This window comes from Equus asinus, chromosome 4 (genome assembly GCF_041296235.1).
Source record: "Equus asinus isolate D_3611 breed Donkey chromosome 4, EquAss-T2T_v2, whole genome shotgun sequence".
Taxonomy (NCBI): domain Eukaryota; kingdom Metazoa; phylum Chordata; class Mammalia; order Perissodactyla; family Equidae; genus Equus; species Equus asinus.
This window is the reverse complement of record NC_091793.1, coordinates 39,994,985-40,119,638: the sequence shown is the minus strand read 5'-3', so window position 1 is coordinate 40,119,638 and position 124,654 is coordinate 39,994,985. Positions and strand designations below refer to the sequence as shown.

The window sequence follows — 124,654 nt, the reverse complement described above, 5'->3', positions numbered from 1 at the left end:
GAATAACAATATACATGCATAGGTTTGTATTTATAAAACTGGACCAGAAATATCAAAGGTACAAGGAAGAGTGTGTGGTATGGTAGGTAACAAGAGTCTGCGCTCTGCGTCAGAGCCCTGGATTTACTACTCGACCCATTTGGGTTCAGAAGAGAAAATGTTAGCAAGTGAACGCCCTAGATCAAGGTAAAACCTGATTTAGAAACAGTCGAATTATTAGAAGTTAAGTTGTTCAGCAGTGCTGGAAATGGTTAATTATTATTTAAATTGAATTACATTTCTTGCAACATTCCCTAATGGAGCCTATTTTGATCAACATATAAACTGCCATTCAATTAAATTTGTTTACAAAGAAAATGTGACTTCTATTGAATGGTTTTTGAAGGTTCTGAGGCATTAATTCCTAAAGAGAAATGCCTAAGCCAGCAGTGCCACTCCACCTAGTGACAGCTCCATAAATTACAGTTATTAGGCTTAAAAAGAATTCCCAAGGGTATTGTCATTCAATTTTAGGCTAAACCTCTTTGAGGGACTTATGTGCAAAGTATTTTTTCTCTGTACAAATAAAATCCAGCTCTAGTCACTGAAAAGCTTACCTCCTATTAGAATATTAAGTAAATTTCCTTAAGAATTAACAGCCTGATTCATAATGCTTAAGACTGCTTAAACTTCTTAGATTATTCACACTCAGGTACTATCCAGGTAAATAAAAGATTTTCTAACTCAAAGAAATAAATGTTGAGACAAAACTTTTCTCTCATGTAATTTATATACACAGAGAATGTTCAAGACTGAAAGCCATTCTTGAGACATTTTTTCTGGAAATCTTTCCTCCCTGTACTCTACAAGTGGATCATGGAAGTGCTTTTATTATGCAATTGCTTGTGTGCTAGAAAGATTTTTGAATATAATAACCAAAAGGTTGTTGTTGCAGCTCCAGATTTGTCACTAAACAACTCTGTGACCGGTGATTGCTTAATTGATTCATTCACACATGTAATAATTCAACATTTGATCTGTGCCAACACAGATCTACTTCTGACCGCTGCCAGCCATATCATGCAGAACCACCTATAAACAAGATTTGAATTTTTTTTCTTTGGGAACCTCCACGAGGTCACAGATTGGGTTGAGGAAAAGGTAAACAGTGCAGTAAGAGTAAATGCTCTTGAGTATGAGCTCATGCAGTTAGCTTGTCCAACTTGAGTTCAGTCTTGTATATATACTTCTTCCACTTGACGATGGCATGCTGCTGTGCATGCCTAACCTGCAATGGGGAAGGGAAATGATTCCAGGGAGCAGAACTGGGAGCAGCATGTCTGGTTGTTCAATTCACGTAAAGATATGGCTAAAGGTGATGGCTATTGGTTTGCATAAAGGATCAGAGACTTGAAAACTACAAGAAGCCTGGGGACTAGGAGCTTTAGGAAAGACGTGGATGGACATGTCAGAACAGGCCCATGTGCGAGGATATCTGTCTTGTGTGAAAGCTCATCAAAAGGCCTCTTCCGTAGGGAAGGCTCTTCTTATCAGGTGGACAGCATAGCCTACACTGTGGATATTGGTCAGCCTCTTTCCCCAGCCATCCCACTTCTTGCTCAGTGGTGCTACATTCTAGGAAAATTCCCTCAGCTTCTTTCTCTTTTTCAGTCTTTAGTAGTGTCCGTTATGCTATTCAACCCATCAATTAAGCATAAGTAATTATATTTTTAATTTCTAAGATCTTTGTTATAGCAACTTGTTCTTGTTGCAATAGATGAAATTGCCTCATCAGTCTTAGAGAATATTATAAAGTTTCTTTTGTTTAATTTATTCCCTTAGGGGTTCATTCTTGTTTGTTGGCTTTGGTGCCTCTTTGATGGTATCAAGTATCCCTCAAATGTTTAATGCTTGGTTGTTTGTTGTTTTTTTCATTTATGAATTCCTGTTTACCTGTCGGTGAATCCAGGTTCTAATTTTGGTGCCTTTCCATGGCAAGAGGAAGGCGAGCTAAGTTCCCTAGAGCTACGCCCTGTCAGAAGTCTTTCTAATGAGGTCTGAGCTCTTTTCTTTAGCTAGAGATCAGTGCCACAATCAGCTGTTCCCTTAAATTTTGTTTTTACTCTGATATTCTTAGTGGATATGACATTATTTCAGGATCTGTTCTGTTTCTTTCTCCACCCTTAACACTGCAGTTCTTACACTGAGCCTCAATTCCAAGAAAGGGAGTGGGGCTCAGCTGTTTCCAATTCGTTCATTTAATGATTTCCTACTCTCTGAATGTGTCCTGAATTAAAATATCTTTGGAATTGTTCTTATGTCTTTAGTAGTTTTCTCCTGCGCTGATCTGGGACATGGGTTTTCTTGTTCTTGTTTCTCTAACAATCTAATCCCATTTGATTCCAGAAATTCCTCTACATTAGTTCATCAGTGCTACCCTTTTTGCTTCCCAGAGTCACTTAATGATTTACTCTTCTATCAAAATATAACATGAACTATTTCATGCATACAATATAGATTCTAAGATAATGAAAATCCATGTGGTCACCACCCAGCTTGAGAAATACCATATCACAAATAACACTGAAGTGTTCCCTGTGCATCCCTCCTTGATCTCATTTACCTCCCTCCCTTCTCCACTGGGAATGTTTAAAGGGATTTGGGACAGGTAGAAAAGCAGGTGAACATGATCAGTTTGCTACGTCAAGCCAACCACCACTGAATTAAGAAATTCAAAACCAAGAGAGATTGGGGCAGGACAGGTGGCCAGCAGTTAAGTTTGCACGTTCTGCTTTGGCAGCCAGGGGTTCGCTGGTTCAGATCCCAGGTGTGGACCTACACACCATTTGTCAAGCCATGCTGTAGCAGGCATCCCACATATGAAGTAGAGGAAGATGGGCATGGATGTTAGCTCAGGGCCAGTCTTCCCCAGCAAAAAGGAGGATTGGCCGCAGATGTTAGCTAAGGACTAATCTTCCTCAAAAAACAAAACAAAAACCAAGAGAGAACAGTCCTTGAGAGGACTGTTCTATCTTGATTACTCATTGATGTAAATCTTATTCCTCTTTTGTCTTAAGGTATATATTATGCATGACCAACACTGGAACATGTTGCTTCCACACATGCAATTTGCAATAAAAATTATAAACTCTAATGTGGCTAAGTTCTCTTTCTACTTCTAGTGAATCTCAAATTAGGATCATCAATGTTTTTCTAAAATAATAGATATCTTTAATGCATCACCTCAGACAATGTTATTATTTAGAGCTAATGTTAAATGTTCTCTTTTAAGTCAATTTACTGTATAATATTAAAACATCTCTAGCAATAAAGTTTAAAAATTAGGTGTTAAAGTTTCAAAATTAAGTTTCGAAATTGGAAGTCTCCATAACAGGAGACTTCAGGCTAGGGCAGGTTTTGGGAATACAGCTTTGACAAATGCCCCAGCTCCTCACAGGAAAAGCCCCCTGGTTGGTGGTGATAGTATTCTGCCTGTCCAAGATGAACTTATGACAAGTCATGGAAAGCCCTCTAAATGAGGACTTAGCTTTATACCTCCAACCACATCACCTTGAAATTCTAGCACTGTCACACTGTATGGCTGCAAAAACCTATTTTATACCACCAGCGTCTTTTTGCTACACTGCCCATGGATTATTTGCTAGTAACTGGATATCACACACACAATTTGCATCTCTGTAATGATAACCAGCTTAGGTCTAGGAAGGACTGACCAGGCCCTAACCCAATATAATCCAAATGGAACTGTAGTGGACAGCTCTTTCACCCTGCCCACCAGCTGTCTCTTCAGCTTAATTTTCCTTTGGAAAACTACCTTCTTTCACTCTAGGCTACCCTAGTAGGACTGTCAGTCCCTGAAGTCAGGGGGTAGGTGTATGATCCTAACTAAGGTAAAGAGACTGGTAGGAATTTGATTCATGAGTACAATGACATAAGATAGAAAATATGGAAACTGAGATATTTTGATGGCAGGGCTCTATAAGGATCATCCCTCGGTATCTATAACTTACGTTCCTAAGGTTATCCTGGGTTTTATCCTTCCTAAGGCTACTGGTCCAGCTTTTTCTTAGATTTTATGAGCTGTCCTCTGTCCTGATAAATTTTGGTTGGCTTAGGATAGCCAAATGAGTTTCTATTGTTTGCAATCAAAGAAACTCATCTGATCCATTCATTAATGTCAGTGTCAGCTGTTTCCTTAAACTGGACAGCTGTAGTCTTTAACCTTAATAAGCTTACCGTGGATAATAAAAGCATTTTTAAACTAAATACTAACATTTGTTTTAAGAGTTTTTGACCAACCTCAACTTCAAATCTCTTTTCATCCTAAAAAATGGTACAGTATTTTTATGAGTGAAATAAGATATTTCTGCCAAACAATAGTGACCAAAAACACTTTAGTAAATTGGCTTTAGTCTCCACTCTTTCAAACTTACTCTAAGTAAAAATTAAACATTAAAGAACACATAAGATTAGACTTCCCAACCTTAGTATATATAAATAATAATGACAATTTTAAAATAAAATACTTAGTTCTAAAAGAGAGAGAAATCATATCAGCTTGAAAACACTTTGGCCAAGTCCTAGTCATAGTCACACAAAACTAGCTTCTAAGGAAAATTGGCCAGTGAAACAGTTAAGTTTGTGCTTTCAACTATGAACAATTACACTTAACATACATTCACTCTTTCACCTTCTAATGAAAGATGACCTACTCAGAAACAGCACAAGCATTGTTATAGTAGTCTAGCTCCTAAACGAAAATATGGGCTGAGTTACAGTTTACTTAATAAGCTAGCTAGAAACCTTTGAAAATTAGCCATGGATCAAAGTATTTAGATAAGTTTAAGATTTTATCTTGGGATGAAAGGTAATATAGGTCCTTAACTCTTTTTAAAAAGAACACTGAAATTAAACCTTTCAGTCACAACCAGTCAAAACTTTCATTCAGAAATGTTTCTTAAATATCAAATTTCTCTTCACAGACGCTATGTCCATTTTCTTCATAATCTTCTCTTGTTACCACCATATCTTCAAAATCATCATTCTCTGATATCAATTTTCCACCTTCCCAGGCATAAGTAATAGGGCTAAAAATAAAGGTAAAATAAATTAACCCAAATGATTTTACAGAACTAAATGTGAGAAACATTAATTAGTAACTAAAATGTGGCAATCTATACTAAATCTGATTTAAAAGAAAATCATTTAAAGTGTGAAAATAAGCATAAGCTTCATAGGAGTAAAGCAAACACAGAAAGAAAGGAACCTTGGTCACCACTACAAGACAAGTGTTCTTTTGTTTTTTTCCCTGTGCTCTCAATTTATGGACCCTCTACTTTTAATAAAAAACATGAATACAAGCAACAGATCGAAAATGCATAAAAGGAAAAACACTTTCTAAGTGTCTAAACAATTTAACTAAGTCTAAATTCTGTACATGACAAAGATATGGCATCTTATGTGCACGGCAACCCATGAAATGGCTATTATAACTCTCATTTTACAGATTTGGAAAATGAGTTTCAGAGAGGTTAAGTCTGGAACTAGGAATTAACCTGGAACTGTTTTCACAGTCTGTGCTTTTGCTACTATACTTTATTGCCTCCAATAAGTGAAACATTTAGAAAACATAGTGCATGACAAACAGTTACAAAGTAGAACACAGACAATAAGTAAAATTACAGCAGGTAAAACATTTAGTTTAGTTTTATCTACAACCAAGGTTATACTTTGTGTTATGACTCAATTCTATTTCTACCGTTCCTCTCCCTCAACTCAGTTTCCAATCTGAAAAATGATAAAGTAAAAAGTTAATGTTTTCCTTATTGTATTAATTGCATTTCCTAACCTTTAAAAAAATCATATATATACACACACACACATATATATGCAGTAGATGTGCAATAAAGATTTGATGAATAAAAGAAGAAAAACTATTTTCTGTGGATCCCTTGGCCTGTAATGTGTGCATAACTTGCTTATATTTAAAATGCACGATAAAAAGGGGCCAGCTGAGTGGCATAGAGGTTAAGTTCGCACATTCAGCTTTGAAGGCCTTGGGTTTGCTGGTTCAGAGCCCAGGTGCAGACCTACGCACCATTTATCAAGCCACGCCATGGCAGGCGTCCCACATATAAAGTAGAGGAAGATGAGCACGGATGTTAGCTCAGGGTCAATCTTCCTCACACACACAAAAAAAGAGCACAATAAAAATCCAGTATGCTTCATAATCTAAAGAGTATATAAACATTAATGCTGATAAAAATCATTTCAGTAGCTAATGATTGTTGATTCTTTTATCTGATAGCTATAAAAATTAAGTGATCAGATGAGGGCCTTCTATTAACTGCTTCTGATTTTGAAAAACTTCTACTTTAGCTTTAAAACAAAACTGTAAAATTAAGAGTCAGGTATGTGGGGTCTTGTTTGCAACTCTGCCACTTAAGACTGGGGCGGGAGGGTGTTAATTAGACATATATTTGGTAAGAGCTCCTGACTCAAGGTAAAGAGAACTGGGTATTGGTCTGGTAACTGCTATTAACTCACCGTAAGGTCTTTGCCAAATCATGAGCCCTTGTTTCTTTATTTACAAAGTAAGAACATTGAACAGAATGATCTGTAAGCCTTTCTTACAGCTCTAAAATTCTACCTTAATTTTTTTTTTACCACTAAAGTAGAAATGAGGATACCTTTTTCTCATAAACCAGGATAGGGGGTAGATATAAAAGAGTTTAGAATTAAAAGACCAGTTCAATGTAAAAGTTCATTGAAAATATTTTAAATTATTCCAAAACGACTTATAAACTGACATATCTTAATGATTTAATTTTTAAATCTCTATTCTTAATAGGAACTGTCAAGAAATGACACATCTCAGATAAATCAAATAGATTATAACCTGACTGCTTTGACTATAAAAATCTCTTAGGAATGAGGACTGATTTACTATATGGATGTGATCTTATATTAACTGAGCACCTATTATGTACCACTATGGTTGGCACTTTACATATTTCATCCCATGTAATCCAATGAAACGTAAGGTTTGTCATTTCAATTTTTGAGGAAAGGATAATGAGGATTCCAAAGGTGAAGTAAATCTGCCAAAACTAGGCCTTAAACTCAAATCTGCCTATATATGGACCACTTTATCAACAACATGACTTCCATGTTTTCCAAGGTTCCAAGTGTTCCAGCCAACACTTACTTTTCAGGCAGCACAACAGAAACATCATAATCTGTTGGAGTGAGACATCGCACTTCCGAGTAAACTCGATCTCTAAATCCTGGGAAAAGGGAATTTCCTCCTGTCAAAACAATGTTCTTAAAAAAATGCGGCTGCATTTCTTTAAGAAAAAAAAAAGGAGGAAGAAAAAAGGCATTAGAAAATCTGTTTGTTTATCTTTCTGGAAAGATGGGGATGAGGGCTTAGGTAAGAGCAATTAGATTACAGTTACTGGTTGGGAAACCATGTAATTTTTTATAACCATTAAATTATAATTTATAAGGTTTTGTAACGAGGTCATGGTTTACACAAGTAGACACATTGTTCAATGTGAGTGAAGGATAACCTCATAGATCTTTAAAAGAAAGGCTAAGGTGAAGGGGTTGAACTACTGGCTACTTATTATATGCCCGTGTAAACTATATATAAATGAGTTAACATTCCACTAGCAGAAATTTGATAAATTATAATTGTTCTTCCTAAAATGAAGGAGGTTGTTCTGTAGGCTGAGATTACGACCTAGTGTTAAGGCTGAAAAAGAGGTCGTTAATGACATTTTAACTTGGGAGCCCAAATTTCCATGTTATCTGAGACAGATATATTTATGTGCAATACTTACATTTGATTGTGAAAAATACTCACAATCTATAATAATGTTTAAAGCAAGGATCTTATGTTCTATACTCATTAAAGTTACATGATGGAAAACATTAAGTGCCATATAGTGAGCCAGTATTAAAAGCCTACCAAGCATCACTGGGAAATCTATGAAGAATTAACAGATACTGGCCATCCTACCTAATGCATCTGTTCACAAAATGAGGACAGTGTTCCCTTATATTGACATTGAGTCTCATGACATGACATTAGAGCAGTGCAGTACAAAATGCTGTATACATCATGACATCAACTTTATATAAAATGTGAAATTTATATGAAACATTAACATGAAAATAGTTGTGAAATAATTATATTAAGGTGATGGCATGATGCAACTTTCTTTGTTCATTCATTCTTTTTTTTTAAATGAGAGGAAAGGACATTGCATGTGCTAGATTTTCTCCAATGCCTAGTCTGTTCCTTATGAACTAGGAAGACACTTTAAGATATGAAAGTACTTAAAACTCAAGAATATTATTTAGTTAAGTCATGCTTCAGGAGAACTCAGACATCACTGTGAAGCACCATACTTCAACCTCATTAAAACTGACTTCCAAATATAACAGAAAAAACAAACCAGTCCCATCAACAGCAAAAATCATCTAATTGTTAAATTAGAAATTTCTATTCTGTGCAAATTTGGGTTAAATTAAAACTTTTCTAAAATGGATATGGCTTTTAATACTCATGGAGATGAATTTCTTCAAGTTTAAATAGACCATAATGACTTTCCCTATATCAAATTTACAATCTAGGACCAATAAAGTAAGAATTACTCAAGCGCATTATGAGATCTGGAAATCTCTGCAAATAAAACAGACTCACTATTTGCCTGAAATTATTTAGAAAGAACACATGACTTCTCTAGGGTTCACAGAGCTTATAATTTCTTAAAACATATCATTATTCCTTAATACTTTACTGTAACTATGTACCTTCAGGTAAGTTCTGAATTGAATAGACAATAGCTTCTGGAATTCCCATTTCTTGAATGCCAATATCAGAAGGATTAAAGAGTATTTCTGGAACAGCAAATCTCTCATTGGCCAGACGAAGAATCTGTTCCCCAGATTTATATTTTCCACTTAATACCATCTCTTCCCTTGGCTTAAAGAAAAACAAGATAAAAAGTTTAAGCTACATTATCCAGCTAACATAACTAATAACATTTAGTAATATGTAATACTAATATATTAACTGTGTTCTTGGAGGTTTCAAGATTCTCAGAAGTTAGAAAAATGTGGTCTTCTTTCCTGTTGCCTAAACCACAGAAATAAATAATTACTGACTCTAATATAGCTATTCCCCTAAAGATGATCTGTCTTTATTCCACACATTTTAAAACAGAAAGGAAGGATAACAGAGGAGAGGGAACTTCATGATCTAGTTATAATAATAGAATGATCTGAGTTTCTAGAGAACAAATATATTAGAAATAAAACCTTTACCATGTCTTATGTTTCTACCCTATCTACTTTCACTCCCCTATTTTAGATGTTTATTGGACACTGTGGCTTTATTCTATTAGGATTTCCCCGTTCCCTTGTGCAAAAAAACCTCTCTCTCTAAATTTCTTTATTACTTATTCAATCTCTATTCAAAAATCAGTTTCCAAATGACTTAAGCCAATACATGGACTTTATCACTGAAATTCCCTTGCTATTTATTTTCTGTTAACCCGCCCATTCTGTGAGATGTGTTTCTGAGGGGCCAGAGAAAAAAATTTTCTTCTACAACATTCTACACATCATTAAAATAATGGTCCCTCTCAATTTTACTAACAATCATCAGCTCTTCTATATTTGGTTATAGACATTCATTTCATTTGACTTACATTTGCAGTTTTCCTCCCATAACAGAGTATATCCCAATCCTTTAAGTATTAAAAAAACTTAAAATATATAAAAGAAATATTAACTTATTAAAGAGTAATATATATAAAGAATATTATAGATGCCTTAATATAATCAGTCATCTATTCTCTGTTCAGACTTCAGCTTCCTCAGAGAGGTTTTTTCTGACTCCCAAATAAAAGGTCCCTCTAAAGATTGGCACAGATGTTAGCTCAGGGCTAATCTTCCTCAAGCAACAAAAAAAACAAAAAAGAGAGGAAGATCTCCATTATTCGCTATCACCCTCTATTATCCTTCACAGTCTTTACTGTTTGCCATCACATATCCACTACCTAGCATAGCACAGTACCAGGTACACAATAAGTATTCAATAAATTTTTGAGTAACAGCATGCAAGCCAACAATGTGCCACTTATTGTATTAGGTATTTTACATACATTATTCCACTGAACTCTTACATAACCCTGTAAAGTAAGACATATTTTCCTTTTATTAATGATGCACTTGGGCTCGGCAAGGTGACATGACTTACTCAAGATCATTCATCTAATAACCAAAAGCACATACAATATATTCCTTCCACTACATTGCCTCTCTCAACCTGGATATGAATGATTACGATTTGTATCACTTAAAAATTCCATGCTCGAAACATTTTTACATAAAAAGTCCAGAAATTATACAATACTCACAATACTCTAGCAAGAACAAGGAAAACTACAAATCACTTTTACCCAATTAGACTATTGTTACAGTAGCAAAGAGAAGAACATTACTACTTCACAAAGTACTCTTCCTTCTCAGGCAGAGTGGAAAATATTTCCTATAAATATATAAATTCATTTAAAAGTGATATTGGCTGGAGTTTAAAGGCTATAACTCATTTTGCCAACACTCAAAATAACCTGAGACAGATGCATACTTGGAGAATTTCAGTCAACAAAACATTAGAAATTATCTCGTCCACAGGCCTGATTTTACAGAGGAGGGTCATGTGGATTTCCCAGGATAAAATATCTAACTGGGGCAAAGAGAAGAACTAGATATCCTTGTTGAATGTTAGCTCTAAAGCCATTAATCGTTAATATGTAATCTGGAACTGCAAGTAGGTTCTGTTTTTAAGAGTACAATTCCAAAAAGATTTTTGTTTTAGACATAGACAAATGAAGGAATTTAGAAGGGCTGCTAGGAGTTGCTGTTGAGTCAATGTAGGCCATGATTACTGCACAGCCCTCATAAATTTTGTTCTGGTACTATGAAAGAAATGATCAGTTTAAATTAAAATAGCTCTGCAGAAAGTGGTAATCATTAATTATGATGGCAATTTTCTCAATTTAGGTCAGCCAAGCACATTACACTTTAGTAGGCATCCTCTTGCTGATAAAAGATAAAACTGGAATTTCTACCAGTGTAATCAGTTATGATATTATAGACCTTATTATTATTACTATCATCACTACTAGAAAATCAAGGTTGTAACTTTTTCCAGAGTATTTAACAATATTCTTGAATAAACTAAGTCCAAGTTTTAACAATATCCTAAGTATAAGGGCTCTTAAATAAATATAATTTTTTCATTTTACGTAGTATTGTTTTTCTAATTTCATAAATATTTATCAGCTCTCATCAAAGTTGTTACATATCACACAACAATAAAAACAAGTTAATCAACTATTAAATTCAAAATAATACATTTTAGGACTAATCCTAACATATAGTAAACATAACTGTTTCTAAATCTTAAAAATAAAAATATATGCATGATTTAACATGTATTATTAATAAAATATAAATTTTAACATTAATTGAAAAAGTACAGATTAAACCATTATTTTGGAAATAAACTTTCAATGTAACATTCCAGCATCTGGCAAAAGTCCAATCCAACTGACTCTGTCCACCCAACTGATATTAAAGTGCACAAATAACAAGGAGTCTATACTGAGTTAATGAAGCGAGGTCCAGAACCAGATACTGACCATAAGGCCAAAGGCCAATAATAGAGCTGCAAACAACATTACGTGGCTTCTGCCTTTTTTCTCCAAAGATGATGAGTGAAACAATGGTCAACTAGGGGAATAACCGCATCTCTACTGGCTCACTACGCAAGCTGCAGATTTGAGAAACAAGGATTATGATTTGGTAAGGAGGAAACTGGCAGCGTTTGATAATATCCAATAAACTGATAGGTTGTCATTTGCAGGGGAGGAGAGAACAACATTTTATAAAAGAGAAAGATTTCTAAACCTAGTTGACAGTTCAGTCATCTGGAAGAGATTTTAAGATTAAATTTAAATTTTCAAAGTGAAGCCCTTAGCATTTCCAGAGACGGGAACTGAGAACATGGATAGAGACTGTTTTTCAAGTACCCCAGGTGATTCCAATGACCAGTCAGGTTTGGAGAAACTGGGGATCAATGAGACTTTACTCAGGGTCCATCCCTGTAGATACACAGATTACCACCATTAACTCTACAGAGTGCTGTAAATCTTCCATAAGGTGTTTTATATCACAGGAGTGTTTTAATCAGCTATAATACATAAGGATGATCAAATGTGCCTAATGAAAAAGAGGCTTGGGGGAGGGCCCCGTGGCCGAATGGTTAACTTCAAGCACTCCGCTGCAGCAGCCCAGGGTTTCGCCGGTTGGATCCCGGGTGCAGACATGGCACCGCTTGGCAAGCCATGCTGTAGTAGGCATCCCACATATAAAGTAGAGGAAGATGGGCATGGATGTTAGCTCAGGGCCAGTCTTCCTTAGCAAAAAGAGGAGGACTGGCAGCAGATGTTAGCTCAGGGCTAATCTTCCTCAAAAAAAAAAAAGATAAACTGCTTCTCCACACTTTGAAAGTGCATTGGATTTTGCCCTTTTCAACTACAATCTAATCATATCAGACCAAACGAGTAAAATTTGGCCCTGCATCAGCGATGTCAATAATTTTCACAACAGGCAAATAACCACATTCAAAGTAGATTTAAACTAATTCTTAAGTAAACAGAATAGGGTTAACCATAATCTAGGTAATGATACTGTTTATCTCCAGATTTGTCCTATGTGCTATCATTCGGGTGATATTTCTTTATCTAAATAATTTCAGTGAGATATTTATTACTCAATTATACACTTGTGCCTGGAGAAATGGCCACCAGGAAGGCAGTTGTCAACAACTCTGTAAGACTCCACCAATCCCAGTGGGATGCTTTTCAAATCTGAATTGAGGTCACTTGAAGAAATGTCAATGAGGATTTTTTAAATTACCTTACAAAAGCCCTTTTTAATTGTACTGAAGTCAGGCAAAACATAGTCTATCATTACTGTATTTTCTTCTCCTTTCAACCTGGAAAACGAAATAGAGATTTATGAAATATTTTAACTATGTGTAACATTACCCACAAATCAACTTTCTAATTCTTAGATTACCATTATACATACTTTGCGATATCCATGTCTTTATAAAAATCCTGAGACACATAGCATACATCTTCTTTTACTTGATTAATCACATGTGTTTCATCCATAACATGCAGCTGTCTAAACAGAAATAAAAATTGTAAAATTTGAAATAGAAAAAAATTTAATATAACTTACAATTATCATTTAAAATATTTTTTCTGGAATTAAATTTTCAGGTAACTGATTTTTTTAAACATTAAATTCTTGAATGTTTAAAATATTTTTAACCTTATGAAATACTCTCATTTCCATTATCTTATTTAAGTTCCACGTTAACCCTCTGAGGGCAAATATTAGTCCAGTATACAAAAGGAAATTGAAAACAAGAGGTTTTAAGTGGTAAGGTTTATCCAATTAAAGAGCAAACTTTTTTCTCCAATCATTCTGAATAGAATCTTGCTAAAATGCCTTAACTGTTTGCATTTTCTTTTCTGATTATAGAAGTATTATGAGTCAGCACACAGTACCTGGCACACATAGTAGAAGCTTAATAAATATGTGATGAGCCAATCAAAGAAAATATAGGCCTGATATAGAAAACAAAGATGTTTTAAAAAATAAGCAAAAATGTGAGGTTATTTCCTTTGAATATTTTCTCTGCACAGAGATTATATACTACATGTTTACTTCTTGTTTTAGACTAAACATTATCTCGTGAACATTTTCTTAGGCTATTACATATTCATTAAAAATGATTTTTCACTGCCCTATAATATTCAATCAGAGGGATCTATTAAAACGTATTTCTCGATGTTCCTAATGTTGTACGTTTAGATCAGGGAAGAAAGATATTGGTGTGTTTATAAATACGGACTTTGGAGTCAGAGACTTAGGTTTAATCACAACTTAGTAGCCAAGTTACTTCTTTAGGACTCAATCTCTTCAGCTCTAAAAAGGTAATAAGATCACAGATTTAACACAGCTGTAAGAAGTAAATGATTCTAATCATACATGTAAAGTGTTTAGCATAGTCCCTATATTCAATAAACAAAAAACATTATTGTTTCTATCTTTTTGCTTTTGTTGTAACAAGCATCTTCCTATACACCATAATTCACCTTCTCTAAGATGCACCACTGCACCAATGAGAAGAAAAAATGCTATTTAAACTATGACGGTTCTAAGGTACCAATGACTAGAGGATTCATTCCTATTTCAGAGGTTAAAATGTGAAAAAAGTACAACTCAGAATCGAGGAAATATAGGTATTTTTATCTGTATCTCTGATTAGCTCAATTATTTAATCATACTCTAGGACTCGAGGACACAGAATATGAAATACTTTTAGTCTCTTGGTATTTTGCCAAATTGTTTACTAGAAAAGTTATTTCAAGTTATGCTTTGATCAGCAGCAAATAAGAGTATCCATATCACAAATCTGCAACATCATCTTTTGAAGAAAATCCTGTAAATCTGGATTGTAAAAATGACATTTTAATTTGCATTTTCTCTACTAGGAAGTGCCATGAGGAATTCTTGTCTGTTTTGTTAAGTCATGTATCCCAAGCTCCTAAATAAATGCTCAGTAAATATGTGAAGTGAATCTGTGATTACTACAGGTGTTCAACATTTTTTTATGCCTGGGAATTATCCATTTATCCATTTATATGCTTTGACTATATGTAACTTACTAATGCTTATCTATCTGTGCCACTGACCATGTGTTTTCTGAGAATTATCTAAACATTTTATACCAAGGTGGTGTTTTTCTTATTGATTGGTAAGAGCTCTTAATATATTAAAGATAACAACCTTGTTTCATATTTGTTCCAGGTTTATTTCTCAGGTTTATGTTTAGTTTTGTTTGCAAAGGCTTTTGAGATACATAAGGTTTAAAATTTCTATGTAGTTAAACACAAAGGCTGACAAAATCTATCCTGTTTGAAGTCACTGGTTTTCCAGACTAGGAGACAAAAGGGGGGTTAGGGTGCTGATAAGAGTCTGCTTGAACTCTGCTCTGACTACCTGGATATGTTCACTTTTTGAAAATTCACTGAGGTGTACATACAAGGTTTGTAAACGTTTTTCTATGCTCTACTTCAATAAATGGGGTTTTTTTCCTTTTTTATTTATTATTTATTTTATTTATTTATTTATTTATTTAATTTATTTATTTTTATTTATTTATTTATTTTATTTTGAGGAAGATTAGCCCTAAGCTAACATCTGCTGCCAATCCTCTTCTTTTTGCTGAGGAAGACTGGCCCTGAGCTAACAACTGTGCACATCTTCCTCTACTTTATATGTGGGATGCCTGCCACAGCATGGCTTGATAAGCAGTGCATAGATCCGAACTCAGGATCCGAACTGGCAAACCCTGGGCTGCTGAAGCAGAATGTGTGAACTTACCCGCTGTGCCACCGGGCCAGCCCCAATAAATGTTTATTTTTAAAAAAAGTTGTATATATGGGGCCGGCTCCGTGGCCAAGTGGTTAAGTTCGCGTGCTCCGCTGTGGCGGCCCAGGGTTCGGATCCTGGGCGCGGACATGGCCTTGCTAGTCAGGCCATGTTGAGGTGGCGTCCCACATCCCACAACTAGAAGGACCTGCAACTAAGATATACAACTATGTACTGGGGGGGTTGGGGAGATAAAGCAGGAGAGGGGAAAAAAAAAAAAAGATTGGCAACAGTTGTTAGCTCAGGTGCCAATCTTTAAAATAAAAAAAAGTTGCATATAGAAGTTATCCTTTATTATTTTTTCTACTGTATTATTTTTCATCTACTGTTTTATGCTTAGTAACTCAGTTAAATATTTTCTTGTTGTTGTTTTAGTTTTATATTTAAGTCTTAAATCTATTTGAACTTTAGTGTATGAGGCAAAGTAAAATTTTAACTTTTCTCCAAACAGCCAACTTTCCCTGTATCCTTTTCTGAATAATTAGTCCCCTCCTCATTGCTTTCTGATGCTTCCTTTAGTATATATTAGTATTTTTCTTTTACATATAATGGTTGATTCAGGATTAACTATTCAGTCTCACTGATCCATTACTTAATCTTCATAAAAAGATTACCTTATTACAATTTAAAAATGTTTTACCATCTACTGGAGAAAGTCTGCTTTCACTATTATTCTTTTTCATAAATATTTCTAGGTATTCTTGCCAGTTTGTTCTCTTCAAGTTAAACTTCAACAGCCTTGCTTTTTAAAATATACCAATTTTTTTCATTCAGCGTGGAGGAATGATTAAGTGCACAGGCTCTATACATGGGATAAAATAGCAAAGAACTACACACACATAAATGCATGTAAAAAAATGGTAAAAACTGCATATGATCTGTAGCCTAGTTAACAATACTGTACCAGTATCAATTTTATCATTTTGATATTGTACTAGTTATATAAGATGTCACTAAGGGTACATAGGGCTCTATGCACTATTCTTGCAACTTCCTGACTCTATAATTATTTCAAAATAAAACAAATTTTTTAAATGTACTAGAGCTGGGTGGCATAAGGACTGGGGAGTGATGGCTAAGGTAAGTGGGTTTGTTTTTGGGATAATGAAATGTTCTAAAATTGATTGTGATGATGAATGCATATACTAAAAACCATCGAAACTGTATACTGTAAATAAGTGAATTGTACAATATGAGAATTATATCTCAATAAAGCTGTTAACTAAAAGTAATGATATGTAAGGCAGAAGGAGAAAAAGGAGGAAGGAAAGGTAGAAGGAAATGAGGACTCACTTATTTTCAAATATAACACAGAGGGGAGCTGAGAGATATTGAGACTATCATACTGACCAAAGTTAATGTAGCAAGATATTGAGATTTAAGAATTTAATTTGTGTTTTAAACACAATAAAATTAAAAATGATAGCATAAATAAAATTTAGGAGAAGAAAGAAGAGTTGGGAGGTGGGTAAGTACAGTAATTCCTGATCCTTTAATAGTGGACAGTCAATAATATTGGTTAATCCAGAAAAAGAAATATCAATAAATTATTAAGGCTTATAGAGATTAAAAAATAAAAGATATAGTTCAAATCTTATACTTTGTATGGAGTGGAACTGACATGAGAGACTGAAAGGGGAGGCAGAGATTTATTTTCCTTTTAGATCTTTATTCCTTTATATGCATTTTTAATTTGCTTTTCAATGTGCATGTACAACAACATTTATAATTTTTAAAATGTTATTAGTAAATTAAACTCCCTAGAATTTAGAAATGTCTTTTGGAGGACACTAACATATTATATGTTAGGAAGCTTTTCAATTTGAACATCATTAGTATTTATATATGTGATACAGTTTTTTAAGCAATAATATAGAATTGCCCCCCGAAAGTACAGCTAAAGGTAAGAAATAATTTTACATTACTTTAAAAAGTTCATCACCAGTACCCTATCCTCCCAAAGAATCAAGGCTAAGTATTACCTGTAAGATATGATCTCCTTTAGATGATTGGTTAGAAGTTTTCCTCCCACATTTATCCTAAAAAGGGAGAATTCAAATTTGGTTCAGTTTATCACACATTTCCTTCAGTTTTATCCTAAGAAACAACATGAAAATTAAATGCAACTCACCGAATAATTGCTTCCTTTTTCTTTTTACTTCTACAATAAGGAACTATATGTGTAAAGGAATATCCACTATCTACAATGATACAGCACAATTCGGATGGATTATCTCGGAAATATCTATGTGCGCTGAGAGCCCCAGCTGTTAAAAAAAAAAGATAAGGGATTAAACACATTAAATGAAAGTATAATTAATTTAAAGCAATAAAGAAAGGTAGCAGACTAAGGCAAGCACAAAAGCACAAAACTTTATTTATAAGCACAAAAGCTTTATTTACAAGAAAAATGTTAATTTAAAGCACTATCCATAATTCCGTCACAAGCTCCTTGCAGTGTTTAAACTTTAAACCATCACATTTTTGTGGTAAATACAGTAAAAAAAAATCTGTGATCAATTTTTAAAGGTAAATATTCATTTCATAGTTCATTATATTTATTTTAAAAACATAATTTTATTGAGCATTTATTACACGCTAGGCACTATTCTGAACTCCATGAGTGTGTGTTTTCTCATCATCCCATTTTACAGATGAAGAAACTGAAACACAGATAAGTTAAATTACGTGCCCAATGTCACACAATTAGAAAGTAACAGAGCCAGGATTCAAACCTAGCCTGTGTGACGCTAGAGCAGGGTTTATCAACCTTGAACTACTGACATTTTGAGCTAGATAATTCCTTATTTTGGTGGCTTTCCTGTGCACTCTAAGATGTCTAGCAGCATCTGTGTCCTCTACTCACTAGATGCCAGCAGCACCCTCCCAGTTGTGACAACCAAAAGTGCCTCCAGACTTTGCTAAATGTCCCCTGAGGAGCAAAATCGCCCTTGGTTGAGATTATTCTGGAGACTGTGCTCTTAACCATTATATTATATTGTGACTTATATAGACTTAAATTCCTCAAACTAAATATTTGAATACTTTCATTATAAAGTCATGTAATGTAATTCTAGCCTTGAATAAACTTATTTGTAAATGATATTTACAGATTGCCTTTCCTCATATTGGCAGCCTGAGCTATTAACATTATTTCAATCAATAATAACAATAGCAAACACATCAGTGACAGAAAAGATAACTACTTCAGAAACAATCTTTCAGAGATTAGAAATATGTGGCTAGTAACTTCATTAGAGAAATACATTAGGAAAAAAACAAGGTGAGAGAAGTCTGACTAGATAATCTCTAAAGGTCCATCTAGTTTTTAAATTCTATGTTTTATTTCCTTCAAATCTAAAAGAATGTCACCCAATATTCTTGGATTGTAAGTGTTTCTTTAGGCTATTCATATCCATATTCACATAATTCAATTTCAATCAAAACTTTAACTCACCATTTACTCTTAATACTGCTTGAAACTGGTATTCTTCAAATAGGATTTCATTCATTGATTCTTGAATTGAAGTGAAGTTAAAGTATGGTTCTGTGATAATAATATTAGTATCTAAAAAATCCACCTATGAAAAAAAAATCCCAGTTTTATAACTTTGTATTTATAATTCTAAATACTTGTTTTACATATATTAAACAAACATTTAATCCTCACAATAATCCTAAGAGATAGGTCTTATTATTATCCCCATTTAACAGGTAAGCAAACTGAGGCACAGAAGAGTTGAATTAGTTACTAAGGTTCATATAATTAGTTAGTGACATAGCTAGGATTTGAACTCAGGAAGTCTGGTTACAGAATTCATGCACTTTAACTATTATTTGACTTTAACTCTTTTTTTGTTGTTGTTAAAGACTGGCCCTGAGCTAACATCTGTTGCCAATCTTTTTTTATTCTTCTTCTCCCCAAAGCCACCCAGTATACTGTTGTATATTCCACCAGGTCCTTTTAGTTCTGCTATGTGGGACGCCGTCTCAGCATGGATTGACGAGTTGTGCTAGGTTCACTCCCAGGATCTGAACCAGCGAAACCCTGGGCAACCAAAGCGGAGCATGGAAATTTAACTAATTGGCCACTAAACCAGCCCCAGATTTTAACTCTTTTTTTTTTTTTTGAGGAAGACTGGCCCTGAGCTAACATCCATGGCCGTCTTTCTCTATTTTATATGTGGGACACCTACCACAGCATGGCTTGCCAAGTGGTGCCATGTCCACACCCAGGATCCAAAGCGACGAACCCCAGGCCGCCACGAACCCCAGGCCGCCGAAGAAGAACATGCGCACTTAACCACTGCCCCACCAGGCCAGCCCCTGGATTTTAACTCTCTTAATGGTATCATTAACAAAATGGTTCTGTCAAATTGTTTAAACTAATTAGGCAAAAGTAATGAATGGGGCTGTTATTTTGTTTTTAAAAGTTAACAGGCAAGAAGCTGTAGGATATTTAATATTTACATAATTCTCTCCCACAGACTTTTAAGAAGCATTAAAATTTGAACATTCTCTCAGTATACCTAAAGTCACACTACAGACATTAAAAGCACAAAATTCTCATATTGTAATATTCACATATTCAGATATGTAGACAAAGATGTTTTGTGAAAATTAAAATAATATAGTGAACTGGTCAAACAATAGCAGAAATCTGAAAATTTTAATCTTGAGTTTCATATAGACTCATATAGACCAAACCTCAAATTCCACTTCAACATGGAAATTCTATTCACTTGCACTTTATTTAGAAAATCAAAGCTTAGCACAGTATATTAACTGATTTAAATATATACTAGAAACATATTCAAAGTTTATAAATCTTAAAATATAAGTTCTCTAATTTTTCATTTGAATAAGGTGTGGAAATAGAAATTTGAATACATACTCCAATTTGTTACCTGATACATTTCTTTTCCAAAAAGGTAATCCCATACTTGTCTTTGAACATCCCAATTCACCAAGTAGCCCTAAAAAATTTTTTCATAAATTATCAAAAGTATTTGAACACTTTTACAAAGTCAGATTAATATATTCTAAATCACTTATTTCTACCTCCTTATGGTTACCTTCACCAGTCTAATGCTATTTGAATTTCAAACCAATTGTGTCGGTATGTTTTTCTCTTTTTAAAAGTTCAAAAAATTACAAATAAACAATATCAAAATGTCAAGGGTTCAAAAAACATACCATATGTAGATATCTCTCTATACTTATTTTCTTTAATGTGTTCATCTCATTTAGCTTTAACATCAACAAGTAAAATTTAGTACCCACAATCAATAGCTAAACCAAGGTCATTTACTTTTAAGAAGACAATTTAATTTCAATTTTTGGTTTTAATAAGATCTTATTTAAAATTTAAATAACTTTCTCAGAGATCTAAAAATATTTTCATATGTACAAAATCTTACATATACATTTAAAAATTATCTTTACATTTAGGTCTGTAATGCTAGAAATAACACACAGTTGAATTACCTTCTGAAAAGGAAGAATGTAAAAGAGTCCAGAAGGGTCCTTTATTTCATCTATCTGGTTGGCAGTAAAAGTTTTAAGACGTGCCGTTTTTGACCTGAACTGACAGTTAGGAATAACTCTACAAACAAAGAAACAAATAATATAATTATCCCCTAAATACTTAGTTCCTAAAAATACATTTACTTAATCACCACCCTCAATGTCAAAAAATATCCAAAACCAGTGTTTCTCATTCTGTCTTCAAATAATAAAAAATGTCTTTTTTCTTTTAAAGTTCTAGTATGTACCAGATTCTATACTAGACTTTTTATCTTTCTCAAATAATCCTTAAGAAATCCTTACAGGTGGGTATTGGTTCTGCCACTGCACAGATGAGAGCCGGGCCTTAGGTAAAGTTCCTGGTCTTCCTGGCATTGATGCAGAAATTCTTACTACAATTCTGGTAAAAAATTTACAAGTTCAAAATTCTGGCTATAAAATTAAGTTTCCATGAATTCAAAGATTTTCAATCAGCAAGATGCTATAGGGTACAGAAGTAGGTAATAGTTTTAAATACGGCTGCTGCCCACCATGAGCTTATACAGTCTGGTCAGGAAGGCAAACTACAGCCATCATCAATCGGACACACATGAACATATGGATAGGGGTGTGTGTGTGTGTTTGTGTGTGTGTATACACACAAAGAGAGAAGATATTAGGATAATACTGTAAAAATGTTTTATACCTGCTTACTTCGCTTATGATGCTGTAATATTCTCCATAGGTTTCAATATTCTTTGAGGACATGATTTTCAAAAGCTGCGTTGCAGTCAATCTTCTGGTTGTATTATAATTTTACTCAATTTCTATTCTTGATTATTTAGCTTGCTTCCACTTTTTTTTTTGCTACCATACACAGTATCTAATAAATAATATAGAGCATTCTGTACTTTTATCAAATACCTCTAATTTATTCCTTAGCTATCTGATAATTGCTGTGTCAAAGAATAAGAACAATGACACACATTGCCAAAACGTTTTCCAGAGGACTGTAACAATTTACATTCCTACAGTTCGCTTGTCCTCTTAAAAAAGAGAAGAAAAAGGAAAGTAGGGAAAAAGGAAAAGAAAAAACTAAATCCTCTGTGAATATGATAGAAGAAAAGCATGACTTTAAATCTGCCTATTCTTTTTTTTTTTTCCTGAGGAAGATTCGCCCCAGCTAATATCCACTGCCAACCTTCTTTCTGTATAAGAGCTGCTGCAACAGCATGATCACTTGACATACAAGTGGTGTACGTCGGCGCCCAGGAAGGAAACCGGGCCGCCTAAGCGGGGCGCGGCGAACTTGAACACTAGGCCACCCAGGCTGGTCCTAAATCAACTTATTCTTTATTCAAACATACATATATTATGAATGCCACTGTAGTATTTCTGTTTAATAGACTCCAATCAACCAGGTCACTCAATGAACACTTCAAAAGGCTTACGCATCAAGCCTTCAGTCTCCAGCCACTAGGACAGTGGTTTTTACACTTTTTTTAAAATCACAGAACCTTTTAACGATCTGACGAAAGCTATAACCGCGTCCCCAAGAAAATGCATATACACAAAGTGTTGCCCACGATTCCTGAGGGTTCATGAACTGTGCGACCCTCTATCAGGAACTGCTTCTCTAGAAAACTATTTTCCTGAGCTATTTCCTGTTACGAAACAAAACACACGTCCCACTTCCGGGACCACACAGCCCAAAATTAACACCAAAATCCCCCTTCAAAGCACGCTAACCACCCAACTCCTACAAGAGCATCCCTCTGGCTCAGGTTAGGGCCGCGCGGGGGCGTTTGCAATTTATCGATGTCCCAAGATGAAGGGTAGCATGTGAAACCACTAGGCATAGACGCCTTGTCCCCTTGAAGCAAACACTTACGAGACATTTTCATGGCTGTAACCAATTTTGGCGTTGTAGGCTCCGTTATCCAGGACTAACGTCGTCATTTTTGCCCAAAACACACCACCGCTGCTTTCTCTTCCCAACCCTTCTACTCACGCTTTTTCCGGCACTCTATGGTTCGCAAGAGGGGGGCCTAAGGGCGCTTCCGGTCTCCCATAGCAACGGAGGACGCCGGAAGCCAGACACTGCACTGCCGCCCTGGCTGTCAGGGAGAGTTGTGCCTTGCTTCCAAGTGTAACCCGTACACGTCGTGGCGAGGTCCAACAAGAGTGTAAACTGTTAAGTGCTTTTTCGCCCATTGCGGATGTGTTTTTTACTTCGCAGATTGACTCACTCCTGCAAGTTTCTTCCAACCCATGTAGCGAACCAGCTTTGTTTGTATGTGTATGTATTGGAGTAATATTGTTCAGACAGTGACATTTCTTGAAGAATAAAGTGCAAAACCATACGCAGCATGGAACTGGATATGAGGTCTCTTCAGCCTCAGTCCCCGCAACTGCCCGTGTGACTGTAGGACCCAACCACCCTGAAATACAAATATGCTGTTGCATCAGCTGCCTTGCTTTTTCACTCACTCTCACACTCTTCCCCTACTTGTTCTTTACGACGGAGCTACTTCTTATCTAAAAAGGCTTCTTGAAATCTTACTAGGGCTGACTCCTGTATCATAATGGTTAAGAGAATGAATTTTGGATTGGAATCTGGACTCTGCCATAAAATGGCTGTGTAACCTTGGGCGATGAAGATAATAATGGTTAATACTTACACAGCGCTTACTTAATGCATGTAGGTTAACCGTTCTAAGAGCTTTACATATATTAACTAATTTAATCTTTACAATTTATTAAGTAGGTACTATTATTGAAATCAAAGAGATAGTGGTTAAGAGTGATGTCTTTGCATTCAAATTTGTAGGTCAGTGGCCGGCTAGTGGCATAGTAGTTAAGTTTGTGGGCCCCACTTTGGAGGCCCTGGGCCCTGGGTTTGGATCCTGGGTGTGGACCTATGCACCACTCATCAAGCCATGCTGTAGCAGCATCCCACACACAAAATAGAGGAAGATAGGCACAGATGTTAGCTCAGGGCCAATCTTCCTCACCAAAAAGAAAATTCTAGGGCAAATCCTGGCTCTGCCACTAGTCGGGTTGGACAGGTTAGTTAACCTCTGCACGCCTTAATTTCCTCATCTGTAAAATGGGATAATATTAATAACACCCCAATGCATAATTGTTTTATGAAAAGTAAATGATAACAGTCAAGTACCTGGTTGTAGTTATCATCATCATCATCATCACCATCATCATCATCCTCTTACATGATCCTTCTCTGTTAACTTGGATACATGGCAAACTCCTTCAAGTCAGGCACTCTATTCTATTGATGTCAATATCCTTTCGTTTCAAAAAATCATTGAATGTCCAAAGTTAATTATTTCCAATTTTAGTCATTCTGTTTTCTCTAACTTAATATCAAATTGGTAAGACCCCTTACTCCAAACATGGAAAGAATATTTTATAAATCTTACATCATAGAGCAGGCATCATTTCTATTTATCTCTCATCTTTTAAAATATGCTTTTTCAGGGGGCCAGCCTGGTGGTCTAGTGGTTAAGTTCGTATTCTCCGTTTCAGCTGCTTGGGGTTTGTAGGTTCAGATCCCAGGCACGGATTTACACACTTCTCATCAAGCCATGCTGTGTTGGCGTCCCATATATGAAGTAGAGGAAGACTGGCATGGATGTTAGCTCAGGGACCATCTTTCTTACACACACAAAAATATGTATATGCTCTTTCAATCCTGTCTCTCCTTCTGGTTATCATTTATCATTACCCTTTGTCATTGAAGCTTCTCTTTTTGCTTTTCTCAACTTACATGCTCCTCATTCAAGGTCATTTTTGTTGTTGGCCTCAGCTCTCATTAAATACTGATAAATCCTAAAGCAGAATTTCCACCCCTAACTATAATCTGAATGTTTCTAACCAGACATTGTGAGATAACCTTAAAGGCAACAAATCCAGAACTGAATCTTATCTCCAAAACTGCTGGTTCCAGCTATATTACTTATCTCAATTAGTGGTGTGCCCCTCAATATCTACCCAGGGCCTCAAGCTAGAAATCTCAATTACCTTCAACCCCAGTCCCTGAAAATCTCTGGAGTCTGTCCTTGACCTTCTTTCATTTCTACTCATACTGCATTATTTCTCCCCCGAAATAATGCCACTGCCTTCTCAATGCCCCTCCTGCCTCCATTCTCTTCTCATTATGAACTGCCCTCTGTACTGCCAGCATAATTAGCAGCAAGTATTTTTCTAAATCAGAAATTTGACCATCCTCCCTAAATTCACTCACCATGGAAGTCTTCCATGGTTTAACATTGCCTGTGAAATAATGTCCATATATTTGCAATCTCATTGTCCTAAAACCCATCTTACAGTGTGTACTGGTAAATGTTTAACAAGATCTCCAGGAAAAAGCCCTGATTTGTAGTGTTTACTACCTTCTGTGGTGTAATACTGTCACCGTGGCTGATTTCAAGCTATCCTGAAGTCACCAAACACCAAACACAGAGCTGGGAAGAGATGCACACAGTTGGTTTGCATGAGCTAGTATGAGCCAGCTTCAGTACAGACTTCTCAGTAAAAGTTCAGACACTATTCACCTTCACACCATACACTCTCCTCTCCCAGGTTTAGCACAATAATCTCAGGTATATAAGTATTACCTCTAACATATGGACATGTACTTTTGGCAATGTATAATTTTAAAAGAGTTAAAAATATGACTGATATAAATACATAATGAACATGTGCAACAGATTTATTTGTCATAATAATGAGTGAACTAGCTTTACACCCTATCTTGTTGGTTCTTGCATTAATTTGTTAATAAATCTTTGATGAACATTCATTATATATTTGTATGACAGTCACGTTTTTAACTTTTTGAAAATTATACTTTGATAATTAAAAAGCAATTAACAAAAATGTAAACTAATTTAAAACACTGAATTTATGGTGGTTTTATGACATTAGGTGTTCTCTTAATCCAGCCAGAGTAAAATTGAAATCATTACCACGTATTTTCTCAATAAGATTCTATAACTACAATTATTAACCTGTGGTGTTCTTTGATACTTATTACTTTGAAAAGGAATTCATGTTTTGTTCTAGCCACATTAGGCCACTTGCCATTTAGAATCCGTGAACTTTGACACTGACACTTCTGTCCTTTTTGAAAATTGGGTTCCACCTGCCTCAAACATCCTTTTCTGCCTAGCGAATTAATAATAATAGCAACCAGTCTATTGTGTCTAGCACTGAGTACTTTACCTTCAATAGCTTGATTAATCCTCACAACAACCTCATAGGGCTCCAGAGGTTCACTACTTTTCCTATGATGACATGGCTAAAAATCCGCAGAGCTAGGTTTCAAATCCAAGCCGTTGACTTCAGGATCAGTTCTTTTAACATATTAAGCCGACTTATTCTTATCTTTGAAGTAGTATCACCGTTGTAAATCCATCTCTGACTTAACGAGACAGAATGAATCACTCCTTCCTTTGTGTTCTCATAGCACTTTGCTTCTGTTTTCAATACTACTAGTGATAATAACAGCATTTATTAAGAGTTTGCCACGTGCTAGACATCTACGAAAACTTTATATGCATAATATCATTTGGTTCTCACAAAATTCTGACCTAACTACTATTATCTCCAATAGATGAGGTAACTGCGGCAGACAGAGATTAAATAACTTGCCTAAATTTACAGAGCCACAAAGTGGCTGAGCAAGCACTTGAACCAGAGTCTAATGACAAAGCACTAACAATCTACCTTCCATGCTGGGCTGTTAACTCTTTGATGAAAGGAACAGATTTTTGTTCTCGTTTAGGCAACCCTAGATACTTGAACAGTGCCTAGTTTACAGTGCATGATAAACGTTAAGTGAGTAAATAGTCAACTCACATGTACCTTTCTCTTCCTTGAGGAGGGCTTAGGGCTTGGCTGTTGTTGGATTATGTGTAAACTATTCCCGGGCCCTCCCCGCGACGTACCCACACATCTCCTGATACATTCCTCAGAGGCAGTATAATTTCTTTTCCTCTCTTAGACATCACTAGGTGGTCATTTTCACCTGTGAAGAAAGGCGGTTTGGGGCTGGGTGGGGTGGAGGTGCACAACTGTAACAGTTTTGCTCGCCATTTCAGCAATTTCCTTCCTTTCTACAGAAAGTTTTAAGTGAACATTTACATCCTTATTTCTTTAGATACAACACCCTAGTGAGATGGGTAAGGCTGATATCATTAACCTATTTTATAGATGATTAAACTGAGGCCAAAAGTAAGGAAATTATTTCCTCCAGGTTAACACAGCTAGAAAACACTAGCGCCAGGAACTGAATTTAGACCTTCTAATTCTCAGGGACTCTATTTAAAAAATAGACACGTTGTCAACTTGTCCTTCCCTTAGGATTGGAATAGCCAGAGGAAACATTAAATTACAGCATTTAGCCGAAGGAAAGCAGAATATTTTAGCAAAGGAGAAGAAACTGAGGAAAGAATATGAAGAATAGAGCAAAGCAAGCCGAGCAGTTTGTGAAGTAAATTCCTAGGAAATGAAATAAAGAAGGGGAGGTGGAAGGATTCAGTGTTAGAGGAGGAACACGACCAGAAGGTCGCGGGGGAGGACTAAAGCCCGAGTTTCTGTGATTGGGAGTTAAAGCTACCAGGACCGCCAGGGCAGAGGACTGCGCCTCCGGAGCCCCGGGCAGAAGCGGCGGGGCGCGCCCCTCCCGCGCCTGCCCGGAGCCTGCGTCGTCCCGCCCCGCGCCCGCCCTCCCCCGGTCTCTTAGGTGATGCTGCGGCCAAGATGGCGCCGGCGGTGGCCGCGGTGTCCTGAGCGCGATGCTCGGGATCCTCGGCGGCAGCGGCGGCGGCTGTGGCCTCGGCCGGGGCCCCAGGTCTCTCCCGGACGTGAGCGCTCAGGCGCCTCTCCTCCGGCCGGGGTAACCCGGACAAAGAGGAGACGGCCACGGGAGAGGAGGCCGTGAGGAACGCGGCGAGAGCGCGGCGCCTCCCGCCCCGGCACCATGGCTGGGCTTATCAAGAAACAGATCCTGAAGCACCTCTCCAGGTCAGTGAGAGCCGCCGGCGTGGGGGCCGGCCCGCCTCCGCCCTAGCCGGCGCGAGAGGCCGCGGGGGCAGCAGACGTGCGGTGGGCGACCCTGGGGCTCCCCGCTCCAGGCGAAGCAGGGGTCGCGGCCCCACATCTCCCGTCGCCTGCGGCGCCCGGGGCTGGCCTCGCGAGTCAACCCCCGGACGGGTTCTCCCGCGGCCGGGGACCCCTCTTGGTGGGTCCTTCGCGGAGGCTGGAGGTGGCTTGGCGTCCCCCAGGTGCCTGGTGTCTGTGGTGAGATGAACTGGAGCTCGGTGCGCGCCTACCGTCGGAGCAGAGCGACCCCGTTAACCGAGGGCGTCTGGCGCAGTGTGCGCTCTCCGGGCTGGGGCTCGTCTTTTCAGCGAAATGTTAACCTTGTTATTGTTCTGGATTCACCCCACCTCGCCGTTCCCGCCCGGAGGCATGAGAGGGTGTGCCTGTTTGCACAGTTAGGATTTGTTTTAGGTAAATAACAAGAGTTCCCAGCTTTGGCAAGTTCTTTCTGCGGTCGTTGTCGTCCCACATCCGTCTCACAAAACAGTGTTTGCTATTTTTATGCTCAGATCCATAAATTTAGGGAGCCGAAGCTGTGGCCTGTGGTGATAAACCCAAGATTTGTCATTCTTTCCATTTCATAACGCGGTTTTAGTCAGAAACATGACTCAGTAAAGCTGGCAGTTTGTAACTGCTCCTGGCTTCTCCATATTTGTCTCAAGAGACAGGCTAGATGTAGGATCTTTTTTTCCAAGTTGTTAACAGCGAATTCAAAGTGCTTGGTTATGACCCTTTTCTCTGTTATTTGTAAGTTAATGATTACTTCTAACTGATTTTAGGAAGAGATTCAGATATAATGATATACTTGAATAGTAAAGACAATTCCTGTTTCTCCGGATCGTTGTATACCACAGGTTATATATTGGAGAACAAAATCAATATTTCTGTGATTCAGCAAATATTTTCCTCACTTATAACATTAAATAAGATATAAACATAGTTTTTAAAAAGTAACAGATTGTGGCAGCATTTATGAATATACACTTCTTAATATTACTACACATAAATTGTGTATGTGGTCTCATACCGAGTTATCTCGTTTTCGAAGAAGGTTTTATCTTTATTTTTTATTTATTATTTAGGTAAGGTCTGACTTGTCAGATGTCCTCCAGCCTTTCTCATACTCAGGTCTATAAGAAAATTCAGACCTACAGAAAATGATTTGATGTGTATTCTCTCACCCTCCCAAGGATGATGATGCATAGCTAGTTCTATTATAGATGCATAGGAGAAAAGTTTATTCAATCAGTGAGTGCTTTATGGCTTTAGAGTTTAATTCTCTTGTAGAACTCCGGTTGAGAAGGACTCTTAAAATTTAATGGCACAGATAATGGCTTACTTCACAAAATAGACAATACCCACATATTCAGAGTTGAGTCTTTAGGATTACTTTTTAATCTGTGTGATTTCTAAAAGCTGTGTTGTAAATAGTAATGAGGATTTTTTTCCAGAGGTGACATTTTGAAACGTTTGAGTTTTCAGTTATTTCATAGTTCAAAACTTCCTTAATTCAGATAACTGAAGAATATCAAATTCATGTTCTTTTTTTTTTTTAAAGATTTTATTTTTTTTCCTTTTTCTCTCCAAAGCCCCCCCCCGGTACAAAGTTGTATATTCGTAGTTGTGGGTCCTTCTAGTTGTGGCACGTGGGATGCCGCATCAGCATGGCCTGATGAGCAGTGCCATGTCTGCGCCCAGGATTCGAACCGGTGAAACCCTGGGCTGCTGAGGGGAGCGCGAGAACTCAGCCACGGGGCTGGCCCCTCAAATTCATATTCTTGGTTAATCTATTAATCTTACTGCTATTGCTGTCATCTCCTAAGAAAAATACAGTTATTTCTAAATCTAAAGGACAACAATAGACTAAACAGGGTGGGTATTGTGATAAATTACAGTTAATCAAGTAGGGATGAACTTTTGAAATTACCTGAGTAAAGCTTAATTTTACAAATTATCCAGTAATGGAAATGTTACTTTGTTGATCTAATCATCTGGAATACAATCTAATACAGTTTAACAGGAAATACTTAGAACAGATTACTTTCCAATAATAGACATTCATGTGGCCAGTGAATGCGACTTATGGCACCTTCTTAAAAGAGGACTTACCTGACCATACTTTTCTCTGTAGCACTCATCTTCATCTGTCAAAATACATATTTATTTATTTGCTGTTTGTCTTCTTCACTGAATGTAAACTCCATGAGGGCAGGGATTTTTGTTTTGAGTCTAGCATAATGTAGACACTCAACAACTATTTTTTTAATATTTATTTTTAAATGAGGCAAGACCGTAAGCCACCAGTATTACCACAGATACTAGGTATGACTAGTTTTCTTGTGGTTTTAGGAAGCAATGGGTAATTGAATCATTGAATAAATGCAGTGCCTTCAGTGTTCTGGAAAGGAAGGACTAGGAAAATGACCTAGGGGTTTATGTAGGGGTCTTCCATTAAGGAAAACTGTCTAGGAACCAACAGTAGAAAGAGAATGCTTACACTGAGCCTTGCCCAATGGTAAAACTGTAAGATTAAAACCAGTGTACCTGAATATAGACACTTGAGAAACTGGTATATTGGAAAAGTATGAAAAAGAAATTATTTTTAAGAGATTAACAGATACTTTAAGTAAATACTGAACTATTTGAGAAGTGTAAATCTATAAACTTGTTCCCTGCCTAATTGGTGTTTAGTTTGTATCCCAGGCATCTCTTGCACTATTTTTTTTTTCTGCCTTATCTCCTCAAACCCCGCCGTACATAGTTGTATATCTTAGTTGCAGGTCCTTCTAGTTGTGGGATGTGGGAGGCCGCCTCAACGTGGCCTGAGGAGCGGTGCCATATCCGTGCCCAGGATCCGAACCCTGGGCCACCGCAGCGGAGCGCGCAAACTTAACCACTTGGCCACGGAGCCGGCCCCTCTTACACTGTTAATAAAAAGTTTGTGTGCTTGGAACTGATCTGAAACTGAACAGAGAGAGACAGACAGACAGAGACAGAAAGAGGGAGTGTGTGTGTGTGTGTGTGTGTGTGTTTGTGTGGTGGGGTGGGGAGGGGATTGGAGTAGTTACATTTTAAGAGAAGTGAAACAAGAACTTTTGAAGGAGAAATTACCCTGATCTTTCATGCTATAATGCTCACAGAATATGTTTTGGAGGCTTCTCTAGGAGAGTATTTTTTCACAAGGGAATGGAAAATTCTAAAGAAAAGTTACAACAAATGTGAGAAAGGAAATAAGAGCAGGAGCTACCTTTCAGCTCAAGACCTGTTACTGTGTGTACGTGAGTGCTCAACCAAAGGCGAAGAGGGGGAAAATAGAAGCTGGAAGTGGAGTATATTTAAGCTAGGACCTGAAAAGGCGTAGGGAAGATTTATATACAAATGCTCCTCCCTCCTTGGCTCAGGACCTGCTATGCTGGGCACAGGGTTTACTGGGGCATAGGACAGACATAACACCACACCTGGGTGGAGTCTTTATATAGTTTAAAGCCGTGGTTCTCAACCAGGGGTGATTTTGTCCCTCAGGGGACATTTGGCAGTATCTGGAGACATTTCTAATTGTTAGACTTGGTGGGGGCGGTGGGTAGAGAGTACTGGCATCTATCTAGTAGGTAGAGACCAGGGATGCTGCTAAACATCCTACAGTGCACAGTTTCCCACAACAAAGAATTATTTGGCCCAAATGTCAATACTTTTGAGGTTAAAAAACTGGTTTAAAGTATACATATGTGTGTCAGATGATTGAACTAGTGTACTGTGCCAGTTAAGGTTATTTTGTCAGCAAACACCTGCTCTGTTTATCTTAGGTAAAAAGGGAAACGTAACAGGAAGTTATTGAAGTGGGTCATAGAATCAGGGGAAGGGTAGGAACTAGCCAGCTCCTAGATCTTCTGGAAGAGTTCTTGGACCTCAGCATGACTGATATTTTGGACAAGATAATTCTTGTTGTGAAGGTCTGCTCTATGCATTGTAGGATGTTTAGCAGTATCTCTAGTCTCCACCCAATAGCACTCCCAGAGTCTTGACAGTGAAAAATGTCCCCAAACATTGCCTGTGTCCCCTGAGGGGCTGAATTGCTCTTGGTTGAGAACCACTGCTTTAGAGTACTGTCCCGTCTCTTACAACTCCCAATCTGTGAACTTTGCCATCAAGTTTCAGATTCCTGGAATAGAGAACCTGTTCGGCCCAGTTCTATTTATCCATGGATCAGTTGTTACTGAACCCAGGTTCATTTTTGCCCATTGCCCAGAAAGCCAAACAGCAAGACGATGAGACTGCTACAGAGAGAGGGTTTAATTCACAAGGTAGCTAAGTGAGGAAGCAAGAGCGTGAGTCTCAAATCCACTTCCCCAAAAATAGGGACTCAGGGATATTTATGGGGTAGGGAGGCAGGGTCATCTGAAATGTGGAGATAGATTGGAGGTGAGGTAATTCATCTGCGCAAGAGTTGTCAGACTTCGTGGCTCTTCATAGGAGGCATGTTCACAAAATGGTGGCATTAGCGAGATCCGAGGGTGGAGTTTTTAGCCTCTTGACGTCAAAAGGTCACTTATCAGACATCTGCACAGGCCCAGTTGATGGGTTGGTGGTCTCACCCTGCCTGAAGTAGACAAGGGGTTCTAATTCCTGAAAAACAGCTCAAACACCCATTACCATGGTGATCCACGCTCCAGGGAGATGTTATCTATAGGAACCCAGTGGGAGTGAGATAGCATATTGCCTAAACAGCATGGTTACCAATGAGTGGGTAAACAGCTAAAAGCTATAATCAGTAAGTGCAAAAAGGAAAGAAAACTTTAGTTTATAGCTACTTAATCATCAATGGCTAACTGTTTGCCAGTTTCACAGTTAGCAGTGGCGGAGGGTTATACAGCAAAGATATGGTCATGGGGAGAACTCTTTTGAGGCAGGCTTGCTGCTCCATTTGGTGTCTTTATTAAGCACTGAATTAAATTCGATTTCAGAGGGCCTCATTTGCTATGTTAAGGAAATTGAACTTCATCCTGGGAGGTGACTGCTAGTAAAGAATTCCAGACAAAAGAGGCACATGATCATTAAAGATGCCTGGTTTTCAGTGTGGTTTTTGGAGTACAGGGTTCAGGAGCAATTGTCTAGGATGGAAATATAGAGTCTCAGAGGGACTCTGATTAACTTAAGTAGAAAAGTAATGTATTGGGAGGATATCAGTATCCCACAGAATTTATGGGAAGGTTAGAGAACCAGACTTGGAAAGGGACTGGATCCAGGCCAACTCCAAGGATTTAGGTAGGAGAAACTACATGACATTGATGAGGACTTTTAGGCTGCTTAATTTTAAAACGGTTTATGACGAGGACTTTTAGGTTGCTTAATTTTAAAACGGTTTATGATGAGGATTTTTAGGCTGGTTACTTTTAAAACTGCAGATGAGAAGCAGGCTCCGAGGACTGGAATTTTGCTTGCCCTTTTGAGACATTTGCGTTTGTGAAGGAAGGGGGGATGACCTTGTAGGGACCTGAAATTGGCCACCCCAGGATATGTCTCTTTGGCATCAGGATTGTTTTGGGCTGATTGCTTTCGATAAACTGGGACATGGAAGGAGGCTCTGGGGAATGGAACTTGCCCTTGTTGGGACACATTTACATTTGTAAGGTAAATCTCTACCTGTAAAACCTGCCTCCCTCTCTGTACCAGGAAGAAGAGGAGAGATGACCTTGTCCCTAGAAGCTCTTAATGGGGAAGGCAAGAACTTGGTTGCTGTCTGGCAATCTCATGTAACTGGTTTAGGGTGGTGGCATCTAACCTTTCTAACCTTTACTTAATCCGATTTGATTCTTGTCTAAAAGTCATGAGATCACCCAATGACCAGACCCCACCTGCACTGATACCATTTTAACTTTTTTTTTTCATGTTCTTTCCTTTGTCTTGTAAAGAGATGAATCATATACCTATGCCTGAAATTTAGTTCCAACTCTCAACTTGGGGCAGCAGCAGCTCTGCCTGCCCATGGGTCCTGTCCCCATGCCAGCGGCGGCAGCAGCAGCTCCCCATGCCAGCAGCATCTCTGACTGCCCGTGGGTCCTGTCCCCACGCAGCAGCCTGACTGCCTGTGGGTCCTGTCCCCATGCCGGCAGCAGCAGAAGCTCTGACTGCCCATGGGTCCTGTCCCCATGGTATTCTATTCTCTAAATAAAAGAGCACTACTGCCAGATCTTAAGAGTCTAAGAAATCTTTCTTTGGACTCCTCGGCCCACTGACCCCGCATCAACATGATGTGTTCCCTAAACTAAGGGGAAGCAACAAATAGAAAGGTAGGGTGGCCTGAAAAGATTGTTGAATATTTGGATTATTTGTTAAGGAGATTAGGAAGAGTTGAGCACTTGTAGGAGCTTGTGACTGAATGGCAGTGTGACAAGAGGGTTTAGATAGCCTCACAATGTATTTATGGGATGCCTTAGGCTGTGTAAGGAAGGAAAGGGGAGGGCAGCAGCTGATAGCCTAGGGAGAAAAGGAAAGAACCATCCTGAGATTGGAAATTTTATCTAGGTGAAAGAGCAGTTGAGAAAAACAAATGAGGGAACTGGAAGGATTGGAAGTTTTGTCTGAAAAGTTTCGTATTAAAGTTTAAGATTTTAGAGGTACAGTAGGCCTAGTTTAGGGCGAGGTCTTGTTACCAGTTGAACTCTCTCCCCAACCAGGGAGAGACCTGCGGAAGGGTCTCTTGCTCTTCTTGGGGTTCTTCCTCTGTTTGGTGTCGCAACTTTGAAAGGAGACTGAAGCTGAGCTTTCAATAGCACAAGCTTTATTGAATCGTCAAAGAATGTAAAGTGGGAACTAAGTTTACAAATGACTGTCTCAGCTCCTGGGCGATTAAGCAGCTGTTATAATGGGTCAGGGTAATGAAGGGGAGCAATATTCGTGGATATTCTGGGAGCTGGGCAGGCTTTTTTCCCGGGTAACAAGAGTGCCACTCTTTGCTTTCCTTATGTGGTTATATTGTGCGGTTGCCATGGCAGTTGTAAACTGTCATGGTGTCGGTGGTTGTGTTCCATAATATGGTAATATATTACATTAAGCGTATAATAAGCTACCTGGTCTATGTCAGGTCAAGTCAGACTGCCATGTTGCCTTCAACCGGTTTTAACTGGTTTTGACTATATGCCTCCGCAGTCTCCTCCTTCCTCTTTTTGTGGTTTCCTGTAAGCTAGAGAATGGTGTTAGTCTTGTTCCCAGCAGGGTTGCAGTTAATGTCTTATGGGGTCGGTGGGCCAAGTAACAATATCAGATAAGGCCATGGAAGTGAGTTGCTGAAGAGAAGTTAAGGTGCCTGTAATTGGAGATGAATACTGCTAGGTCTGTAATTGTTCCTGCAGTGGACATTCTTAAAAGGAAATACAACATAGATTAGACTGTCAGAAATTATTTTCTCAAGTGATAATTTTATATAATTATTGATAGGCTAATTATTTACATCTTTCACTTTTACAGTAAAGATCAATAAATAATTTTTGAGAGTTTATGTATACCAGGTTCTTGAGCACTGGGCATTAGAGATACAAAATTGGATAAGACATGGTCTCAGCTGTTGGGAAACTTCAGTGATTCTATTCTGGCATAAGAAGCATGAGTAGGATCACTAAATGTAACCTATTTCTAGAATTATACTGCCAGAGGAAATTTGTAAAATCTGGTTTACTTGGATCGGACAACTGGGAAAAGATTCATTAAATATTACCTTTTAGGCTTATAAATAAATTTACCTTTATAAGTTTGGGGACTTTTTTTAAAGTAATTTTTGGTTACATAAGTTAACGGTATTCTTAAATGTTATTATTATTCTAAAATAATCTCCAATAATGTTGATTTGGACACTAGGTATACTAGTTGTTTCTTTTCTTTTCTTTTCTTTTTTTGAGGAAGATTAGCAGTGAGCTAACATCTGCTGCCAATCTTCCTCTACTTTGTATGTGGGATGCCTGCCACAGCATGGCTTGCCAAGCAGTGCCATGTCCGCACCCGGGCTCCAAACCAGTGAACCCTGGACCGCTGAAGCGGAACGTGTGCACTTAACCGCTGTGCCACTGGCAGGCCCTACTAGTTGTTTGTTTAGCAAATATCTACTGGGTGCTACTTTGTACTAGGTGTTGGTCCATAGTGCTGGAGCAAGAATCCCTGCCCTTGATGCAGTTTACATTTTAATCAGAGGAGGCTAATAGTAAATAAATAAGTGAAGTATGTTGTATCAGTTTGTGATGAATGCTATTGAAAAAAATACAGGGAAAGGGGATAGGAAGTGCAAGGCAGTGGGGATGGAGTCTGCAGTTTTAAATCTGGTGATCGAGAAGGCTTAACTGAGAAGGTATTTGAAAAGAAATCTGAAAGAGGTGGTGGGAACAAATGCAAAGATTCAGAAATGGAACCTTGCTTGTCATTGTTGAAGTATATCGAGGTCACCAATGTAGGTGAAGTGGAATGAGGAGTCAAGTGAGTAGAGGAAGATAAGATTAAAGAGAAAACAAGGGCTAGATCTTGTGGGACCTTTAATGACTTCGGCTTTTACCCAGAGTGAGATTGGAAACCACTGGAAGGCTTTGAGCCAGGGATCTCAATGCAGCCTTGTGATCCTAAATAAATAATAGGAGGGCAAGAGCAGAACAGGAGCCCAACTGAAAGTGCTAACTATCCAGGTGAGAAAGATTAGCCTGGATCTAGGAAGATGCAGTAGAGTTATTGAGATGTAGTTAGGTTCTAGATGTATTTTGAAGGTAAAGCCACAGGATTTGCTGATGGATAGATTGAGAGAAAGAGAGAAGTCATGGATGACTCCATAGTTTTTGACATAAACCACTGACAAGATGGAGTTGCTCTTAACTAATTTGGAGAAGATTGCAGGAGGAGCAGGCTTATGGAAGATCAGAAGTTTGGTTTTGGATATGTTAATTTGGATGCCTGTTAGATATCTAAATGGAGATCCCTTTTATTTGTGAACTAATTTAGACTACACATGTTTTAGTCTGGCAATGACAATGTCAGTGTTTTTTGTGTGGTTATCTTTTGGTTTATGCAAAAGATAGTTACGACAAAGTGAATTGTAAATTGGATTTTAGGGGTTGGATTTTTTTTTCTTTTTCTGCTGTTAAGTGCACTTGTAGAAGCATCTGAGATTGAGCAGGTGCCCATTTCTTTCACATTAATTTCCACCTAAAACCAGATATTGATTTTTGCAAAAGTTACTCTCAGGAGATTGATTTGAAAACTTCCGGTGAAAAGCAGGTTGGATGTTTGATCCATTGGATATTGTAATATGACCATCCTAGAATCAGAAGGGATTTGTTCCTGTCTCAGAGAAGGAAATCATTAGGACAGTGAGATTTGTGACTTACCCAAGGTTTGACAGGTAGTGTTGTTACTGCACAAAGGGCACAGTCTGCTTGCCGCCAGACAAAAGCCAATTGTCAAGAGGCAAATGGTGGCAGAGAAAGGGCATTTTATTACAGCTTGCTAGCAAGCGGGAAGATTGCTGACTAATGTCCAAAAGAACCATCTTAAGGGGGCCACAGAATCTTGAAGCAGTTATTATAGGCCAGTAGGTCATAGGGGAGGGAATTCGGAGTGTTGACCTAGGAGACCAGATCTTTCAGTTTTCACTGATGATGGCTATCAGCATAGACTCTCTGTTTGAGGGGTCATCACATTTCTAAGGAACTCAAAAGAACGAAGTCATCGTCTTATCGCAGCAGGGAGGTACATGTGCAAGCAGGGGTCATAAAATCTACAGAGCAGGTAGATAGATCTCCTGGAGGGTGCATATCTAACTGGGTTAGTTAGTCAGAGGTCATTCAAAGTTACGTTATGGTTTCTCTTCTACAATAGGGCTTCCCTTATGTCAACCTTGTGTTGAGCTGGCAGTGTTGAGTGGTTAAGTCACTGACCCAGCACCTTTTAATTTGTTTGTTCTGTGTTACCTGCCCAGACTGTTGTTCCCACCTAACAGTTTGCTTTTCTTTCACTAAGTTTTCAGCATTTCCTTTTTTACTCTTTTATAGTGTTTCACCATGCTGCTGCAGTATCCCTTGGGAGATTTTTTTATGACTTGGGAATCCTTTGACTCTGCAGTCCTTTGAAGCTTGGGGAGCATAGTCTTTTGAATCAGCAATTCTTTGAAGTTGGGGAAACACAATTTCTCCATTCATTTCTTTTTACTTGCACAATTTTTTTTGCAATATTACTTTTTGTAGTATTATACTTTGCCTTAGTACTGCAGTTTCCAGCCTAAACATTTCCTTAGTAGGTCAATGTCTTATCAGTTATATGTGTTTTAAACTCTGCATAATGCACTGCTTAGCAAAAATAATTTAATAGTGCTATTAAATATTGGTATTTAACTAGTTGTTATTAGTGACTGGAGCTCAGACTGAATGTAAGTTACAAGTGAAAGACTTTATGGCTATTTTCATGAGTGAAATATGAGCAGTTGTATCAAGGCCAAGTTATTAAAACAAAATTGAAAGCTGAAGCAAATATGATTCAGAATAGAGAAATTTGTTTGATTTTTCAGGCATTAGATTTACTATTTGTCTGTCTGATAATTTATTGACTTATGTTGAGACTTCTCCCAGTCAAAATGAACTTTGTGTATAAATTTTTTTTTTAAAGATTTTATTTTATTTTTTTTTCCTTTTTCTCCCCAAAGCCCCTCAGTACATAGTTGTGTATTCTTCGTTGCGGGTCCTTCTAGTTGTGGCATGTGGGACGCTGCCTCAGTGTGGTTTGATGAGCAGTGCCATGTCTGCGCCCAGGATTCGAACCAACAAAACACTGGGCTGCCTGCAGCAGAGCGCACGAACTTAACCACTCGGCCACGGGGCCAGCCCCTGTGTATAAATTTTGAATCTGTATTAGTCTATCCTTTAAGACTTAATTTTAGCTATATGTATATGTATTCTTTTATCTACTCAAAAATACCATTAAGAGAGGCATCTCTGGCTTCTTTTTGCCACTGCTAGAGTAGCATCAAGTGTTCTTTTCCTCTATTGTTGTCTATTTGTAAGGCTTTTGTGTGTAATTTTATTGTTAGGAAATAATATTTAGGGATAAACTTAGTAATACTGGAAAATTCACTGATTTTAAAATTTGGTGAAACTATGTTTTTAGCATTAAATTGAGTTTCTGTTTCAGATTTTTCTTCTGCTGTGATGCAACTTTATACATAAATGAACTGTACTATAAAAAGGGGCATCCGTAAAATATAAGATTTATCTTATCTTTAAGGGATAAATACGATTATCCCTACTGAGGTCATTCATTTATTTTTTTCTACTAATACTTAAAGAAGGTTCTCAAGATATGTAAATAAGATAAAGAGCTACGAATGTCTTCTGGAAACAGTGTGGTACATGAGTGAGTAAATAGAATTCAAGATAGAATATGTCTTATGAGAAGCACAAAGTACTATATGCAACTTTAATGGAAGTGGAGACAATGAGACAGAGGTGGTCTAAGTCTCAGAGAAACTTGTAAAGAGATAATAAAATAAAAGCACAGAAACAACAGCTTGAGTGATATAAAATGGATAGTTATTAAATCTATTTTCTCTGACTACAGCATGCATACCAGGGGAATATTTAAGGCAAGTATTTAGAGAAGTTAAGGGTAACTTACCTGCAATTTTATTTTCCACTATTATCCAATACTACACTTTCTCTTTTTTTTTCACCCACCCATCTTTTGTTGTCTTCCTTCCTGCAGCCAGATTGTCTGCATCCCTTCATGATAGCCCATCCTCTCAGGCTTCATTTTACTTGTACATCTTCCATAGGCAGCTTTAACTAAGCTAGTCTTCACTAGTCATCTTCATTTTTGAACTCCTTTAGGTCTAAAAATATATTGTTTGTTTTGTTAAAACAAAAATCTGTAGATTGTCATCTTTTTAAGGGGAGAATCACCCTGATAGGCTTTGAATTATGAGGGCAGTGACTGTGCTTGTCCTATTGGCCATTGTCTTTAGCATCTGCCACATTACCGTGGTACATAGAGTTGTTCAGAAACATTTTTAGCTGACTGGAGAAATAAATTTACACTACTTTGGCCTTTGTAGAATACGTAAGGCATAAATTGGTTGCCCTGAATGTATTTTTGGCAGGTTTAAAAAGTTGACTTGTATTCAAGAATTTAGATTAAAAACTTTTTGATAAATACTATTGTTTTTGAATTTACTTTGGAGTACATTGATATAGTTTATTGCTGGATCTCTCTTTGGTTTGTGAGTTACTGTTCATAGGTTATTTACTCTTTAGTATTCTCTATAAAATGAAATGAAGAATACAGTTTTAACTGGGCCTTTTGGCAGTTAAACTAATTTGACAATTTGTATTTGTAGAGTGCTTGTCTTTTAGAGTGCTTGTCATAATTGGTTCCATTTAATATCGAATTATAGAATTCAGCCTTTGTATAACTTTTGTTATACATTTTGTTACTTAATATTTTTGATATAAAACTTTTAAAAAATATATTTAATAGAATAGTAGCAATATCAGTGGTAGAGAGAATGAAGAAAATCATAAATGGTTAATTTATCTTAGAATTTAAGCACTGTTTGCCTGTAGTTAATCCAGTGTGAAATACAACTGTATCTTTGTAAGTGCATCACAGCTAAATATTTTTATCATATCGTTCCTTTCCTCTTCCTTCCCTTCAACTTGCTCCCTCTGTGTTCCCTGTGTACCCATTCCCTGCAGCGATCCCTGCTGGCTGTGGTGGAGATTGGTGTGCTGTGAATTTCATAATCACCCAAATGAGTACCAGAGGAGTCTAAGAAACCCTGGCAACTGACTGCTTGCTTTCACCAGGAATAGGGACCTTTTGTCTGAATTTCCTGCCCTCAGGTAATACTTCTATTCCCCATCATTTTGGGGTTTCTTTTCTTTCTATAAATGCAAGCACTTATTATGCCCCACATAAAGATACTTGGAGAATATTTTCTAATTCTTATTATTTTTGTCAGATACTGATTTCTTTTTTTTTACTATGTAGCTACAGGCTCCTACAATTCCTCTCTTAGAATGTCTTTTCTAATATCTGAGGTTTGGCAATGCACTGAAAGTTACCACTAGTTGTTTCTGATGTTGCAAGAGAGAGTTTTGTACCTTACAGTCAGCTATTTGGAAATAGTAGTTAGCATTTGACCTACTCTTTCATGGGCAAGGCTTCATACTCTAATGTAAATAAGGAGGTATGAAGGCTCTTTGTGAAGAAGATGTTTTGATCAATTCTCTCATTGAAGGACTTGAGTTTATTTTGTGTACTTAATGTTAATTACAGTCTTTATCAAAGAGATTGAAATAACTCTCATGAACAGCAGTAAAAGTAGAATTCATTTTTGAAGAATGTAAAGGCTCCTCACCCCATTCTTTTCTTCTCTCCTCTGCCCTTTTTAAAAATTCGTTATCAGGAAAGCAATTATGTTATAAAACCAGATTCCTGGAAATGGCGCTGAATTTCTTTCAACTTAGGACTCAGTGAAAAACTTAGAAACTCATACCATTAAACACTTCTAATACTTGCGAAATTTATCCACATAAATGGTTTGAACCTATTCTAAAAGTCTAGTAAGAAATTGGTATTTAAAGACTAACTATGAACAGAATTGTGCAGCTCATTACAGATTTACCCTAGGAGTAATGGGACAGTTGATAAACTTGTTGGTCATATGTTATCTAGCAATTGTACAGGTATGATGACCTAAATATTGTTTCCCAGTATTCTTGTCTGGCTTGATTCCATGCTATCATTTGAGTATCTGGATCTCAACCAGAATTGCCAAGGGAAAAATGCCAAGCTTGAACCTAAGGTAGACCATTAGGGAAAGCTTTGAGATTCTCTTTAGAATATTCGTAGTTAAGGACTTTTGTTATTTATGATGGCATTCAAGGATGGTTCTGATTTTGTATATACCTCTAGCAAATCCTCTGGGACTTTTGTTCCTAAAGTGTAGTCATAACTGTAATCCTTTGCTTTTTCTAGATTACATCTCCTTAACATATCTTTTTTGGCCTGGTTTATGCTTAGCTTATTGAAGATGAAGTGTTAGGATTTTATTCTAAGTTTAAACCACAGCTATCCATGCATTTATTCAAGTCACTTACCAAGAATAATTTTTTTCTTCTTTACCTTCTCATTTTAATCAATTATGATTCCTTTTTATTTAAATAACTCTTGAATTTATCTTTTTTATCCTGAACTAGCACATAGCAGACTACCTGGCACAAAGTAGATATTAATAAGATTTGAATATCTCTGCTGTCACTACTCAGATTTAACTCATCATTTCTTGCATAAATTGTTGAAACTAAATATTCTCATTTCCTTCTGTTCTTTTTCTTTATACCATGCTTGGCACTGTTACCAGAGAAATCTTTCCAAAATGCTAATCTTCTCATTTAATTTCTTAGTAAAAATCTTTTAATGGCTCATGTTTAAGCTTTTTTTAATAAAAAAAATTTGCTTATAACAGTAGAATTTTTTTGTCCAAAGAAATATTAAAATAGTACTTCACTGCATGAAACAGACAAAAGTAGAGCTTCTCTAGTTGAATCAGTCATTAGAGGGGATCAGCTGTCATATCCTTTCGCTTATTTCTTCTCCTACGTGGGTTGAATCATGAGCAGTCTCCTTAGGGGCACTGTGGGAACAATACTGATGTGTGGGATGAAACCCACATTCCTGGGCATGGGATACAAGACTCCTTCATGATCTGGCATTAGTCCATCTTTCAAGGCATATCATTTCTTTCCAAACTACCTGGTGCCTTATACATCATCTGTGCCAACTGTGTGTGATCTTGTAACCTTGAACCTGCTGCTGCTCTGCCTGAAATGTCTTCCTCTGCCCTATTCACCTGGCAAAAACTTACTCTTAAAAACATAGCTTATGTGTTGCCTCCTCCATGAAGCCTTCCCAAAGCAGTATTCTTTTTAACAGAATTAATCACCTCTTCCCTTGTTCCGCCATCTTACCTTGTTCTCATTTTTATTGTAATAGCTGTGACATAGTGCCAGACACAAATAAGAACATAATGCACTGCAGTGATTTGTTTATGTGCTTGTCTCTAATATTAAACTGAGAGGTCTTTGGAAGCAGTAGTTGTGTCTTATTTGTCTAAGTTACTCAAGAGACTAATCAGGGCTCAGTTTTTACCATGAAGGATGATGTATGTCTAGTTGTGTCAGATCTTCTGATGTTTCAACAAAATTCAGAAACCCAGATTTTAATGTAAGGTCTACCCATTTTAAATGTTAGCCAGAAATTCAGGTCTTTTAAAACACTGTGTAGGCCAGACAAAACATATCTGTGGGCAAAATATAGCTTACAGACTGCCAATTTGCAGCCTCTTCCATTCTTTAAATGTTTATGTGGAAAAACTGGTTAGACAAGACTGGTTGAATTTCTTTACATATTACAAAAATAACAAAGCCAAACAAACTTTTAAAATTAAGAATGCTGAAGAAAAAAGGTAATTTATTATGAGCGTGCCTGATCTTTGTTCCATTAACACTGCAGGTTTTTGTTTTTGTTTTGTTTTTGGTGAGAAAGATTGGCCCTGAGCTAACCTCTGTTGCCAATCTTCCTCATTTTGCTTGAGGAATACTGTTGCTGAGCTAACATCTATGCTTGATAAGCAGTGTGCAAGTCCACACCTGGGATCCAATCCTGTGAACCCCAGGCCGCCAAAGTGAAGAGCATGAACTTAACCACTACGCCACCAGACCGGCCCCTAGGTTTCATTTTTTAAAAAAATAACATCTGTCTTAAATAATTTTTTTTAAAGATTTTATTTTTCCTTCTTCTCCCCAAAGCCCCCCAGTACATAGTTGTATACTTTTAGTTGTGGGTCCTTCTAGTTGTGGCATGTGGGATGCCACCTCAGCATGGCTTGACGAGTGGTGCCATGTCCGCACTGAGGATCTGAACCAGCAAAACGCTGGGCTGCCAAAGCAGAGCGCACGAACTTAACCACTGGGCCATGGGGCTGGTCCCTGCCTTAAATATTTAATAAGCCTCACAAATTGACATTGAAAGCTCCTTGAGGGTGAGAATTGCCATCTACTGCTATAGTGGTTACTAAATGTTCAGTAAATATTGTTGAATTGAAAATCGATCAGTACGATAATAGAATGGTAATTGATCTAAAATACCTTTTGAGTTAAAACTATACAAATTTGGAGACAGCCCTGATGGCCTAGTGGTTCAAGTTAGGCACTCACTGCTTTGGCAGCCCAGTTTGCTTCCTGGTTGCAGAACCATACCACCTGTCTGTCAGTTGCCATGCTATGGCAGTAGCTCACATAGAAGAACTAGTATGACTCACAACTAAGATATACAACCGTGTATTGGAGATTTGGGGAGGATAAAAAACACCCAGGAAGATTGGCAACAGATGTTACCTCAGGGTGAATCTTTCCCTGCAAAAAAAAAGAAAAAAGAAACGAAAAAGGAAATTATCTTAAAAAAAAATTGGACAAATTTGATTATAGTCTTATCTCTGCCTTGGTGTGACCTTTAGCAGTTGACTTAACTCCTCTGGGTCTCACATTCTCTACTATAAAGTGAGGACTTTGGATTAGAGGAACTTTCGAGGTGCTAAAATTCTTCTTCTTTTTTTGATTGGCACCTGAGCTACCATCTATTGCCTATCTTTCCTCCTCCCCCCCCCTCCTCCCCCTCCCCTAGCTTGTTGTAGGTCCTTCTGGTTGTGCTATCTGGGACACCGCCTCAGTATGGCCTGATGGATAGTGCCATGTCTGCACCCAAGATCTAAACCAGCAAAACTCTGGGCTGCTGAAGCGGAGCGTGCAAACTTAACCACTCGGCCGTGGGGCTGGCTCTCATAAAATTCTAAAGTTCTTTGATATTCTTTGTGAGTATGAGGGCTGCTTATGACTCTATGCCATTTTGGTGTTTTTTTTTTTTTGAGGAAGGTTGGCTCTGAGCTAACATCTGCTGCCAATCCTCCTCTTTTTGCTGAGGAAGACTGGCCCCGAGCTAACATCCATGCCCATCGTCCTTTATTTTATACGTGGGACGCCTGCCACAGCATGACTTGCCAAGCAGTGCCATGCCTGCACCCAGGATCCTTCACTGGCGAACCCTGGGCCGCCAAAGCAGAATGTGCAAACTTGACCACTGCGCCACTGGGCCAGCCCCGGCTCTACTCAGTTTTTTTTACTTGGCATAAAATTGCCTCTAATATCTTTAGATGACAAATGCAATGGTGTGGTTTACAAAAACCTGTGGTTCACATACCTTATGCATTTGGATTCTCCTGTATTTTATTGTTAACTAGTCCATTCTTTTTTAGTAAGAGGTATATTGTTATTTTGTTTAGTGTCTCTCAATCAGGATTTGTCTAATGCTTTTCTCATAGTTAGAATGAGGTTATGATTTTTTGGCAAGAAGGCCACAGGGGCTGGCCCAGTGATGTAATGGTTAAGTTCTTGTGCTCAGCTTTGGTGGCCCGGGATTCACCCGTTCAGATCCTCGGTGCAGACCTACACACTGCTCATCAAGCCATGAGCACCTCACCTAGAAGAGCTAGGAGGACTTACAACTGTGATATCCAACTATGTACTGGGGCTTTGGGGAGGAAGAAAAAGAAGACCACAGAGGTAAAGTGACATTTTTATTATCTCATATAAAGGGTACATGATATCAACATGTCTTATCATTGTTGACGTTGACCTTGATCACCTGGCTGACATAGTACTTTTCAGGTTCTCCACCCTAAAGTTGCTCTTTTCCCCACTTTCATACTGTGCGCTTTGGAAGGAAGTTCTATACACAGCCCATAGAAAAGGAGTGAGGTGTTTTGCTCCACTTCCCTGAGGTTGGAATATCTACATAAATTATTTGGAAATTTTCAACATGGAAGATTTATCTATTCTCTCACTGTTTTTTATTTATTCATTCATTCATTTATATCTATGTATACTCATGTATATTTATTTTATACTTTGGTTTATAATCCAATAATATTTTATTGCCCAAATTGTTCTAGCTCTGGCCATTGGGAGCTCTTTCATTCGGCTCCTGTGTCCTTTCACTGGATTTTATTTTTTAAATTGGTCTTATATTCTGTAACCTTGCTAAACTCATTTATTAGTTCTGATAGCTTTTTTTTTTTTTTTTAAAGATTCTGTAGGATTTTCTATATAGATGATCATGTTGTCTGGGAAAAAAGACAGTTTTACTTCTTTTCTGAACTGGATGCTTCGTTTTCTTACTGTGTTGGCTAGAACCTCCAATGCAGTGTTGAATAGAAGTGATGAGAGCAGGCATCCTTGCCTTGACTGAGGGGAAGAGCATTTTGTCTTTCATCATTAAGTATGATTTTAGCTATAGGTTTTTGTAGATGTCCATTATAGTTTTGGGGAAATTCTCTTCTGTTCCTAGTTTGTTGAGAGTTATTTTTCCATGCATGGTGTTGACTTTTGTCAAATGCTTTTTTATTCCTCTATTGAGATCATGATGTGATTTTACTTTAATTTTTTTAATTTTTTAATTTTTTATTTTGATTTTTTTAAAGATTTTATTTTTCCTTTTTCTCCCCAAAGCCCCTCGGTACATAGTTGTGTATTTTTAGTTGTGGGTCCTTCTAGTTGTGGCATGTGGGATGCTGCCCCAACATGGCTTGATGAGCAGTGCCACGTCTGCGCCCAGGATTTGAACCGGGGGAACCCTGGGCCGCCGAAGCGCAGCACGCAAACTCAAACACACGGCCACGGGGCCAGCCCCCTGATTTTACTTTTAATGTGGTGAATTACTTTAGTTGATTTTTGAATGTTAAATCAACTTTCATTCTTGGAATAAATACTTGGTCATGACATATATCTTTCTTACACATTGTAAAACTTTGGGTTATAGCTTGCCTTGTGAAATCAGTGTAGTAGGTTTTCATCACCATTTTAAAAGAATGAAATAGAATAGAAAATATCAGACTATATTAAACTATTGCTTCATGAAATTTTTGTTTCAATTGTATGTGTGTATGTACTAGATTTTAACATAAAGTGTAATTCTTGGTAGCTCATATTAAAAATTTTGAAAATAACTAATATATTTTTTGGTCCTGAAGACAATGAGGCATAGAGTAGGACAAGAAAGCCACTAGCTCTAACAGGAGGGTGCCAGATTAAAGGAGGTACAACTGAGGTGAAAACATGGTATTGGGTAAGACAGAAAATGAGGAAATATGGGTTTCTTTAGAAAAGCCTCATCTCTTTCTTAGTTTTGATTGGAGGGATCTTTATGGCTGCATGGTGAAGCCCATGGACTGTGAGGATGTAATTTGTTGTGGATTAGTAACAGTTGCCTAGCCAAAGGATTTGGTAGTCTGTCAGATTATGGGAAGTCTCTCCGAGAACATCCTCTCTTGTACTACTTTAGCATGTGGTCTTAAGGTACTTTTCTAGAAATATTGTTTTTAATAAAATCAACCAGAAGCTGTTAAATTTGCTTGCACAAAGATATGGGTAATATCTTTGTAAGACTCTTGTAATAATATCTCTTCATGTGTAATGAAAATTTAATCCTTGTAGGGGCACACAGTCTTGAGGTACTAGCTAGTGATTTCGATTATTAGTTCCTTTAAAGGGTTTGAGTTGGGCCCAACTGGGGAGAATGGAACAGAAATGGAGGAAGAATCTTTATGGTATCTCTAAGTTCTGAAATCTTGGATCTCTGTTTCTCTCTCAGTCACACTCCTTTTTTATTTGTCAGCTTGATCCTAAGGTAGTATTTTAGTTTCAAATTCTGAAGGAAGGAATCTAATTAAGCGGCCTTAGATGCCTTTTCAACTTCTAGATCAATCAGCTTTAACCAAGGACAAAATGTTAAAATGTCCCAATGTGCATCTTTCCCCTATGTTTATAGCCTTTCTCTAGGAAGATGGAATCACTGGTAACTGGGCAGCCACCCTAACAGGTGTTTGTTCTTTACTAACAAGCTAATTAAATTAAATAACAGCAATGTTAAAAATCAAACTACTTTATTGAAGTAATTTATTTTCTAGATGGTTAAAATTAATCCTTGGTTTTTAAGGCAATGGTTCATAGCCTTTTTGGTGTCCAAAAACCCCCTTTGAAAATATGATAAAGTATCTTGGACCCCTTGAGGCCGACTCAAACACTCAAGATTAAGATTGCCTACTTTAAGTTTTTTAATTAAACAATTTAATGTGCATTGATAAATTCCCTGTAAAATTTAGTTTTTCTTGCATTAGCATGAAATATTGTAGAATAGGAATTATTATTTCTGATTACAACTGTTATTTGAAAAACTATTATTGAGTAGCAGAGCCAATTCTTAAGTTTAGAAGAATAGTAGGCATTGATGTGAATCTCTAGCAACATGTACAATAATAGGAACTATAAATAATTTCAGGACAAGGTGAATAATTCAAGAAATGCATATTTGCTTGTGAGGTTTTAAAAGAATGTCCCAGGGGTTCATTATATGAATGCAAAGAGCTAAGTGTGGAAGAAGGTAAGTAACTAGGTCAGAAAAGGGTTTAAAAACTATGTTCTAAGATTCGTTTTAGCTCTGATTCAGTAATTCTACCCCCAAATATTACATTTAGCCTGGAGATGATTTGTTTCACAAATCTGTTCAGTTTACATTAGCAAATAAACACCTGTAGCATCTTTGTTTTTATGATGTAGCTGTAAAACGAATCTAACGGAAGTTCAAATAAATCATGACTAAAATTTATAGTAACATCAGATATAAAATTTATACCTTTCTGATTTATGATCTACTGCATACTTAGTGTTTATTAAGCCAAAATTTTTTTTAGAAAATTTTGATCACTGGTTATGTAATGTCTTTGTATTGTTCATATATTCCTATTTAACCTGTATCTTAGTAATAGCTAACACTCACTGAGTTTTCCTATGCGTTAGAGATAATTCCTAGCATTTCACATATTCTAATTCCAGTTAATCCTCAAAACAGCCCCATGAGGCAGATACTGTTATTATCCCCATTTACAGATGAGGAAACTGAGATGTAGAGAGGTTAAATACGAAGTGTAATTTTTCTTTTTGTAGAGCTGGGATTCATGTATTTATGTTGTGTTCCCTTAACCAAATTATAAATCTTTGATTATATAGTTGTGCTTTCTTTGTTTTGGCCTAAATGTTTACTTAGCACAGTGCTTTCATATAATTTACACTGTAATAATTATGTATTGATTGTAAAATCTATAAATCAAACCCATTCTTTCCATTTGCCTGAGAATCTTATTTTCCTAGTTAGTTAGCTATTTTTGTTGTTAATACTAAAAAAACTAGTATATTTATCTTCATGTATTATGTGTAATTGAAGATTTTGGATATAATGGAAGCCTGCTTTCATATTTTAAGTATATTTTGTGTTACATTGTTTAAAATATAAAGTTGACCAACAAACTATATTCATTCACATTAAAAGTTATTTCATGTGATACTTATGTTAGAATAAAGGGCACGTTTGTTTTAAAATAAACCTCTTTGCATGCCATAATGTACATAGTAATGAAACATTAATGTGTGTTCCGAATTTTAAAAATAAAGTCAGTAAGAGTTGTGCCATTTTTATCTTAATTATGTGGTATGACTTTCTTCTATTCAGTTGTTATGATTTTGACATATTTGGGTTAATCAGCTTTCTCTTTTATCCTTATTTTGAATCTTTGCTAACATATCTACTTTGGTGCTATATAGGTTTTATGCTTCCATTCTCACAGACATACACCCATCTCCATCAAATAAGTAATTATTCAGAAGTTTTATTCATTGAACTAGATTTCTACCATTTTATAAAAAGTTCAACTTTAAAATGTTTGTTTAATTTTTTAGAGCTTTAAATGATTCTTTAGTGAGCTGAAATTATTTGTTTCGGATAACAATTTATTCACTTTAGGATCAGGTCCAGTATTGTAACCCTGCTCAATTTTAATATTTAGTAGAGTGATACAATTATCTGGGGACTTCAAATGGCAGTTTAGTCTAAAGAACCTGCAGTAACACTTGGAAAAAACATAGGTAGATGCATAGCTCTTCTATGCCTTAATGCTCTTTTGTAAATATTCTTCTCTTTCTTTGCCTAGTATACACTTAAAGTCTGATTTTCTTATATCAATTAAATTATGACAAATGTGGCTGAAGAACCGTTTTCCTTTTCTGTTTTTGGAAGAAGTATAATTATATAAATAAATGATTGGGAAATATTCGTGTAAACTGAAATATATGTAAATTAAAGCCTAACATGAATAATAGAAGATAAATAATGTGATATATACACTGCCTACGCAATATAACGAACCAACTTTCTAATAGCTGTGGATGTGACAGTTACCAATATGTCTTCAGCTTTCTATTTCAAATAGTTTGGTAGATAAGCACTATTGATATGAGGTGTTTTCAAGATTAGCTCCATAGCTCAGCTGTTTTAAAGTTTTATTTGGATAAGCATGAACTTTTTTTTTTTGCTGAGTATAAAACAATTTTAGTTTGTTTCTGGCTATGTTTTTCTTGTACTTTTTTTTTTTTCAATTTTATTGAGGTTGCAATGGTTTATAACTGTAATTTCAAGTGTACATTATTATTTATCAGTTTCTGTATAGCCTGCATTATGCTCACCACCAATAGTCTAATTTTTATACATCACCAGATATATGTGCCCCTTTACCCTTTTCACCCTCCCCCCAAAACCCTCTTCTCCTCAGGTAATCACTAATCTGTTCTCTTTATCCATGTGTTTGTTTATCTTCCACATATGAGTGAAACCATGTGGTGTTTGTCTTTCTGTGTCTTATTTTGCTTAACAGCATACCATCAAGGTTCATCTATATTGTTGCAAGTGGGGCAATTTTGTCTTTTTTATGGCTGAGTAGTATTCCACTGTGTATATATACCACATCTTCTTTATCCAGTCATCAGTTGATAGGTACTTGGGTTGCTTCCATATCTTGGCTATTGTGAATAATGCTGCAGTGAACATAGGGGTGCATAAGTCTCTGAATTGTTGATTTCAGGTTCTTTGGATAAATGCCCAATAGCGGGATAGCTGGGTCATATGATATTTTTATTTTTAATTTTTTGAGAAATCTCCATACTGTTTTCCATAATGTCTGCACTAGTTTGCATTCCCACCAGCAGTATATGAGGGTTCCCTTTTCTCCACATCCTCTCCAACATTTGTTATTTTTTGTCTTGTTTATTATAACCATTCTAACAGGTGTAAGGTGATATCTCATTGTAGTTTTGATTTGCATTTCCCTAATAATTAGTGATGTTGAACATCTTTGCATGTGCCTATTAGCCATCTGTATATCTTCTTTGGGAAAATGTCTGTTCATATCTACTGCCCATTTTTTTTTGAAATTTAATTGTTATTGAGTTAATGATAGGTTACAATCTTGTGAAATTTCAGTTGTATATTATTGTTTGTCAGTCATGTTGTAGGTGCACCCCTTCACCCTTTGTGCCCACCCCTCACCCCACCTTTTCCCTGGTAGCCACTAATCTGTTCTCTTTGTCTACATTTATAAATTCCTCATGTAAGTGGAGTCATACAGAGATTGTCCTTCTCTATCTGGCTTATTTCACTTAACATAATTCCCTCAAGGTCCATCCATGTTGTTGTGAATGGGATGATTTTGTTCTTTGTTTACGGCTGAGTAGTATTCCATTGTATATATATACCACATATTTATCCAGTCATCTGTTGATGGGCACTTAGGTTGCTTCCACGTCTTGGCTATTGTAAATAATGCTGCAATGAACATAGGGGTGCATGGGACTTTTGGAATTGCTGACTTCAAGCTCTTTGGATAGATACCCAATAGTGGGATAGCTGGACTGTATGGTAGTTCTATTTTTAATTTTTCGAGGAATCTCCATACTGTTTTCCATGATGGCTGCACCAGTTTGCATTCCAACCAGCAGTGTATGAGGGTTCCTTTTTCTCCACAACCTCTCCAATATTTGTTACTTTTTGTTTTAGTTATTTTTGTCATTCTAATGGGTGTAAGGTGATATCTTAATGTAGTTTTGATTTGCATTTCCCTGATGATCAACGATGATGAACATCTTTTCATGTGCCTATTGGCCATCCGTATATCTACTTTGGAGAAATGTCTGTTCATGTCTCCTGCCCATTTTTTGATTGGGTTGTTTGATTTTTTGTTGTTGAGTTGTGTGAGTTCTTTATATATTATGGATATTAAGCCTTTGTTGGATATATGACATGCAAATATGTTATCCTAATTAGTGAGTTGTTTTTTTGTTTCAATCCTGTTTTCATTTGCCTTGAAGAAGCTCTTTAGTCTGATGAAGTCCCGTTTGTTTATTCTTTCTATTGTTTCCCTTGTCTGAGAAGACATGGTGTCCAAAAAGATCCTTTTAATACTGATGTGAAAGAGTGTACTGCCTACGTTTTCTTCTAGAAGCCTTATGGTTTCATGTCTCAGCTTTAGGTCTTTGATCCATTTTGAGTTTATTTTGGTGAATGGTGAGAAAGAATGGTCAATTTTCATTCTTTTACATGTGGCCTTTTAGTTTTCCCTGCACCATTTGTCGAAAGGACTTTCTTTTCTCCATTGTATGCCCTCAGCTCCTTTGTCGAAGATTAGCTGTCTGTAGATGTGTGGTATTATTTCTGGGCTTTCAATTGTATTCCATTGATCTGTGTACCTGTTTTTGTACCAGTACCATGCTGTTTTGCTTACTGTAGCTTTGTAGTATGTTTTGAAGTCAGGGATTGTGATGCCTCCAGCTGTATTCTTTTTTCTCAGGATTGCTTTAGCATTTCAGGGTCTTTTGTTGCCCCATATGAATTTTAGGATTCTTTGTTCTATTTCTGTAACGAATGTCATTGGGATTCTGACTGGGATGGCGTTGAATCTGTAGACTGCTTCAGGTAGAATGGACATGTTAACTATATTTATTCTTACAATCCATGTACATAGAATGTCTTTCCATCTCTTTATGTCATCATCCATTTCTTTCAGAAAAGCCTGGTAATTTTCGTTGTATAAGTCTTTCACTTCCTTAGTTAAATTCACCCCAAGGTATTTTATTCTTTTTGTTGCGATTGTGAATGGCATTATGTTCTTGAGTTCTTTTTCTGTTAGTTCGTTATTGGAGTATAGAAATGCTACTGATTTATGTAAAGTGATTTTATACCCTGCAACTTTGTTGTAGTTGTTGATTACTTCTAAAAGTTTTCCAATGGATTCTTTGGGGTTTTCTATATATAAGATCATGTCATCTGCAAACAGTGAGAGTTTCACTTCTTCCCTCCCTATTTGGATTCCTTTTATTCCTTTTTCTTGCCTGATTGCTCTGGCCAGGATCTCCAGTACTATGTTAAATAAGAGTGGTGATAGAGGGCATCCTTGTCTCATTCCTGTTTTCAGGGGGATGGTGCTCAGTTTTTGCCCAATGAGTATGATGTTGGCTGTGAGTTTGTCATATATGGCCTTTATTATGTTGAGGTAGTTCCCTTCTGTGTCCATTTTGTTCAGAGTTTTTATCATAAATGGCTGTTGGATCTTGTCAAATGCTTTCTCTTCATCTATTGAGATGATCATGTGGTTTTTATTCCTCAGTTTGTTGATGAGGTGTATCACGTTGCTTGATTTGCAGATGTTGAACCATCTACTGCCCATTTTTTGATCAGGTTTTTTGTGCTGTTGAGTTGTATGAGTTCTTTATCTATTTTGGAAATTAACCCCTTGTTGGATATATGATTTGCAAATATTTTCTCCCAGTTGGTGGATTGTCTTTTTGTTTTGTTCCTGGTTACCTTTCCCTTGCAGACGCTCTTTAATCTGATGTAGTCCCTTTGTTTATTTTTTCTTTTGTTTCCCATGCCTGAGTAAACGTGGTATTCAAAAAGATGCTGCTAAGACCAATGTCAAAGAGTGTACTGCTTATGTATTCTCCTGGGAGTTTTATGGTTTCAGGTCTTACCTTCAAGTCTTTAATCCGTTTTGAGTCAATTTTTGTGTATGGGCTACGATAATGGTCTGCTTTCATCCTTTTGCATATAGCTGTCCAGTTTTCCCAGCACCATTTATTGAAGAGACTTTCCCTTCTCCACCTTAGGTTCTTAGCTCCTTTGTCAAAGATTAGCTGTCCGTAGATGTGTGGTTTTACTTCTGGGCTTTCACTTCTGTTCCATTGATCTGTATGCCTGTTTTTGTACCAGTACCATGCTCTTTTGATTAATATAGCTTTTTTTTAAAAAAAAACTTTAAGATTTTATTTTTAGAGTTTTTTTGTTTCCTTTTTCTCCCCAAAGCCCCCTAGTACATAGTTGTACATTTGTAGTTGTGGGTCCTTCTAGTTGTGGCATATGGGATGCCGCCGAAGTGGAGCATGTGAACTTAACCACTGAGGCACGGGGCCAGCCCCTGATTAATATAGCTTTGTAGTCTATTTTGAAGTCAGGAATTCTGATGCCTCCAACTTTCTTTTTTCTCAGGCTTGCTTTAGCTTTCAGGGACTTTTGTTGCCCCATAAGAATTTTAGAATTCTTTGTTCTGTTTCTGTGAAGAATGTCATTGGGATTCTGATTGAGATTGCATTGAATCTGTAGATTACTTTAGGTAATATGGACATTTAACTATGTTTATTCTTGCCATCTATTTGCATGGAATATCTTTCCATTTCTTGATGTCATCTTCGATTTCTTTCTATAATGTCTTATAGTTTTAAAAAAAGTGTATAGATCTTTCACCTCCTTGGTTAAACTTATTCCTAGATATTTAATTCTTTTTGTTGTGATAGTAAGTGGGATTGTATTCTTGAGTTCTCTTTCTGCTGGTTCATTGTTAGCGTATAGAAATGCAACTGATTTTTGTAAGTTGATTTTGTACCCTGCAATTTTGCTGTAGTTGTTGATTATTTCCAACAGTTTTCTGGTGGGTTCTTTAGGGTTTTCTGTATATAGAATCATGTGATCTGCAAACGGAGAGAGTTTCACTTCTTCTTTTCCAATTAGGCTAACCTTTTATTTCTTCTTCTTTCCTAATTGCTTTGGCCAAAGCCTCCAGTACTATATATTGAATAGGAGTGGCGAGAGTAGCCACCCTCGTCTTGTTCCTGTTCTCAGAGGGATGGCTTTCAGTTTTTCACCTTTAAGTATGATGTTGGCTGTGGGTTTGTCATACATAGCCTTTATTATGTTGAGGTGTTTTCCTTCTATACCCATTTTATGGAGAGTTTTTGTCATAAATGGGTGTTGGATCTTGTCAAATGCTTTCTCTGCATCTATTGAGATGACCATGTGATTTTTATTCCTCATTTTGTTAATGTGGCGTATCGCATTGATTGATTTGTGGATATTGAACATCCTGCATCTCTGGCGTAAGTCCCACTTGATCGTGGTGTATGATCCTTTTAATGTATTGCTGTATTCAGTTTGCCAGTAGTTTGTTGAGGAGTTTTTGCATCTATGTTCATCAGCAATATTGGCCTGTAATTTTCCTTCTTTCTGTAGTCCCTGTCTGGTTTTGGTATAAGGGTGATGTTGGCCTCGTAGACTGAGTTAGGAAGCATTTTGTCTTCAATCTTTTGGACCAATTTGAAAAGGATAGGTATTAAATCTTCTTTGAATGTTTGGTAGAGTTCTCCAGAGAAGCCATCTGGTCCTGGACTTTTGTTTTTTGGGAGGTTTTTGATTTTTGATTACTGTTTCAACCTCTTTACTTGTGATTGGTCTATTCAGATTCTCTGTTTGTTCTTGATTCAGTTTTGGGAGGTTGTGTGAGTCTAAGAATTTATCTGCTTCTTCTGCATTGTCCAGTTTGTTGTCAAATAGTTTTTCTTAATATTCTGTTATAATCTTTTGTATTTCTATGGTAGCCGTTGTAATTTCTCCTCTTTCATTTCTCATTCTACTTATTTGAGCCTTCTCTTTTTTTTTCTTAGTGAGTTGGGTTTGTCCATTTTGTTTATCTTCTCAAAGAAACAGCTCTTAGTTTCATTGATCCTTGCTACTGTTCTTTTGGTTTCTGTTTCCTTTATTTCTACTCTAACCTCTTATTTTCCTCCTTCCACTGACTTTGTGCTGTTTTTCTTCTTTTTCTAATTCTGTTTAGTGTAGTTTAAGATTACCTATTTGAGATTTTTCTTTTTTTTTATAGTGGGCCTGTATTGCTAGGAATTTCCGTTTTAGAACCACTTTTGCTGCATCCCATAAGAGTTGATATGATGTATTTTCATTTTCATTTGTCTCCAGGTAATTTTTTTTTTATTTCTCCTTTGATATCTTCATTGACCTAGTGGTTGTTCAATAGCATGTTGTTTAGTCTCCACATATTTGTGACTTTCCCAGCTTTTATCTTGTAGTTCATTTCTAGTTTCATAGTGTTGTGGTTAGAAAAGATGCTTGATATGATTTCAGTCTTAAATTTATTGAGGCTTGCTTTGTTTCCCAATATATGGTCTGTCTTTGAGAATGTTCCATGTGCACTTGAGAAGAATGTGTATTCTGCTGGGTTTGGATGGAATGTTCTATAGACATATCTATTAAGTCCATCTGGTCTAGTTTTTCCTTTAAGTCCACTCTTTCCTTGTTGACTTTCTCTCTGGATGATCCATCCATTGATGTAAGTGGGGTGTTGAGGACCCCTACTATTATTGTGTTTCTGTTAATTTCTTCCTTTAGGTCTGTGAATAGTTGCTTTATATACTTTGGTGCTCCTGTGTTAGGTGCATATATATTCATAAGTGTTATGTCCTCTTGATGGAATGTCCCTTTTATCATTATATAGTGCCCCGTTTGTCTTTCACTGTCTTTTTTATCTTGAAGTCTGCTTTGTCTGTTACAAGTATGGCAACACCTGCTTTCTTTTGCTTGCCATTTGCTTGGAGTATCATCTTCCATCCCTTCACTCTGAGCCTGTGTTTGTCTTCAGAGCTGAGATGTGTTTCCTGGAGGCAGCATATTGTTGGATCTTGTTTTTTAATCCAGCCAGCCACTCTTTCTCTTTTGATTGAAGATTCATTTCATTTACATTTAGAGTCATTATTGATATATGAGGGCTTAATACTGCCACTTTATCTCTTGTTTTCCAGTTATTCTGTATTTCCCTATTTCTCTTCCCTTGTATTTCTGACTGCCATTTCAGTTTCATGGTTTTCTGTGATGGTTTTCTCAGTACTCTATTTATGTTTTGTTTATTGGGTGCCATGAGGTTTCTTTAGAAGATCTCTTATATGAAATAGTTCATTTTCTGCCTCTTATCTCCCTTAACCCAAGCAGGTTCCATCCTTTTACTTCCCCCATCTAATTTATTGTTCTCACAAATTATTCTGTTTTGTGTTGTGAATTTGTGATTAAAATAAAGTGTTTATAGTTATTTTTTATGCTTTCCTTCCGTTTATCTTTTATGTTATAATTAAGTGTTTGCTAACCTGTTCTAATAGAGAGTTGCAGTTTTCTGATTTTGTCTGTTTATCTCCTTGCTCAAGGCTTTGTAAACCTTTGCCTTTTTGTTTTAGGTGTCAGGGTAGCCTTGATCATTTCTTGTAAGGAAAGTCTAGTGGTGACCTCAACTCCCTCAACTTTTGTTTAGCTGGGAAAGTTTTTACTTCTCCATCGTCTCTGAAGGATTGTTTCACTGCATAGAGTATTCTTGGCTGGAAGTTTTTGTCTTTCAGTATTTTGTATATATCATTCCAGCCTCTCCTAACCTTTAAGGTTTCTGCTGAGAAATCTGCCAAAACACTAAATAGGAGTTCCATTGTAAATTATTTTCTTCTGCCTTATTGCCCTTATTATTTTTTCTTTGTCATTGACTTTTGGCAGTTTTACTATTATATGCCTTGGAGAAGGCCTTTTCGTATTGATGTAATTAGGACTTATGTTGGCTTCATATATTTCTAAGTCTGGTTCTTCCCCAGGTTTGGGAAGTTCTCAGCTATTATTTCTTTGCACAAGCTCTCTGCTCCTTTCTCCCTCGTTTCTCCCTCTGGAATACCTATAATCCTTATGTTGCATTTCCTAATTGAGTCAGATATTTCTTGAAGAATTTCTTCATTTTTATTGAGTCTTAATTCTTCCTCCTCCTCTGCCTGAAGCATTTCTATATTTCTGTCTTCTAAATTACTAGTTCTGTCCTTCATAATGTCAGCTCTGTTTTTTAAGGTTTCTAGATTGGTTTTTCTCTCATTCATTGTGTTCATCATCTACAGAATTTCTGTTTATTTTTTCCCTAGAGTTTCAATCTCTTTTGTGGAGAATTCCTTCTGCTCATTAATTTTATTCCTGAGTTCACTGAACTGTCCTTCTGAGTTTCCTTCTAACTCATTGAGTTTCTTTATGACAACTATTTTGAATTCTCTGTCATTTAGATTGTAATTTTCTGTGACTTCTGGGTTGGTTTCTGGAGGCTTGTCGTTTTCCTTCTGCTCTGGAGTGTTAATGTAGTTCTTCATAGTGTTTGATGAGGTGATCCTCTGCCAGCACATAGTGGTAGCATCAGGTCACAGATGCCACCTTCTACCTCTGTGGGGGGCAGAGTGGTGCAGGAGCTGTTTTCTGAACCCACTGTGTCTGCTGGAAGTTGTGCTGAAAGAGCTCATATGTATTTGCCTACTGGCCACAGCCTCTTGGTGGGTCACACAGGAATGCATAGGTGCTCTGGCGTGGATCTGCTTCCTTGGCCAAGGACCAGCCGAGCTGGTGTACTAGGTGGGGGGTGAGGAATGGGGGACACTTTCTTTCACACACACACCTGCTCTGCACTCTTGGGCAGTTCACCTAGGCTGCTGCACTTGGTGGGGGAACCCACACAGTGGCTGAGACACGCCATCCCATGTGGAGCGTTCCTGTGGGCCAGGTTGCCACTCAGAAAGCAGAAGCGTTCCCATGCAGGCCTTCCTGCTGCTCCACCTCCTGTTACAGTCATGCACCTGCTGCTGTGTGAGGACCCACAACCTAGATCACTGCTGCTGGGGATGAGGAGAGGATCCACTCACCTCCCACTGCTTCTTGAGGATTCGGTACCCTTTTCTTCAGATGTATGGCTGCGTGAATGTTTAAGATGTCCTCTTGTGCTTTGTAGGGAATCCTCAGTTGGTTAATGAATGTCAGTTTGGTTGTAACATAGGTGGGGAGAGACTTAAGGGGAACAGCTCACTCCATTATGATGCTGAGGTCACTCAAACATGAACTTCTGGTATTGCTCCAGTTGAAACTATAGTCAATGCATTCATAATTTAATATAAATAGAAAAAAGGAGGGAGAAAGAGAACTCTTAATTGGATAGCTACTTTGTACTAAATGCTTTACATGTTATCTTTAATCCTCACAAAATCTTTTAAGGTTGGTATTATTTTCCCCATTTTACAGATGAACAATTGAGGCAGAGATGTATCACAATAAGTGGCTAAACTAGAATTCAGACCTGTTTGTCTGACTTTTATCCACACAGTCTTTGCAGATGTTGGCCCTTTGGTATGAACTAAGTTAAAGATAGTATTTCATGGGGCTGGCCCAGTGGCGCAGCAGGTGAGTTCACACGTTCTGTTTTGGTGGCCTGGGTTTTGCTGGTTTGGATCCCAGGTGTGGATATGGCACTGCTCATCAAGCCATGCTGTGGCAGGCATCCCACATAGAAAGTAGAGGAAGATGGGCACAGATATTAGCTCAGGGCCAGTCTTCCTCAGCAGAAGGAGGAGGATTGGCGACAGATGTTAGCTCAGGGCTGATCTTCCTCAAGAAAAAAAAAAGAATTTCTTGTCAATGATGTATATTTTAATCTTTCCGTCTTTCACTTTTACTCCTTCCAGGCCTATCTTTTTGGGTTTCTGTTGAACTTTTGTCTTTATAAAAGTAATATTTGTTCCTTATAGAACACTAACACACACAGAGAAGTATAAAGATGAAATACATCTAAAACATAGCCACCGATAGGTACTCTTGATATTTGAGATTTTATAATGCATCTCTTACATAACTAAATCACAGTGTATCATTTTTGAACCTTGAATTTTCACCATACATGATAATATAAGCATTCTTTAATATGATTGGAAGCACATATTACTTGATATGAATATAACATAATGCATCATAATTAAAGGGATTATTCCCCTTTGGACATTTAAGTGCTTTCACTTTTTCCCTTTGTAAATATCATTGAGATAAACATTATTGTCCATACCCAGTCAAGATATTGTGTGATTTCTCCATTAACCGCACCTCTCACCCATGTATACACGCACATTCCATCCTGCCCAACACTAAGGATATATAGTCAAATGTTGTGTTCATGAATTAGTCAGATGAATTAGTCAGTCTGTCCTTCTGTCTGTCCTTCCTTCTGTCCTGCCTTCCCCTTGAGTATACTTAACAGTATTTTTGAAGTACAATTAGGCTCATTTATTTCTGTTTACTTTCAGTTTTAGGTGTTTTCCCTCTTCTGGTTGTTTCTTGTTTAATTTTATTTTCTACATATGTAGATTATTAACATGCTTTCCAAAGTCAAAACTATTCAAAGCCAACCCCTCCTCTTGTGTACTCTATCTGCTGTCTTATACTTAAAGATTTTGCTCCAGCAGTTGTCTGTTTTTCCTGTACCATTAATAGTTTTCTTTTTTCTGCGTCATTGTCATCAGCATATAAGCCTGCTAAATTTTCTCTCACCTTAAAAAAATCCTGATTTCTCCCCTACCTCACCAGCCCTTCCTTCTTAATCTCTTTTATTGGTTTCTTTTACATTTCCTTGGCCTTTTACCGGTCCCTGACTACAGTCCTTGAACCATTTCATTTTCTGTCTCCTTCTTGCAACTGTAAATACCATCTGTAACATTGATGATTACCAAATTTATATGTGCAGCTACTGAATGAGATTTGAATATCTGACTACTTAATTGGCATCTCCTCTTGGATATCTGATAGGCATCTCTTAATTAAACTCTTCAAAGCCTAAATTCTTATCCTTAATCCCAAACTTATTTCTCTCTCTGTCTCTTTACCACAGTAAATAACAACTGTATCCTTCTGTTTACACAAACCAAGAACCTTGGAGTCATCCTTGACTTCAGTCTCTACAATCAAATCCTGTTGGCTTTATCTTCAGAATACATCTAGGCTGTTCCCTCCCACCAGCTCCTACTCTTCCATCTTGATCCAAAGCAACATCTTCTCTTAACTGGATTTATCTCAATAGCCTCTTGTCTGGGCTTTCTGGTTCTGTCCATGTTCCCCTTTGATATAATCTCAATAGAGTGATCCTTTAAAAATGAAAGTCCCCTGTTCTTATTGAAACTATCTCTAGTCACTCTCACTTTCACTCAGAGTAAAAGCTAGAATCCTTAGAGTAGCTTAAAATGTCCCATATGATCTGGCCCCTGTTATTTCTTTAACCTCACCTTTTATTCTTGCCCTAATTCATTTCCTCCAGCCTCATTGGCCTTCTTGCTATTCCTCAGACTTAGCAAGCATGTTCTCACCTCAGGTTTTTACCATTGCTTTTCATCTGCCTAGAGCATTCTTCCTCCACATATTTGCAAAGCTAGCTCCTTCTCATCTCTGTCCAAATGTCGTCTTTTCAATAAGCCTTTTTCTGCCCATTCTTTTAAAAATGAAAAGATCCGGGGCCTGGCCCCGTGGCGAAGTGGTTAAGTTCATGCGCTCCACTTCGGTGGCCCAGGGTTTTGCTCGTTTGGATCCTGGGTGCGGACATGGCACCAATCATCAGGCCATGTTGAGGTGGTGTCCCACTTGTCACAACTAGAAGGACCCACAACTAAAATATATACAACTATGTACTGGGGGTATTTGGGGAGAAAAAGCAGAAAGAAAAAAAAAAAAGATTGGCAAACAGTTGTTAGCTCAGGTGCCAATTTTAAAAAGAAACAACAGAATACCTTGCTACATTGAAATAATAATTCAAGGCATTGCCTTTAAAAAAAAATTAAAAGATCCTCTGTTTGCACCTCAAATCTTACTATTTTGCTTTGTTTTTTTCCTCCATAGTTAGCAGAATCTGGCTTACTATATATTTAACTTATGTTTTAGTTCTCTGTGTACCCCTCCCCCATTAAGCTCTGTGAAAGCAAAGGTTTTTATCTATTTTATTCATTGTCAAATCCCCAATTCCTGTTAAATTATAGATATCAATTAAAACTTACTGAATGAATGAATGAATAAAATGGTCAAGGCCTTGTATAATCAGTCCCCTCTTTGTCCTTCCAAATTTATCTTCTCTCCTGGCCCTCTTGCTACATTTCAGATGTTTATCTTTTTTCAGATCTGTTTTATACCATGCTCTCTCCTGCCTGAGAACCTTTATATGGTTTATTCCCTCTGCTTGGAATATTCTTTCTTTCCCTATCCCTTTCTTTTCCTTGCCTAGTTAACTTCTACTACTCTTCCTTTAGATATTAGCTCAAAAGTCCCTGTTTCAAAGAAGCTCTGGATTAAGGCCCCCTACTGTATTCTTTCTTAGTCATACTATTTGATCTTCTCTCTCACTGACTAAACTGAAAACTACACAAAGGCAGGGACTTTGAGTGTAGTGCTTGCCAGTGTATGTGTCTGAATATGGAATCCCTAGTAAGTACTCAATGCGCTCTGCTTTGAAGGAAGTGGCAGGTTATGCCTATGTGATTAGGAATGGTAGTCTATCAGGAAACTTCGTAGTATTAAAGCAAACATGATTGGTGGTAAGTATAATACAACCCAGCATCATTGGTCAAACAGAGGCTAAACCTGAACTTTGTATTTCTCAGTTCACATTCTGTGAGAAGATGTGAATACGAATAAAATCTGACTCAAGAAATTTTGGTTTAGAGTCAGTGGAGAAGCATGTGTATGTTGATTGATATTCTTGTTGATATGAAATCATGTAAATAACCGAGTACAGTTTGTTATTTTAATGTTTAATTTCAGAAAAAGATTAAAAGACTGGCTAATAGCTCTTTTGTTAGCCAGTAGTTAATTTTATCAGTAGTTTCACTTTTGAAAAAGTACTTGCTGGGTAAAGTTAGTAATTTTTCGGTTTTTAGGCTTGTTTTGAGGATTAAATAAAGTAACGGATGTGAAAGTACTTTAAAGTACATGTATAATTTATTATTGTTACTATATCATCATCATTAGTTGTGACATTGGGCAAATAGGTTAGTTTCTCATTATGTTTACTCACCTAAAAAGTGGGGATAAAAATAGTATTGACCCTAATGTGAGTTATCATGAGAATTAGGTGAAGTGGTAATGCATGCATGCAAAGAGCCTGGTAAAGAGTAAATCTTTGGAAAGTATTCACTATTATTTTAACTATTATTATTATTTCTTATAAGATCCTTTTTCTTTTTTGTTATAAGAACTTTCATTTTTAAGTCATTATAGGGAATCTGAGTTCTTTAGAATTCAGGATCCAGTCTCCTGTCTGACTTTTGACACTTTCATTAAGTACTTAGTACTTCAGTTATCTAACTCCTATAGAAAGGATAAATGGTATTTGTACAGCTGATTCACGGTTGAGAATATTTGGTATTTTTAAGAGTCTTATGTAGAAAACACCAAAATTGGCTACTAAAGAGAGTTACACAATCTCCTTCCTCAGAGATCTTTTAGAACAAGATAGATGTACTGTGATTTATTCCTGGAATTATCTGGGTCACTTTCTAAAGCTGGGAATCACTGGATGATTCTAAAAGGAGTACTGAGGTCCTTTGATCATCATTCTTTGGGATGATGAATAGTGGTGGTTCCTGCTGCTGCTACTGCTCCTTCTAAAGGGTCCCCTCACTCTCCTACCTTCCTTGTAGCTTGGTTGGTAGAATAGGAATATCCCTTTCTTATGATGTAGTTTGTAGTGAAGTGAACAAAATGTAAAAGCCATTCCCACTGCCTTGCATAGTGCCTGGAAAATAGTAGTTATGCACTACATATTCATAAATTTGAAAGGCACTCAGAACTATATGCTTGATTATAAATAGGAATATGATATTCAGGTGTATGCCATAAACACTGCAGGCTTAGTGTAAGAGGGTTACGTGGACAAGAGAGATCAAAACAATAACAAAACCACATTGAAAAACATGGATTAAAGTACAGCCTATCACTGCTGTTTTGTGTTTCTTCATGCTGCTGTTACACTTTTAATGCTCTGTGTATTCGCAAGAAATGACTGTGGGGTATAGTAACTGACACTGAAATGTCGACATATGTTCTCTTTCAGATTTACCAAAAATTTATCTCCTGACAAGATAAATCTAAGTACCCTTAAAGGAGAAGGTGAACTGAAGAATTTGGAGTTGGATGAAGAGGTGCTCCAGAATATGTTGGATTTGCCAACATGGCTTGCTATCAACAAAGTTTTTTGTAATAAAGCATCTATTAGGGTGAGACTTTGATATCTGTGGAAGGCATTTTCTGTTTTCATTTTTTAATTTCGTCCCTGTATTTTCAAATAAATATTTTGTTTTACATAATTCTGTAATGCAGCATAATTAACATAATTTAAAAAGACAGATATCTTTGTTTAATTACATGAATGTGTGCCTTATGAATTTAATTGAAGTCATATATTAATATATTAATTATTAATTTATAGATTTTAACTTTTTAAAATTTAATGTTAACATTTAAATAAAATTATTGATTGTTAATAAAATAATTTTAATTTTGGCACATATTCAAAGATATTTTTTCATAGGATTTGTTGTCAAATGAGACAGTGTAAATTTGTAGTAAGTAAACACTATTTCAAATGAAGACATTTAGGAGTGGTAAGTTATCTGTTTAAATTATGAAATTAAAATGTGTTTTCAGGACTGGGAAGAAAGATATTGAAGAGAACCTGAAATTCTTACTTAAAAGGTGACTCAGAAAATAGGGACTGGTAGTCTTTTCTTATGTAAAATAGATTTGCTATCAAGAGTGTGAATAAATTACTCAGTTTATGATTTTGCAATTTAAGAAAAAAATCATCTGATATAAGTTGGTATGTCTATCACGATAATAAGAGAACATCTGTGTTGATTACTGTTTTAGTTTTTTTTTAATGATTTGTTTAAAAAGAATTTTTTTTTTTTTTGGTAGATCCCATGGACAAAACTGAAAACACATCCCATCTCTTTGGTGAGTTTTGAGTTACCTGAGAAATAAACATTTACATATGCATATGATCTAACTATTCTGTTAATATTAGTCTTTTGTTTTATAGAAACATAATTTTCTGGCTTTTCCACTAATTTGGTTTCATTTTATCTTGATGGTACTTAGTTTTCTCAGTCCTTAAGTGAGAAGTTTGAACTTTAAAATGGGAGGATATTTAAAGTTTTTCAAGTCTCGAATATTCTGTTCTCAGTTGGTATATTTTATTGCATCATTTAATTCTTTACTGGCATACTGTATTCATTTTTTGAGGAAAATTAGCCCTGAGCTAAAGATCTGCCACCAATCTTCCTCTTTTTGCTGAGGAAGGTCAGCCCTGAGCTAACATCCGTGCCCATCTTCCTCTACTTTATATGTGGGACGCTTGCCACAGCATGGCTTGCCAAGTGGTGTCATGTCCACACCTGGGATCCGAACCAGCGAACCCCAGGCCGCCAAAGTGGAACATGCACACTAAACTGCTACACCACTGGGCCGGCCTCCTGACATACCATATTCTTTTAATAATATTTGATTCAGACTTTCTGTGTTTCTGCTTTTACTGATATAGTAAATTAAATAATATGTTCTTTAATATACTTTGCTTCTTGGGAAAAATTGAAGAAAAATTGGTCACTTGGTCATTTATTAATTCATTCATTCCACAACTATTTATTGAACACCTCCCCTGTGCCCTTGAGGGAACTTAGATTTTTATAGAGGAGACTGACAGTGAACAAGTAGGCAAATAAAACAGGGCAGTTTCAGATAATAAGTGCTATATTAAAATAGAGAATGAAGAATGACTGGAGTTGTGTTAGTGATGACTACTAAGGACATTAAATTTTTCTTCAAGAAAGAAAAATTATGAGAATGTTTATTTTTTCACATTTCTTGTATATTTCTTATTTTTCATCGTTGTATGTCTTAAATCTTAGGTCTTAGATTGGAATAAGCTTTTAGAAGAGGTTCAGTCCTATATACTAATATATAATCTCCTCTATCAATTAATAATGTAATACATTCTGGGATTAAAGTTTGCATTTCTGTAAAATTTGATGATTTGCAGCAGTATATGGCTACTTCTTACAGTTTTTTCCTCCCATACTCCTGTAGTACACACAGCTTTTTTATCAGATAATAAATGTCTTAAGAAAGGACTGAGCAGATTGTTTTCTGTTTTGGTATTTGTCATTTTATACCTTTAGGGAGACATTTAAAATGACTCTATTCACTTACTGTTACTTTGCTCCTAAAGAAATGAAAGAAAAAATAGTCCCAAATAACATTTTCATAATATGCATAAAATAAAATATCTAATTGTTTGCATTTTTAATGTATTTTTATTAGTCCCTGGATAAAGTAATAATGGAAATGAGTACGTGTGAAGAACCACGAAACCCTAATGGCCCATCACCAATTGCAACTGCTTCAGGACAAAGGTAAGCTATTTCCATTAATCTGTATGTCTGGCAAAGGGAGTTCTTTTCTATAGTCAGCACTGTTTTCTGCAGTAATGGGACATAAGATAAAATCCCCTAACCTCAAACAGTCTCTATTTTAGTCACCTCTCCCAGGAACGTTTTTCAGTTTTAGTATATACATTACAAAAGTAGCACAATTGATTTTTAGCATCCTTTTTTTTTTTTTTTTTGAGGAAGATTAGCTCTGAGCTAACATCTGCCCCAATCCTCTTTTTTTAATTTTTGCAGAGGAGGATTGGCCGTAAGCCAACATCTGTGCCTGTCTTCCTCTACTTTTTATATGTGGGACACCTGCCACAGCATGGCTTGATAAGCGGTGTGCAGGTCTGTGCCTAGGATCTGAACCAGGGGACCCTGGGCCTCTGAAGTGGAGCACGTGTACTTAACCCCTATGCCACTGCATCGGCCCCTTTTAGCTTCTTTTATTTGTCTTGCTTTCCTTGATATTAAATAGTAATGATAACCAAAGGTAGAGCAGTAGCAGAAATGGATTCAGAAGAGCTTAGGCATTCTATAAATCAGATTATCTCTTACTTGGTCTCAGAATAGTTTCACTGCATATTATTTATTCTCTGCATCCATGGAACTTGTATGACTCTTAAGAGTTAAGTTAATGCCTTAAAAAATTATAGACCTTTTGGATTACTCTAAAATTCATTAAGTATAGAATGTTCACACTTTACACAGATTGGATTTTAATAGATAAAAATCAGATGATAATAAAGTAGAAGTATGGGGGCATTTTCACAAAGCCTTCTTGAGAAGTTAAAATTGTTCTTAACAAATAGATCTTTAGAAAATTGCTTATTTATTTTTGCATTCAATAAATTTGGATCTTGTACCATACATCGTTTCCTCAAGGCAATATTTCTGCACTATTTTTGGATTGTGCAACTAGTCAGGTAAAATGTTCACATAGATTTTAGTGTGATCAGTGCCTCCTCAAGTGGTACAACATGGCAGTGCTGAACATTTATAGTCTTCTAGGTGCTGTGTAAAACCAGTGATCAAACTTTTGAGGAGGAACATACACATGCAGATAACCACACACCCGTACACACACACTTACCTCCTCCTCTTTCACCAAGTTTTGAACCACTGTTACATTAGTGCATTCTATGAGAATACCCACAGTCTCATCAGTGGCTTTCCACATAGGAATCTAATGGTGATCCATCCACTGCTTTGAGTTGACTGAAGACCAGGTTTATCAGATGTACAGTTTACGTTTGAACTACAGATAATAGTAACTGGGAAAAGAGCTTTCACATTAACTTCTTTGTAGTTTATCTATCATCCAGCAATTTAAGATTTTCAAGTTTAGATTATGATTTCAAGTTTGATGGAGTAGATTAAAGCAATTGGTCTTTAAATTGGCTAGAGTCAGAAAAATTGGAGATAAAGTAAAAAAGTTTATAAGATTATTGAAAGAGGACAAGAAGATCAGGAAAATTGCTATTAATGACACTTATTTTAATTAGGTGTGGCAGAGTGAGATATTTTCTCGATGTGTGCTTGGTGTAGTTGATAGTATCCTTCCTAATTCTTGTTTTTATAGTATCAATAAAATTTATAATTTTGGCCTTGTAGTCATATGATGATAATCGTTAGATTTTGGCGTTTGGCAATATTGTTAATCTACTTCCACGTTTTTCAGACCTACCTGATTATAACAGTCACTTTAGGTTACTTATTAAATCTACAGAATCTTTTAGGCTCCTTCTTTTGAAATAATGATTCATTAGGTGTAGAAGGGTTATCAAGAATATAAATATGTAATTTTAACAATTCTTTATAGTCATGAAGTTTAGGGAAACACTTATCTAATTGATTTTGTTTTTAGCTAAGAGATTAAAATAGAGGGGAAATTAATAATTAACACATTGGTCCTTCCTTCTGTGCTGGATCTGTGGGCTGACAATGCTCCCACAGATTAATGGTCTAGTAAACTTGTAAGTTCAGAAATTTGATTTTATTACTTCATGTGGAAGAGATAAACATCTATGTTAAGGTTACTTAAACTCAGAATAGACTTATTTGTAAACTGGAATTTCATTTTTTTAATTTCTAGACTATTAAATATTAATTAGATATTTAATTTATGTAAATATACTGATAGTCTGTATTCCAGTCATGCTGTACTACTCATCATTCTCGAAATGTGATCTCTACTCCCTACTTCTCTGTGCCTTTGCTCATGCTTTTTTCTCTAAGATTTCCCTTTCTTCCCATCTCTTCCTGTGGAAAGTTCATCTTTCTTTCCTGGATAGATTTCTCCCTCGTTGAAAGCGGTTTCTTCCTCTACCAAATATACTGATGATTCCTTTATTAAAGCGCTTAATTACAAACTGCCTCATGTTTCAGTTACTAGGGTATGTGTTTTTTTCCTCCCCAAGTAACTTGTGAGCCCTATAGTGCCACTATATTTTGGTTTTCCTTATGTCCCAGCATCATTCACATAGTACGTGCTTAATAAATATTTGCTGAATTGAATTAGAGAATGTGAACTTTCTTGACCTTATTCCTAAATTATGAGATTATATTCCATTTGGACTCTGTAGCCTTCTTTATGTCAAGAATTTTGCTCTCTCATTTACTTGATAGATGCTAGTTGTCTCGTGAATGCTTTTTGAGAGTAGGCAGCTTTGGATAGTGATTACAGTAACCTAATTTAGAGAGTAACTTCCAATTTTAAAAATCTTTTTTCACTTTGAGAAGAGCATTTTTATAAGTTACGTGTAACCAGGCTAGATTATTGTGTGAACAAGAATTTTTTTTTTGAACAGAAATGAATAATAATATGACAGTTTGTGTACTTGTGTGACAATATTAACAGATAACATTTTCTCTTTTAATGATTTTTTTTTTCGGTTTTAGTGCATTGTATCTTGTTTCACTTTGTTTTTCCAGTGAATATGGCTTTGCTGAAAAAGTGGTTGAGGGAATTACTGTTTGTGTAAATTCCATTGTCATCCGCATTGGAGCAAAAGCCTTCAATGCGTCCTTCGAACTTTCTCAGCTACGGATCTATAGCGTCAATGCAAACTGGGAGCATGGAGACTTAAGATTCACTCGTATTCAAGATCCGCAGAGGGGAGAGGTCAAAAGTGTTTTCTTTGCTTTCTTTCTTTAAAAAATGTTTTAGTCACTGATAAATAAAAGAGGATGTTTAAAATAATTACTTCTTATGGTTACCTAGATTCACATACCACTAGATTTACTCTTTCCTTTTAACTATACTTCTCTTAATCATTTAATTATAAAATGTGGATATTTTAATGTTTTTACTGTAATAAATCTTTCAACTTATAATGAGTCCTATTTTAACTTCTCAGCTACTCAGAATTGAATTTTAAATGTACAAAACTAAAATATGTTATTTAAATTCTTCTTGGTCACGTGAATCAAATGCTCTTTGTACTTTATATTAAAATTAAATTACTTAGAATAAAAGTATTAACAGCTTTACAGCTGAATATAATTATGAAGATGTGTTACTGAATTTGTTGAAAGTATACAATTTTACAAAATAAAAGCATAGTGAGTATATATTGAATGTCATGGAAATTAGTGAAGAGATAGTTTTTATTTAACTTTTTTGTTTTTATTTTTACAAACCTACGTTTTTCTCATTCTATTCTGCATGAGTAAGTGAAACTAATCTCTGTATTCTCCTTAGGTTTTAACATTTAAAGAAATAAATTGGCAAATGATTCGAATAGAGGCAGATGCTACCCAAAGTTCGCATCTTGAAATTATGTGTGCTCCTGTTCGATTAATAACCAACCAATCAAAAATAAGAGTTACACTTAAAAGAAGAGTAAGTCAACAGGATTACCTTTGTGATTCATGTAATAACTATTGAAATTGACAGAAAATTTTAAATAAATTTTAGGTGAAATATTGACATATTAAAACAATGCAAAATAAAAGGAAATATAGTGCCTCAAGTAATATTTGAAGAAGTCTAGTGTAATGAGAACGTATTTCAGTCTTCTAGGTTTAGTATTTAGATTTTTTTTTTAAAGATTTTATTTTATTTTTTTTTCTTTTTTCTCCCCAAAGCCCCTCAGTACATAGTTGTATATTCTTCGTTGTGGGTCCTCCTAGTTGTGGCACGTGGGACGCCGCCTCAGCGTGGTTTGATGAGCAGTGCCATGTCCGCACCTAGGATTCGAACCAACGAAACACTGGGCCGCCTGCAGCAGAGCGCGCGAACTTAACCACTCGGCCACGGGGCCAGCCCCTAGATTTTTATTTTTGATAAATTGAATAGATTTCTCAGTTGCCAAATATTTGTTGAACATTAACTGTTTTATAATTTTATTTCTCCTATTGAATCTTGCTCAGGAGTGGGTAAGCAGCAAAGCCTTCATTATCAGTAACCAAAACTACTAGCTTTATAAGGTTATTAAGATATAACTGGTAATTTAGATAAATAGGGAAGATGATTACTTAAGGATGTCAGAAGTTGAGAGTCTACTGTGGATTGTGATGAAGTTTAATGAAGGAGTAATGAATTTTTTAACTATGGCTCAGTCAAAGCCTCAACAATATGTTTTGTGTTACTAGACACAAATCAGTATACTAAATTAAATTCAAGAGAATGTTTTTGGAGTATGACACTTAATACAAATATTCTGAAATGTGGTTAAAATAGCATTTTAATGTTTAACTAATTTTGATGCCTCTTTCTCTACTAGCATTAGTTTAATAACATAAGTAACTATATGATTTATTAGCTGTAAGTGCGAAATTAAATTATATAAGTACTTGTACCTGTTAGGGTTCAGGAATTTGTTGGTCTTTTCTACCACTGTCCCTCCAAAACTAGGAGATATTTCTTCCATATCATAGGAACTCAATAACTATTTGGTGAATGAAGGATCTATATTTGATTCCATTAAAAAATTTTAAACTTTTTTTTAACAAAGTGCATTATAAGTTTTATTTCTTGGCTTAATTTTATGAATCATTTTTTCTGACAGTTAAAGGACTGCAATGTCATTGCAACAAAGTTAGTTCTAATATTGGATGACTTATTATGGGTTTTGACGGATTCCCAGTTGAAGGCTATGGTACAGTATGCAAAATCTCTTAGTGAAGCAATAGAAAAATCGACAGAACAAAGGAAGAGTATGGCTCCTGAACCTACTCAGGTATGCTATTAAGTTAACAGGAAAAAAACTTACTTTACATTAAATGGTTTAAAAATCAGAGTGGTTAGTTGTTTTCTTTACAGGAAATAGATTGTAATACTTTGAGTCCAAGAATCTTCGTATATATTTTACTATATAATTTTACATACATGGTATGTATATGAAAAGATATTAAATGTATTTCTATCTATATAGTGCTTATTTGGTTTGGAGGTCTGTACTAGACACTAGAGGTTAATAATGACATAAAAGTATTGATGTTATAAATATGTCTTTTCCGAAAGTTAGGAAAATACAATTTAAAAATTACCAAAGCAAAAGCAAAAGGAAGAAACCCAGGTCAGGGGAGGGAATGTGAGAATTAATAGTGCAGAAAACCAAAGCCCTGGGGAATTGCCGAAGTTGAACACAAAACTGTTAGAGTTGTCTGATGACGGGGGCAACAATGGGGGAAGCATAATGAGCTATTTAATGATCACTTTCTTAAAATCTGAAGCACTACTAGTTTTGTCCAAAGAGAAAAAGATTTTCTAATCTTTCCCAGTACTAAATTCTGAGAATTTAACATGGAGATTTTTGTAGAAGAGACATTGAAAATCCCAATGGATAGTGTCTTTTGATGATTTTATGAAAAGTACAATTGAAGTTTTGTATCTACTCTTAATAAAAACTTAAGAGATGGGGCCAGCCCAGTGGCATAGTGGTTAAGTTTGCACGTTCTGCTTCAGCGGCCTGAGGTTCGCTTGCTCGGATGTCGGGTGCAGATCTGCACACCGCTTGTCAAGTCATGCTGTGGCAGGCATCCCACATATAAAGTAGAGGAAGATGGGCATGGATATTAGGTCAGGGTCAGTCTTCCTCAACAAAGGGAGGAGGATTGGCGGCAGATGTTAGCTCAGGGCTAATCTTCCTCAAAAAGTTAATTAACTAAGTAATTAAAAAAACTTAAGGGATATTGTGAAATCATACTTCTGTGAAACTATTTCTTTGGAAACGGAGTAATATATCTCAAGTGTATAGCTTGTTGGTGATCTGGCTTGGTATGTGGGAGTGGCATATGTTTTAGGCTTTGCTTTGACTATCAAATTGACATTATTTACTGCCTGCCTGCTTTGTCATAAGGCGCAGGGTTAGACACTGTAGATGTAAAAGTGAGTATTGTCTGACCCTGCCCTCAAGGATCTCAGAGTGTAATGGGGAGTCAAATATAAAACAAATCATTGCAGTTCAGCATAAATGCAAGAGCGCAGAATTTAAAATGAGGCTGAGGGGACTATAGAAGCACAAAGAAGTTTTAATTAACTGCTTGTGGAGTTTGGAAAAGTTTCACAAAGAGGATAATGAAATTAAATCTTAAAAATGAGTAAAAGTTCACAGGCCAGAGAAGGGGTATTTGAGATGAGGAAATAGAATCTGCACAAATGTGGTAGTGTTAAAGACAATGGTTTTTCTGATAAAGGAAAGGAGTTTGTTGTTATTAGAGCAGTGTTTTTGAAGGTGAGGTACACATACTTCTGGGGTATATGACAACTTTTCAAATTTTAAGGAAATTGAGTTCCACATCTTCCCTTTTGGTGTGTAATCTTTCTTAACTTCGTCTACCTTAGGATGTTCTTATGTTAAGATGTCAAACTCGTTCTCCCTTTCCATAATTATTCTTACCCTACTTTACAAATGAAAGGCATCCTTCTTACTCTTCCTCATTCTTACCATGATGGATTTGTTCAGGAAGAAAAAAACCCCAAAACCTTTGGGGAACAAGACAGGCAATTTGAAATATTGCTATCCATGTTGGAAGTGAATGACTAATAACAAAGTAACAAGTCAGGCGATTTTCACTTCTTTGCTTTCAACACATTTGAGGGAAAATCTAATAAATGTCAGCGATTAGATTATTAAAAATAATTTTTTATAATAGCTCACTTTGAGAATCCTGGCATGTAACTTGAGGGAGTTCAAAGAATCATGTCATGTTGCTAAAACAAAACTCATTTCATTCCAATCTACCTATTAATGTGAACAAAGTTTTCCAGAACTTTTAGCCATAAAAACAAATAAATAGATAGAGCATTGATGGTGAACACTGTATCATGCTACCAATAAGTAGTATATATCTATTGAGAGAACTTCATGATTCTCTGGGGGAACCTAATTTTAAAAGTTTGGTGAACAGAACACTGAACTATAGCATAGAATAGAGTTTTCCTGGGCAGGTAGCCTGAGTTTAAGCAGAAGTATGTGGTGAGTAGACATGAAGGACATTATCTGTTGAAGAATTTGGACTTTCTCCTTTAGGCATGTGGGAGCCAACGGAAATTTTTAAATAGGAAAGGACAATCAAACATGACGTGGTCGTATTATAGAGGATGGAGTGAAGAAGAGAAAGATTGCCAGTCTGGAGGAGGAGTGGACTTGAACCTCTGGTAGTGGTTTGAAAGAAGAAATAACAGCCAAGTTAGGGAGAGATATCTGAGTCTTTCATCAGTTGAAAATGAAGAGAGAAAAGTTGAGGACTTTTTGAATGATAATTGGTAGTTCCATTAGCCAATAAAGGGAATGCAGAAAAAGGAAGCAGATTTGATTAAGGGAGATAAGGCTTAGAAAAGGTAATAATGTTCTATTTTGGAATTGAAGACACAATTAAAGAAGTACAGGAGGTAATATTTTATAATCTTACCATCATAGACATAAACACTAGTCTGTTAAGGCTTGCATTGAGGACTTGTGTAGCTTAGGATGTCATTAACAGAGATGGTAGTTGAAATTAAAGACTAATAGACAAGTGTTGGTGTTACTGTAGCTCCTATTTATATGATATGTGGATATGTTTATATAAGATAGAATATAGATTAGGAAACTAGAAACAAGGACAAAATTCTATAATCCTACCACCATAACAAAACCAGTATTAGCATTTTGAGGTATTTCCTTACAGATTTTTTGCCTAGGAATCTTCATTTTTCCCTAGTTTTAGTCAGGATGCAGTTAAGTGGATATATACAATTTGCTTCAACGTTGTTAGTCCTTATAATTATTTTGTGTTGCTCCATAATATTTCATAGTAGATCTACTTAACCATTCACATTACCATAGAGTTTCTTTCTTGGGTGGCAGTTGTCACATTACTACTTTAGGTATCACATAGAATCTCCTGATTATTTGAGGTACCAAGAGTGGATCAGAGACTGAAGTAGTTGACCGTGTTCCTTTGCGCAGCTTTATAACTTGACAGCTGTCTTCTATCATAAATATTTGCTTTGCTTCATCCTCTCATTCTCTAAAAGAGAAAGAAGACTACATTGAAAATTATGAGATATTATAATTATTCCTGAGACAAAAGAGTTTTTAGTGGCCCGCTTTTTTCCCCCACAAACAGCATCTAAAAACCTGAATCTACCACAGTATTAAGAAAAGAGTGTTAGGGAGATTAATGTTTATGGTTTATTTATATCATTATTTATCTTGATGAAGAAGAGAGAAAACATAAAGAAATACAGGAGAGTGTTTTCTTTCAACATAGTATCATCATAGACATAAATACTAGTCTGTTAAGGCTTTGAAAGTAGAAGGGGAAAAACATAAGAAAAAGTGATTTTTCTGATGGAAATCAGTTTAACAGTTAATTAGTAAAAAAATTTTGCTTGAGCTCCTAGAATTTAAGGCTTTACAGCTATATTTCATCTTTCCTTTTCTTTAATTACTGTACGCCCCAATCATTTTCATTGAGAGATTCTCATTTACTGAGTACACTTTGAAATTCTTTTACAGTATGATCATAGTTCTTAATAGATATTTGTAAATATGTACACATACAAAATATATATAATTTTCCATAAATAACCAACTACACTTTTATTAATGAAGTTTTTTTTTTGAAGAAGAAGATTATCACTGAACTAACATCTGCTGCCAATCCTCCTCTTTTTGCTGAGGAAGACTGGCCCTGAGCTAATATCCATGCCCATCTTCCTCTACTTTATATGTGGGACACCTACCACAGCATGGCTTGCCAAGCGGTGCCATGTCAGCACCCAGGATCTGACTTGGCGAACCTCGGGCCACCAAAGCGGAACGTGCGCACTTAACTGATGTGCCACCGGGCTGGCCCCTGTTCTTTTTTTTTTTGTGAGAAAAATTGGCTCTGTGCTAACATCTATTGCCAATCTTCCTCTTTTTTTTTTCTCCACAAAGCCCCAGTTAGTTGTATATCCTAGTTGTAGGTCATTCTAGTTCTTCTATATGGGATGCCACCAAAGAATGGCTCGATGAGCAGTGTGTAGGTCTGCGCCCAGGATCCTAACTGGCAAACCTGGGCTGCCAAAATAGAGTGCACAAGCTTAACCAATTGGCCATGGGGCTGGCCCCTGACTTGTTCTTAATTAGGAAGTTTTTAATATTTTTTAATGAAAAGTTTGGTCTTCATTTTGTTAATCATTACCAAAGTTTCATATACAGTTCTATGCCTAATATATCAGATCATCTCACAGTATACTTATGTATGCAGAATTATTTTAGGCGATTAGAGGTTCACATATGTCTTTACACTTCAATAGTATTCTCTGCTCCTTGGGGAGAGAGGAATTTGAACTCACAATCTATTATAAATCTCTTCTGCTTTCTGGCTTCTTCAGATATCCAAGTTCAAAAGATGCACCATGCCTCTTATGAGAGGCACCAGAGCACTTACTGTGTTAGATAATATCACAAGCACTTTTGCAAGGAAATGCTTTCTTTCTGGAGGATATATAATAGTGTATGCAGCTGATGTATACAGGGCTCACATTTGTTTTTTAATATATATATAGCTAATAATATTCAAATAACCTACCTTCAATAGTTAATAAGTAGATTTTCTAAGGCAAGGACTATAAGTATGTAAATATAACTATTCAGATATTTACCCAAACATACTGGCTTTATATTCAAATTGTGTAATTCTCCAGTTTTTAGATTTTAGTTTTATTTCTATATAATTCAGAAAGCATTTTAGGAGAACTGAGTTATTAATATAAAAGAAAATATAGTAGCTTATTTTTCATTACTTTATTGCTAAAAATATTTAAATTTTCTTGCATGGGGAATTTCAAATATTTTGCTTGTAGTGATGAGGCAGTTTTCAATCTTTTAGAGCTCTACAGTAGCCCCATCTACCCAGCATGTGAAGACACCACAGACTTCAAATGCTCCTGATCTAAATGATGCAATTGTGAAACTATTCAATGATTATGATGTTAAAGAAACTTCTCATCATTTAGTGATTTCTCATCTAGATCTACACATATGTGATGATATTCATGCTAAAGAAAAAGGTAATAAAAGCTACTTACTTCAAACCATTTTGGTTTTTCTAGAATGTACTACAAAACTAGGTTATTTTATCATATGTAATATGTAGTGTGTACTATAACTGGTCATAATTTTATCACTCATATGAGATACGTAGATGAAATGTAATTTTAAGCACTATATATTGATGTGAAATTTTATTTTGCTTTAGTAGTTAGTACTTCAGCACACTTAATTGTTAGCTATCAGTACTAACAGTAAAATTAGGTTTAACAAAAAATCAAAGACTGAATAGATGACATCCTTGGTAGGTGATGAAATATTAGACCTGTCTTTGAATTAACTTTTTCATAATTTGAAATTGTCCATAAATCATATTTTAGTCCATACTTAATTCATAATTATTTGCACATGTGTTTTCAGCACAGTGGTTTATCTACATATTTTTAACCCCATGTGCATATAAATGCAATTTATGTGGCTGTTTAATATTTCTTGTGTCTTCTACCCCAAATTCTCCCAAAATTTGGTTAGGAAGCTAAACTCTATTTAGAAAGATTTTTTTTCTTTTAGCTTTTGTTTCTCTTATTTTTCCTTAGTCAGTAGACACAGGTAAGGGAGTAAGAAGCTGCTGTTGATCACTTTGAAAATCTGTGGTTCTATAACCGAGGTGCCGGGCATTTCTGTTTCTCCATCAGAGAGTGTCCCTGGCCCCTAAGTACTGGAAGGATTCAGGTAGTCTTCTAGGACAGTGGTCCTCACACTTTGGTGAGCATAAGAATCACGCTGAGGATCTTTTTAAAATGGATTAGCTGACCCATGTACCTCAGACCTGAATCAGAATCTGTGTCTATGAAAATTATTGCTCTGGATTTTTAAAACTAGGTGAATATTGAGACTGACTCTGAATCTTTAGCAATGGAAGTTATCCTGCCTTCATCAGACAAGTCGGCCAGGTGTCAGCTGCCAGATAAAAGGGTGAGGAAGATTTGGAGTTTGGAGAGGGATTTGTTGCTTTTCGTTTGTCCGCCTTTGTGTCATTTGGCTTATATTTGGAGTTTTCTGCCGTAGCGATTTGAAAGGAAAATCCAAAACAGTGAAAACAAACCAAAATAACAAAACGAGGGGTCAAGGTTAAGTAGTAAGCAAAGGAACAGAGAAAATGTTTTCTAAGCTCATTTACATTCCTTACTCTTTCATCGAGTAAGCTAAATGATGTTATTTAAGGGGAAAACACCTCCGCCAAAATAATTCCCTCATAGTACAAATACATAATCAGTTCTTTAATTAGTTCTCTGCTATTCTAACGTACAAAAGGTCTGAATTGTTTTTTCATAAGTTTGAAAAACTCATTTGCTGGCAAAACTTGACCTAAACAAACACATTGCTATTTATCTTCTTTATTTTACTCACTTGGTATAAATATTCAAGTTTTGCGGTAGAATTACTATTTTTTATTACTTAGTGCCGCCTCAGAACCTGCTGGGAGTATTGTATGATATGCCTTGTGTATATATACCACGTTACTTTCACAAAGTCTAAAAAAATTCTGAATTCTGAAACATTTGGCTCCAAGGGTTTTAAATAAGGGATTGTAAATCTGTACTAGAAATTCTGCTAGTTGAGATAAATTGGAGTTAGCAAATTAATATGGAGAGTATGTACGTAGCTCTATCTTAATTTGTATTTGATTTGTCCATGCTGTTTTAAAATTTGATTTTTATATTGGAGTTACACTGACTTGTGATCTGTTTCTGATCTTAATTTAGCTATGTGAGCTTCGACAACTTGCCTAATGTAAGACTCAGTTTCTTCTTCAGTAGGATGCAAGATGATATGGAGTAGTCGTTAAGATTTCCTAGGTTCAGAACTAGCTCTACACTTACTGGCTCTATGCCCTTGGTCTGTTTACTTAACTTCTTTGTGTCTCAATTTCCTTATCTAGACAGTGGGCATAATAATAATAGTATCTATCTCATAGGGTTGTTATGAAGAGCAAATAAGTAAGTATACCTGTAAATATTTGAAACAGTGCTTGCCATGTGGTTAGGGCTGTAAATATAAATGTTCTGCTATTTTTGTATCCGCAACTTTTAGCCTAAAACCTTGCAAATGATAGGGGCTCCATAGGTACTTATTAGATTGAATTACATTTCCTAAAATCATTAATATATTTTCCATGATAACAGAGAGAAGGTTATCACTCACTGCTTAGTCTACAAGTATGACTAAGTGTTTCTGATATTTGCTTAATGTTTCTTTCTTTTGATTCCATCTTTTTTCCTAGAGTCAAGCAGACGTATTACTGGAGGAGCTATGCAACTGTCTTTTACACAGCTAACTGTAGATTATTATCCTTATCACAAAGCAGGTGTGTGGAACAATTTCTTTAAAAGATATAAATCTTGCTTTAAAGTTATATAGCCCATTTATTTCATTTTGTTTTGTTTTATTTTATTTTGTTTCAATTTAATTTTTTAAGGAGAAAAGAGATCAAGACATTTGTTATTGTTTTTCCCCCAGCAATATCTTACCAAGAAAATATAATTGCCATGGAAAATATTCATGCACTTCATATTGAGGTTTATGTAGATAATTAGAAAGTATAATTGTTAGAAATTGACAATATTCTAAATAACTGATTTAAAACTTAGAAAAAATCAGAATACAAAGCACATATTTGTGCTTTTTTGTTAATTGTGACAAAAGCCAGTTATTGATATGTTTTGAATTTTTAAATGATACATTTATATATTAAAAAAATCAAAAAAACATAAAGCAAAAGAATAACGATTTTAGCTATGTTGTAGGGTTCCAGGTACTTTTTTAAACTTTTCTATATTTTCTAAATTTCATCAATAAATAAGGCTTTAATAGCTAATTTAGTTTAGTAGGCTCTTTAATAATCAAATATTGCTAGGTTCTTTTCCTCCAAATATTAAAAACAAAAAATATGTATGTTTATGGTCAAATTAAGTAATTTGACCTTATACCATCATCTCTGCATTTTGGTGGTATGTGGCTTTTTTTTTTTAATTTCCACAAATAAGAAAAAACAAATAACTATAGTGAGTTTTCCAGGACTTTAAAAAATTGATAAAATTTTTCCATCTTCCAGTGTTTGTCATTTCTATATCAGTACCTGACATAATTTAAAGGTTGTACTATTTATTTTGGTTTTCATTTAAGGGCTTTGTTTTATATTCTGTCCTCCTGATTCCTAAGTTACTTACATATACTTCAAATATTTTTAACTGCATATTATGCATATTATGACTTTTAGTCACAAAGTATTCTTAACCCTTTTATGTACGTAATACTTTTCTTAGTTGCTACAGAGAAACTTGATAATTCTGATTTTTTATTTTCCCTCCAAAAAATGTATATATGGATATTGATAGATATGAATATATCTATATCTTTAGATCTGATATCCGTCTTGAGAATCTTTATTGGTCTCTTAAGTTTTTAAATATTCTTTGTCTTATCGTTTGTATGGATAGGTTTTTGTTAGTCACTTTACAACAAATCTTTGATGAAAAGACTTCTTTCTGTGATGGTATTTTCTGGGATTTTGTCCACTGAAGGTATGCCAAGTGGTTGAGCATTCAATGGAGGCCGACCAGCAGAGCTGCTTCTAATTGAAAGTTTGAGTGATGTTCTACCAAGGACGGGTTCTAGATAGAAACTCTCCCAAATTATTTGCTTTTGACAGTCTTTCCCTCTATTCTAAATGTTTTATTCCTATTTTCTAGGAAAATTAAAATCTGTTGTAGCTGAAGGCTGTAAATTTATTGGAAGATTAGAGAATCCCTTGAGAAAATGAATAAATTTCATTAGAAGCATTACTATAAAAGAATAAATAAAAATTATGCATATTTTAGTGAAATACCTGTTATTCATTTTTCAGGAGATAGTTGTAATCATTGGATGTATTTTAGTGATGCAACCAAGACAAAAAATGGATGGGCCAACGAGTTGTTACATGAATTTGAGTACAACGTTGAAATGCTTAAACAGGCTGTAAAAGATCATAATGTAGGTTCACCTCCTAAATCCCCAACACATGCTTCTCCCCAGCACACACAAACAGGTATTTTACCTATAACAGCATTATGACAGTCCCCTAATATATAGTGTGTGTATGTGTATGTGTGTATGTGTGTGTTTGTGTATGTATGTGTGTGATCATAATATGATAATTTCTATAAATAAACTATCGTGTTTAATTAATGTCTAAAAATTCTGCACCTCATTCAGACCGTAGGTTTGTGGACCAAGTGCCTTTTAAATTAATAGGAGCTATAAGAGTAATACTTACATTTCAGACTCTTAAATGGCTAGTAAATCTCTCTTTTTAACAAGAAGTCTAGCCAAAAGTTCTTGTATGAGAGTATCTTAAATGTGATGTAAGTATGATTCCTATTTAAAGAATAATCATCGCAAAAAAAATCACAATAACTTATATTCCTCTATCAGTTTATATATAAAGTGTTTCCACATATATTATCTTGTTTGAGAAATTAGGTTCATTTATATTTCTAGTAGCTGTCTTAATAATAAAAGATTGACTGTTACAAATAATTTTGCAATAAATTGAAAAGAGTTTTTGTTTTCCCACAGAGAAAGACTCAGCTCTGAAAGGGACTTCCAGAACACCTTCAGTATTATCTGAACAATCCAAAGCAAAGTTAATGTCTAGTTCTGTTGTGGTTAGACTTGCAGATTTCAATATATACCAGGTATGTTTTATTTTTTTAAATTAAACCTTCTGATAAACACCTTTAGTATCCTCTGCAAGCAGCTCTTAGAAATTAATGCCACCATTTTATTTAAAAACATCTTGACAAGTTTTATGAAATGGCTAAATTAGATGGGAAAGAAAATATCAGTTCATTAATTTTTGTTTATATGCTTACCCACAATTAGGCAAACTGTGAGGTTAAGGGCATAGTCCTCCTGACTGCCAAGTCTGCACAAGACCTGAGACCAGAAGTCTTCTGGGGTTTTCCCTAAACTACCTGCAGATTCAAGAATTCACTAGAAAAACTCACAGAACTTACTGAAATCAGTTATACTGAATCACATTTATTATAGGGAAAGAATATGAATTAAAACTAGCTATAGGAAAAACAGAGTGGAGTCTGGGAGGGTTCCAAATTCAGAACTTCCTTGTCCTCAGGACATATTAGGCTCCCACCGTGAATGTGTAACAATATACATGAAATATTGCCCATGTAGTTGAACTCAGTCTCTAGGTATACTGATACCAGGTGACCCAAACTCTCTACCCTCTAAACATTATTAAGACTATCAAGTGTGGCCATCCCTACTCTGAGTCATCTTGTGATCCCATGGGTCCACCATGAATAGGAAATTCCAAGAGTTTAAAATTACTTCCTAGGAGCAGGAGCAAAGGCCGGACGTCTCTTTGGAGGTCAGATTCCCTGTTACACAGTAATCTTATGGAAAAAATGAAAATACCTTTTTTTACTTTATTGAACTACCGAGTATTGGCTAAACTGTGAACATGATTTTGTAGGTAAGAACTCTGCCCCCTTTATACTAATAATCTTATTCCGGCTGTAAGCATACAACGTGTTATTACATCACAATCCTTGAGACCAATACAATAGAATATATGACCTATTTTAAAAAAGAAAAAGAATTTCAGTTGTGTATTATCATTTATGAATTGTTCTGGTTTGATGAGCCTGAGACTTGAAGACTTAGGTTTATCTGAAAAGTTTTCATTTTACTCGGTGGTTTTCAGCTGGGGCCAGTTTTGTCCACCAGGGGACATCTGATGATGTCTGAGAACAGTTTTGGTGGTCAGAGCTCGAGGGAGTTGCTGCTAACAGCTAGTGGGTAGAGATCAGGGATGCTGCTGCACATTCTACAATGCACTGGACAGCCCCCACAACAAAGAATTATCTGGCCCAAGATGTCAGTAGTGCCAATTTTGAGAAACTTTGATTTAACAGTTATTTTCCTCTGCAGTTGTTTCTGTCTTTACATTCTATATATAATGCATCTTATTTGAAGCAGACTTTAAATTACAAGATTTAAGTAAATTCATATGGAAATGGGGGAGGAGAATCACCCATAATCCCAAATGGTTGATGGTGACATGAAATACACTAAAGAAATTCCGCATACACAAACACACCAAAACAAAACAAGCAAATCAAGATAATTGGAAGAAAATAAACTAGTATGTGCGTCCCAATTTGAATAACCTTTTAACTATTAAAAGAAAACGAGAGGTGCCAGCCTGGTGGTGTAGTGGTTAAGTTTGTACACTCTGCTTCCACGGCACCCTGGGGTTCACAGGTTTGGATCCCAGACGTGGACCTAGCAGAGCTCCTCAAGCCATGCTGTGGTGGCATCACACATAAAAAAAAATTAGAGGAAGGTTGGCACAGATGTTAGCTCAGGGCCAATCTTCCTCACAAAACAACAACAACAAAAAAAACAAGAATAAGCTGTTGTCTATTAAAATAACTTGACACTTTGAGTTGAAAAGGATTAGTTTCCATATATGCAGAGAAAAGCTTCTTAATTAGATAATGTAAAGAAGTGACTTAAAGACTGTACAAATAAAAGGTTAGATTAGCAGTTTATACAAGAGGAAACAAACCATTGAAAAAACATTCTTCTTCATGTGAGAAATACACGTTTGCTGAATGAATGAGAAAAACTAACCTTGAGATACATCCCTGGGTCTACTAAACAAGCAATTGATAAAACTTCTATTGGTTGAACTTTGGGGAAATTAGTACATCCATTTTTGATGTAATTACAAATTAGCTGTTTTGGGGGCAGAGTGAAAAGGTGTAACAAGAACCTTAAAACTAATAGCCGTTTTGGAAAAATAATTTAAGAGATCAAACTATTTGACAGAAGCATTTATAGTTGTATTATTTTTAAATTTTTATTGTGGTAAAATATACATAACATAAAATTTACCATCTTAACCATTTAAGTGTATAGTTCATCAGCATTGAGTACATTTACATTGTTGTGCAACCATCACCACTATCCATCTCCATAATCTTATTATCCCAAACTGAAACTCTATATAGCTATATTATTTTTCATAATAGTAAAGAAATTGTAGTAAAGAATTATTATAAGGCACATACTGGGAAAGCATTCTGTTCTTAAGGACTTGGATCTGTGTCCTGACTGCCACTTACTTATTTGTATTACCTTATAGAAATATTCTGTTATTTTAAGGCTCAAAATAATTAGTTTGCAAGAAATATTGTATGGAGTTGATTTTATAATTAATAAGACTCCACAAGAAATTATGGTTTTCTGAATAGTTGATTGGTATTATTTAAAAATAATGTTATGTATATAATAAAATTTGCCTTGGAAATTAACCATTAATAAATTATTAGAAATAGTTATAAGGGTTTGAAGTGATGTCCATATTGCGTAAAGTCTTTGGAAAGGGCTTTATTCAGCGTTACTTGAATAAACTCAATTCTTTTTTCAGGTCTCCACAGCAGAACAATGTCGTTCTTCCCCCAAAAGTATGATTTCTTGCAATAAAAAATCCCTGTATCTTCCACAAGAAATGTCAGCTGTCTATATAGAATTCACAGAATATTACTATCCAGATGGAAAGGATTTTCCAAGTAAGAGAGTTTCCTGTTTTGTTATTATTTGTCCATTACTTGGGAAATTGTATTTTTCTTGCCAAGTTTTTGAGTTTTATAAATGTGAAAAAAGAAACAGAAGTCCATTTTCTTTACTCCTTTCATTGTGTGTAGTGTATAACCCTTTTATGGCATTTTTAGATATTCTTATTTGTTCATATGTTCTTTTTCCTCACTAACTTGTAGCAGCCTTGATGTCAGGAATCACGTAGTATTTATGCTTCATTTTATTCTTGAGATTTGACTCATTTTTGTGCTTAGTAACTGTTAAATGAAAGAATGAATGAAAGTTAGGTTATTTGTAAAACAAGGTCATTTTTTTTCTTTAGTGAAACTCCAGTTATATTTCACTATATCAAACTCTATATTTCATTGAAAAATGAATAATGAAGTTATTCTTTTAGCCATAGGGAATTTGGAGGGCTAGTTCTTAATGTCCAAGTATATACTTTGAACAACTTTTGGCATTGGTCTTTAGTTAGAAACATTATAGTACATGAATTTTTTATTTGTAAGCTCTTTGGCTTCCTAAAGTTAAAATGACTATACATTTATGTTTTCTGAATATTAAAATTCTATTAGCTCAGTTCATCCAGAAGTTCTTCAAACTAAGATTTGGATTTGTTTATGTGGTACCTTTTTTATTATTTTGGTTGAAAACTATAGCTGAGAATAAGTGTTTAAGTGAAATAAGTTATGTTATTGGAGGAAAAATCTTTTACGTCCTCTTTAAAAGTGGAACTCCAAAATACTTTGACCTACCTAACCATTTGTTTAATACTGACTTAATGTAGGTTTATAGTTTCGAAGGAAATTTCTAATGTTCATGCCTTTGTCGTTAAGTAAAAAGAAGGGAGCCTGGAAATTACTTTGGAGAAACAGATGTCAAACTGTTTTATCGCTTTAATCCTCGTTTCTGCCAAACTTTTGGGATCTAATCTTCACCATCTTCATGCTTTTCAACAGTCTTTTGTGTATTTCTCATTTGTTCTCCTACCTTCCTGACTAAAATGATGAGAAAATTAAGATAGGTTAAGACATTTTTCCGTACCTTATATAAAAGAGTAAAATGGCACAGCTGAAACTCAAGCATGAACCCTTCTGAATCAAAATTCATTGTTTTTTTTTCCCCTTTACTATATTACACTGTCTTCCCAGGGTATTCTCAGCCGTTTGTCTGTAATTGGATAATCCCTTTTTTTTTTAAAGGAAGGTTAGCCCTGAGTTAACTACTGCCAATCCTCCTCTTTTTGCTGAGGAAGACTGGCCCTGAGCTAACATCCATGCCCATTTCCCTCTACTTTATACATAGGATGCCTACCACAGCATGGCTTTTGCCAAGTGGTGCCGTGTCCGCACCCGGGATCCGAACCAGCGAACCCCAGGCCACAGAGAAGCAGAATGTGTGAACTTAACTGCTGCACCACGAGGCTGGTCCTGGATAATCCCTTTGTTTCCAGCCCTCCCACTCCAGAAAACTGTTTTCCTTAAGTAATTCGTCATTGAACTAGTAATTTTTCTTCAGAGTGAAAACTAGTTCCCAGGATTTCTGACTACTAATCTAGGTTTATTTCTATCAATTTTGTTAATGTGTGCCAAAGGAATTTATAATTCCGTTCTATAATCTATACATTTTTTTCTAATAAAAATAATGAGCAGTGTAAACCCTAGCCCCCTGGATACCTAGGAGTGGAATTGCTAGGTTATGTTTAACTGTTTTGAATTAACTTTTTATTATGGAAGTTTTCAAACGTACACAAAAGTAAAGAAGATGTATGTTGAATCCTTATGTACAGGTATCCATTTTCACTCCTGTTTTATCTCTCACTTAGGCGATCCAACTTAAAAAATTTATGTAACTTTTTTTGTAATTGTAAATGTAATACATGTTCATTATATTTTTTTTAAAAAGAGAGAAAGAAAATGCCAAAAATAAAAATTGCCCATGAGCCTGTAATTTAGAGACAACTTCTGCTAAAATGTAAGTGTATTAGTTTTCTGGGGTTTTTATAACAAAGAACCACAAACTGGGTGGTTTTAACCACAGAAATTTATTTCCTGACAGTTCTGGAGGCTCAAAGTCCTAGACTGACGCGTCAGCAGGATTGTTTCCTCAGAGACCTCTCTACTTGGCCTGTAGATGGCCGTCTTCTCACATTGTCTTTCCGTGTGTATGTCTGTTTCCTAATCTCCTCTTATGACACCTGACGTATTGGACTACAGCCCACCCGTATGAACTCACTTTTACCATAATTGCCTGTTTAAAAGCCCTATCTCCAAAAACAGTCTCCTGAGGTACTAGGGGTTAGAACTTTAGCATATCAATTTTGAGGGGACACAGTTCAGACCTTAACCATAAGTATAGTGTTGTTAGTCCTGTATTTTAAAAATGCATTTCTTTTACATACTTGATTTACATCCTGTCTTTTTCTCTTAATCAGATTAGCATATTTCTGGTTTCTACAAGTTCATTGTCTTTTAATTGAAGTATAATTGACATGCAACATTATATTAGTTTCAGGTGTACAACATAATGATTCGATATTTGTATATATTGTGAAATGATCACCACAATAAGGCTAGTTAACATCTGTCACCATGCTTTCTATTTATACATAGTTACAGAATTTTTTTTGCTGTTGAGAACTTTCATCTACAAGTTCATTTTAAATGTTTTTTTTAAAGATTGGCCCTGAGCTAACATCTGTTGCCGATCTTCCTCTTTTTTTTTTCTCCCTCCGTAAAACCCCAGTGCATAGTTGTATATTCTAGTTGTAGGTCCTTCTAGTTCTTCTGGGTGAGCCACTGCCACAGCATGGCTACTAACAGATGAGTGATGTGGTTCCGTGCCCGGGAAAAACCTAGGCTGCCGAAGTAGAGCACGTGGAATTTTTAACCACTTAGGCCATCAGGGCTGGCTCTATCTATCTTTAATAGCTACATAATAATCTATTTCATAAGTAGACCTCTGTTAGAAACTGCATATAGATCTTTCTAATGCTTAGTGTACCAGGTTTCTTCCTTTGTCCCAGATGTGCAATCAGGGTTCTTCTTTCCTTCTGTGCTCTAGCCTTGGAGACTACTTGCTCTCTGTGGCTGCCATCATCACTCAATCTGTACATTGAGATTCCCTCTCCTTCCTTCTCTTCCAGAATGTGACATGATCTCAATACCCCACTTCCTTGCTATTCCCAAAGACAAGCAACTCTTGCATCCCAATTGGATGTCTCTGTTGGATTTGAATTATAGTTTTTCTACTTTCATGTCTGTGTCATATAGTAATCTGTGAACTTTTTTTTCGTGGGGGCGGGGAGGAGGAAGATTGGCCCTGAGCTAACATCTGTTAACATCTGTTGCCAGTCTTCCTCTATTTTGTGTTTGGAATGCCAACACAGCACAGTTTGGTGAGCAGTGTGTAGGTCTGCTCCCAGGATCCAAACCCACAAACCCCGGGCTTCCAAAGCGGAGTGTGCAAACTTAACTACTGCGCCAATTGGGCTGGCCCCTCTGTGAACTTTTTAAGGAGAGGGACTGTGCCCAGTTTATTTATTTTTTATTCTTTGTGCTAAACACAATACACAAAATGTAGTTGGCATTCAGTGAATCTTTGCTGAAAGAAAGTGAATGAATGAATGAAAGCAAAAAAATCCTATTTAGGACATCGTTATAGTGCTATCTTTATTGGTATCCTACACCTTAGATTTATTTTCCTTAAACTGATAGGGTCTAAAAGTTCTAAATATGCATACTTTTTGCTTTGATAGAAGTAAATATGTCTGAATTTTTGGAATAAAAAATCTTCAATGTACTGTGGAAAAGATAATGGCTTTTATGATACAAATATATGTGGATTTCAGGAAGTGATGTGTGTTCTCATTATAAATAATTGGTTTCATATAAATTAGCACTAAAACATTTTATTCAACTCCTAAGCATTCTCATATTTTGGGGAGCTGTGAAAAAGAGTCTGTTCATTTCATTATTCAAGAGATACTTAAGTTTTTACTTTACACCAAGCTCTATTCTAGGCTTAGGATTAAAAATAAAACTTGTGCATGGTCTCTTCTTTCAAGGAGATCTGCCTGGCTTACCACTTGCATAAGAAACTAGTCATTAGACTTGTTTCTCTCGTTTTAGAGGACTCACATTAAGATTTAGGTGATAAAAGTCTTTACAGAAATATGTAGTTAAGGACCACCACTTTGATGTGATACTCAAGAAGGTAAGATATTTTAAAGTTTGCTTCTTGGTGACTATAAAATTAGGAAAAAATCTAAACAGTACTTCCTATTTATATATTATGTTTTAGATTGAACTATATATTTTTCAGTTAGCAAAGCATAGAAAAATGTTTTTTGTCTATGTAAATATTTGCAATCATGCACACGTCACTTTAATTTTGCAAATAACATCTCAAAAACTTTTTATCTTAATTAAGGGAGAATAAAACTTGTTAAAAATGTCTTTTCTGTTGTCAGGGAAGATTTAGAATTCTCTCTTCATTAAAAATCTGTTTTAAATTTTTTTCTCCACAGTTCCATCTCCCAACCTTTATAGCCAGCTGAATGCACTACAGTTTACTGTGGATGAAAGAAGTATTCTATGGTTAAATCAGTTTCTCTTGGATTTAAAACAGAGTCTTAATCAATTTATGGCTGTTTACAAGTTGAACGACAATTCAAAATCTGATGAGCATGTTGATATTCGAGTTGATGGCTTAATGCTAAAGGTACTGTATAAACAAGAGGCTGTGAGAACAAAACCATTTTTACGGAAGAAAAGTTAACATTATAATTTCCAGAACTTAAGATGGGTGCTCAAATTTAAATCAACTTTATTGCAATCTTAATTTTGCTTTTGAAATTGCAGTTTTAATTTTCAGTCATAGAAACTTTAAAAGATGAAGTTTTTTTCCCCTTCTTTCTCTACCTTCCTTTTACTTACTTATTTTTTTTACTGCTCATCTATTTGGAGGTCAACAGTAGAAGTAAAATTTTAATCAGTCATTTTTGTCCTACTTTTTACCAGAGCTGATAAAATTTTTCGTTTCAGTGAAAACAGTGAAGCTTTTAAGTGATATCTAGGTTTTTTTTGTTCACATTTATTCTGTTATTAACATCCAAAGATAATAGAAAGTTGCTTTTTATTATAGCCAAGTAGTTGGTAATCTGAATTCTGTGGATATTTAAACTTTTAAGGAAGGAAGTGTTCTTAAAAAAAATAGCTAGTATAGTATAGTAAATAGAAAAAGACTTGGGCATGGATGAAAATTTCAGTTTCCAGATCTTGTTGCTGGTAGAATAAATGTATATGTCTTTAATTTCTTCTCTGTAAAATGTGATTCATAATACTCAACAATTGCATGGCAGAAATGTTTTAAAGATCTTCTCAAAGATCTTGCAATATTAAATATAAAGGGACACATTTTATAACATTTACTGTTATAATTTAAGACAATTATATAATGATCTTTACATTTTCTGAGTATGGACAGTTTTAAAACCAGTTACCTTTGAACTCTTTGATGTATTTTGAGGAGTGAGGTTAATTATCTCTGGAAAATTACTTTAGTAAATAGTTTGACCTATCCTCTTCAGGTTATTTTCTCCCAGAAAAGTGATTTCTAATGACGTCTATTCAGTCATTCTGTTTACTCATCCAGTCATCCTCTAAATCGATTTGATTTGAAACATCCTAACAAAAAAATTCCCTTTCCAAACTTGGCACTTTCTTCTATGTACTCGGGCATAGTAAGCATTTAGTAGTACTGATTTAATTCAATTTTGTTCTTTTTACTTTGTGATATATTGTATGCCAATATATTTATTTATGTTATGTACATTATTTATTGTTTGTTTTTTTAAGTTAAGTTCTTTTCTTAGTGGTTAATCATTTAAGTCCCTTTCATTCAATTGAATAAAATTATTTGGGGAGAGAGAGTTAGTATTTTGGCAGGACATGTTAAAAAGAATTCCTGAGCTAATTCATGTTCTTTATTTTATCTTCAAGATGTATAGATTTGTAAGTTAGTCTAGATTAATGTTTTTTCTTTTCTAGTTTGTCATTCCTTCTGAAATGAAATCTGAATGTCATCAAGATCAACCACATGCAGTTTCCATTCAGAGTTCTGAAATGATTGCTACAAATACAAGGCACTGTCCAAACTGTCGACATTCTGATCTAGAAGCTTTGTTTCAAGACTTCAAAGATTGTGATTTTTTCAGTAAAACATATACTAGCTTCCCCAAATCTGGTGACAATTTTAATCTTCTGCATCCAATTTTCCAGAGACATGCTCATGAACAAGATACCAAAATGCATGAAGTTTATAAAGGAAATATTATTCCCAAGTTGAATAAACACACTCTTAAAACTTCTGCTGCCACAGATGTTTGGGCTATATACTTTTCTCAATTTTGGATAGATTATGAAGGGATGAAAAGTGGAAAAGGACGACCAATAAATTTTGTAGACTCTTTCCCTCTTTCTGTCTGGATTTGTCAACCAACAAAGTATGCAGTGTCACAAAAAGAGCTGCAGACTTGTAATCAGGTATCTCTAAATACATCGCAAAGTGAATCTAGTGATCTGACTGGCCGATTGAAGCGGAAAAAGCTCTTGAAGGAGTATTATAGTATAGAGTCTGACCCCTTGACAAATGGTAGTCAGAAACCTTCAGATACGTTTTTAAGGTTTTCCTCTTCTTCATCAGATGCAGATATTCATGTCCTGGTTCACGTTCATAAACATGTCAGTATGCAGATCAATCACTACCAGTATCTGCTCCTGCTTTTTCTCCATGAGTCACTTATTCTGCTTTCAGAGAACTTAAGGAAAGATGTAGAAGCTGTGACTGGCAGTCCTGCTAGTCAGACATCCATCTGCATTGGAATTTTACTTAAGAGTGCAGAAGTGGCTCTTTTGCTACATCCCGTGGATCAAGCAAATACTCTTAAGTCTCCTGTTTCTGAAAGTGTGAGCCCAGTTGTTCCTGATTATTTGCCTACAGAAAATGGAGAACTTTTGTCTTCAAAAAGAAAAGTTAATAGTATAAATCAAATTAGAAGTGTAACTGTTAATGATATGTCAGACAACAGATCTATGAGTGTTGACCTTAGCCATGTCCCTTCAAAGGATCCTTTCCTTTTCAAATCAGCTAGTGATACAAATCTGCAAAAAGGTATTTCTTTTCTGGATTACTTATCAGATAAAAGTTTAGGGAAAATAAGTGAAGATGAAAGTAGTGGAATTGTTTGCAAAAGTGGCTCCGGAGAAATTGGATCAGAAATGAGTGACAAAAAGGATTTATCTTATACAGATTCAAATAGTGTGTTAAACTACAGAGAAGATTCCAGTATGCTCTCATTTGATAATGATGGTAATCAAAACATACTTTCAAATAGTTTAACTAGTAAAGGAAATGAAACCATAGAGTTGATCTTTAAAGCTGAAGATTTGCTTGCAGAAACAGCTTTGCTCTCTGAGAACCTGGAAATCAGTAAAGAAGAAGCACCTACAGTTAGAACACTTAAATCGCAGTCATCATTAAGGTAACAACATACTACTGGAATCTGAGGGGTTTTTGTTTTGCTCTGTGTGTGTGTGCACATGAGTGTATTTTGTTTTTAGACAGAGAACCTCATGACAAAATATGGCATTGTTAGAGTTTATACATGGAAGAGTAGGTTTTTCACAATATGAAAACCCTTTGAGCTTATACTTGTAAAATATAATTTTAAAACTTATGGATACTATACATGTACAGTAGTCCCCCTTATCCACGGTTTCACTTACCCACAGTCTGAAAATATTAAATGAAAAATTCCAGAAATAATTTATAAGTTTTCAATTACATACCATTAGAGTAGCATGATGAAATCTCGAGCCCTCCCACTCTGTCCTGCCCGGGATGTGAATCACCCCTTTGTCCAGTATATCCATGCTGTACATGTTACCCACTCGTTAGTCACTTAGTAGCCATCTCAGTTATTAGGTCAACTGTTGTGGAATTTCAGTGCTTGCATTCGAATAACCCTTATTTTACTTAATAATGGCCCCACAGTGCAAGAGTGGTGATGCTGGCAATTTGGATATGCCAAAGAGAAGCTATAAAGTGCTTCCTGTAAGTGAAAAGAGAAAGTTTTCAACTTATTAAGAAAAAAAAATCATATGCTGAGGTTGCTAAAATTTACATTGATTACAGTACATATCTTCCTCGACCTCTGATGGGGTTAACATCCTGATAAACCCACCCTAAGTTGAAAATACCATAAGTCAAAAAATGCATTTAATACATCTAGCCTACTGAACATTGTAGCTTAGTCTAGCCAACCTTAAACATACTCAGAACACTTACATTAGCCTACACTTGGGCAAAATCATCTAACACAAAGCCTGTGTTATAATAAAGTGTTGAATATCTCATGTAATTTATTGAATACTGAAAGTGGAAAACAGAATGGTTATATGGGTATAAAATGGTTGCAAGTGTATCGGTTGTTTATCCTCGTGATCACGTGGCTGACTGGGAGCTGCAACTTACTGTCACTGCCCAGCATCATGAGAGTATCATATTGCTAACTTGGGTGAAGATCGAAACTCAAAATTCGAATTATGGTTTCTACTGAATGCATATCAGTTTTGCACTATCGTAAGGGGGAACAACTGTTAAGTCGAACCATTGTAAGTCGGGGACCATCTGTATATTATTATAATTGTTCCATTTTATTATCAGTTATTGTGGTTAATCTCTTACTGTACCTAATTTACAAATTAAACTTTATCGTAGGTATGTATGTATAGGAAAACCATAGTATAGATAGGGTTCAGTACTATCTGATTTTAGGCATCCAGTGAGGGTCTTGGAATGTATCCTTCATGAATAAGGGGGGACTGCTGTGTTTTTATTTTCTTAGAAGTATTTTTTAGAAATAATTCTTTCCCTTATATGTGATAATTTTGTTTATTAACAGTGGAAAGCCTAAGGAACGTTACCCACCCAGTCTGGCTCCACTCTCTGTTTCCTATAAGAATATGAAAAGAAGCTCCTCACAAACCTCATTGGATACCATTTCACTTGACAGCATGATATTGGAAGAACAGTTGTTAGAAAGTGATGGAAGTGATAGTCATATATTTTTGGAAAAAGGTAAAGCAGTAACAGTTTAAGAATTCATATTATATATATGTAAATCTTAGAAGTGATGTTTTTTTATTTATATTCAGCAATTAAGTACAGCTCCGAAAAGACTTATTTTTATACACCTACACACACAATACAAAGAGCATGGTACCTTACTTTCTAATGGTTGTTCCATTGCTTCTTTTAACCAGATACTCCTACCTTTTTATGGCTGACATCCAGCAATTATTTGTATAGTCATTTGGATCATAAAGCAGACAGTATTAAGGCTGCTAGCCTTTATCACAGACTCCTGTATCTGGAATTTTGATTAGATGGGCTTAATTTGCATGGTGAATTTTCAATTATGTGGTCCTTTGACTGGAATTTTCCCAGACTGGATCTACCGTTTCTCATAACCAGGATTCTCTCACATACATGATCATGTATGATGGAACTGGATGAGTCCCTCATTTTATTCAGAGGCACACAATGCTTCAGTAAAGACCACTAGGAATGACTTAGAAAGTATTAGAAGCGTCCCCATCACGAAGGCTTTGGTGACTGTGAACAGGAACAAAAGCATGGGCCATAGCCAGAGAGTAGTTTCCACAGACACTGAAGCTAAAGAAACTAGAGGCAAATATGAATTACTTCGTGTATAAAGGTTAACGTGCCTATTCATGCAGTTGAAAACGGCTCAGGTAAGGAAAGGCTCTTAGCTTCAGAAACTGAAGCTTAGAGAAATTAGTATACAGTCGGGAAGTAACAGAGGCAGATTTGGAATTCAGCTAGTCTGACTCAAGAGCCTAAGCTTTAACCAACCAGTATGCTATCCTAGCTCCCCACACTTGGGAAATGATTTGCCATATGTAAACAAAGAGCCCTAATCTAACCCAATTATATGCTATTCATAGCAGTCTCCTTTCCAGCATACTCTACCAGTTAAATGTAGAAGAGGTGCTGACATGGGATGTAAAAAATCTTTTTCTAGATTCACAGAGAGCTCTATTGCCTAGTTCCCCTGCCCTCTTTGTGGTTTAAAATCCTAGCTTAACAGAAGATTTCTGTTCTGTGATCAAAATATACTTCAAAAACATTATTCCTGTAAAAAATACCCCTACTTAGTCTCAAAACCATCAGTGATTTTCTTATTATTTCTAAAAATTAAATACTTAATAAAAGTGACTACCACTTGTGTGGAAAACTTGGAAAATACAGACAACCACTATTTGAAAAAGAAAATAACCCCCAAGTCCCACAACCTAGATATATCAACTGTCACTTATTTTATGAATTTACATGTATATATTCATATGTGTGTACTTGGTGTTATACTACCTATATAATTTTTTAACCTGCTTTTCATCACTTGTAAGCATTTTCTAATATTATTTAAACTCCTTTGAAAGTATTTTTAAAGTCTATATTAAATTGTCAAAAGAATGTACCATAACCTTTTAATTGTTTCCCTGATATTGGATGTTTAGATTGCTTATAGGTTTTTACAGTTATAAGAATGCTGTAATTAATATCGTTGTTCAGACATTTTTGTCTGCATTTCTAATTACTGTCTTAGAATAGATTCCAGTAGCAGACTATTTTTAGGATCTTGAAAAATATAAGGGCATTGATTTTGTGGGTAACATTTAAATGATAGGTAACTATGTATTCCTAGTTCTCCTGAACTGTAATGATTTTATGTAAGAGGAATTGATTTTCACTAGGATAAAGACTCTTGTTTTTTGTTTTAATTTTACAAGAAATATATGAATGCTGTCTTGTTGGAAAAAAATATCAGGTATTATAGAAATGTCTAGAGTAAAAATTGAAGGTATCACTTTAATACCACCCTTACTCTGCCCTTGATGCCATTCCCCACTCCACAAATAACTAGCATCAGCTCTTGGTTATATACTTACAGACCTTTTACTATATATTTTTTTTTTGAGGAAGATTAGCCCTGAGCTAACATCTGCTGCCAATCCTCCTCTTTTTGCTGAGAACGATTGGCTGTGAGCTAACATCCATGCCCATCTTCCTCTATTTTATGTGGGACGCCTGCCACAGCATGGCCTGACAAGCAGTGCATAGGTCCACACCTGGGAACTGAGCTGGCGAACCCCGGGCTGGCGAAGCAGAACATGTGAACTTAACCGCTGCGCCACTGGGCTGGCAACTTTCTGTGTATTTTTATATATGTGTGTGTGCACACACACATGTATACATGCGGATAACACATATACTTATGTATGTATACATATTTATGAACACACACACACATAGCTGCTTCATATGTACTATAGTATATTTCAGACTTTATCTCAGTTTATTCACTATGACAAGCTTTTTTTCACCTCAGTCTTTGTGCCTGTGCCTAGAATGCTCTTTTTCTTTCTTTTTATTTTAGTTTAAATATTATTTTATCAGGGAAGTTTCCTCAACCCCTTTGTTATGAACTCCCTGTGAAATAGAAGTTTATCATCTTTTCATACCACAATTATATTTACATACATGTTCCCTAGTCCTAAAAATTGTTTGTTCGTTCATTAAATAGATAATTTATTGAGCACCTACTCTGTTGCCAGGCACTGAGTTAGAAGCTGATTATATAGTCATAAATATAATAAAAAAGTTGAGGCTGTTTTCTATGTCTTTGGCTTTTCTAATCTAATTTTTATAGTAATTCACTTTTATGGTATTTTTTGAAAGTATTGATCTGTGATAGACACAAAATTTTTTAAAAATTGTCTTTTACCATGGAGAGTTTGAGAAATATTATATTATAGCACATTGAATAAGGCAGGTAAATAAGGATCTAGAGAATGATCACATTGATAGTAGTGGCACTAACTTCATGTGGAAGATAATTAGAAGTTACTGTAGGATACTGAAAGGGAAATGAAGGGGTCAGACTGGGATTATTCAATGTAGGATAGGTTAGATGGGGGTGAAGCTGGCTGACTAGGAACCTGCTAGTTATGCCAGCACCGCACCTGCAATGGGGAGAACACAGACTGTGGTCAGCTGTGGTAGATTTCTTTTCATACTGTGTTTAGGGCTTTAGTATGTCTAACATTTTATTGTGGGAATTTATTTCTTATTATTTGCTGACTAACCACAATTTAATTTTCCTTTGTTTATTGTCCTAAATAAGGTTATGCTTGAGAAGGAATTGAAGGAATAGTCTATTTTGGTTAGATGAATGTAATATTGTTTGATCATGTGTAAAACTGATTTTAATTTATTAGTTTATTGTTCTGTTATTTTAGGTATTGAAAAGAACTCAACTACACATTACCAGAGCCCAGCACAGAGTGCAAATGCCAGTGTAAACCTGAAGAATTATGGTGAAACCTCTCCAGATGCCATCAGTACAACTTCAGAGGGTGCTCAAGAAAATCATGATGACCTGGTAATCATTTCAGGGAGATGCTATGAAGAGAAATGCCACCAACTTTATCCCATTCATTATGTACAGATTTTAAGACATTAATACATAAAATGAATTGACTTAGATGGTGGGGATTCACTTTGTTCTTTGTACTCTTGAAAATTCTTCCTTCCCTCTTACTGAATTGTTTTTCTCTGACTTTCATTTTTCGAAATTTGTGTTTCAAGGTTTTTTTGTGTAGAAGAGGGGAGGTTCTTTCTGTTTTCCATCTTGCCTGTTATTTTTTGACCTGTACTTTAGTTCCATATAGATACACTGAAAAAGTTTGATGGTAAGAATGGTAGTTCTTGTGAGGGACTTTCTACAAAACAAATTTGTTAATCGATTTTATTTTAAGCCCTTCTCATCCAGTGAAGTATTCTTATGGAGGACTTAGAAAATACATTCAGCTTTTAGTGAAAATAATAGCACATGGAAGTGTCATATAATTAATCTAATCTTTGTGACTTAAAAAAATTCTTCCCTTGCCTGAATAGAAAGAAAGGTAGCTGAAGTTTGTCACTATAACATAGTAACCATGTTCTGTTGATCACAGTTTGTTTTTGGTTTATTAGGTCACAGTTGTATTCTTAGAGGTTATAGTAGCTTCCTGTGTTATTTCTTGAATTTCATTTTGAATTACTTGGTATACTAATGTTATTTATGCAATCATTATTAGATGTCAGTTGTGGTGTTTAAAATTACTGGTGTTAATGGGGAGATTGACATCCGAGGGGAAGATACGGAAATCTGTCTTCAAGTGGACCAAGTGACACCAGATCAGTTAGGCAATATCAGTCTTCGGCATTACCTTTGTAATCGTCCAGTAGGTAAGACTTTAATATGATTTAACCGTGTTTTGTTTTTTATAGATGTGACTCATTGGCAGTCCTATCTTTGATATAAGTGAATTCAAGGAAATTACGTTTATTCATAATAATGCAAGAGATTTGTTCTTTTAGATTTCCTTATTTCAGTAAAAGTATTTTGATTAAGTTACCAGAAATATAGTCTGTTGAAGATGTGGTCGCTAATTTCTTTTTGTTTCTGCTATTGATAAGTTCCGTCTTTTACTTTTTCAATCTTTCTGTTCTTTGAGATAGGTCTGAGAAAACTGAGCTTTTTTCTATATGAAAAGAAAGATAAAGTAATCCTAGAAGGTCAGACTTCGTTCCACACTAGTATAAATGTTAATTTCTGTATTCCATTGTCTTGCTTTTAAGCAGACATTTCCTGAGTCTGGCATGATACTTGGTATTTGGAAAAATCATGTGTCCTGTTCTTATGATGCTTCATTTTAATATCAAGACATTCACTTGGACACAGAGGGATATAAGCAACAAAACATGCAGTATATGAAGAGGAACCGCATTAAACCATCCCATTTTCAAAGTTTATATAGAGTTATCACTCATGGTTTTCAGTCATTTGAAGAAATGAATTTGACTAGTTATGCTAAGAATTTTAAATGATAATGTTCAGTTTTTTAAATCTTTTAAAAACTCACTGAGCTATAATATTTTTCTTTGCTATATACACAGAATGCTATATCTGATAAATAACATGTTGAAATACATACAGTCCTGCATGATATCAAATAAATATGCTATCACCTCACATGCTGGGAATTGCAGGTAAATGCTATTTGTCTATAAACCAGCATCATGGGGAAAAAATTGACTCCTGGCTTTTTTCTATGAGTAGGCCTTGGGTTAACAATGTATCTACTAAAAAAGTTTTAAGAATTTTATATTAGCCAGTGTAAATCCCAATAGCATGCAAAGTGGAGGAAGCTAAGTATATGGAAAGGTTTCGTAGTGGGTAAAAAAAAAAAAGATTGAATGTAAAATTTCAAAACCTACACACTGTCTTGTACTCAAACGCTCTTCAAATTGTGCACTCTTAGATTATTTCCAATTGTGGAATTTTTTCTTACTTGTCTTTATACCTCACTTAGTACGATGTCCTGTCACTTTGTTTCATGTTGTTTCTAACTGAAGAAATCATTTTGAAATGCCTCATATATGGGTTATATAGGCACTGCTGTCTAATGCCTTATGTTTTCTCACTTGGTTGTTTGAAGATAAACAAGAAGAAAGAAAGGAAAGGAAAAGGAAGGATAAATGGGAAATGGAATAAAGGGCAAAGGAGAAAAAAATAGTTTAGCTTAAACATTTCAAACATTAATAAGCCATATGAATAAAGAGTGTATTTGATCTACAGTTTATATACACGGCTGCTGCTCTGACAGGAATGATGAAAATTGCAAAGTTGTTTTTGCTTTTGTTTGTTTTAGGTTTTCTATAGTGTGTGGATTTTGGATTCCTTTAAAAAGAAGACCTTAACATGATAGTTTCATGGTATACGAGGTAGTAGGGAGGAGTGGTTTTTGACTAACGAAGATTTTATTTTATCTCTATTCCAAATAAATACTCTTTTTTGTTTGAAATTATTTCTGGCTCTCAACCCCCTGGAGTATGTATCTGTATGTATACATATGTGTGTGTAGACATAGATATGTAGATAGATAAAAGACAAAAAATAAAATCACGTTTACCAAGTCATTTGTTTATAATTGCTGTGATTGTTAAATAGACACTTAACTCTTGTTTTTCTTGATATAGGAAAGAAGACTATCTAACCATTATCAGTTTGTGGCCATTTCTTTTACCTTCTATTTAAAAAAATAATATATGAATTCTTAATTGTTTAAAGGATTTTTTGAAATTTTATTTGAACTCTTCTTGTGTCTATATTATTTATTTTGAATGTTAGTAAGTAGTACTAACATTAATTAAATATCATCCTCTACCTGAAATAAAAATTTTATAAACAACTCTCTGCTTTGACTCATGTATGGAAATCTATCCTTGATACATAAATACATATATCTTTAATTTCTTGCACCACCTTCACTGCACAAATTATGTATACTTTTGACTTCTGTAAGACTAAAATATTCACATCCACGTTGATGGAAAATAAACATTTTTTCATCATGAATTTAATTAGTGGGGTCTTATGACGAGGACCCATGGGACAGATACCTTTGATACCTCAATAACTGAAACAGCTTTGCCTTTCCAGAACAATTAGTTTATTTTTAACTCATGGATTCTATGAATTGTGAAACCGATCATATTTTTCTCTTTGCTGGTAGGAAGCTCATTTTTGATCCATCTTTGGCAGAGAAATTTAAGTAATGTATTTTGAGTTGATAACCTTACTACATCTTTACCTTTTCCCTTCTATCCTTACTTTTCTATTGTTTACTTCTTATTATGCCTTGTGTGTGTGCCTTCCATCCATTTTGGAGCTGGGTAATGTGAAATGAACAAAATAGTTACCATGAAGGCCATTTCACTTCAGTGGTTCCATTAAGAACTTTTGTTTTTTGAAATTCGACATTCTTTGCATGCCCTATTGAAATTTTAAAATTTGTTTTCCCCTCGAGTATTTTTATCTCTCTAAGCCACCTCAAATTCTTTTTGGAGGAAGGCCGAGGTATAAGTAAATGTAAATCTATATGTGTATTTCCTTTGCTGTAATTTCAGTTTCAAGTTTCTCTTCTAACAGAAACATTTTAATGAGGTCTTCTGTATTTACTTTTACAATTATTTAATGACCCAGTTTTAATGAGGAAGGTGAAGAACTTTAGGCTTTTGTTACTTCTTGAGAAATAGCTTAAGAGTCACTTGAAATGCCATGACGTTTTTCTTCATCGCAGTTGTCTGTTATACAGCTATGCACTGCTTAACGACATTTTGGTCAACAACAGACCTCATATCGTACCATAAAGCCTAGGTGTGTAGTGTGCTATACCATCGAGGTTTGTGTGAGTACACTCTATGATGTTTGCCTAACTACACATTTCTCAGAACGTATCCCTGTCATTAAGCAATGCATGACTGTAATACAAATTTATAGGTAGGCACACACTCATACATGCACTAAGTATCTGAGGTATGCATCATATTAGATTTATGTCTTGGCATGTTACCAAAAAAGAGAAAATATAGATAAGTCAACATTATTGCAGTTGAAGGTTGTTTGTAAAAATTGAAATTAGGGTTGTGTATGGTATGTTGTATATGTACTGTAAATATTTAAATTAAGGAGAAATATTAAAACTTTTATTATTATTATTACTTTAACATTGTACAAAGTGACAATAACCTCTTAATGACAAATAATCAAGAATGACATTTTTGATTAGTGCTACAAGTTATAATTTTTATATTTTTTTTAATAGGTTCAGATCATAAAGCTGTAGTTCATTCCAAATCCTCTCCTGAGATTACTCTGAGATTTGAAAGTGGGCCTGGTGCTGTAATACACTCTTTGCTTGCAGAAAAAAATGGATTTCTGCAATGCCATATAGAAAACTTTAGCACTGAGTTTCTTACATCTTCTCTTATGAATATTCAACATTTTTTGGAAGATGAAACTGTTGCAACAGTGATGCCAATGAAGATACAAGTTTCTAACACAAAAATAAATTTAAAAGTATGTTAATAAATATTTTTATGTTGTAAATGTTCACTTTGCCTATCTGGACTTTGATTTCATGTCTAAGAATATGCCTTCTCAATAATACATACACTCTCAGCATTTATTGAAATGAATTTGTTGGTCTTTGTGATGAATGATATAGAGATCCTTCTTAAAGAACAGGCAGTTTTCTCACTGTATGTAAAGATATATTTCTAACTCATTAAAGATTGTATTGACTGAAGTAATGTTTATTAAGAAAATGATTACTTTAATTTTATTGTTTACTTTATTAACAACATACTGATACTATTTCTCTTTTGTGTAGGATGACAGTCCTCGTAGTAGTTCAATATCCCTGGAACCAGCTCCTGTAACTGTTCATATTGATCATCTTGTGGTAGAGAGAAATGATGATGGCTCTTTTCATATCAGAGGTATATATGAAAAACAACTTGAATGAATACCTATTGAAATTTGAAATTAAATTATTTAAATGATTGAGTTTTTTTCACTCATACCTATTCATTTTATATGTATGTACATATGTTAGTAGATGATTGAGGGAAACTTTCAGTTCATTGTAGTAAAATATCATCTATGTGTGGACCCCTCTACCTTGGAGGTAACTGATCTACAGGTGATTTAGTACCTGTTCTACACATGTGTTTTGAATGAAAGTGAGAGGCTTTTATGGTCTTACATGTCTCTTGATCTCACTTGGGTCTCTTACTTGATCTCTTTCTTAGCTTTCTTTTCCACTCTTCCTTTATGTATACTCAGCTAACCTGGTATACTCCCTGTAATGGAATTTGCCTTGTACTTGCCCACCTCCATGTTCTTATTTGCCTTGTTATTCCTCATTAGTATTATTTGTTCCCTTCCAAGGTCATCTCAAGTGTCTCCTTTTCAATGAGCCCTTCTCTGTAACCTGATGTGACCTCTTATAATTCTTAGGTATTTAATCTCTGTACTTTAGTTACTTATAGTATATTGCTTTGTATTCAGTTCTGCTTTAATGTTTGTATCTCCATTGTAACAAGATTTTTAAGGTCTCTAATATAAGGACTATATCTTATAAAGTAGTGTGGAGTAGTGGAAAGAGCTTGAGTCAGTAGATTTAGGTGTTCTAGTCCTTTCTTTGTTAGTAGCTACTTGAGAGTGAAATATGAGGAAGTGATACATGGGTCTATTTCATCTCCTATCAAAACCTTCTGAAATGACATAAAATATGTTAAAAGAAGAATAAAGTCATAACAGCATTGCAAAAGGAAAATAACATCAGTAGATCAAAAATTCTTAAAAGAGCACAACCAGAGAGCAAACTGAAGAGACAAAACAAGAAAAATCTGTAGCTATAAACCCATGAAAAAGAGGACTGTTGCTGAGGTAGGAGCAGTGTGGGAGGACCCTTCTTAACTGAAGAGTCTTCTCCTCTGGTGTTTGGGACCAGCTGGAGCAAACATAGGAGTTAGGCCAACAAAGATCAAAATGTTAGCTTCATTAGTGGTAAAACTCAGGTGGAGAAGATAGCTTACATCTGTGAAAAGATAGATTTGCTGTACATCTCTCTCTCCCAAATGCTTTAGACCCTGAAACTACGGATCTATCTTGTAGAGAAGGCAGAACAGAATGTACCCTTTTTGCAGGCAAGGTTTATACTGAAGTGAGAAGAGACTGAATCATACACACATAGTTCATTTTTCTAAACTCATCAGTCAGATAAGTCACACCTTCTTCCTTGTGAAGAAGTGAGAAGGAGGATCAAGAGAGTCCAAGAGGACTACTCTATGCAAGTTCCTCCTCAAAAACAGGAGAAATCTTCCCAAGAGGGTACTGAGATTAGAATGGATCTCTGAGGCAATAGGTTGAGTAATCTGGGTACTGCTTTTTGAGGTCCTCTCTTATGCTGTTACCAAGTAGAGCAGGTTTCAGTGGGGTTTGCATATCCACTAAAACATTGAGGGTAGATTCTGCGGCTGCTAAGCCTCAGGAAGGGAATCATTCCACACCCCGTTGACAAATTTGGTATCCCTAACCCAGCAGCACAACCTCTTCTCCCACAATCACTAGATGTCAGCTATGGCAAATAGAAACAACATCCATAGTCAAGAAAAAGGGATACACGTATATCCAAGAATTCTGAAACATTTGAAGAAAACAGTACCAGGCAACATGCATGATTTAAGCAAGAAACACTCTGTAGCCGATAGAGTAGAAAAGGAGCTTTTTAAAAAGCTCTTGGAATAGAATAGAGTTGAGAGTCCAGAAACAAACCCTTACATTTATGGTTCATTGATTTTTAACAGCAGTGCCAAGACAGTTCTATGGGGGAAAGAATGGCCTCTTCCACAAATGGTACTGAAACTGTTAGCTATCCACATGAATGAAGCTGGACCACTTCCTTATAGCATACACAAAAATTTACTCTGAATATATCAGAGACCTAAATTTAAGAGGTAAAACTGTTGAAACTCTTAAAAGAAAACAGAGTAAATCTTTATGACCTTGGGTTAGGTAAGGCCTGGAAGAAAATATTTACAAGTCATATATCTGATAAGAGACTGATATCCAATCTATATAAAGAACTCTTATAACTCAATACTAAAAAAGATAAATAACCCAGTTACAAAATGGGTGAACAATTTGAATAGACATTTTTCCAAAGAAGACATACAAATGGCCAATAAGCACATGAAAGATGCTTGACATCATTAGCCATTAGGGAAATGTAAATCAAAACCACAATGAGATACCACTTTATACCCACTAAGATGACTAATCAGAAAGATAGTTAGTAACAAGTGGTGGGAGGATGTGGAGAAACTGGAACCCTCCTACATTGCTAGGATTGTAAAATGGTGTGGGTGCTTTAGAAACAGTTTGGCAGTAACTCCGTTAAACAGTTACCTATGACCTAGCAATTCCACTCAAGAGTACCATCCACTGTTGTACTATTTTGCATCCCACCAGCAATGCGTGAAATTTGCTTTTGCTTCACATTCTCATTAGCATTTGGTGGTGTCATGGTTCTGGATTTTGGCCATTCTAAATAGATGTGTAGTGGTATGTTGTTTTAATTTGCATTTCCCTGATGACATATGATGTGGAGCATCTTTTCATATGCTTATTTGCCATCTGTATAACTTCTTTGGTGAGGTGTCTTTTAAAGTCATTGGCCCAGAGAAGGGTTTCATATGGATAAAAGATTCCCCAAAACATACCCTGGTTGTAAACTTTTATCCATCTAACAACATAATGGAAAAATATAAAGCAGGGCGGGCTCCGTGGCCGAGTGGTTAAGTTTGCGCGCTCCTCTGCGGCGGCCCAGGGTTCGGATCCTGGGCGTGGACATGGCACTGCTCTTCAGGCCACGTTGAGGCGGCGTCTCACATGCCACAACTAGAAGGACCTGCAACTAAGATATACAACTATGTACAGGGGGCGTTTGGGGAGATAAAGCAGAAAAAAAAAAAAGAAAAGAAAAATATAAAGCAAACCTGTTTGAAATAAGGAGAAATTGTGTCATATCATAATGAGATACTACAATCATATTAAGAAACTTTACCATGCTTCTCAGAGTACATAAAAACAATTTTAAAAATAAGTACATAAAAAAATTTGATTACAGAGAAATTGAATAATATGTTTGACAACTTTGTATATATATATGTATATAGATGTTCATGGGTGTTGGAAATTTCTTGTTGAATCCAAATTTTTGTGTGTGTGTTTACTAAAAAAATATTTGCTGAAGAAAACAAAATCCAAAAAATATTGTTTTAAATGACATGTTTATAACATCTGAAGAAAAGTATTCATTTGCCTACTCATATTGGAGAAACACTCATAGGATTAAACATCAGTTTGATGAGTAAAAACTAATTTAAAACAGGGTGCTTTGAAATTTCTTCCCCAATATTTTCCCTGACGTTTCTTATCTTTATTATACAGTTAGTCAAGTACATATTTTATCTATTGCGAATTTATTTTAATATAGTAGCTAAAGGCAAAATAAATCATGGGTCTAGCAAGGGTGTATATTTGCATGAAGATCGTTTCAATATGGAAGTTCCATTTGGATTTGTCTTTCAAGTTGTGTTTTTTTTTTAAAAAAAGAGTCACATCTGAATAACCAGTCTACCCTAATGAAAGCAAGGTAAAAGTTTTCGTTATGGCATGTCTGACGTTTTATGCACCCCATGTCTTACACTTTTGAAAACGGGAAGCAGCTCCTTATTACATTTTAAGAATATATTTTTCTCATCTCATGCGTTTACAATGACAGGTTATTTGGATCTTTTCAGCAAAGCAATTTAGGTAGTGATGAAATGTTAGAGGAAAAGGCATATGCTAGATTTTTTGTAAATGGGCATCGAAACAGTATTGTTTGAAGTTAACTAGAAGCTCTCATACATTTAAGTTGTAGACGTACCTTTTGAAATCTGATTGGGATGATGGAAAAGTATGTTGTGCTATTCTGGATATTAGCATTGTACAAAATCCAAGATTATTTTAAAGCAGTTTTCCTTTGGCACTGAAAAGAACAACATATTTTAAGCATAAACACGTAAGCTTTGTTTTATGTAGAACATCTCATGTTTTATTTCGATGTATTCCTAAAATCAATGTTATGAGGCAGATTGTGTTATTTTGCTTATGATGTGAAAATTAATTGCTTTAGAGTCTTCAATATATAATGTAACACATAGCCTAATGTACCCCACATATAGCTTATATGATAATATATAATAAATATGACTCAGACAAATATATCAGCTATGATAATTTAATTAACAGTAATTTTATTTACTTTTTAGAATTTAGAAGGGCTTTTAGGGAATGATTTAAATGGCCCAACTTTCTCAAACAGCTCTTTAAGAAATTTCAAGATATGCTGTTTTTTTCTCTTTTGAAGCAAATTTATTTAACAAGCAGGAACTTTCAAAATCTCATTAGTAGCTATTTCCACAGTTTGTTATAGCTATTCGTTGCTGTGATAATGGCAGTTTACCTAATATTTTTCTTCACTCTTTCCTGTTCTTCCAGTGTGTATTCTAAGCTATAGTTGCTGCTGATCTGATGTGATTAAATGAAGTCCATTGTGAAGGAATAGGTGCTTTTATATCTTTTTTTTGCTGCTTATCATAGTACTTGACACTTCCTAGGAAGTCTTAAAAACACTTGCCACTTTCTCAGTAAAGTCTTTAAAGAGAAATTTCAAATACTTTCTCAGAAAATTGCCAAGGTGCACTATAATTTCTTTCTTGCTTCAGTGAACTATGGCTAATTAGGTGACTATTAATAAGACTACTAATAAGAGAAAAAGAAAACGTTTGTTGTGTGTGTGTGTGTGTATATATATATATAATGTGTGTATGTTTATACCATGCCACCTATTAATTAATGGTAGTGTACTGGCTCTCAACATTTTTCTACCCAGCACACCTAGGACCTGGATACTCCCATCTAGAACAGTGGCCCATTATGGCATTGATTCTCAACCAAAAGGGTCATGAGGAAGGGACTACCTCCTAATAGATTATTTTAGTATGTTGTGGGGAAGGGGCACTGTATATTTAAGGGTCTGTGATAAGTAGCTCTTTGCCACACCACACCCCTAGGATCATTGCCATAATGCTTCCTGACTGGGAATAGGGGAAGATGGTTTTGATTACTAAACCTAAAGAAAAGTGTAAAACTTAAACTCAGAAAAGTGTCTGTATGACCAGAGAAGTAAAATGAAGTCTTCTATTTGAGTAAACAGAGAACTATTAAAGTCTATATTCAAAGTCAAATATTTATCAAGCAGCTGCTGTGGTACTATAACAATATTTGAATATTGCTTGCCAGTTTATCAAGTTCCTTTACATTATTAACTTATTTAATTCTTACCATAACCCTTTGAGATAATTAAGGCTAGTATTCTTATCACCTCCATTTTGCAAGTGAAGAAATTGAAGTTTAGACAGATGGTTCAAGATGAAAGAGCTACAAAGTAAGTGGCAGAGCCTGCGCTAGGGAAAAAGTATATGTTGCTGTAAGACGCTGCACATTTCATCCATGAGAGGCATAGATTTGTTCGTGGAGATTTGTCCCAAAAACTTGAAAAAAGCTCTTTCAAAGCAAATAAAAGGAAATACATCCTTCTGTAGTGATAGACTCCAGTCACCCCTGTCATTCACAAGTTCTCTCCCTTCCCGTTCCTTTCCAGCCTCTCCCATCTTTTTACCTTCCTCCTGCCTCTTCCTCCCCATTCCCTCCCTTATCTCCTTCTTTTCCCATCCCACCTCCTCCTCCTTTCTATCTCTTCTTCATCTCCCTTATATATACATCCCTCTTCCTGTCTTCCCATCCTCCCTCCTCATTCTCTTCCACTCTCCATCTTTCTCTTCCCTCCTGTACCTCATTCCTTCTTTCCCTCTCCCCACATTTCTTCCTCTTTCCTTGTCTTTCTCCTTCCCTTTTCTCCTCATTGCACCTCCCAGTGATTGAAATAAAATGAATTTCAGAATTGTTTAGTCAGTGATTTTTTCATTATGCTTAGGATCCCATGAGTAGTGAGAGGTAGGCTAAATAGAATGGGCCCTGAGTGCTCTGTTATTCACACTACAGTCAGTGTAACTCAGCTTTTCTTTGTAGTTCATATTAGCATTCTGTGTCAGATTTCCTTTAAAAGAAGACTTTTACTCCTTTAAAAGTTTGAAAAGCAAAGTATGTTATAAATTACTAATCAAGTAGTATTTTAGGGGTATTATTAGTCATTTGAGCTTGAAAGAGTGGAGAACTTGGTTTTCCCATGACATCGTACTTTAGGATTTCTCTTACAGTCAGTACCAAGCCAAATGGTATGCGAATCTGAATCAATACAGCAGTTTTTGTGGGTTTTTTTTTGTCATTATATTAGTAAAAACATAATCGGTGCAAGATGATATTGTAAAAAGTAGTTTCTGATTTGAAACCACTATAATAAAATGAAACCAAGAACAGACCAGAACTCAACTTGGTGAAACTTATCCATGTAGATAGGACTATTCCATTTTTCTAGATACAGAATACCAGTAAAATTGACAGAAACATCATGCAGGGTAATTTGGTAGTACAAACAAAAGCTTTAAAAATGTTTTTATTCTTTGACTTAGCTATGCCCTTCTGGGAATCTTTTTTTTTTTAAGATTTTATTTTTCCTTTTTCTCCCCAAAGCCCCCCGGTACAGAGTTGTGTGTTTTTTAGTTGTGGGTCCTTCTAGTTGTAGCATGTGGGACGCCGCCTCAGCATGACTTGATGAGTAGTGTCATGTCCGCGCTCAGCATCCGAACAGGCAAAACCCTGGGCCGCCAAAGCAGAGCACATGAACTTAACCATTCAGCCATGGGGCCTGCCCCTCTGGGAATCTTTTTAAGGGACAAAATTATGTTGAGCAGATATTACGCTTTCATCTACTCAATATAATTTGATTTGGAAAACTGCCATTTTCTCATTCCATCTGATTTTGGTGGGCCTGGCAATCACATGATCCTATCACAAAAGTGGGAATAGGACCCAGCTTGGCCAATCAAAAGATTTCAGACTTAGGGGCTGGCCCAGTGGTGTAGTGGTTAAGTCCACGTGCTCCACTTCAGTGGCCCAGGGTTCGAGGGTTTGGATCATGGGCACGAACCTACACACTGTTCATCCAAGCCACACTGTGGCAGTGTCCCACATATAAAAGAGAGGAAGATTGGCACAGATGTTAGCTTAGGGACAATCTTCCTCACCAAAAAGGAAAAAAAGATTTCAGCTCTTGGGACACGGTGAGTGGTAAATGAGTTGACTGTGACTAAAACAATCTGACTTTTTTTGTGAATTGATAAGGACACTGAGAGAGAAAGGGTCACAGGCTGTAAAACTTATCTGTTTGGGGTTACCAGTGGCTACCTTTTCTATCATATGACTGAACCAACGCAGATGAAAAGAAAAGTGGACATGAGAAGTAGAGAAAGTCAGGTTCCTAAAATGACACTCCTGAGGACATCATATGAATCCCAGTAACCAGCCTTGCCTGAAGTTCCATCACTTGGACTCCCCTGTTACAGAAACAAATAATGTTTCTTTTTTTAAAGCGGGTTTGAGTTGGCTTTTGTTCACTTGCAACCTAAAGTGTTCTGACTATATATGATCCAGAAAGTAAGAAAAAATGTTGATGTGTAAAGATATTCCCTACCTTGTTTTTTATAATTATTTTTTAATTAAAGCATTTTTGAGAATAATTCACAAACCAAAATTCACCCAAATACCACAAATCACTGGTATTTAATGTGCTCACATGTGGTGTGGTGTAATCATCACCACAATCAGTTTTAGAACATACTCATCACCCTCAAAAATCTCTATACCTACTGGCAGTCTCTCCTGATTCCTTCCCCAGCCCTAGGGAACCATGAATTTACTTTCTATAGATTTGCCTATTCTGGACATTTCATCTAAATAGAATCATACGATATATGGTCTTTTGTGACTAGCTTCTTTCACTTACCAGCAGGGTCACTGATGGTGAACAGATTTCAGAGGAGCTGAATTAGTGGCACTAACAACAATCATCTTTCACTTAGCAGAATGTTTTCAGGGTTCATTCATGTTGTTGCATGTATCAGTATTCATTCCTTCATATGGCCAAATAATATTTCATTCTATGGATATACTACATTTTGTTTATCCATTCGTTGCTTGATGGATATTGGGTTGTTTCTACTTTTTGGCAATTATAAATTATACTGCTATAAACAATCATGTGTAAATTTTTGTTTCTCTTGAGTATTTATCTAAGAATGGAATTATTGTGACATTTGGTAACTATGTTTAACCATTTGAGGAATTGCCAGACTGTTTTCCAAAGTGACCGCACCATTCTGCATGTTTACCACTAGCAGTGTTTGAGGGTTCCAACTTCTCTGTACCTTTGTCAACACTTGTTATTATCTGACTTTTTGATTATAGGCATCCTAGTGGGTATGAAGTGGTATATTATTAATTCCCTAAAGGCTAATGATGTCAAGCATCTTTTCATATTTTTATTGGCCATTTGCATATCTTTGGAGAAATGTCCATTCACATCATTTGCCTATTTTTTAAATGGATTGTCTTTATTATTGAGTTGTAAGAATTCTTTATATGTTGTAGAAATAAGTCTTCTATCAAATATATGATTTGGAAATATTTTATCCCATCCTATAAGCTGTCTTTTTACTTTCTTGTTACTTTTTAAGCACAAAAGTTAATGAAATCAAATTTATAGGTTTTTTCTCTTTTGTTGTTTTTGTTTCTTTCATGCTTTTAGTGTCATCTAAAAATCCATTGCTAAATCTGAAGTCATGAAACTTTACTCCTATGTTTTCTTTTAGGAGTTTTATAGATTTAGGTCTTAAATTTAGAGGTTTGATCCATTTGAGTTGGTTTTTGTATTTGGTGTGTGGGTAAAGACCATAGACACACACATGGGTTTGTTTCTGGACTCTCTTAATTCTATTCCGTTTATCTGCATATCTGTCCTTGTGCCAATACCATACTGTCTTGATTACCAGCTTGCTTTGGCGTAAGTTTTGAAATCGGAAAGTATGAGGGCTCCAATTTTGTTCTTTTTCAAGATTATTTTGACTCTTCTGGGTCCCTTGCAATTCCATATGAATTTTAGAATCAACTTGTTAATTTCTACAAAGAAGTCAGCTCAGATTCTGATAAAGATTGTGTTACAGCTGTAGATCAATTTGGGGAATATCTCTGTCTTAACAATATTAAGTCTTCCCGTCCATGAACATGGAATTTTTTTCCCATTTATTTAGATCTTTAATTTTTTTCAGCAATACTTTACAGTTTTCAAAGCATAAGTTTTGCACTTCCTTTGTTAAATTTATTCCTAAGTATTGTATTCTTTTTGATGATATTTTAAATGGAATTGTTTTCTTAATTTCATTTTTGGATTGTTCATAACAAGTATTTAGAATGACAATTGATTTTTGTATTGGTCTTGTATCCTGCAGCCTTGCTGCACTCATTCATTAGTTCTAAGATTTTTTTAGTGTAGTCGTTAGGGTTTTTTTAATATACAAGATCATGTCATCTGTGAATAGAGATACTTTTCCTTTTTGCTTTCTAATCTGGATGCCTTTTATTTCTTGTCTAATTGCCTTGGTTAGAATCTCTAGGACAATAGTGAATAAAAGTGGTGAGAGGAAGCATCTTTGTCTTATTCCTAATCTTATGGGAAAAACATCCAGTCTTTTACTAATAAGCATGATATTAGGTGTGGGTTTTAGGTAGATGCCCTTTATCAGACTGAGAAAGTTCCCTTCTCTTCCTAGTTTGCCGAATGTTTTTATCATGAGAAAGTGTTAGATTTTGTCAAATGTTTTGTCTGGGTCTCTTGAAGTTATCATGTGGCTTTGGTTTTGTTCTTTTCTGTTGATGTGATGTATTACATTAATAGATTTTTGCATGTTAAATCAACCTTGCATTCCTGAGATGAATCCCACTTGCCATGGTGTATAATTATTTTTATTTATTGCTGAGTTCAGTTTCTGAATATTTTGTTCAGGATTTTTGTGTTCATATTTATAAGTATATTGATTTCAGTTTTCTTTTCTTTTGACTTTGTCTTGTTTTGGAATCAGGGTAGTACTGGCTTAATAGATTGAACTGAGAAATGTTCCTCCTCTTCTATTTTTGGAAGAGTTTGTAAAGATTTTATTTTCTTCTCTAAATGTTTGGTAGAATTCACCATTGAAGCCATCTAGGCCTGGGCTTTTCTTTGTGGGTTGTTTTTTTTGATAACTAATTCAATCTCTTCACCTGCTATACATCAATTCACATTGTCTTTCTTCTTGAGTCCATTTTGGTAGTTTGTATCTTCCTAGGAATTTTTCTGTTTCGTATAAGTTATCTGATTTATTGGCATACATTGTTCATGGCATTCCTTTATTATCATTTTCATTTCTGTAAGGTTGATAGTAATGTCCCTTTTTTCATTTTTGATTCTAGTAATTTCTTTTCTTTTTTGTTTGTGTTTTTAGTCAACCTAAAAGTTTGTCAGTTTTGTTCATTTTTCAACAGACCAGCTTTTAGTTTTATTGACTATATTGTTCTATTTCATAATAATGTCTTCATACTAATAGGGATAAATTTACTTTTAAATTTCACAGTATAACTTAAGATTTATGTTATCAAATATTTTCAAATATTATCTGAGCATTTTATTTGTTTGATCAGATTCTCAGATGCTTAACATTGGAAATGATTTGAAAGAAGATGTCAAAAGTGATTCAACACTGCTTACCAGTGGAAAGTATGATTTGAAGAAACAACACAGTGTCACTCAAGCCACTCAGACGAGTCCAGAGGTTCCTTGGCCTTCTCAGTCAGTTAACTTTCCTGAGTACTCCTTTGACTTTACTAGAGAACAGGTAATGGGAAAACTAATTCGTCTCATTCAGTTTCAGCAATTAAAATAAATACTAGATACTAAATAGTTAAAAAATTGTTTCTTTACTTATTTAAACGTGTGTTGAGTGCCTGTTACGTGCCCAGGCACTGTGTTAGATACTGTGGATGTAGTGTTGAGCAAGATAGGGACATTCCCAGCCTTCAGAGAGGTTGTAGTCTAATGAGAAGATAGAGAAGTAAATGTGGGAGAGTGCCAGTTTCTGGGATCTAGAAAGGCTTCTTGAAGGGCATATTAATTTTGCTGGAGTTTTTTTAAGTTGCAAAAGTATCATAATATTTCAGAATATTGGAAAAATATTTTAAAACAATTTTAAAACATTGTAAACTCCTACAGTGCTATCACTATTTTTAAATTTTTCCCCTCAGGCTCTTTTCCATATTTTTATAAAGATTTTATTATTCTAGTGCAAATACTGTATTTTTTTTCACTTAACATCGTTTAACAAATATTTTTCCATATTGCTATGTTTTGCTTTGTATTTATTTCTAATGGCAGAGAAATATGGATGTGGATGTACTCATTTCTAAACCTTTCTCTTAGCATTTGTTTTGCTTATTTTTTACGATTATAAATAAACAAAATGTTCAACAGAATTTTAATTCTCTATGATAGAACCATGGAATGAGTTCATTCATCTGTTCAACAAGGATTTGTTGGATGAAAACTCTGAGCTAGGGATGTAGAATTGAAGAGTATACCATCCCTATCTATTTAGAAACTCAAAGGCTGGAGGAAAGACAAGAGTGTTTGAACGGTGGTCACAGCATACCATGTCAAATGCTGTACCAGAGACTGGGGAAGTATAGGGAAATACCTAACTTGGTCAATAAGGCAGAAATTCTTAAGTTGGGACTAAAAGAAGTCTGAGAATTCTTTGAAATTAAATACACATTTTAATTATCTGTGTAAATGCATTTTTCTGGAGAGAAAGTCCTTAGTATGATCCATATCTTCATAGTTAAGGGTTAGAGAGTAGTTCTAAGATGATAAAATACTTGAACTGAGTCTTAATGAGGGAAAGGGAGACCTGCTGGCTATCTAGGTGAAAAATGTCTAACGAGATATTCAGAAGGTGGGTCTGGAGCTCAAGAGAGGTTTGTGCTTTATCAGGCTATGTATGGTGGTTGGAGCCACAGGAGTAGATGAGATCATCTAAGAGAGTGACTTAAGTGATAAGAGAAGATGACCAATTATCAATATTTAAGGGTTCCTAAACAGCAGAGGAAAAGATGAGAAGTCCATAGGTAGACAGGGATAAACATGAAAGAGCTGTGGCATAAAGCCAAAAAAGGAGAGAGGCTTAGGAAAGAGGGGCGAGGTCAACAATGTCTAAAGCTGCAGTCAAATTGAAATTAAACAAAATCACTATTAGATTTGGAAATTAGGAGTTAATTAGTGTTTTGAATTGTTAGGTCAAAACTTATGAACATTTTTAAGTGCTTGATACATGTTTCCAAGTAGCTTCTCAAAGCAGTTTTCAGCTTAAGTGCACCCTCACCAGCATTGGGTATTTTTACTGTCCCAAGTGTCACAACTTTAGATACTATATAAATAGTCTATGTTTTCTGAAATTAATTAAATTCTCTTCTTTTCAAAATATATCATTTCAGCTCATGGAAGAGAATGAATCTCTTAAACAGGAGTTGGCTAAAGCTAAAATGGCTCTTGCAGAGGCTCACTCAGAAAAAGATGCTCTTCTTCATCGTATAAAGAAAATGACAGTTGAATAGCAGGAGTCAACAACACAAATTGAAGCTCTGGAGTAGGGAGGTTATATTTATAGTATGATGTTACCAGTTAGTGGAAGATTTTCCTTTTCATAAAAAGACAATGAAATGAAATGGAATGTGATGAAGTGGTGACTATTCAAGGCCAGTTTAGAAAGTATTAGGTACGTGCATTACAATCTTTGGGTTGTTTGTGTTTTGAGTTTAACCCTCTTTTAAATTGGTGTGATATGGGGAAGTCAACACATACTGTAAAATAATTACATGCCTAATGAAAAGAAGATATCATTTCCTAATTTTGATATCCTATTATAGGCATTTTTTAAAAAGAAAAATGAAAACCTATTGTGTTTCCACAGATTGCTGAATTTATTTATCACTATTTGTTAATAATTTACTATTATTTACATAGATTGAAATGCTTTTAGGGCTAATGTAAAATAAAAGGAGGCACATTTTAAACGTTATTAAAATTATGTACTTGAATCTATAATTATTTAATGACTGTAAAAAAAATCCAATCAAATTAATAAATTATATAATTACTGGGTCCGAAAATTCTGGAAAATCTTCACCCTGCTGAACTTGAAAGTAACTTGAAAATGTGAAAAAAAAATCATTTTAAATGATGGGTGAATTGTGTAAGTTGAAGCTATAATTTTCAACAAAAAAAGATGGTACAAGTGTAAAAAATAAAAAGCACAATGTAAAAAAGCAAAACATTAGAGTATATGGCCAACTGATTTTAAAAAACATTATTTGTACATTCCTTTAAACATTTATTGTTAGAAGTAAAAGAGTAACTGTCCTACTAAATTTGGCAGCATTTGTAACTATAAGAATTTTAATTAATACTATTTATATTATTTCTTTACTTTCATCTTTCCTCTATTTAAGGAGGGGAATGTTTTCAGAGAATTTTCTTTTCACATTCTTAAAACAATTTCATGCCATTCTTGTAGTATCATGTTAGGTGGATATTTGCACATACTGAATTTATAAAGCTAGTTTTGATTAAAGCTCTATGTGACATATATACTATCTTCTATAATAAGAATAGTTGGTAAATTTTGAATTCTATTTTCTAGGAATTGTTAAGGTTGAAACCAACATGAGGGAGAATCTCAAGCATGCATTATGAAGTAAAAGCTCATCAGTGCTTAAGAAACAGAGACTTTTAAAGATTTTAAATATATTTCTGATAGAATTAAACTAAGTGGGGTCTATTTTAAAATTTACATTCTTAAATGTAAATATATCCAAGATAGAACATAAAACAGCTGGACTGTTTCTTTAAGATTCTTGAACATTTTAAACTGCATTTTGACACATTCTGGTGCTTTGCTTGTTTGGCATGACTTATATAGCCATCTTCCATATTTGAGTACTCAGAGGAGAATACATGGTTCATTTATATTAAGTGTTGGAGTGATTTAGATTTTATTGAAAACAGTATTGTTTTTTCTTCTATAACATCCATTTTCATTATTACTTAAAAATACAGGCCCTGTTTTGAGACTTGAATATACAACAAAGAACAAATTAAATTGTTAATATTTTTCCTTAGAGTATTTTAAAAATCATGTTAAACCATGTTCATCTAAAACTATATGATAGTCTTAAATTAAAATCAAAAGTCTAATTAAATATTTAAACTGTATAGCTTATATCCTTAGTAGGATACTTTTGATTTGTAGGTAGATACTCAACAAAAACAGTCTCTATTATGGAAAAGCAGGATTGATGGGACATTAACTTCTTCAGAGCTGACAATGTTTCTCAGGATTGACCTGTTTGCTCTATATAACTATTATATTTATGGTATATTGTAATTGTTTAGTGTTATAGAAACTGAATGTTTTCCTTATTCCTTTTCAATTTATTTCTCCTTCTCAAGAAAACCATATAAACAATAGATGATGATGATTAATATGGATCTGAGCATTCTATATGGAGTTTTTAAAATTTATAATGAGTACTATTTTTATAGAGATTTAAAATTCATAAAACACTTCCAAAAACATTATCTCATGTAATTCCCACAACAAACCTGGGAGGTAGATATTGTTGACATTTTAGAAGTTAAATAAAAACCCTAAGGCTCAGAAAGAACAAGTGACTTGACTGAAATCATAATTAATAACCTATTCTTTTGACTTAAATTCCAGATATGTTCTTTTATTTTACTTTAGTCATAAATTCACAGATTTTGCCAGGGGTGGGGAGAGGAGTCACTTACTGTCTTTTGTCTGTTTTTCCTTTAAAGATAAATATAATTCTTTTAAGTGTGTGTGTGTGTGTGTGTGTATGTGTGATGTTTATGTATTACTCAAACTACTTAAAAGATAGTGGGGGAACTTTTGTTTGATTAAGTTAACCCTGACCTTTTCAGTGGTGTGAGAAATATAGGAATAAACCTATAATAAACTTACTGTATTTTTTAAGTGTCTACAAATTAGAAATAAAGTTGCCATATCTTGAATTTTTTTTTCTTGCTAAACTTCTAGCAGAGATGTTAGTGATCATGAGAAGGAAATGGTAATCGTGTTTTGCTTTTTAATTTCATGTACGTCAAAAATATTTTCTTGGTATTTTGTATTTTTTTTCGTTTTATCCCATAATTTCAAAAGACTAAAATATGACACTAGTTGTGATGAAACGTTTTTTTTTTTTATTTAAGCCATATAAGAATGGCTGTGTACGGTTGCAGGCTAATATGTGGAAACGTTAACCAGAAACTCCTTTCTAGGTTTTCACTGTTCTTATTGTTATTCAATACTTATCAATACATGAGTTGTAATTTATTCTTTAATGTATTAACTTCCAGTCTAATCTAGGCATCTTCCTGTTTCAGTGTTTGGCACCACCAATTCCTACTGGTTCCCAAACTAGTAACCTAACACTCTTCTTAGACGCCTTCCTCTCCCCAGTTCTCCACCCCCATCACTTCATTACCGGGCGCTATCATTTTACCTTATAAACATCTCTCAATTTTGTCTGCTTTTCTCTACTTCTCCCCAACTCTCTAATCTAAGCTTCGTCAGTACCTTTTGCCTGCACTACTGCAGTTGCCTCCCAGCTGGCCTTTCTACAACTTACTCGGGCCCTCCTCTGGTTCAGTCTTTATACTGCGGGCAGAATTCTCTCTTTCTTTTTTTGAGAAAGATTAGCCCTGAGCTAACATCTGCCACCAATTCTCTTTTTTGCTGAGGAAGATTGGCCCTGAGCTAACATCCATGCCCATCTTCCTCTACTTTATATGTGGGATGCCTGTCACAGCATGGCTTGGTAAGTGGTGCGTAGGTCCGCACCCAGGATTCAAACCAGCGAACCCTGGGCTGCCAAAGCGGAACGTGCGAACTTAACTGCTTGGGCTGGCCCCAGAATTCTCTTTTTTGAAGCACAGTTTTAATCAAGCCAACCCAGCTACTCCCATTCTCACCCCTAGCTTAAAACACTTCAATGACTTTTCATTGCTCTTAATGATGAAAAAATAAATTTTGTGTGACCTATGAGGTCACATATATTAGGGCCACTATCTACTTGATAAAGTAATTCTGAGCATTAAAAGAATTAATGTCTCCAAACATAAAACAGTGGCTGGCACATCACCTTAAAAGACACTCAGTAGAGGTTAGTTATTATTACCACTCTTCATCACCCTCATTGTGCACCATGTGTCAGTTAACTTTGTGTTCCACTTTCATTGCAATTTAGGTATCTGGAATGTGTGAGAATTAAAGTGTTTCTTCCACCATGGGAACCTTTTCTCATGCTGTTCCTTTGGCTTGAAATACCTTTCTCTGTTGATTGCCTAGTTAATTCCTATTTGTCTTTCGGATCTCAGCTCATACATCACTTCCTCAGGGAAGCATTCCCTAATTTCTGTCACAGGGTAAGACTCGCTGTTATATATTATCACATGACCACACACCTCTACTTAGCATTGAATACCTTTGTAATTTTATATGTATTTGTTTGATTAATGTAGACCCTCTTGATTGTAAACTCTGTGAGGGCAGGAATTGTGTTTTTCTTGTTGTCGTTGTTCACCTTTGTATTCCTTATGCCTCATACAGTGCCTGACACATAGTGGGTGCTCAATAAATTTGTTGAAAGAATAAAATGAATGGATGAGGGATCAAGGATGTTTTTCAGGTATTGAGTTCTTCCTCTCTGTTGTATTGAGGGGAGAAGAAACAGGCAGAAAAGTAGGTAGTGATAGTAAAAGGGGCAGATTCCTTGAGTCCATAGGGAAAGAAAAAAGTGGGGAATGGAGAAATTTGCCATATTGTGTTCTTCAGAATTTTGAATATCTGAATATCTAGTTGGTTTATCATGAAAAAGAAAATCAGCACATCACTTCATAAAACTGCTGTGATGCCAGAATGTCATCTGGCTTTGATTGTAACATATGGTGTTGTGGCTGTCGAGATCTGCCAGTCCTAGTAGCTAAACAGAATGGAAGTAAGGCCAAAAGAGTAGTGGCCGAAGTAGTTTTCAATTTTGAGAAATTGACTGGTACCGAGGATCAGTTGTGCCTAATTCCTTAAAGTGTAAACAGTATCATTTTAGCTTTTACCTAGAGATGCTGAGGAAAATACATTTTGAGCTATGTCTCAGTTTCCTTTTAGAATATATAAAATACCAAGAGTTGGAGTTACACAGGACATAGAAACACCAAGGAGTTACATTTTTCAAGCACTAATTTCTTCATTAAATTACAATACTTCATATTTTTTTTTTTACAAAATTAAGGTAACATGAAGCAAAAATGTAAGCATGATGGATTTTATAAATTGTTGGGTATTATTTAGTGAATCATTGTAACATGTGGAAAGAAGGTCATGTTAGTGTTACAGTACTTATACTCGGCATATATGTTACCAACACTACTGTGTAGTCTTGGCATGTTTGAGAATTTGAAACTTTTTAAAGATTTTATTTTTCCTTTTTCTCCCCAAAGCCCCCCAGTACTTAGTTGTATATTTTTAGTTGTGGGTCCTTCTAGTTGTGGCATGTGGGACGCCACCTCAGCCTGGCCTGACGAGCAGTGCCACCTCTGCACCCAGGATCCGAACCGGCGAAACCCTGGGCTGCCAAAGTGGGGCTCAAGAACCCAACCACTCGGCCACGGGGCCGGCCCCTGAAACTCTTTTAAGAGAAAAATTTTAAGGTATATGAAATCAACTTAGTGTCTTTTCTATTTGTATATATTATAAAATGTGTTAAACTTTTTGGTCTTAGAAAAAAACTATCACCCAGAAGAATAATCTGGGTTTTAAAAGATTCTGAAACCACTTAGACAAAAAGGCATTACTGTATAACTTCTAAATTAGATTTTATTTTCATTATGCTTGTGTCATCAATCAAAGGTTAATTCATTCTTTACAAGTTATTCTAAACTGATTGAATGTTAAGTAAAATTTCTCATTCTTGAGTTAATTCTTCACTATGTGAAGAAATATTTGATCATTTAGGTGAAGAAATACTTGAGCATTATAGAGCTTAAGAGAGTACAGTTAGTAGAATCATTTTGGTTGATATGACAAAAAAGAACTCAAATACTGAATCACAAATGTCATCAAGAATAAACGAGAATTTTAAAAAAAATAGGAATATGAGTAAAGGTTTAAATAAGTAGAGATCAGAAGTATCCCTGAAGGATATGGATGAAATAAACTTGTAGGGGTATGATCAAAGTCCATCTTTCATGATATTTAAAATCACTCCAATTAAAATATATAGTATAATTAGAGCAGGGGCTTTTAAAAGTAACCATGGTGAACAAATCCAGTGTAAGGAAATATGTTGGACAAGTTCCAAAGTTAAGCACTTGAGAAAGATCTGTGATAAAGAATTGATTGGTGTATCATGTGACTTAAAACCTAAAGTAAAAAATTAACACATGTAGAAAGTCTTCAATTTAATATGTAAAAATTGACACATGCAAAAATTCAATAAATGATTTGCCCACAAAAGTATTAGAATCTGTTGAAGTTCCAATTTTGACATGCAAAGTGAGTCAGAACACTCACTGCTATTGGACACATTGTATTGGTATAGCAACAATGTGGCACCTTGGCATTTGTCTGAATTCAGTCTTTGCTTCATAATTCCTATTAGCGTAATTGGTATAGCTATGATAATTATTTGTTCCTTTCTTCACTCTGGTTTTACTTTGTCCATTCCTTGCAGTTGATCAAGAGATTTTTCATAAAACATTAGAGCTATGAAGGCAAAAGAGTTCTGAAGGAGAAATACAGAATGAGCAAGTTAAGCAACTTTTTTATATCCTATTTCTATAAATTTCAGAACTTGAGGCATTCCCATATTATAATATCAGTATAAATACATGCCAAGGCCAAGTATATCTTTATTAAAAGTGGGGGCTGGCCCCGTGGCAGAGTGGTTAAGTTCGTAGGTTCCACTTCAGTGGCCCAGGGTTTTGCCAGTTCGGATCCATGGGTGCAGACATGGCACCGCTCATCAAGCCATGTTGAGGTGGCATCCCACATGCCACAACCAGAAGCACCTACAACTAGAATATACAACTATGTACTGGGGGGCTTTGGGAGAAGAAGAAGAAAGAGAAAAAAAGTGGTAGGTTTTCCTGCATTAGCACAGATATTTGAGAATTACTGTAATGGTGTATGTAAGCCTTTCCTATAATCTTAGGGTCCAGTTAATACTTTGCAATTTTTACATGTATCATTAATAAGTCTCCTCCCCTCTTTTTTGCCTTCAGAAGAATTCAATTTTTTGTTAATATATTTTGCTGAGTAGCCTTCATCTTTGATTTTGTTTTGATCCATGTTTTGTGTAGTTCCATTAATATGCCCTAAGGCCGTTATAGTGTGACCAATTTTAGAAATTGAAGCACAAATAATATAAAAATATACACTGGTGATTTTATATTCATTTTCCCTTCCTGTTTGTACAATCAGTATTGCAGTGCATATCATGAAGTCAAAGAGTAAAATCATGGCATCTTACAAGTTGAAAGAGTGAGAAGTCCTCTACCTGAGCCTCCCACCCAAAACAAATCCAGAACACTCCCCACAGAGAATCACCAAATTACAGCTGAATTTCTTAACAGTGAGAAAAGATACTACCTCATAAACCTTTCTGTTTTAAGTAGTTCTCATTGTTTGACCATTTTTTTCCTATTAGTAAATTAAAATATCTCCCTGGTACCATACAGTGATCCTAGATTTTTCATTCACATTACAAAAGAGCTATTATATCTCATACCAAGTCTTCTCTTTTCTAGGCTTAACATCCCTAATCCTTTGTTCCTCAAAAGACAATTTCCAGAGTCTTCATTATTTGTCGTTTGGATATACCCCAGTTTGCCAAAGCTCCTCTTAAAATGTGGTTACGTACATAAGTTAGGGTGCTTCTGTCTAAAAGTAAAGGAAAACCCACCTAAAAGTAGTGACAACCCTAAAAGTGACTTAAATATAAGTATTTTATTATTTCACATCAAAAACAATACATCTGGAAATGTCGTTCCAGATGCTCATTGATGTTATCAAGGACTATATACTTTGTGTCTTTCTTCTGTGTCATCCTCAACGCAAGGGATTTTAGCCTCATACTTAGCTCTCATGGTTGGTTGCAAAGTACCACAGCAGCTCCAAGCAAAACCTCTTTATGAAGTCACATCCAGAATCAGACAAGGCATTTTTCTCCTACATTTCCTCTTGGATAAAATTCCTTCACAGAAATTCTTCAGCAGATGTGCCCTTACGTCTCATACTGAAACACATCACATTCCTGCCTAAACCGTGAATGGTTCAAATTAATCACTCCCACGGTTGGAGTACAGTTGATTCCCTGAGTATATGGCCACACAGAGGTGAGAACCCAGGTAAAACTGGGCGTCTGCCTACCAGAAGGGCAGGGAAGGGGATAGATTTGAGTAGGGAATCAAGTCTGCTAATCGCCAAAATAGAACACTTACCACCACGCAGGCTGACTGATGAGGGATATAATGGGACTGTGGCATTCATTTATTAACCCAAAACACATTTAAGAACTACGACATGGCAGCAGTGGTTCTGGTGTTAGAATATCAGCTACCTATCCCTGCCTACACAGATTCAATCTAGTGGGGGAGATAGACAATTCAGTTTCAGTTCAATATGATGTGTTAAATGCCACCATAAGGTAAGTACATGTAACGCAGTCTTGGGGAATCAAAGACGACTTCCAAGAGGAAACAGCATCTAAGCTAAAGTTTGAAAGATGTGTCAGTTAACCAGAGTTAGAAGGTTCTAGTCAGAGAACAGGTGAGAGACAAGAGTATGTACTGGAGCATGGAAGATTCCAAGAGAACTGCCACGACCGGTCCAGATATTGCTGCTTTTTAGAGTAGTCTAAGAGTACGTTTACTTGGTTTTTAAGTGCTTTTTCTTTCCATGTTATAATTTGTGCTGATTTGTAACCATCAGGACTTTTTCATTCATGTGCATTACTGCTGAGTCAAGTCTCTCCTGTCCTGTGTTTTAGTAATTTATTTTTTAAACCTTAATGTAAATCTTTCCATTTACCTCATTTAATTTAAACCCTGAATTTATTAGGCCAGGATTCAGCAAATTTTTTGTGTAAGGGGCCAGATAGTATTTTGTGGACCATGTGGTCTCTGTTGCAGCTACTCAACTCTGCCATTATAGAGTAAAAGCTGCAATGGATGATATGTAAAGGAATGGACATAGCTATGTTCCATTTAAACTTTACAAAAAGAGGCAGCTGGCCATCATCTGCCAATCCCAATCTAAACCTAGATTGTTATTCCAGTCCCAGGGTAACTTAACACACAGCACCAGGGAAGTGAGAGTCCGTATCTCTTGCCAGTCAGTCTTCCATCTGAAGATGCTGACCCAAGAATGAAGTGAGACAATGTGGATCTGTAATTAAATGATGTTATTAACCATATTGACGTGATCAGAGTCAGCAGACCAAGCTACTCTCCCAAATACATAAGCCCACAGGTTGGTTCAACATTTGTTTATACCACCCATTCCTTAGTTATCTCTCTTAATTTCACCCAGATTCCAAAATGTGCCTTCTTAGATGGCCATAAAACTCCATTCTTTCATTATTGTATCATTATATAAGAGTGACGTGGTGCCCTTGACATCCTTGTTTTGTCCTTTTCCAGCCCTTTCTTGGCAAAGCCCTAATACTATTAAGTTCTCTTCCAGAGTATACATCTTATGTCTCTATAATCAAAAATATGTGAAAACTGGGTATTCCTTCCCTCTTGTAGTCCACTGATGGCATTTGTTGTTAAACTGACCTTCTACCTTTCACCCTCTGTATTAGTTTCCTATGGCTGCCATCACAAACTACCGCAAAGTTATTATTTCACTGTTTGATAGATCAGAAGTCTGGGTACAGCGTGGTTCAGCTGGGTTCACTTCTTAGAGTCACACAAGGCCGAAATCAAGGTATTGGCA

At 35.6% G+C, this 124,654-nt stretch overlaps 2 protein-coding genes across 3 annotated transcripts; one reads left to right on the top strand and one right to left on the bottom strand.

Annotated features, from left to right (window-relative positions):
- Positions 1-4,377: 4,377 nt before the first annotated feature.
- Positions 4,378-23,144, bottom strand: ACTR6 (actin related protein 6). The gene is made up of 11 exons (XM_014835018.3): positions 22,985-23,144; positions 21,076-21,193; positions 20,496-20,564; positions 19,046-19,169; positions 17,720-17,855; positions 17,571-17,627; positions 13,171-13,269; positions 12,997-13,075; positions 8,821-8,992; positions 7,208-7,346; positions 4,378-5,087 (listed from the first exon to the last, which is right to left on the bottom strand). Exons 1-11 carry the CDS (start codon positions 23,050-23,052, stop codon positions 4,958-4,960), a joined length of 1,191 nt encoding a protein of 396 aa, XP_014690504.1. The 5' UTR covers positions 23,053-23,144; the 3' UTR covers positions 4,378-4,957.
- A 4,691-nt stretch (positions 23,145-27,835) lies between these two features.
- BLTP3B (bridge-like lipid transfer protein family member 3B) lies at positions 27,836-115,199 on the top strand. 2 transcript variants are annotated; one of them, XM_070507135.1, is made up of 22 exons: positions 27,836-28,140; positions 40,932-41,078; positions 64,430-64,592; positions 65,293-65,331; positions 66,697-66,788; positions 69,741-69,930; positions 70,510-70,650; positions 71,819-71,989; positions 77,118-77,298; positions 79,563-79,646; positions 81,186-81,368; positions 81,899-82,017; positions 84,780-84,921; positions 89,478-89,671; positions 91,000-92,492; positions 93,915-94,090; positions 97,336-97,478; positions 98,176-98,326; positions 101,749-102,002; positions 102,316-102,424; positions 113,229-113,422; positions 115,074-115,199. In XM_070507135.1, the coding sequence occupies exons 3-22, from the start codon at positions 64,530-64,532 to the stop codon at positions 115,191-115,193; spliced, it is 4,239 nt and encodes a 1,412-aa protein (XP_070363236.1). In that variant the 5' UTR covers positions 27,836-28,140; positions 40,932-41,078; positions 64,430-64,529; the 3' UTR covers positions 115,194-115,199. The 2 variants fall into 2 exon arrangements, with proteins under 2 accessions (XP_070363236.1, XP_014690508.1); XM_014835022.3 differs by lacking the exon at positions 40,932-41,078.
- Positions 115,200-124,654: the final 9,455 nt, after the last annotated feature.

Excerpts from the sequence above, each read along its gene's own strand:
- ACTR6 (XM_014835018.3), bottom strand. The coding sequence starts at position 23,052 with ATGACGACGTTAGTCCTGGATAACGGAGCCTACAACGCCAAAATTGGT. Across the intron at positions 19,170-20,495 it reads TTGGAAAAGAAATGTATCAG|GTGGATTTTTTAGATACTAA; the intron begins GTAACAAATTGG and ends TTTTTTTCATAG. Across the intron at positions 17,856-19,045 it reads AGCAGTATTAAGAGTAAATG|CTGGGGCTCTCAGCGCACAT; the intron begins GTGAGTTAAAGT and ends TTTTTTTAACAG.
- BLTP3B (XM_014835022.3), top strand. The coding sequence starts at position 28,097 with ATGGCTGGGCTTATCAAGAAACAGATCCTGAAGCACCTCTCCAG. Across the intron at positions 92,493-93,914 it reads AAATCGCAGTCATCATTAAG|TGGAAAGCCTAAGGAACGTT; the intron begins GTAACAACATAC and ends GTTTATTAACAG. Across the intron at positions 97,479-98,175 it reads AAGAAAATCATGATGACCTG|ATGTCAGTTGTGGTGTTTAA; the intron begins GTAATCATTTCA and ends AATCATTATTAG.